The following is a 142,314-nucleotide window of genomic DNA, read 5'->3' on the forward strand; positions in this document are numbered from 1 at the left end:
CTTGACTATACGAATGCAGAGATAGACTTTTAAGAGACATTCAATTATTGTTGTGGGAGTAGTAATTGTGCTGTATCGGTGTAGCTGTAGCAAGCAGGTTTGTCAGCAAACTTCCCGCAGAATACCAACCATGTTAATGAGGATACTTAGCCTGAGCTTTTTAAGCTTTTAAACAAATACATGTAACGTATACCTTGCCACACATGTTAGGACACAGGAGGCATGATGTGCTGTAATCTGTACAGGCTTGTTGATCTTGCCTTGTATTGTATGTCATTATGTTTTAACCAACTTTAAATGAGGAAAAAGGATGTGGCCTTTTGTGACTATGTAGTTCAGAGTGTATTCATCTTGATCTAACCTTCTTTCTCTCAAATACAACAATGAAGAGTGGAAGGTAAATGGTTTACTACTAAGCCTTATGTTTACTGCAATGCTTAATGTTATAATCACAGTGTCACCTGAAGCCAAAAGGTTCCCATGAAAAATGAATGCATTTACAGAGAAAGTATTTACAGTTAGCCAAGATGTTTCTGTTTTTGTTCTGGAGGAAATGTTTATCCCATTGTAAGTAGCTCTGCACCATCTTGACTCTGGCCTTCCTCCAGATAAAGATCGTCTCTAAGCTATCTGGAAGAAAGCCTGGACCAATTACAGTGTGCACAGACAGGGTCTGTTGTTGGCCGAACACACACACACACACACACACACACACACACACACACACACACACACACACACACACACACACACACACACACACACACACTTTCTTTTGGGTATTATACAAGCTGTGCCGAGGTCAGCACTCTCTTTATCCCTCTCTCACTGATGATCCTATTCTCCCACAGACTTTGACAAATGAAGTGTTTTAAGCACACATTATGCACTTCTGGTCTCTTCGAAATATAGATCAGCAGAGGGAGAAATCACATTCAAAGACATTTGATCTGATACTGGTGGTACTGCGTTTCATCAGCAAAAGGATGGGACTTTTTCCCATTCAACACACCCTCATGTAATGTTCTGCTTAGGGACAGGGATGGGAAAATATGTTGCTTTATCCAGCTCATTAAAGGTAGGGTAGGTAAGTTTCAGAAACCGGCTCGAGATACACTTTTTGTTATATTCCATGGAATGCTCTTAACATCCCGATAGCAATGAATATCTGAAGTGCTTTGACAACAAATCCATACAAAAAATGTCATCTGTAGAAGTACAACCACTCCGATTGGATGGCCTACCTGCCTGTCAGCCTTCCATCGGGGGCACAAACTTATCTCGTGCCCTCATTGGTCATGTGCGCGTTCGTGTGTGTTGGAGGAGGGGCTCTATAAGGAAGTGGCAGATTTTCTCCGGTTGTGTATTTTCAAATTCTAGCGATCTCGAGCCGGTTTCTCAAATTTACCTACCCCACTTAGGAATTTGAAATGGGTTCTTAAATGGTTTTCGCCCATTAGATATCAGAGGGTCTGCGGTGGAAGTGTCCTTGGGCAAGATACTTAACCCCAAATGTCTCCCGTAGGTATATCCTCAAATTTGAAGTGTATGTAAGTGGCTTTGGATAAGTTCAAAAACATGGGGCACTTTGGCGGTTCCCCTTTCCAGTAGTGCAGTTTTTGTTCATGGAAATGGTCTGCAAAGTTCCCTCAAAATTCTTAAGAGAAACTGATAAATGATTCATGGAAAAAGTTTATCTTTTGTTATATTTCATAAATGAATAAAGAAAGTCAATGTACAAGTGAAATCTATCCCAAAAGTAGGAACAGAGCTACTTCCTCCTCAGAGGATAGAGAAGTTCTGCCCCCAGAACACAGCTTACAGTCACACTATAGAGGAGAGAATAGCCAACTGGTCCCACCCCTAAATTCCCTTCATCTAAACATCCCCACCATTACACCATAAAACCCCCCGTCCTTAACCATGACACGACACCAGATGGAGTTTCTCTCCCTCACACAAAAACATCAACACATCTGTCATCTCTAAGGATACACTACCTTACCTATTATTAAAAGTGACATTATATGAAGATTGCACTTTATTGAAGCTATTATATCACCATTTCCATTACACACAAACTGGCATTGTTAGTGCAAAAGAAGGGCTTCGTGTTTCTGTGTTGCATTGACCTCACATGACTGTCAGTGATTGAATCCATGGGTCTGCAGCGCGCTGTTGGTCAGGCGGGCTTCATTATCCTGGTCTAGAGGCTCCACTCAGATGGACAGCCACAGGTCCATTGTTATGTATTATCACACCGGGAACAACAACTCTTTGTTGGAGGCAGGGTTAAACTCTAAAGACCGAAACTCAACCTAAACTAAGGTGAATTGCATAGATCGCCTACAAATCACCTGCACTGTTATGTATTTTTATTAAACGGACAAGTCAAATCAAGCAATCTGATTGGTTCTTAGCCGTGATATAATGAGCGTATATCACGGGTAGAATTGTTGGTTGGTTACTTTTCACAAGTCAGTATCCCTCCGCGTCTGAGAAAAGCTACAACCGTTACAACTAACTGTTACATTACGCCCGTTACGAAACTAACTAACTAACAAACGGAAATTACAAACATGTAGCAAGGACTTATTGACCGGGACGCTCACATCTGGGTCAGAATCACTCAGTTATCATGAAAATGTAGCAGAATAATGAAACTCTGAGGTCTTAGTTATTATAAAAGGCCAAACATTTACACACATATCACTACAATGATAAGTCTCTTGAAATGTATTTCCTTCATTTTATACCTTATTTTTTCATTGGATGTACATGATTTTGTCGTGAGCTATTGCTTATATATATACCAGGTAAAATAAGTTGTAAATTAAATCTTATTCCTCTTACTATGCTTATGTATGCACCAAATGCTTCTCAGGTATAAACATGATTCTGCACTGTCATGTAATCTTGGTTTTATTTTAATGTGTGTTTTATTTGTCGTATTTTCACTGTCCTTAGTTTATTTTTTTTATATATATTCCGTGTAAATATTTGTGTTCAATGTTAAATACTTATACAAATATTGTCTTTTTATAATAGTTATATTCTTGCTCCTTTTCTTATTCCCTCACTGTGTTGTATGTGCCACTATTAACCACACCCAATTGCTTGCATGCTACACCTTCTGTTCATGCCGTATACACTAGCATTAAGTGCTGTGATGCATGTAGCATTCATGCAGCATTAATAGTATCCTCCTGGGACCCAGCCCATTGAAAATGTGGACATTTTGTTAACATGCATCTCCTTTTACTCTTTTGAGCTACTCTATCAATCCCTGATGTGCTGTACAGAGGACATCCTGGTCTTTCCAGTGATATGTCATTGGTTAAAATTGCATGCTGGGAAGTTCCTCTTTCTTTTCATCCAAAATGGCTGGCATACGAAAAACAAAATTGTATAGAAGCAGGAGGAGAAGTCAAATATTGTTGAATAATTGTCATTTTTACCATGGAAATCATATTCTTGTTTATTAACATGTGAGGAACTATATAATTAGTTCTGAAAGCAATTAAATAATTCAAGTTTTCAAATAACAGCCCTTTTATAAATGTCCATCCTAGTGGACGTCAGGACCGTCTTCATGGACTTTATGACTCAATATTGTTGCAGGAGACGGAACTGAAGCAGACATTTTCTGCACCAGATAGTTCAGGGAGATTCAGATGTTGAGCTCTCAGATGAGAGGTGAGGCTTTCACACCTGGGTAAGAAGAGGGTCAAGAAGAAGGGGGGGGGAGATGCAGGATGCTCCATGAGCGCACAGATACAGACAGAGAGACAGATAGGGACGAGCTGGAAAGACATGGCCCTCTGTGGGCCAAGAGTAGCATGTATGTCTTATTGTTGTTTTTATTTTAAGTGGAGCCACGAAAAATGAGAATTGCCTCAGGATGTCAAGTTTGTTTCTATGAGCAGGTCAAATGGAGACCACATCCATACAACTAGTCGAGATGACCCTACAGCCCGTGCTGACTGGAGTCAATGAGGTGCTTTCAGTACATTGACTACAAAGTCTTTGAAGATCTGGAAAGATTCACCAAAAAACAAGCTAGTTTTGTATTGACCAAATAAACAGCAATGTTCAGATCAATTACTTATTCATGTTTTAAATAAAGGTGAATGTATTATTGTATTAATATCACTCATAATACATTACATAGTCCATCTGTTAATTTTGGCTGTCTTTTCAAACTAATGGTCCCGACGTCCTCTACAGTGGACATACTGTAACATTTTAAAATAACATAAAATAAAAAAAGTCTAAATTGCAAGATGTTTTTTTAAGCCCAAATAGGTAGGAAATCACAAAAAAAGGAAATTGGAAGACACTTTTTTTCTCGGGTCCCAGGAGGATAGTAGAAACACAATTATTAAAGTCAGACCAAAAGACTGAATTATGTTTAAGACTCTTTATTAAGAGATGGTCCAATTTCACTATAATACATCATTATTTAAAATACATCTTATTGGCAGGCTTGTAGGGTCCAGAAATAGAATACATACATTACAAAAAACACACAAGTTGATATACTGAATGGAAAATACTTGTTTCCATACTCTATTGTTTATATGTAATAGCAGTGTGTTAAAAAGGAGGTGTGTCCATACTGTGTGGACAGAACACATGCTTTACTGATGCGCATTCTTAAAAAGTAATAAAGCCCACTTTCTCATAGTCACTTTCTCTCACACACACACTTCATCTACCGGCCACTAGGGGTCATCTTTTTTGCCCCTTGCCGTTCGCACCTCCTCCATCAGCTCCTTCAGGTACTCGATCTCCCGGGCCATGGATTCGGCTTTCTCCGTCAGCTCCATGTTCTTCCTCTCCAGCCGCGTGTGCTCCTCAGACTGCGTTTCCTGCTCGCTCCTCTTCTTCTGCCGGTACCGCGTGGCAGCCGTCTTATTCTGCTCCATCTTCTTCAGTTTCTTCGCCTTCGGTGCTTTGAAGGACGTCTTTTCGTCGCCTTCCCGACCTTGTGGCTTGACTTTGACGCCGAGAGACGGCGGCGGGCTGGTTCTACATGCAGGCTCTGGGTAGGGTCTGCTTCTGGGGGAGGGTTTTGGCGGAGGGGAGGAGGAGGAATGAACGATCTGCGACGTGGCGGTTACAGTGGTGATGGTGATTTCCTGTTTAGGGGCCAAAACCAGGAGGATTCGGGTGGGGGACAGGGAGAGCACTATCCTGGCGACTTGAGGGACGACTTGAGGGACGACTGGAGCCACCATCGGCTTCATCTCGCACTCCGAAACGTCCACTTCACTGCCCAAATCTAAGGTGTAGGCCGGGGAGGAGGGAGAATCGACCAATGGGGACACAGGATCTGGAGATGCGGGCTCGGATTTGATTTCCAGCTCCGGGACGCACAGGGGAACGTCCTGGTCATCAAAGTAGCATTCAGGCTCATCCAGTGTAATAACAACGGGAGGATCTGAGCACACAGTGGGGGGAGGAGGGATACTTGGAAGAGAAGCAGAGGGGAGATTTGGGAGAGTGGGCAGTGGGAGGGAGTCGAGCTCCATGGGGCAGTCGAGGGAGGCGAGGAGGTCTTCTGAGCAGCTGGGGGAGTCTTCGTCGGGGATCAGAGAGTCCAGGTCGAAATCGCTCAGATCCACCCTCTCTGCCATCCAGTCGAAGTCACCGAACACATCCTCTGTGGGGGCAGAGAGGGCAGGGGATTAACAACGGCTACAAACCCACATTTCTAGCTTTTAATTAGCAAAATGTTGTTAACTTTTGTATTGTTTCATTGCAGTTATTCTATTCTTTCAAATGTTATCATGTATTTGCTGGATGTCTCCTAATAGGTCTTAATATTTGACAATTGAGAGCCTTATTTTCTGTCTGTCTTACTTTGTGTGCTAAATCACCTGTGTATGAAAAGTCCTATACACATTAGGGCTGCTCAATTAATCGTATTTTAATCGCAATTACGATGTTGGCTTGCAACGATTATGAAAACATAATCAAAATGAAACGATTATTTATTTAATTTTTTTAATACTTTTTTGTATTGGTTCTTCAGTTGAATTATACTTAAACTTCAGTGTAATCGACTGTTAAAAACATACTGTTAACATTTTTCTTTTCAATAAATGGATGTTTTCAAAGTAAATGGATAATTGTTTTTAATAATCGTGATATCAATTATTTACCCAAATAATCGAGATTATGATTGTTGCCATAATCGAGCAGCCCTAATACACATAAGGCTTTTTAAAATGTCTATTATTACCTTTTATGTCATCTGAGATGGAGTTCTGTCTCAGGTGACCGGTGTGGCCCAACCAGGGGAGGGACAGCAGGTCAGACTCCATCCCATCTTTGTCCCCCTGCAGGAGGGGGGAGGACGGCGAGGGAGGAGGGGAATAAAATGGAGGAGGGGAGGAGGAAGTGGACAGCGATGAGGAGGTGAGGGGCGACACAGGTGACATGTCCCCAACCAATGAGGTTCCTCCTCGTCCTCCTACTTCCTGTTGATCTTTAACAGGGCGTGAAGAGGGGAAGGTGATGAGGTCAGCCATGGGAGAGGAAGGAGCCCAGAGAAGGGCCTCCATGTCTTCCAGGCCAAACAGTGAGTTGGTCATCATCGTGGTCATAGTGGCTGTTGTTGGTCACGAGAGGGGACCGTGATAGGAAGGGTTTGAAGTCTTTTATGCTGTTGTAAGCAGCAGTGGTGAGGGTTTCCAGGAAGGACCTGAGGATGGGGAAGAGAAGACATTTGTGGGTGAAAATCAGATCATTAGAGACATAATGAAGTTAATAAAGCCCATCTAGTTACTGTTACGGGATTTGTATTTTTGTATTTATTTTTTATTGTATTTATTATATATATATACTTAGTATGTTTTTTTAACATATGTAACATTAAGCTGTCTGTGGCTCTTTCCTGCTGTAACGATGCAAATGTCCCCTCTGTGGGACTGATAAAGGTATTCTGATTCTGATAGAGGTGTCCGCTGCCAAGAGGGATGGACTCCTGAGAGAGGCGAACATTTCAGGCAATGTCATCCCTTCTATCTCCCCCTTTCAACTCTTCATCTCCAATAAAGGCACTCTCTGGTCTCCATAATATAATATATTAAAGTTCTATTATTATTATTAAAAATAATAATAATAATAAGGGCAAAACATGACAGTAACTTAGAAAAAGTAAAACAAATAAATATGTAAATATATACATATAAATATATACATATACATATATACATATAAATATATAATATATATATAATATAGTAATTAATAATATAGTGTCATGTTTAAAAAAATAATGATTCTGATCTCATGTTGGCTTAACACCGCCCCCCCCTGCAGTGCTCCCACTCTGCTCCCAGTCTTGTGACTCTGACGTCAGCCTGTCTCCTCACATGACGCCACCCTCCCTCTTTATAAGCAGCCACACTTTTGTCCTTATACGCCTTCACAAGCCGCCATTTTAACACACAAAGAGGAAATGAACCACTTTGCCAGCTGCCACGTTGCCACCTATGACAATAACACTGAATATATTTAACAAATGTATCAAAGCTGTCGTTTGATTAGATAACATGGTCTAATTACTGTGTTTAAGGAACAAAATGTAACTTTAACTCATGTGAGGTGTTGCGTCACCCCGGTAGATAATCCTATTATCTAGCTAGCAATTCGACCATTTAGATAAAGTAAATATTAGTTTAAACTGTCAAACATAATCTTTAATTGAAATGTGATACAATGTCACGCTCTCGAGGCGCGCGGCCACGCTAGGCCGGACAGCTGTCATCGACCAAATATTACTTAATAATAATAAAATAATACTTACGACATGTTTGCTGAATTTGAAGTGACTTAGTGCACTTGTTGGATGCACTGTTTGTTGGCTGCTGCTAGGTCGCGGCACAGTTTCACACTGCCATTTCGCCAGAGGTAGCGATGATCGACGATGTTAATGTTTGTTGTTTCTCTGAAGGGAAAATGGCGGAGGTCGTGCGGCTGTGCATATATACTTCAAGCGAGGACTGGCCGTATCCTTCCGCATTGCAGACGATATCACTCCGCCAGTCTGTTTGTCTTCCACATTCCTTGAGTTCTTTGCTGCCGTCCGAAAAAGTAATCCCTGGTACAGGTATTACTGGTTGTGTTTTAGGATATTGTATGTAACTCGCATAAGCGTTATATATATTTATTATATTAATAATGATTCACATCCGTTTATATTTATCAGATCTACCTATTTCTAGATAGATACAAAAGTAATTAAAATACGAATAATCATTAGAATTTACAAATGTATATACACAGTAAAAAATACATATATTTGTATGTATATTCTATATATCTGAATATATGTCTGAGTCTATATATTATATTGTTATTTAAATGAGTACTGTTACTTATTTGTACTTATTTTGTATATTCTTATACCATACATGTACACTTAGCTGCCCTATCCTGTTATTGTCTCGTATTGCTGCTGCTGCTGCCGCTATGACACCTGATTTAAATGGGTTTTACTCGTCGTGCAAATGTAGTCTTCTGATCAAAATAATATGTTTTAAATATGATAATAATCTATTGTTATGGCACATTTTAAAACTAAGTGACAAAGTGCGTTACAAGATAATAATTGCAGACCACACGTTAAAAATAAATATATTAAATGTTTATTAAAATATAATTAGTAAATCCATTCCAATCCAATTTTGTTTAGCACATTTAAAAACCACAGAGTTGACAAAAGTACTGTACATCAATAAATATATTTTAAAAAGCAGCATATTTAGACAACCGATAGGACGAAAAAGAAACTAAATAAGGCATGTCTTCTCCTCTCCAGTTCAACTCTTTTTTGCGCACACACACACACACACACACACACACACACACACACACACACACACACACACACACACACACACACACACACACACACACACACACACACACACACACACACACACACACACAATTTTGATTCAACCAAACTTCTCCCAGAGGCGAATCATCTGGTTCAGTTCCTCCTGCAGATTTTCTGACAGCAGACGAACTCTACCGGAAAACTTGCTCTTAATGGACTTCTTCAGCTTCTGCCCTTTCTTCTCTGTGAAATACAGATCCATATCTTTTTCAAACGCCAGCAGCAGTCTCTCAGATGCCATCCCTCCCGTGTGTGGAACCGACGACCTCCTATCGTATTTCATGTTAAACACCGTCTGTGCCAGATGTGTCACTTTCAGAGCGTCAGTCTGGGCTCCGGCCCTCTGAATCCTGGCGATATCGTGCCTCCGTAGCTCGTTCATCCCAGAGAGGATAAAACCCAGACAAAGCTCCGGCTCGACCACATTTCCCTTGTAGTCGTACACTAGTTTCTCCACTGTCATCCTGTTCACCAACTTCTTCTTGTTGGTCTTCGCAGTGTGGGCCCCCATGCCTCCAGCGGACGCCAACATGCCGGCTCCAACAACTGTAGCGATCAGCGAGGCCCCCAAGGTAATCGGAGCGAAGGCAATGCCCAGGACTGCGGTCACTCCTCCCACAGCGCCCGTGGTTCCTCCGGCGATGTCCATGGATTTGGTTTTCTTCTGCATCTTGTCCAGGTTCTCTGAGATGGTGCTGAACTCTGTGATGATGTTCTTCATGCATTCGCTGCGTTTCATCATCAGGAGGTTGTAGAGACGCAGGGCCTTTTTCACATTCATCGCTCTCTCGTTGAATGACCTGCACAGCGACAGCGAAATCAATATGTTTGCACTGTATATACTGTACACACATAAGTACTTCTTATGTTTTATTTTTTCCATAACTATTGTTATTTAAATTATCTTTAATTGTAAAAAAAACTAATTGTATTTCACATCTGATGTTTTTATAAATATTTTCATTTAATTACATTTTAATGTATTTTTTTAATCTTTTCCTGCTATTTTTTACTTCATTTCCTATTTTCAAATACATGTTTTTGTTGAATTTTCTTTTATTTATTTGATATTCTGATTCCAATCTACCTCAACCTTTAAATGTGATGTTTTAGCCTTTTAACCTCGATTATTACGTTAGCCTACAATGTTATGCAAAAGGTCATGTTGTCAATTAGAAGTTAAGTTGTTTCAAATTATTCCTCTAACTTTCCTTATTTTAATCAGAAAAAGTTTCCATAAATATTGTATAATGGAGATCATTGCACCAAAATGATGTTGTTACTGCAAAGAAGGGATTGATCTGTGTGTTTACCTGATTTCCTCCTCTATACTGAGGCCATACAGTGACGGAGCCATGCAGTCAGATTCTGTTGGAGTGACAGAACAGAGACATTAGATAGAGATATAGAGAATATATATACCGTGTTTCCCACAGAATTTGATTCTATTTGTGGGGGCACCGCACCACACCCCTAAATTGTTCTGTGTTGTTGCTTAATGAGTGAGACACACCGGAGTTGAGGATCTGTGGGGTTTATTCTCCCAAAAATATAATTTACAATTTAGGCATTTAGCAGACGCCTTATTCCAAAGCGACTTACAATGACCAGTTACTGGGACATTCTCCCTGGAGTAACCGAGGGCTAAGTGCCTTACTCAAGGGCACACTAGTGGTGTTCCAGCGAGATTTGAACTCGCAACCTTCCGATCATCAGTCCACCTCACTATCCATTAGACCACCAAAATAAAAAGCAAAACATGAATAAATCAATCTACTATGGGAAACACTGTATACCATGAACCCCTCATGTGTCCTTGCAATACATTGCTACATTGCACTGAATCAGAACCAGAGAAAACATTAAAGAAAAAGGGCTAATTTAAACACAGAAATCTGAGTTAGGAGTGGGGTGCATTTGGAGTGTTTCATTATTAATGCATAAATGGGCCACATTTATTTACATACTGTAAAATGGTTACTGATACTGATATTTAGAGAAGATAACATTACTCAGATTAGAAACGGGATCTTGGCACTATTTTAGATTTCAACCAATGAACTATCAAGGTGTTGCGAGACAAAGAAAGATCATTATCATTTAAATGAATGATTTGTTGTGCCCCACTTTGATCGTGCTCTTCTCTCTCGAGCTCACTGACTGCATGGTTTTTATTTATTGGACATTTCTTTCCCAAAGAATACAGACATACTGTATACACTATACATTAATATTGCCTCTTAAGTCTTCAAGAAAATGCCAGAATATCTATCTAAACAATATGTTGCACTTACTTGAGACTCTTTTCAACCATCGACACATCCCGATAATGTCCTGTGAAAAACAGATGAGTTTAGTTTGAGGTAAAGGAGTGGAGCAAGTGATCCATTTAGAAAAGCGTACCTCTTCGTCGTCCGTGGACGGTTGAGGAGAAGTGGAGATGCCACTCTGGTAGCCAAACGCTGGCCTGTCTGAAGTCACAGTCTACAAGTGTTAAACAAGCAGAGATTAATGGATTAGATATACATTAAAGTGTGTGTGTGTGTGTGTGTGTGTGTGTGTGTGTGTGTGTGTGTGTGTGTGTGTGTGTGTGTGTGTGTGTGTGTGTGTGTGTGTGTGTGTGTGTGTGTGTGTGTGTGTGTGTGTGTGTGTGTGTGTGTGTGTGTGTGTGTGTGTTCAGGTTTAGCAGTGGCTCACTGTGTGTCGCCCCTCTCCTCCCTCCAGTGGGAGTGTGACTGTTACTGTGAGCACTGTATCGGCTCGGAGCCCCACAGGTAGCTCACACACAGCACACACACACAGCACATACACACAGCACATACACACAGCACATACACACAGCACATACACACATCAACACATAAAGATATAGAGCCAAATGTTACCCTTTTCTTTTCACAATTGTATTTACTTCTTTATTTTCCTATCTTTAACCTGGAGAATATCCTGTAAGATTATGTAAATCAATAATTATAGAAAAATGAAATCCTACGGACAACAGGAGACTAAATTCACAACATATTGAAGCACTCTTTATGGAGCTGAGGAGTTGTCAACACAGTATATGTGCGAATACAGCACGCATAGATGCATCCTGTATAGTAACATATTCACTCCAAGTTTATATTGAGCTTAGTAAAAAGGTCCATGCCCCTTTATCTGACTAGATTATAATTTTACAACTGGGTTAAGATGGAAGTGGAGAGTCTTAACTAAACAAGATAAGGACACAGTGAGTGTTGTTTCTCTTACTATCTTATCTTCATCCTCTGGCAGGATGTCCAGGTACTGCTCGATCTCACTGTACATCGACTCCGAATCTGTGTTTATTGAAGGTCTGGGGGAGGCGGGGTGAAACAAGGTGGGGGTGGTCTGGTCTGTATAGATAGAGAGAAAAATAACACTATCACACAACTGCAGAAACAACATCTTGCTACGGAAATACTAAATCTTCAGCCATGTTAGTGTCTTTGCTCTATACGTTTGATACTGTCTGTGTCAGTCTGTCATTGTTATATAAAGACATTTAGGCAAAAGAATGAATCCGACTGCCATCCCTAACGTCACCATACGGTTGTAGCCTTCAGTGAAATAATGGAGGGAGACCATGTGGCCTTATGCCAGAGGAGGGGACAGGGAGGACTAAGTAAGTAATAACCCTACAACGAGACTCAAAATGACCACAAAAGACTACAGAGAGCTCCAAATAACCATAAACTGACATCAAACAACTACACAAAGACTCAAAAGGACTACAAAGAAATGTGTAACAACGGCAAGGACAAACAATACAACTAGAACGAGACTCAAAATGACCACAAAGACACACAAAACAATTATAAAGCGCCTCAAATTGACCAAAACAATTACAAAATACATATTGACCAGAAAGAGGCACAAAGAAACAACACAAAGACGCTAAACAACTCATTCCAGTGTATTTATATATACAGTCCGATTGCCAGAGGTGGCGGGCCCTTTTGCCTAGCTGTTCCCAGGGGCCCATTGTTGGATAATCTGCCCATGCAAAATAAACTAGGTGCACCAAAGGGAGAGCTCACTTCCTGTTAAGAGCAGACACTGCACTTGGACTGTCTCCTTTGTTTCTGCATTCCATTCAGACTGAACAGCGCCACATGCATTCATAACCAGTCAACCCTTACGCATTTGATTTTCCATGACTGCATGACAAACGCGAGTGTTTCAGCCCCTTTTGTTATTGTTTTGGAACCGGTCCACCACCTGCAGTGTCTCTCGTACCTGTATAGGCGAGGTTTCCGGCATCGACTTAGAGCGAGTCAGGGAGGAATCCCAGATCCGAGGCGGAACTGCAGGTCTGTCTGGGCTGTATGTGACCTGAAAGACATCGATTATGGTTGCATAATGCAGGTGAAAGTAAGCAAATAATTGAATGTATTACAGCTTTTCTTATCATGCCGGTTACTGAGCTCCAGCGGGAACTCACCTCTCCATCACAAACAGTTGAAGGGGGTCGCGTGAAGCTGATGTAGGTGTTTGTGGATTGCGGACTCTCATCAGATGAGCTCTATCCAAGAAAATATTGAAAAGACAGAAAAACCAACATTTTGATTCATGAACTGGTGATGTGAAGGTGCCTTCAGATGTTCAAGTGTTGCAGTAAACGAAGGAGGAGGTGAAGTATGTGAAGGCAGTTTCATCCCACAGGCCATAAGACTGTTAAACACCTGAACTTTTGAAAGAACATCCATAACATTCATCTGTCTGCAACTTATACATATCAATATTCCAATTACTGCATATAGACTATTCTGTTTCTATTATATTCTATGTATTTGTATTTATCTGTTGTATTGTGTTGCCCTGTTGGAGGAGCCTGTGACCTAAGAACTGTGTGCATAACTACACTGTTGCTATGCACACATGACAATAAAAGCCTTGAAACTTGAAACTATGTTTACCTTCTTCACAGAGGGTAGCTTCAATATAGAAAGTGTTGTGTAATCGATGCAGGGAGGAGGCGGGCGTGCCGGCCCTGGAGAAGGTGGTTTTCTCTCAGGACTGACAGCTGCAGTCTACCACAGAAATGAAGGAGGAAGTAAGTTAGAATAATTCTACATAATATCTGCATAGCACCTTGCAAAACACAAATACAAAGTGCTTCACGGAAGCAAAGTTAAAAGAGAATCAAATAAACTGGCAAAACAATAAAACCATTGTCAATAAGTACGCTAACAATAAACGAAGATAAGGTAGACGATAAGATAGATAACATATCTGATATCCTCTCCAGGCATAATATTGACAGCAGAGATAATTGAACGTTTCGCACAGTAGCTATTTCGCAGAGAGTTGGATGAGAAAATCAATACCACCCCATTTCTAACAGTTAGAGTTATGTTCAAAAGTACCAAAGTCGGCCTACCAGCGTATCTAAAGCTCACTAATTAATGTGTTATATCTCATTTGTCTAATTAATACTATTACTGGCAACTTAGCAGTTACAAAGATACATCAACGGTGCAGAATGACTCTCAAAACTAATACTAAAAACCTAGTCCTTTAAGGCAAGTGATGTTTATAGCAACAACACACATGTAGCAAGCTTTACAAATTGAAAAAGTACCATTATTTGGTTTAAAATACAACATACCCTAACATTTGGCTCATATTGTGAAATCATATAGTGATTGCCTCCATCGACTGCTGTTGTGGAGGTGATATGTTTGCTCAGCGGCGGAGGTGGAGGAGGACGAACGGGACGAGGCGTCTTAAAGTCTGCAGGACGCTCATTGAGTTGGGAACTCTGAGGGTAGAAGAACATGACACAATCAATGCATGCTACATTTTATCATCAGACAATCATTGAGAGTATATTACCACTCACCACTGCATCGGTTGTATCGCTAGTTGTGTCTGAAGAGTCAACAGTGTTGTTATGCTCAGACTTTGGTTGTGTTCTAGACCTGGGACGAGGTACAGGCTTGACATTAACATCCGAGTGGCTTCCATCTGTGACGGTAGGCTAATAAAAAAACATAGGTTCAAGGATTTTTGAATGTCATCAGAAAAATACAAAATCAATAATTCAGGTATTCAGATGAACCACTATTTTTAAAGAAACTTGTGGGACGTCAAATGAACTGGGGATGGTGGACTTTGGACTTGAGGGTTTGGGTGCCTATGGGGTTTAGTAGTGACAGAAAGGAACCATCTAATATTAGAAATATAGGATAAAAGCAAAAACGTTCAAATCATCAATCATTGGTTTAAAGGAAGTCATGTTCTCTGTTGGCTTTGTTGGTTGTCAGCAGGATGACGGACAAACTACTGGTGGGATTTTCATGAAGCTGGGTGGAAGTGTGTAGCATGGCCCAAGAGAGAACTCATTACATCTTTGAGCCGATCTAAGTCACAGGTTGGTTAAATGAAAAAGTTAACAACCCCACCTTTACTGTACGGTAGTTTTGTTGAACACAAATGACTTTCAAAATCACCAGACACGGCATTCAGCAATTCATGCATTCAGAAAGGCAACATTTTAAACAGGAACTTGTGTTTACCATCGGAGCATCCATGTCTTCGTAGACCGACTGCGGGACGTCAAAGGAGCTGGTGATGGTGGACTTTGGACTTGAGGGTTCGGCTGCCTATGGGGTTTAATAGTGACAGAAATGAAGCATCTAATGATACAACTTGTAAGATAAAAGCAATACCTATCAAACAACCATGACACTTGGTGGAAGATTGTAGCATGGCCCAAGAAAGAACTGGGTGGGAATATTATTCACTCATTGAATTGTCCTTTGCAGATTACCCTAACCCTAACCCTTACCCTTTCCGAATGCCCTTTTAGTATTGTGTATGGTATCCATTGAGTGGAATTAAGTAATGTGCAACAATGTCAGCAGACACCACACACTCCATTCATGCATTCAGATGAACCACTGTTAAAAAGGTTCTCAAGTATACCATATGTGCATCCAGGTCCTCATAGGCCGACCGTGGGACGTCTTTAGAGCTGATGATGGTGGACGTCGGACTTGTAGGTTTGGTCGCCTGTGGGGTTTAATAGTTACAGAATGTAAGGGTCTAATATTGGAACTATTAAGATAATAGCAATGCCTGGCAAATAACCAAGTGCCAAGCAACCAACTGCAAGTGCCCTTCTTGTATTGTGTGTGGTATCCCAAGCTGTGTTTTTCAGTAATGTGCAGAAGTACCAGTAAACGCACCAATCAACTGTTTAAAAGAGAACTTGTGTTTACGTTTACGTCTTCGTAGGGCGACTGGGTGACGTCATTGGAGCTGGTGATGGTAGATGTTGGACTTGAAGGTTTGGGTGCCTATGGGTTTTAAAGGGACAGAAATTAACGGTCTAATATAATATCACCAGAAAGCCTGCCAAGCCAAAACAATCCCTAATTTAATTGATGGGTTTGGATTCTGCTCCAGCTTCTCCGCAGGTGTGACAAACATGGATGGTTTCATCTGTTAGGGTTCCTTGAAGTAACCACCATTTAGCAATGAATGCATTCACAGACAAGTGTTTAAAAAGAAACTTGTGTTTACCAATAGTGAATCTGGTTCTTCATAGACAGACTGTTGGACATCATTAGAGCTGGTGAGGGTGGGCGTTGGACTTGAAGGTTTGGGCTCCTATAGGGTACAGCAATAAACTGCTAATATTATAACTATGGAGACAAGAGCAAAGCCTGTCAACCAATCATTTGTTTTAAAATGGTCCAAGTGCACGGCTTCACGGTGCTGGCATTCCCTTTGTACATGATAACATTGAAACAAGGAAGAACCATGTTCCGTGTTTAGTTCAGTTCCTGTAACCCCTTTGTTTACCAGAAACACTGGGTGGAAGTGTCAAGAAAGAACTCGTACAATTTCTGATTCACCGACACATTACATATTATTCAAGTATGGAAATGGCCTTGGCAGACACACCACAATGAATGCATTCAGATGCATTGTTTCAACAGACTCTCGTGTTTACCATCGGTGCACCGGGGTCTTCGTAGGTCGGCTGCGAGACGTCGCAGGAGGCGGTGATGGAAGACTTCATCAAATACTTTGTCCTCGGGGGTTTGGGCGGCTATGGGTTTAAAAGTGACAGAAATTAACTGGCTAATATTAGAATAATTGAATAAGAGCATTGGCTGCCAAACAAGCCATCCATGGTTTTGCATTTCTACAAGTGAACTGTTTGTCTTGATGTTGTGCTTTCGAAATTAAAATGGATTAGATCAGTTGACACATAACATACACATATGAGTTTATTTATATTTTGCATTAATCGTAACCTGCAAACGAGGTTCTAAATTGCAGTGTGATAGAGGTATAGGATGGATAAAATGGAAATACTAAAACCAAATACAACCTCAATTGTAATTATTTCTAACGCTAACAATCGAGAGATATTAAAGGATTTTTCTGAAGTAATACATTCTGAATAATGAGTACTTTTAGTACTTTTAGTTACATTCCAGCACTTCATGGCTCACAGTGAGTCAACCCCAATACCTGAATGACAGTGAAGGGAGAAGCAAGGTGAAACCAGCTACACCCATGTACATGAGAATTTCTCTCTGGCATGTATCCTTCAGGTCTAACTCTTTTCTAAAATAAATATTTAAAAAAAGAGCTGATTCTCACCATCATGTTCCACTTAATCTGCTCTCAGTCCTCCGTCTTTCGTTAATCCTTTAGTTCCAGAGTGAGAAATGGCTGAAGGATTCTCCCGTGCGTTAACATGCCTTCATTGTCGTCAGGCAGCAGATTCCATAGATGCTTCTCTCAATGTTGTCAAGACTAAAGAAGCCCACAGCCCACAGCCCACAGCCCACAGGTGTGATTTCCCTGCAGCGTCACAGAGGAAGAAAAGAAAGGGGTGTGATGATCCTTATTTTGCTAAACTTCAACATTCACATAACAACCAGTGGGGAGAAGTTTCAAATATGTAAACACTGAAATCTACAAAAATCCTCACCATCAGTTATGAGGATATAGCATTGATTCATTCCCTGGGGCTTACTTAACCACCACTCCACGCCAACAACTGTATTGTACTTCACCTTAACCAAACACCAAGTCTTAACCCCAGAATTGATTGGTTTACCTTGTGAAGGACACCCTTTTCTTTTTGTCGACAGCTCGAGGTCCGATTTATGATGATAGAAGACGGCGCATGGATTTTTTGTGTGAATGTCACTCTTTATGTCCATGTGTTTCCTGTGTTAGGCATGTCATCTAAAAACGTGTTTAACAAGCCAAGTGAGTGTCTGCTTGTGATCCTGACTGCAAATACTTTCACGCTTTGTTGTCCATCTGCAGAAAGGGCAGCGTGTTGAAAGGCAGCTTTGGTGAGTGACTCATCTTACAAATGGATCTGCTGTGGTTTGGATTAAAATGTGTATGCCCAGGTTTGAACAGTGGTTCAATTTACCCCCTGACCTGGATCAACTTACCCCTACACTGGGGCAAGTTGAGCCACAAGACTTTTCTTTTTTTAAGAAGTAATATTTTCACTGCCCTTGATCAAATATGAATTATTATCATTGCCATTGATAGGAGGTGAATTATAGGTGTGTGTTTTCATTTTTACTGTGTCATGGCTCAGCTTACCCCACTCTCCCCTATCTGTTTCTCACAGTAGCCCAAGTGTAGTGTAACTGCAACCCTGAACCACTCTTTAATTTGATTAGGGAGGGATGCATGGCGTTGTCATTCATTAGGCTTCCCAAATGCAATTAATTATTTACCAAAACAACATGTCCGTCATCAAAAACACTGACATTTGTTTGGTTACTCAACTTATCTGTACGCAGTCTGTGTGATAAAGTTTAAGGGTAAAGTGTTTCCATAAACCGCTGAAGTTTCTAAAATGAACACAATGTGCTTTATTTGTCATTCATTTCAGACTCACAGTACAACTCGTGACCCAGTGCACCGGTAAATCATGCCACATGATTGCCATCCTCCTCGACCAATCAGAACGCCTGCCTAAATATTTTCAGCCAATCACTGAGCCGCCTAACGGGGAAAACCGAGTAAAGGCGGAAGTTGCCGAAGCGTTTCCACTCATCTTTCTGCGTCAGTTCAAATAGTGAAGTGCTTTTTTGTGGTGCTAAATTGCGGAAACAATACAGAAGTGTGTGATATTTCAATACCAGGACAGCAATGGCACGACTGGAGATGTTTTATATCATCGGGGCGCTGCTGATAACACAAAGCGTCGCCTTATTCAGGTAAATACGGTTTATCAGCTGGTGTTTTGGAATGAAAAGTGACCTAAAATAACATGTAACTCTTAAGTTACCAATTAATAGCGACAGGCAGCTTTGAATTAAGGTTAATGCATGCTTGGCGTTTGTGTTAACTTCCTTGTTTTGTTCGAGAAGCCAACGTGTTAGCAATCAGTGTTTAAAACCTGCTAAAATATACCAGTGCACTTTAAATAATAGTTGAACAGTTTGTATATTTGCATTTGCTCTGTAACAGGAAGTTTTCTCGCAAATGACGCACTTGCATGGTTTTGTCCGGTGCATTTAATTAAATATTTAAATTTCAGAGTTCCGCTTCATAAAACCCGGACCATGCGCCGCCTGATGAGCGACAATGGGAAGCTGTCTCTGCCGGAGCTGAGAGCTTTAGCGACGGGCAACGGAGCTCCAGAGAGTGCCCCCTCCCCCTCTCCCTCCCCCAAAGTGCCCGTAGAGAGGCTCACCAACTTCATGGATGTGCGTAAACTACAGTACATTATAATTCATGCTTCCTCTCTCAGTCTCTCTTCACTCAACTGCTAGAGGTTTGTAGTTAGTGAGTACATTTTTATTTCAGGAAGGTGTAAGAGTTAAGGTATACACTGTGGGTAAAAACAGTTCACATTTGACAAGTATCATTCTCCAGTGAGGAAAATATGAGGTTAACATTAGTTCTTGGCACCCATGGGTTGACGTCAAATGTTTCTGTCTTTTTCTGACAATAACTTTCAGAAATAAAAACTCATGACACAACAGTTTTATTCCTATATAGGCTTTAGTTCTAAGTTTTAAGGAGCTGAGTGGACAATTTGATCACATTTAAAGTTACAATAAGTGCACGTTTTTGTCAAAAGGTTTATTTGAAACATGTTTACAGTCAATATTATGAATCCTTTGATGCAGTGGTATTTTCATCTCATTGTTCTCTCCTGTCTCTCTTTAGGCGCAGTACTTTGGTCTGATCAGCATCGGGACCCCTCCTCAGGCCTTCACAGTTCTGTTTGACACCGGCTCGTCCAACCTCTGGGTTCCCTCCATCCACTGCTCCTTCTTCGACATAGCCTGCTGTGAGCATTGGGAACCGACTCATTCAGCTTGCTTTGTGTTCTGTATCTATTGAAATCTGTTTTTAAACGACTGTCTCGTGTCATCAGGGGTTCATCATCGCTACAACTCGAAGAAGTCGAGCACATTTGCTAAGAATGGCACAGCGTTCTCGATCCGGTACGGCAGAGGCCGCTTGTCTGGGTTCATCAGCGGGGACACGGTCTCTGTGAGTTCATAAAAACATTCACCGCTCACTCACACAGCGCTTCTGTTGAACTGAATTCTGATGAGTCACGCCATTCCTATTGCAGTGGCTATTTGTCAACAACACCAACGTTTCAAAAGGCCACGGAGGCACCAGTTAGCAGATCTTACGCAGATCAGGAGCCGGTAATTAATCCATTGTCCAGACAAGGCATCGATGTTTTTGTGGTATTTATTAGTTTCACCTTGCGGGAACAATACAGCAAAAGGTGTTTAAATGTTTGCTGAACTCAGCCCTGACTCTGGTAAAAAACCATAGACCTTCCCGGTGCCCACTGACTGCTGCTGTGCCCTGATAAACCCAGCTGTGTGCCCAAATTGACCCATCACCTTCAAAATAAAAGCATTTCAGCTGGAACACAACGTAACTTAAATAATATGGCTGTAAATCAATTAATTCTACAAAATAACAAATAAATACATTTTATTTTATTTTATCACATAAATGTGAAGAATACTGAATAGCTTCCACACCTATCATCTCATTACATGGGGAAACTTTGCAGATTTGTATTGCAAATTGCTTTGTATTGTTGCAATGAAGTTAGTTTGTGCAGATGAAAAATATGTTTGGCTTCTCTCATTGCCATGGCAGCCTGAAGGTCACTGGCACAAGCATATCTGTTTCCCTTTGTATTAAAGAGGCCCTACTGGGCTTTTCCCTTTCCTGTAGTATGTTATACAGGTTTTATTTGTATTGACGTCCCTCTTGTTTGCAGGTTGCAGGTCTGCCTGTCCAGAACCAGCAGTTTGGCGAGGCGGTGAAGCAGCCTGGCATCACGTTTGCAGTGGCTCGGTTCGATGGGGTCCTGGGCATGGCCTACCCCTCCATATCAGTCGCTAACGTCACCCCGGTGTTCGACTCGGCCATGGCTGCCAAGCTGCTGCCCGAGAACATTTTCTCTTTCTACATTAGCAGGTTTGTGTCTGACAGGAAGACCTTCTAAAACATGCACAATTCCCCGTGTAACCCACCCTACTCTGGTAAAGATTTCACTCCTTGTGTAAAATGCTTTTATTCATTTTTATTTACTTTACTATTATTAATTTATTTTTTATAATCTTTATTTCCTTATTTAAACTTGTTTTACTTTATTTTTTATTTTATTTCCTATTATGTTTTACCATATTATTATGCGTCATTTGAATGGAAAAGTCCTATGTCAGGATATGTCTTGATTTGTAAAAATGAAAATAAACAGTTAAAAAAAAAAAATGCAGAATTTAGCTTGAAGTATATAATTTTAAAGAAGTTGGCAAATGGTGTGTGTATTTTTATAACAATGATTTGTTCTTCTGTCCACCCTTTCTCTCAGAGACCCTAAAGCAGCAGTGGGGGGAGAGCTGATTCTGGGGGGGACGGACCCTCAGTACTACACCGGAGACCTGCACTATGTTAATGTCACACGAAAGGCCTACTGGCAGATCGAGATGAGCGGGTGAGAAGGGACCTTTTGTTGCTTCATTTCTAAGTAGGAACTGCAATAGAGTAGAGGAGGTTGACTCACATCCTGTTCTCACTTTTGGTCTGATGCCGCCCTTTACCTGGTAGTTGAAAATAGTATTCTGACTGATGAGGAAAACATTTACTTCTGATCATTTACTTCTTCCCCAATGTGAAGGACTCAAAATACCAAAAACATGATAATGCACAAGTCAACCGTTCCTTCATCTCTAATACATTATTTGTAATTGATTAGGAGATAGTGTTTTCTTGGTCAGAAACAAGTTTATTACCAAGTAGGTTGACACGTACGAGGAACTTGACTTGATGTCATGGTGCATACATAAAAGTAAAACAAAAATAAATAAAAACAGATGGAGAACTATTGTAATAAAAATATATAGTCTGTGTGGTCTGCACAACAGTAGCATGTCGACACATTTGTAAACGGATATTGTAAATACACTTTGTGTCCCTCCCCCTGTAGAGTTGGAATTGGGGAACAGCTGACTGTCTGCAAAGGTGGTTGCCAGGCGATTGTCGACACGGGAACGTCCCTCATCGTCGGTCCTAAAGCTGAAGTCAGAGCGCTGCAGAAGGCCATCGGAGCTCTGCCCCTGCTGATGGGAGAGGTGGAGCTGATATGAAACAAAGATATTAGACAGAACACCTGATGCTTTAGTCGCAATCTTGTATTCCAGATGTGCTTTTTAAAATCAGTCCTGATGAATTTTTTAAAGTGAGATAATCTTAGCATATTCTCCTCTCCTCTTTAGTACTGGATCGACTGTAAGCGCATCCCATCCCTCCCTGTGATCTCCTTCAACATCGGAGGGAAGAGGTATAACCTGACGGGAGAGGATTATGTCATGAAGGTAGGTCACTTATTATTTAACAAATCCCATGACAGTATCACAACCAGTAACGCCTTGACTTTTATTGTATTGTTAAAGGAAGTGTTTCTGTAGCTTGTTCCTCTGTGCCATAGAGCTCCAGGTTACTGTATTATCAAACGCTTCCCTTTTATTGATGATGCGCTTTAGGTAGGGTCAACTAAACGGATGCTAACCCTGGCAGTGAAACAAGTATTCAGATGCTTTATTCTAGTAAAAGTACTATTACTTAACTGAGAAAATACTGTTACGAGTGAAGAGACGTTAAGTGTGTTTTTATTATCTGGAAAGTGTACTTGAATGATTAAAAGTGTGACCTGAACAATCGATAGTAGTTGCCAATTCATTGTCTCTTTGGCTAATGGTATTGTTTCAGTGCTTCTAGTATATGTTGTTGGGTAAACTGTTATTTGTAACAAAGCATCATATTTCATAAACAGTTTTTGAATGGAAAATGTAACCGTTTTTTGCACTATTAAATACTGTTAATAGGCCTACATTAATTGTGACCATCTATGTTTCCTGCAGTTATTGAATTGCTCATTTTACTGCACTGTTAGTGTACAGTTTTATTATTGTGCTGTTGTGTTTTTTGTAACTCTGGCACAACAATTTCCTTCGGGATGAATAAAGTCTTCTGCTGAAAAAAACTTGGATAACAAATATTTGCTTTTTTTAAAATGCAGGAGTCTCAGATGGGTCAGGCCATCTGTCTGTCAGGCTTCATGGCGATGGACATCCCACCCCCTGCAGGGCCGCTGTGGATTCTGGGAGATGTTTTCATCGGGAAGTACTACACCGTGTTCGACAGGAACGCAGATCGAGTCGGGTTCGCCCCCGCCAAGTAGCTCCCTGAGCACCACATGTTGCACTTCTTCTCATTTTAGGGATGCTCCGACCCAGAGGCGCGGGAAGGTATTTTGAGTGGTGAGGTGTTGGACGTCCCCTCTTCCTAAACCACACGCACACAGTACACCCGCGACTGTTACAATGAAGGCTCGATAATCAGCTCATGGCATATAGGCAGGGGTAAAGTGCTATTTTTTACGAGTGGGGAGCGGACCTCACCTCCTCTAGGGGGGTCCAGGGGGATGCTCCCCCGGGAAGGTTTTTTAAAATATTGAAGTTAAAAGCATCAATCTGGTGCACTTTGAGAGCAACATTAAGAGATCTATGGATACATCTCTCAACACCCAGATGAAACAGAACTGTAAGCAGATGTTCTTTTTCTTTATGGATATTTTACAAATCACTCCCCTTTCAAACTGTATTCTTGTTTTACTGCCATATAGTATTTCATAGGCCTACCTGTTTTTCATTTATTCTCTTATTTTTTTTATAACGATAATGATCATATGAAGATGTGCCGCGGAAATAAACTTTGAGACCCACTGAGATAACTTAGACTAAAGTTAACTATCTAAACACTCAGAGTCCTTTAGCTCACCTGAGCCTCTCAGTCTAAGAGGATAGACCTAACACACTTGGCTATTTTATCTACCTCTGGAACAAGCTAAACTAGTTATTATAAATATATTTATTCTTCACTGTCGGGTCACTCATTACTGGATCAGTGAGCTGCATGAGATACTGTCAGGCTGTCAGGAGGGGGAGAGGGAGAGAGGAAAAGAGAGCGCTTCCGCTCATTTCTCCCGTGTTATTATCCAAAGTTAATGTAAACTTGAATAATGTACATCATTTGAATGTAATAATTAAGTTGATTGTTGTTTGTGGAAGCTCCAGTGAATGAGCCCCATTAACTGAGTTTAAACATCACTTGAAGATTTAAAGTGATGTTTAAATCTTCCATTTAGGCCCCGCCCACTCGATCGGTATCGGCCGATACTGATTCCGGCGATCGGAGCATCCCTCTAGCAGTTATTTAACTTTCAAGGTGGCAAGTTCAAGCAAGGTCAGCATCAATGTTGCTTTATTTCAATGGCAAGAATGTAGTGTTTGATTTTGCTGCGACACCTGGTTTGCCACTTTTTTTACATTTCACATCTGCTTAGAATAATGAGGTTTACTTGAGAAACTGGCTGCTTATGAGTGATGCAGATGCTACTTTACACATTTCAACATTTAGCAAAGGCTGTAGATGTTCGGCCGCTGAACAAAGGACTGCTTCCCAAAATGTGTGTGTGAATCAGAGTTTGAGCATCTTTGAAATGGCAGGGTTCAATCAAAACTGCAATTTTGAGTACATCAATTTGAATTTTTACAAGGGGGAACAAATGCAACTAAATAGTAATTTACTTTCATTTCCTGCTCCCGAAGTCTAATGAATATTTTAATGATGTTGCTTAAGGTATCTCAGGATGTTTGTCTTGCTATGTGAATTTTTATTACCAAATATCACTGAATTAAACTTTAAATATTTAACAATTGGACTACTGAGTGTTTATTGTGATCTGTGCTTCAACACTGGAAGAGAAAACAAAGAGAATATCATTTGTAATATTTTAATGGAAGTATACAAAGTGCTGCCGCGTTCAACTCCAGAGCTGAACTAAAAGAGGCGAGGTGGGGGATGGGGATACACAGCATGCAACAAAGCGTATGGGCTAGCATGAACTCCACAAGGTAGAGGTAGTGATCGACTTTGTTTCACAATAACAATAGAAATGTGGCAGTGACTCCCCTCCACTCTGACAGCAGCATGTCGCTTCATATGCAGATCGGTCTACCGTGAGTTCAGCACAAAGCACTTCATGACAGACACACATTAAGCGGTACTTTACATGGTGAGTGAAATGCAAATAAAAATCCAGCTCTTTTTGGTTACAAATGTACAATAAATACAAAAATATTCGCCTGTTCTCTGGATGATTACTAACTGAATGCATAACAGAATATAAATAACCCTGCATATTGTACACTACACACACTGGGGGTTGAGGGCTCTGTCACTGCAGTTATTTCTCATTCTAAGGCTAAAAGTGAGGACAAAGCAACCATGTGATGAATTTGACATGTCATTTCACAGTGACACACTTTACAGTCCGGCAGCTAGTGTTGTGTTGACTCCACCTGCAGTGTGGCATCATAACTAAGGAGATTAGCACCTGAAATCTAGAGATATAAACCGAGTTGACAGGAGAATCGCTACAGGTCATGTGCTGTCAAACACTTCCTAAACAGAACGGACCTGTAGGCTCTTCAGAGGGTAATACGGACTTAACGTGCACAGGTATGCACAAAGATAGAGAAATAACTCTACAGATGTAACGGCTCTTTGTTCTTCATGCTATCAGGAAAGACTAATTCACCATCGACAAACGTTAGTACCAGTTTAACTTGAGACAAGTAGAGATTTCTCAAAAAGGGGACTATTGAGAAATGTAGAAGATAATGATCAAGATGAAACCTGGATTGAAATTAAAGCAAAAACTAGAAGACAAGAACACTTCCACTTTCCACTTGAGACACTTTGGATAAAGCTACGAACATTTGGACAGTGCAAAAATAACCCGAGATTAAAGTACGTTTGGTTTTAACTTAGATAATAAAACAAATGTGACTGGAGAACCAAACCTCCTGACATGACAGAGCGGCTGTGCAGAAAATGGTGAAGCTGTATTGTTCAAATTTCATGACAGACAATTCAGAAGCTTCACATTTTCTATTCATGGCTGTATATTCAGCTTTACATCTGATACAAAGACAACATACATTTTCTTATTCCCCCGGTTGATTTCTCGATGACATGCAAGCTGCACACGATCCCATCACAGATTCATACATCTTCAACGCAGCCACAGTTTTAATGAAGTTCTGACACAGCGAGGTTTCAAACTGAACACAGTAGAGCAGTATTTAATGAGAGGACGAAAGGTGGATGAACAGAGTAGGCTTGTCTCTTTAGCTCATTGACATTTTATTAGCTTTTGGATTGGCATACAATCAACACCCCGGCATCCATCAGTGCATGGGAGCGCCTTCAAGACTCAGACCAGATAAAAAGAGGACAAATGTGAGGAAGACGCATGCATTATATTCACCTTATTATTTTCATATGGACACACCAGTAGGGTGGTGCAGGCATGATGTACTTTTCTAGGCTAATGTGGAAGTTAGCATTGGATTTTGGAGCATGCGTAAAACAAGCTCTGTGGTAAACACACGTTAAAGCTACAACTGCTAAGCTAAAGGCGGCTAATGTTCGGCGTGATGACGTCTAATTTAGCCACTTGTTAGCAACCGCCGATTTTATGACAGGAGCTTGAGCTATTCCCTCGCAGGGAACAAAACACGAATATCTCTTTAGCTTCCGTTAACCACAGACCTTATTTCAGGCGTATCAACAAAAACACGTCCAAAAACCAATGATGTCGAGACGAGAAAAGCCTCAGGTGCTAAAATGGTGACTCATTCCTGCACCACCCCATGCAGCGTGCACTCCCTCCCCCGAGATGTATATCAGTGCGTCTCCTCTCAACTTCATTAATGCAACGGCTTTGGTGAGATCCCTCAATGGGCCTTAACGGAGATAAAATACTTTTTGCATGAGAACAAGACAAACATCTTTCATGTCAAGACGTATCTTAACATTTAGTAGCTGCTCCAGTGCGCATCACATTTTCTCACTGGTGGCGTTTAAGACTGACCAGATCGAGTGTGTTGGACTCCATGCAGTTTTTCCCGCTCCCAGAACCATGTTATGTCGAGGTCACCATCGCCCACAAATCAGTGTTAATTGAAATCCCCCGTTGCTGTTAGTAGTGATCTTTTTTACACGAGGTTGTCACGGTTGTGGCGGCTCTTCCATGTCTGTTCTCAGCAGCCCCGCCGGATCGGACAGGGCGCAGTAGAGCGTGTACCCCAGCTCGTCCACTTCCTGTTCCGTCAGCTCGCAGAATAAGTTCACTTTGGGGCTGAGGGCGCAGGGCAGCCTCCCGGCCTCCAGGTGTCCCACCAGCGCTCGCAGCAGCTGGAGGAAGCGGTCGGCCAGCGCGTCCTGCGTCCAGTCGCCCTCCTTCTCGCACAGCAGCAGGATGCAGTTGGTGAGCTGGCTGGCGTTGAGACGGTTCAGAGCGGGGTTGAGTTTGCACATTGCCTTCGCCAGCTTCAGGCAGGCGCACCGACACCCGCCGTCCTCCTGGTCCAGCGCCCTGAGTCTCGCCGTCTCCGCCACTCGAAAGCTCTGCCTCCACAGGTTTTCGTGACGCTCGGCGACAAGACGATGAGGTTTGGCGATCAGCGAGGTTCCGTCCTCCATCACGAGTAACGGCAGGAAGTCCACGTACAGTCTGCGCTCCGTGTCGTACTGCACCTCCAGGGTCAGCGTCTCTGAGGGAACCACGGGGCGAATGATGTAGTCGAGGACGCTGCCGATGGCGGGCCAGTTGATGGAGCCCGCCACCAGTTTGTCGAAGACCTCCAGGACTGATTTGGGGGAGAGGTAGCCTCCCACCATGCAGCGGTCCCAGTAGCTGCTGTTCCGAGGGAAATACTCTAAATTCTCCCTGCGGATGAGCCAGAAACCCGGGACGTTCATGATGGTGTCCTCGCCGGGGATGGACGACCACAGGTTCTTCTCCAAGATGAGAGGCACCATGAGCTGGGCGTGGTCCGCTGTCACCACCTCGAAAATAAAGAAAGATTGAATATATTTATTTTTTCAAGAATATTGGGATATCTGATATAAACCAGATTGCCCACCTCTCACTGAAACCTGAACCAATCCAACTTTATTTATATAACACATTTAAAAACAACAAAGTGCTGTACATCAATACAAATATAAAAAAGCAGCATAAATACATTTAGACAAAGCCGATAGGACAAAAAGAAAACAAATGTTAAAGCGCGAGATAATAAAACCATACTTATAGCCGCAGACTGAAAACCCTCATACATGAAGTAAACACATTTTAAAACACAACAAAAGAGAAAACCTTTGCTCTTACCTGCAGCTCGTCATACAGACTGCCACTCAGGTACATCTCTCTGAGCGGCATGTCGGGCAGTTTGGCGTGAAGGAACACCCGCAGCTCGGCACAGATGTCCAGCGCCGCCCTCCTCGCCACAGCCTGCTCCTCGGTGGGGATGTTCACGTTATTCTGGTAGAAGTGCAGCAGATGTTCCTGCAGCGACATACGCATCCGGGCCTTCTGAAGGTCCGACTGAGTGGCGCCGCTGCCTCCCACAGCTGATCGACCCACGGCCCTCCGTAGACAGTCTGAGGAGATGGCGGAAGAGACGAAGAGAAAGGAGATGAGAAAAATCTTCTTTTTACACCATTACAAAATAAGGAGTTTTGAATAGAAAGGAGTTCAAGTGGAAAAAGACGGAAGAGGCACGGGTTTGTTTTCTACAAATACTAAATGGGGGCTTCTATAGTATCTACAAATATATACCTAACTGATATGTTTCCAACTGGCTAACTCACTACTGAACAACAGTAAAGGAAGACACCCACACCCACTGTAAAGGAAGAGCAAGAGTCCTCCAAGCAGGCGGTCTGTCAACAGATAAAATGACAGCTGGCTGAAAGTCTAAACCACAAAATAGGCCGCTCAAAAATAAAATAAAAGACACGTGAGACAAGGACATGGGAATGATTTAGCTTCACTTTTCCTCACCTGGTTCAAAAGCATGAGAGGAAGTGGGCAGATTCTGCAGAGACCGGCTCACTGTGGACTTCATGTCATGGTTCAGCACCCGGGGAGATGACCCCATCCAAGCAGGCTCCTCCCAGCTCCTCCTTCCCGTCTGCCCCATGGTGGTCGGGCTGTTGGGAGTACTGATGGCCCGGTCGTACATCTGCACGGTAAAGAATGGCATCGTACGGATCCTTAGTATTACGCACTATTTCTACTATATTCTATTTTATTGTATTTACTTGCACTATTTGATCCGTTTTATTGTGTTGCACTTCAGAGTAATTTGCTCACATTGGGTTCAACGCGTCATAGAGCGAGCAAGTCATTTCATTGGACGAGAGGCATACTATGAGAGTTGGTCACAGGGACGCGTTCAAATGTAGTCAGTAATTTGAGGAACTGTCGAAATTGCAAACGCAGATAAAGTTGAGCTCGAAAATCCTCCAGCATCATTGAAGTCTCCGGTTTGGGAACATTTTGGTTTCGCAGTTACGTACAAGGATGACGGACAAAGACAGGTGGACCGAACCAAAGCTGTTTGTCGGCATTGTTCAACTAACATTGGTTACGCGGCTGGCAATACATCAAACTTGTACACTCATTTGAAAAGGCATCACCTGAACGTGAATATCACCGGTACCAAAAGACTGAAGTGCAAACCCAACTCCCGCTAGCATTTAAGCCTCCACCACTCGCAGAGAGTTCAGACCGAGCCAAAGTTATTACAAACGGCAAATATCCTTATGTTGCCATGGTAGCAAAGCGCTACCTGGCTGTATCTGCTACCTCTGTCCCTAGAGAGAGGGTGTTCTCCACAGCAGGAGACATTGCTAGTGCCAGCTGATCTGCCCTTTCGGCAAGCAATGTGGAAAAGTTCATCTTTCTTTAAACAACATGAAAATACAATGACAAGCAAGTCATAATGTCAAACTGGCTGCTTGGGTACTAGTACAGTACAGTTCAAATACAGATTATTTCAGTTCATCGAAATGCTGCACCTTAATGTTTATTTTATTATATTTTGTATTTATTTGAGTGAATACATTATTCCCAGTTTAATAATAATTAATAAAACCCAAAAAATATTTTATGTGTTGTGATTTTTTCTGCTGTGCCGAAAACGTACCGAACCGAAATGTTTGTGAACCGTTACACCCCTAGTTGCACTGTTGAGAAAAATCGCTTCTCACTTACTCTTTTGACAGCAAGCGTTGCAATCCCCAACATGGCCGCTCCCCCGACTCCCAGCACGAGCTTAGCATTAGAGAGCACGAAGTCGATGGCAGTGCCGATCCCATTGTCATCTTTCTTGCCTTTGCGGTCTCCATTCACCCCCGCCATCCTGCCGCTGAAGATGGAGGAAATGAAGACAGAGTAAGACACTGGCGGTAAGGTTATAGGGAAATATAAAAAGGTATTTTCTTTTTTAAGTTGCTTAACTCAGAGGCAACTATTGAATATTTCCCCTACACAAAGAGAATCTATGAGTAGCCACACCCTACAAGTTCCTACGGATGACTTTTGCCCTATTGTGTTACAAACTGTCCTCTTACTCCTGCAAAGAAAGTCTCCGATCTAAAGAAATAGAACTGCTGACAAAGAGTATTATCATATCTTATTTGCAAACCTACCTGGGTGACACTCCTCCAGATGACCTTTAACCCTCCTCCAGATGACCCCTCCCCCCCTACATAAGCCCGCCCAATCGGCTGTTGAGGAAGAACTGGCCCCTCTTCAGCGCTTCCTCTTTATCTTGAGCTATTTTCAGGTCTTGGCAGCGGCGAAACTCGCGAGCCACGGCGCGGCGATAGTAGTTGCGGTCGGTGTACTGAAGTTGGCGGACCTGCGCGGAGCAGCGCCCGGTAGAGCTCCAGCACGGCACCACGAGACCAGCCGCCCATTAGAGACCACACATGGACTGGTACCTGGGGAAAGAGGAGCAGGAGTTGAGTGATGAAGGACAAGTCAGCCAAATTAACCAGGTCTAGGGCTATAGACACAATATATAGCTGACACAATCACCACATTCAAGACCCTCCTCAAAACCCACCTGTTCAGATCAGCCTCCCCACTGGAGTGCTACCTGTCCCCTGTTACGGTCCTTTTGTACTGTCTTAAACCTTTCCTTAGAATATGTAATGAAGTGTAAGGTGTCCCTGGGTGCTTTGAAAGGCGCCTCTGAATAGAATGAATTATTATTATTATAGTTTAGAGATTGTGTTAATAAGCCACAATACAAAAGGATAATAATATACTTGAGGAAGAATAAGCTGCTACAGCAAAGAGCCCAGTGCATTCTGGTTGTTTTTGTAAACCTTTGCAGCAAAAAAGGGAATTCCACAACCTATTTTCTCTATTCCCTATTATCACGCAGCATAGATTAAAAAAATATGTGCAGAAGTTGAGTGACGAGGGAAAGTCAGCGAGCGAAAGTCAGCCAAATTAAGTTTTTTACCAGGTCTAGTGTTGAAGTTTAAACTACAGATTGTGTTAATAAGCCTCGATACAAAAGGATGATCATATACTTGAGGAGCAGTAAGCTGCTACAGCAAAGCAACGGTTTTTTCTTTTTAAAAACCTTTGCAGCAATAGAGAGGCGAAGTCCCGCCCATCTACTTCCGACGCATGGGACCTTATTTCGGAAAAAATTATGTATTGAAGTCAATGGAGAGAGAAAGATTATCTTTTGTTCCCGTTTGAATTGTGCCACGAATTACACATATGATGTTTGTCAATCTTAAAAAATAATTTCCATGTCAAAAAAGTCAGTTTGTCGTAAAACTGATGAAATATAAGACTATGTATGTATAAGACTACAAATCCCAGAATCCCGGTCCCGCATGCTGGCTCTGAACCGACTAACTCCCCTTGTGTGTGCACAGCTCTCAACGTGCCCAGACTTGCAGTGATTTTCACCTCTTTTAATACTTTCCGCCTCATTCTGAAAGAAAGAGGTGAAATGTTTCAACGTGACGGCCGTCTTGGTGTGTGGTGCGAGATGGGAGATGTAGTTCATTGAGCGGTTTCACACAAAAAAGTGTTACTTCACATTTTTACGACACATTGTAATTTTTTTGACTTGCAAAATTATCTTTTAAATTGAGAAACATCATGTGTGTAATTCGTGGCACAATTCAAACGGGATCGAAAGATAATCTTTCTCTCTCCATTGACTTCAATGCATACTTTTTCCAAAATAAGGTCCCATGGAGGTCCACCGGAAGGGGAGGGACTTCGCCTCTCTATTGTCTATGACAGTGCTTCTCAAAGTGTGGTCTGCGGACCACTGGTGGCCCGTGAGCGCCCCCTAGTGGTCCGTGAGTATATTGGTAACATTTCACAGAAATTAATTAATTAGAGTTTTTCCGCACTCTCGTGGGAATATCTCCGCAATGGAGCGAGCTTAAGTTTCACTTTAAATTGCATGATATAGCCCAGCGCAACACCTTCATCACACATGTTGCCACTTGTTTGTCCCATTTTCAAGCGATTTGTAATCTGTTCTAGAAAAACGATGTGATTTTGGATATTTGTGGAGTTAGGTGGTCCGCGAGTGTTTTTTTATTGGTTAAGTGGTTCCTGGTATGAAAAAGTTTGAGAAACACTGGTCTATGATCATGCAGCATAGATTTCAAAACTATCTGCAATGTATACTGCATAGATAGTCATGTTTTATAAAAAAATAAAACGACCATCGTTCCAGTTGTGAAACACCACCGAACATCAAAGTTGCATATTGTTTTGTATGCAACCCTATCCAACATATTAGAAAGGTCAAATGTGTCAAAATATATTGTTGTCATTAAGCTAGGTCCATGATGATTGAGGTGAGTAACTGGTAGTAGTGAAGTCAGTCAGAGTGAGTATATATATATATATATATATATAAGTGGAAAGACATTAAAGAAGTTGCTACTGTGGAGATTTATCTTTTCATTTAATGCATTAAACTTAGAAATCAGACAGGAGGTTGGCAGTTAAAGCGTGCTGTCTTTCACTCTTTTTAGGTAACACCTTTGTTCTGAGATATGAAAAAGTAGTAGGAATATTTTCTTAAAAACATGAATATCCCACTGTTCATCCAGGAAGAATGTTGTTCAATGTGTCCATGCCATTGAGATATTATGCAATAGATTACATGTTCCTTTAAGAGCACACAACCTCAAATAACCTGCTCCTTCGCTGGTTTATATTTCCCCACACACACACCAGCCTCTCAGCTCCTAGCAGCATTCAAAATGTGACTACTAACTTAGCTTAACATTGTAGCTCACATTCGACCTGATGTCCAACTACTGTTACATGCCTAATGACTTTACCGACTGTGGAAAGGTGAACGTGTAATTTACAGAGGTTAATGTGTTTTCAGAAGATGGCTGTCTCATTGGAAAGTCACACATGATTAGCTCACTCCTGACTAGCATGATAGCTTAGCATGCTAGTTAGCTGTCAGGCTACGCAAGCGCTGACCTTAGCTTTTGCCAGCCTTATTGACAATAAATACTCGTAGAAAGATAAGGAGGATAAAGTGCAGTTAAAAACATGAGCACACACAGGGTAGAATTTAAAATGGGACAAACTTACGGTTCAGAAATCAGACGAAAAGTGTATCTTCAGAAAGAGGCAGGGCTGTGTTCAAGCCGGGGGTCAGATTCTACAGTGACAACCGGAAACAAATATTGCTCACATACTACATCCGGGTCATTGGCACGTTGGTGAATTCACTTTTTGGGGTTTTAAATCCTCACTAAAAACACACCTTTTCTCTCTGGCCTTCTAGTCAGAGCGGAGTATGACACCTGACTATTCGCTGTGTTTTAGTTTTTATATTTCTGTAAATTATTGTCATTTATTGTGATGCAGTGGCTCAAACCCCACTGCAGTCAGCATGTCGTTGTGTCCCTGAGACACTTCACCCGAAATTGCTCCTGTGGGGATTGTCCACAGTATTGAGTATGTAAGTCGCTTTGGATAAAAGCGTCTAACAAGTAACATGTAATGTGATTTTATTACATGTAGCTACAGCACTTTGGCTCGACCAAAAATCGCTTTTAAATGTGCTATATAAATACAACTTGATTTGATTTGAAGCAACCTCTATAAAGTTTGGATTTCAGCTGCAATTAAATCCTTTATGACTTTACCTTAAACAAGGGTAAGCTTCTTCTTTTCTTCATGGTGTTCAATGTGAAAGCTGCTGAGACACGTTCCGTAGTTTACTGACCATTTTTTGTTAACATTTAGCAACATTCATGGATATTACATTTATGAGAGTATTTGCTTTTTTTCAACCAAAAGTAAATAAGAAAGATTTGGATAAATTGATTGTGTGGCTTTTTAGCCAAACTCATAGGCTGACATTGATCGATATGAGTGTTGTCCTTTTAAATTGTAACATATCTCCAGGTCCAAATGCGCTTAGTTTACAACTCACTACAAGGGGAGAAATACAATCTCTGGAGTTCAACAAAAACAATAATTTCAGGGGCATTAGATTACTTTTTTAAAATAGTTGATACACTGTAAAGTTAGTTTGTTGTCTTTTAAATCTGGTGGTCGGACACATTTCTAAACATTTCTAAATCAGTTTCTCTTGTCTCACACTGTGCTATCATTCATTATATTAAAATAAAATGCTACATATAGATGTACAAATATTAGCTTTACTATATTTGTCCCTGTGCCTTACTGTCTGAGGCCACAATAATCGGAGGCTCGAGCCTCATGGGAACAGGTCTTGTTGAGTTAAAGGTGGGGAAGGTAATTTTGGAGAAACCAGCTCGAGTGCGCTGGAATTTGAAGATACACAGCCGGAACAAATCTGCCCCTCCTCCAACACACACGAACGCGCACGAGATAAGTTTGTGCACAGATGGAACGCTGACAGCCGGGCCGGCTAAAACGATTGGTCGTGTTTTTTACAGCGCCACGGCTTCCACAGATTAATTATTTTAATGGATGTGTCAAAGCACTTAAGATGTTCATTGCCATCGGGATGTTAAGAGCATTCCATGGAATATAACAAAAAGTGTATCTCGAGCCGGTTTCTCAAACTTACCTATACCCCACCTTTAAGTGGTCCAAAAGATGATGTGTGTTTCAAAAGTAATTATCACTTCATTAAATTGAGCATCAACACTTCCACGAGACCCTTTAAATACAAAGACTGTGGTAGACCAATATGTTGAGGAACAATATAAAGAATGTTCTTGCATAAATGATACAACAACATGAATGGCCAAATATGTAAACATTTGTGTTTTTTCACCTTGTCCCAAAAAGAAAAAAACACATACACATTTTATTTTCTGTTACTTTTTTTATCAACCATTTTATTAAAGGAATGGTCCACTCATTAGATAATTAATCAAAACTTCAGTATTTAGTGAAACGTTATGTTTAAACCATACCCTGAAGAAATCAGCGATATTCCCCGGTAAATAATGATTTTATAGCTCTTTTTTATCAAGACCTGTATATTCCGTCTGGCCGCCGCCATGTTTGCCATTTTCAGTAGTCACGTGATGGTCGTGACGTCATCCATGCGTTCACTTTGTCAACACACGGAAACATGGTGGAGTACTTCAGTTCGGACTCGTCAGCAGAGGAACAAGTTTTGACCAATGTGAAGAGATTGGATGGGGGAATTCAGCCATACATATCAGTATGACAATACGACACCCTCTGTCCTAAGACCCTCACATCGTACAAGGAAAAACTTCCGAAGAAAACCCACAGTTTAAAGGGAACATGGGAGAAACCTCAGGGAGAGCAACAGAGGAGGGATCCCTCTCCCAGGACGGACAGACGTGCAATAGATGCCGTGTATAAATTGAAAAGATAATACATTTGCAATATAGGTAGTCCAAATGTTTGAAAATGCATGTGTGTATAATGGGAAGATGATATAAGATACTATATGTATGCATGTAGTACCACCCTTGCTAGCGATTCCCTCTCTATAGTTTAGCATACTCAGCTTCGTTGTCCCTGGCCATAGAATCACGATTTTATGGGGCCGGAAAAACTGGGGGGAAATACACACTAGTCGGTACTACGCTATATGGAAAGGCCACCAAAAACTGTCCTGGCCTGGACGTTAAAACGGGGCTAGCCGCTGCAATGGAAATGCGCTATAACATACCTTATTCTTACTCCGAGCACTACTTCTGCTCCTCCGTCGCTTCACACTTGCAGAGGGCGATTTCTCTACTGGCCGAACTGGTGTCCTGGTCGGTGATGACACCAGAAAGACCGATGGTACTGCATCTCAATTGAGTAATGGTTGTTCTTTAAATCCCATGTTATGTTTGATCATACTCTCAGAGTAGTCGTCCGGAAATGTAAAATGTTCGCTGCATACATGAGCCTGTACATCTCTCGGTTCGGGCCGGCCACATTTCGCTAGCCACTGCCTCCGAATGTACTTCTTATGCTTACCTTTTGGCAACAGATGGAACCGAGCATTCCGTGGATTGTTCCTATCCGAATTATGGCAATATTTCGCGATACAGTGAGGCATATTTGAAGAGAGAAACTACAGTAAATAACATGGAGATCAACGTGTCTTCGAAAACCAAACGCATGGATTACGTCACGTCCGGGAAATGGCGGCGCCCACAGTGTTGATGTTATTTCGGTATATAATCAGTTTAAAATCACTGATAATGTCATCGGATTAAAAAAAAAAAGAGAGAGAGACTGGCAGAGACTGGTCTGTTTTATCGGATGATAATTTTTTTTAAATGAGTGTCATGAGCATACCATTCCTTTAAGTCTCACACAAAGAAAAAATTATAAAATACAATAAACAATTCCAATTATACAAGCACTTTTCTTGTGCTATATTTGCACTTACATTGCCACTTTAGCTTAACCACTAAGAAAATAATCCAAATCTAAGTGTTAACATTAAAGTTTACAGATGCTGATATACTTCCTGTAACCTCCAAATAAACCTTTTTTACATTAATTTAATTCTCTGAAAATGTACCTCTGGTTTTGCTGCAAGACTATAACATGTAACAGGACATTAGGATGTTACTTTAAAGTGAGCAAGGGTTGGGTTGGATTAACAGATATAATGTGGCGTTGTGTTCTCTTGGCCACATTATTACACCTAATTCATATGTTAGGGTCTGTAGACCTCAGGAGAACTTGTGATCAGGGCATGTACTTCATTCCTTTCATCCTAGGAATGACATGCATATCTCTGATGTCATCATGCTGAAGCAGCCAACACAAGTAGCGCTCCGTCCCCATGCCCCATCCACTGGTGAGGAGGGGATTCATCTGCCGCATGTTAAGGTACCATTTGTAGGACTGCTCTGGCACTCCATGGTGTCTGAGGGCCTCCTGTACCATCTCAGTGGTGGAATGACGTTCTCCGAGACCCACAGTCTCACCTAGACCCAGGAGAAGATCAGCAGCTTTGGCTTTGCACCGCTCAGTGCCCTCCACATAGGCCTGGTAGAAGGGGACTCCTAGATGGTCCATCTCAGTTAGCCAAACAGCGCCATCGTATTTCTCTATCAAGACTCGCTCTCCTTTGCGCGTTAGCTTTCTGCCAAACTGCGGCTGGCCATCTTGAACCCACTCTAGGCAGTCGGCGGAGGGCATCATGGGAATGGCCTGGTCTAGAGGGACTCTTGGTAGTGGGGTTTTTCCATCCAGCTTATTCAGCATGGCTTTGACATGTGTAAGAGTCCCGGCGGTGTTGAGTATCATATCGGAGTGTTTCTTCAGCATGGACTTGGTGAGATGAGCCAAGTATCCCTCTGCTGTGGAAATGGCCTTGTCCATGTTCCCCAGCAGTTCACACTCCACGTGGTAGAACTGGTTCAAGTGTGTGGCATCAGGATCTTCCCCTCTAAAGCTGGGAGATATGTAGTATGTCCCTTGAAGGTTCTCCTGGAAGCGAAGGAAGTATTCAAGTACAAATTGCATTGAGTCAGCGAGGTAGATGTCCTGGCCGAGCAAGTGAACAGAAACTGGTTCTGAGTCAGATCCCAGGCCCATTGGTGAAGAGATGGTGTCTGTGGTGAGAGGGGTTAGCGCGTAGGAGAACTGGCAGGAACTGTGGAAATATTCCACTGTGCTGTGGAAAAGGGTGTTTTGAATCTGGAACAGGTTACGATACCATTGGCTCTTGATGGCAAGTGTGGAGTGAGACTGAGGGTCTTGCCATGAATGAGGAGGCCTGCACTGGGTGATTTTTGAGTGGATCTTTTTAAGGGCTTCAGGGTCAGCAGCTGGGCCATCCCGTGATGACACGAATCCAGGGTAGCTTTGGTAGCATCCTGGTTGCAGTTCAGCTTGCTTGGTTCCATCTGGTGAAGGCAACAGAGGGCTTAGCTTGGCATGAGCATAATCAATCTCGAAGCCCTCGAAGATCAGTGCAACACCTCGAGCTCTCATCCCTTCCTCCAGTAGTTTGGCAACTTTACAAGTAGCTAGGATCAGCGCTTTGTAGTCAGCTTCATCCAGTTTGAAGATGTCACTGGACAGTGGTTTGCGGGGCACCACAACGGTTAGTCCAGGAGTGTTGGGGTAAGGTGTCAGGAAGGCAACATGCTCATTGTCTTCCCACACTCTCCACTGTTGCTGCTCTCCACGTACAATACGACTGAACAGGTTGTCATTGGAAGCATCCCCGAAAAAGTCAAAGCAGGAAGGTGCATTTGGTGTTGGCAGTCCGCTTCTAATCTTGGCTTGCACCTGGGCCAGTGCCTCATCATCCAAGCGTGGGCCACTTTTGGAAGTGCAGTAACCCGGATCATATGTGTGGAATTCCTCTTCACTTGCCAGATGGGGCTGCCACTTTGGCTCAAGACCATGAAGCGGAAGCAGTCGGATTTGTGCAGACTGGTTTGGGATTGGATTGAAAACCAGGGCACAGCGCTGCACTCCCAGTCGCTCACATAGCAAGCTTGACACAGCCTTTGCTCCTTGTAGGATAGTCAAAACATCAGGTGTAGCTAACTGGAAGATGCTGCTTGCTCCGCTAAGAGTTTTTCTCTTCAGAATGGTTGACCCAGGGGTCCAGGGTTTGGGATCCAGGTAAGCAACCAGCTCATCGGTTTCCCAGATCACATCAGAGAAGCTCTTGAGGGGCCTGAGGACTTCCACTCGTGAAATGTCATCCACCATTGAGGCCACAAACATGACATCAGCGTTCGTTTCAATGATGACATCACCTTTCGCGTCCAGAGCTATGATTCCTGCACAGATCCCATCTAGATTTTCAGCCATCACCTCCCTACATGCCTGCCTCAAGCTATAGCCTGTGTGGTGGTAGAGACTTGCTATTTTCTGGGCAACTGCTTGCCTCAGAAACACATCTCCATCCCCAGAGCAGGTAATGGCTAACTTGTCATCAGCATATATTCCTGCCCCTACTATTGCTGTATCCCCAACTCGCCCTTTCAGCTTACCTACTACCCCACCTGTGGATGATGCAGCAGCCAACCCTTTCCAACGATCCAAGGCCACAGCTCCAACTGTCTGCGGGTGATTGTTTTTTGAGGTATTTCCTGCAGCGAGCTTTGCAGTCAACTGTCTGTGACGTACATCTGTGTAGAAATACTCAGGCCCAACAGGATTCTGCTTCTTCTCCAACCCCTGCAGAAACTCCTCAGCCCCATCTCCCACAATGAGTGAATGGGAGCTTTTCTCCATGACACACCTAGCGGCTTTTATTGGGTTCTTTACATTTTGCACGCAAGCAACAGATCCTGACCTCATCGTATTGCCATCCACAATGGTTGCTTCCATTTCATGTTTGCCGTCTTGGTTGAATACTGAGCCTTTGCCTGCATTGAAGAGGAAGCAGTCCTCCAGAGCTTCTACTGACTTCTGAACTGCATCTAGGCTGCTGCCACCTTGTTGAAGCACTTGGGAGCCAAGGGTTAAGGCTGTCTGTAGAGCAAACTCAATTACACCAATCACTTCGGTGTTTAGCATCATCTCCTCACCAGCCCCACCATGGATTACCAGAGTGTAGTCTGTGCTCGTGCCAGAGTTGTTTTTAACAGTGGCTTTGCCTTTGTTTGGGCTCTCTTGGCAGTGGTTGGTCTCTCCATTCATTTTCTCAGTTTGACCCTTCTTCAATGGACGCTCAATGGCTCCCATTTGGCATGCAATGGCGTATCTAACAGCTAGGAGCATCACTAACTTCAGGTTTTTCTTCAGACTAGCTTGAAGTTTCTCCAGTGTAACAGCAAAGCTCCCTTTTCCATTAAGCACAATGCGAACCTTGTCTTTTTTTCCAAGGTAGGTTACAGCCAGCTGATCTTGGGCATACACATTCCCTACTCCACACTCCACGCCCTCCATCATATCTGTACCCGTGAGGTACACAGATGGACATCCAAAGGGGTCCAGGTACTTCTTCAGAGGATTGTCTGATGGCAACGATCGACGCAGTGCAGCAAGGTGGGGTCCAACTCCATGACCGCTTTTTGTGTTTCTGATGAGGCTCCTATGCTCCAAAAATGCAACATGGAACAAGCGTAGCAGGTCAGCAGTGTATTTGATTGTGTGATTTGAGCCGATGCAAGATGCCAAGGCGCTGACTAACTTGTGAGAATGCATGGTGAGTGAGTATGTTGGATCACAACGGCCATGTTTGTAGTGCCGCATATGGGTCGGTGTAACAATCATGTGCTTGGCAGCGGATTCCCCGAGAGTCTGCCTCAGGGAAAGCTGCAAAGAAAAGTTAACCCAAGCATCAAAGAGGCCTCTCTGCCCTCTGAGAGTAGAAAAGACATCAGGAAAGGAGGACACATCAAAAGTGAGAACAGGGTGTGTTTCTTTTAAGTTAAGACTCAGTGTGGGGGTATTTACTCCTTGCAAGGGGAATGTTAGGGGAGGTGGACACACAGAGCTAACATTGTTTACTACGACAGAGCCATTGCCTTGTACTGCTTCAGTCTGGACAAAGTTTAGGTCCACAGTCTCAGACAGGTTGTACACATGCTCAGTCACAAGACCAGCCACCATCCCATCGACAGCACTGTGCTCAAACACCATCCCAGCTGTGCTGTCCTTGAACACCACCAGGTTCACCACCTGTAGATGAGGAAAAACAGTTAAAGAACACTCTAAGCACTGACTAATAGCAATGACAGCATATGTTCAAAACTTGGTGTGGAGGCTAAAATTGACCTTGTACCAAGTTGTGAGACAGCCCTACTTTTTACATTTCAGAAAAGGCAGTATTATGAACAGTATGAGAAAGTGTTTGTGAAAGATCTGTCTGATTTCTGCTTGGTGGAAAGTCCTTAGCCAGATAATATCCAATACCTTGTCATAATATCTCAAATAAAGGCTGCCTTCTCCTCCTCCTCCTCCTCCTCCTCCGAGCCTCACTGCATTGAGAGTATCAGCCAGTTCAGAGGGAGGGTTGCAGTCCTCCAGACAGAGGGTCAGCACGGCACTCTCCATCAGCCTCAAGGATGCCGCTGTCTCCCCTCCTTTCCCCAAGATCTCTTCCCTGGTGGCAGCCCAGACTTTGCGATCCAGAGCCGAGAGGCTACAAATGGCAGATGGGTCATTCAGTGTTCCTGCTCTTGGTTGATCCATCACCTGAGCCAGCTGGTTGTAGATGTCAACACACGGTCGAGCAGAAACTAGCCCACCAGTGTTGGGACGCCCCAGTATGTCCACAGGGAACACTCCTCCAGCACAGGTGACAATGGCATGAAGGCTATCTGGGTAGAGCTGGAGAAGGAAAAGAAGATTAGAAAGAGAGCAGACTTGTTAAGACAGATAAGATAAGACATACTTTATTGATCCCAAATTGGGAAATGTTTGAACGTTGCCAATAATCTCACTTTAATCTCATCATGACTCTTGCCAGGAATCCTGCTGGCAGCGAATATCTCGGACTGCTGTGTGTTCTCCATCGGCACATTGCCCTCCAGCAGCATGGGCTCGCTGTACAGCTTTGCTGCTGCCCAGAGGAGAGCAGCGGCCCTCCCTAGCTGGGTACATCCCTTTGCTTTGGGAGGAAGCAGAACAACAGGAAGGGCAGTAGAGGTGGGCAGGGGGTCGTAACAAGACAGCAGACTTCTCTTGAACTGCTCCGTCACCCAGTTCTCTTTGCCCAAAGCTCTTGTTGCAACTTGTTCCTGGGCCTGTTGAAGGAGCGCCCTCTGCTGTTCCAGGGTATTTTTGAACTCTGGGTAAAGGTCAGGTCTTAAAGTGAGCTGCAAGACACGGCTCACTTCCTGCAGGGTAACATCCAACTCTGGAACAGGGTAGTTGAGAAGGGTCATCCTGCTGATGTGGAGTGGGCTGAGGAAGAAAGATAAAAACAATGAATACTAGGTGCTGGTTCATTTATGGGCAAGACGGCAGTGCATTTTAGTCACAGTCTAAGCAAACACACATATTTAGCCTAAGAAAAGATTGCACCAAATATAAGCAGAAATAAATCTCATAAAAATAGTAAACCATGGCCAGGAGTGGAGGACATATGCCAAGTATAACTCATACAATAAATCAGCCAAAGTCAGCATGACAAATCTTAAATCATTACAAGCGGCTGAACATCATCTTCATTTTGAAATGTTAAAAGGAAGATGATCTTATCATGAAATGTGGTAAAAACATTCCCTCAGTATGAGTTTTAACAACAGATTAGGGATCTGTTTCCTTTATCATCAGCACCATCATGAGGTCAAGATGTCCAATTGTCCAATTCTTAAATATGATCAAAGTGCAAAACTATTGACATTCAAATCAGTCTCCAGTGTGCTAATTGGCAGATTTTAGCAGCATGTACACATGTACTTATGGAAGGCCTAACTAAGATGGTGAACATCTTATCTGCTAATGGCAGCATGCTAACATTGTCTTTGTCTTGTCTTTATTAGGATCCCCATTAGCACTAGCATGAGCATTGGCTATTCTTCCTGGGGTCCTCACACACTCAAAACATACATAAACATACATACAACAAAATTAAAACAAAACAGCTCATAATTTCATGCAATTTACAGTGAAATGAAGTGAAAACTAAAATGGTCATCCAATTATCGCCATCCTAAGGCCAAACAAAAGTAAATACAAATAAGTGTAATATATGCATACATAGCCACAGGCACAGTTCAAATTTACTTTGTAATACTTAAATAATTTTTTAGCAACCTTTTGAAATGTACTTTCCTGAATGATGTGAACCGGTAAAGAGTTCCAGCTGACCATGGCTCTGTACAGGACTGTTCTCTGTCCCATATTTGATTTAGATTTGGGTAATACAAACCTTCCTTCTATTGTATGTCGTGTTTGATAGTTATGTTGTGCATATTGCGCTATATGCGTCACTGTAATATTTCTGACAACATTTAATAAAATATAAGTTGACCTCTGTCTGACAGGTCAACTTATATTTTATTAAATGTTGTCATTGTGCGTGTTGGCATGCAGAAATGAGCATATAGCCCAGAGCATTCCTGTGCCTGCATACAGCCTCGTCGGTCTACTGACAATAAATACACACACACAACCTGGCATGTGCCCCTTCTCATTCCCATTACATTTCCTCCACATGATGTCCAACCTCTCTTACATTAGAGGGACCACTAATTGAATGATGAGAATGTTAGGATGGTAAGGCACAGCTGAATCCAACACAGGTCTCTTTGTGTGTGAATGTCGTAAACATTCATGGAACGCATCCAGATTTGAGTTTTCCATTAAACAATACCCTCTGGAATCAGACCTGAGAAATAACTGACGACGAATCCTGTCTGCTCTCACGTGAAAGCATTTAGTCACTAATCGTCAGTATAAAACTAAAGCATGATTTGTTGCTGGTTGTCAAGGGAATGCGTCCCTTGCTGTATTGGAAGATTAGATTCCTCCTGATTCGTCTCATCAGTGTAATTCCTCCACACAATGCAGTCCGTCTGTTTTCTATCTGAGGCTGGATTCAGGCTCAGCAAGGATAGTGGTCTTGTGATTCCAATAGTTCATTTACCATACAAGCAGTGCTGCCAGTATGTCAAAGTATGACATCATATATATTTGACAAGGGTTGGAGTTAGGGCAGCGACGCTTGGCCCATAAAATCAGACCAGATTTCATGGACATTAAAATCGTTTTTTTCAAATCAGGTAACAAATGTGACAGCTAAAAGAATTCAAAAGATGTATTGTTCTACTTTAAAAGACCATTTAACTGATTTTCTCATGTAATCCCAGTCGTGTTAGACCTTGCAGATTATTTTCAATTTAATTTGCTGAGAGAGATTTTATGTCATTGTCCTAAAGCAATATCGGTACAGAAAATTGTATTACATTTATTGGGTTTAAAACATTGAAAATTAACAAAAGAAAAGCTTTAAACAAAACATTTATTTCCAGAAACACACAATGCCTCGGGAAACAAAATGAATCTGAGAATGAAGAAATGTGGATGAACGGGAGTTAACTGAGAACTGTGTTGATACATATCAATTTCTATCTTTTTCTTTTATATCTTAATGAAAAACATTTTCTTCAATAAAATAATTAATCCATTTGATGTTTAAGACCTGTTTATAATTATAAATATAGCATGTTTAAATTGTATTCTTGACTTTTTGTGTATAAGGATTTGTATTATTCATACATTTTAAAAATACTCTCAAGATATCTCCCCCAAAATGGTGGCAAAAAAGTGACAAAAAGTAAGGTTTTTTTTAATGTCAATTACTATGTTTTAGATTGTTTTACATCTGAAGCACCAAAACCACATGACTTCAGAAGTGTCAGACTTATCACACTGATTCACGTGTGAGTACATCATTATAAATCCATCATCTGTTTTTATTCACATTTATTTCTAAGAGAAAATCAGCTTACCTCAATTTGGTATTTCTCAGAGCTCTGGCCAGTCGGTGGAAGAGCAGTCTCTGCGAGGAAAGGTTGGTCTGACTAACGTGAAAAGGGTTTGCCCATAATATAGAAGCAGTGACTCCAATTAGGCAATTCGGTGTCTGAGTCTGTCTGTCTGTCTGTCTGTCTGTCTGTCTGTCTGTCTGTCTGTCTGTCTGACTGTCTGTCTGTCTGTCTGTCTGTCTGTCTCTCTGTCTGTCTGTCTGTCTGTCTGTCTGTCTGACTGTCTGTCTGTCTGCCTCTCTCTCTCTCTCTCTCTCTCTCTCTCTCTCTCCCCTGTTTTGTTTATGTGTTTTATACAACATATAGGTCTATTATGACACCGTCTAACTTCACCAAAGCACCAGCATCATCATTATTATAATATGACAATATAGCAGGCAGTGTAAAACCCCAATGTTCTTTATAGCCAAGATGTCTGAACTTGGTCTGCTCATGTCTGGCATTAATGATTCACTCTACGGACATTAATGGATCCAGTGAGCTCCCAATGTGATCTAACAGGTCAGCAGAGGAAAAACAAAATGTTTAAATAAGTCTTGTGCTCCTCGAAAAGCTGTTTCATTTTCAACTGGATGTACATTATCATTTTAAATTGTTTGTATTCAACTTGTATTTTGTCAACCTCAAAATTGTACAAAAGCATACAGTGTCTGTTTTTGTTGTAGACAGTTTGAACACACACTTTCTTGTGTACGTATACATATGTTCATATTTATGTTTGTATATTTGTATTCTCTGGGATAGTGAGAAACAGAATTTCGATACCTGTGTAACACAAATAAAGGAATTGACAATAAAGTTGATTTTGGCTGACTTTGACTTAGTGATTTTTTTAAATACAAAAAATAAAATAATATGAATAATAAAGATAAGTACAAAATAATAAACAAATATTTGTTGTTTTAAAGAGGAATGTTTTAAAAGACAAGATAAATCTTAACTTAACTTTTAACTGAAATGAACTGTTTGCTCTTGCTTTTGTTACAAGCCAACAATTAGAAACACTTATAATAAAATACACCATAATTAAAATATAGTTAGCATGTATTGAAATCAAATATAAATTGTAATTGAACGCGTTTCCTCTTGCTTTTGGCCGCTCTGACAACTTGTACTGTAAACGCACTAATAAACTCGCATTAACTTTATAGCTGCAGCTGGCTAACAGACTGTACATGATTATAAAGTGGTGTAGCCTACAGTATATTACGTTATGGACGGTTATGTCCTTAAAGTTTACGCCCTGGCGAGGTCATGACTGGGGCTGTCTAATATTTCGCTGTGCATGACACTGTCAATCTGATCTGGCAACAAGAGGCTCACTTTCAGACAGCTGTAAACCACAGACCGTTACAGCTGTAAACATGGAGCTGCAGGCTCAAACTCTTGTTTCTGCAAAGTGGCTTGCAAACATGGTCGACCGAAACCCCGTGGGACCTGGTCTGCGGATCCTGGACACGTCCTGGTACCTACCCATGATGAACCGAGACGCCAAGAAGGAGTTTGCAGAAACTCACATCCCAGGAGCTTCTTTTTTCGACATTGACGCGTGCTCGGACAGAACCTCAAAGTTCGACCATACGCTCCCAAATGAGCAGTTTTTCGCAGACTATGTAGGGAATTTGGGCATTAGAAATGACAGCCATGTGGTTGTTTACGACGCCAGTGACTTCGGAGCGTTTTCCTGCACCAGGGTTTGGTGGATGTTCCGCTTGTTTGGCCACACTCAAGTGTCGGTGCTCAACGGGGGGTTTAGGGACTGGGTCAAGCGAGGACATCCGACAACAGCCACGTATAGCCGGCCTGAAGCAGCGCGCTTCACCGCCACCATGGAGCGCTCCTGGGTGAAGTCATTCGAGGACATGACCAAGAACATTAACAGACAACAGTTCCAGGTGGTGGACGTGAGGCCCCGGGAGAGGTTCCTTGGATGGGAGCCAGAACCAAGAGAGGGTATGTCTAATGTTTGCACTTAAGTACTTTTTAGTTTTTGTGCTGCACATTATTTTAATACAAATACATGTGAATCAAAGTCACTAGCCTACAAAAGGGCATCATTTATATAGCAAACAGTTCCCCTCAAAAAATCAATAATGCAAAGACATGACAGCAGTTTGTCACATTGTGTCCACACTTTATTATTGAATTTATTGAGGTGTGATTGTTTTACTAAAATGTATTTTGAATGTTTTTAATTTAATGTCACCATTGATTTCTAGCACTCTATTGTGATGTTCCTTATAAACCAGACTTTGTTTAAAGCCCCTAAGGATTGGTTTAAAGAGTTTTTCTTCAAAATCATCAACAAACAAGCAACAGAACATATATTTTTGTTTCACAGATCCTTGAATATTGAATATTTGATCTTGACATTCGCTAAGAAACTAAAGCACATAGCCAAACAAATATCATCAGACAATGATTACAATGTTGTTTATTGCTGATTGGTCCACGGAAATAGGTGACTGTATATGATGAATAAAACACATATACAGAAATGTATCACATGAAGTAACCATAACTGTTGTAAATTTAGCAAATAATGTAGGACCCCCTTAAAGGTGGGGTAGGTAAGTTTCAGAAACCGGCTCGAGATACACTTTTTGTTATATTCCATGGAATGCTCTTAACATCCCGATAGCAATGAATATCTGAAGTGCTTTGACAAAAAATCCATAAAAAAATGTCATCTGTAGAAGCCGTAATACTGTAAAAAGTACAACCTACCTGCCTGTCAGCCTTGCATCGGGGCACAAACTTATCTCGTGCCCTCATTTGTCATGTGCGCGTTCGTGTGTGTTGGAGGAGGGGCTCTATAAGGAAGTGGCAGATTTTCTCCGGTTGTGTATTTTCAAATTCTAGCGATCTCGAGCCGGTTTCTCAAACTTACCTACCCCACCTTTAAGTAAGAGAACATTTGAAAAACAGTGGTATTTAATTGTGCTACACGTATGTCCACAGATGTAATCTACTATATTTTTTTCCCACAGATGTCAAATCAGGTCACATCCCCGGCTCTAAATGCATGCCTTTCTCTGAGTTCCTGGATAAAGACGGCATGATGCTCTCCCCGGAGAAGCTGAAGGAGTTCTTTGAGCAGTCTCAGATCGATCTGCACAAGCCTCTCTGTGGCTCCTGTGGCTCCGGGGTGACGGCCTGTCACATGGTGCTGGCTGCTCACCTGTGCGGGGCCCCGTGGGCCACTGTGTACGACGGGTCCTGGTATGAGTGGTTCACCAAAGCTCCACCTGAGCATGTAGTCACCGAGGTCAAACCAGAGATTTAATTTACCAATCTGCGTTAAAAAAAAATCACACTATGATACTGATACATTCTAATGGAAATCACAGTTAAATAAGCTTCCAGAAATAAACAGAGTTCTAAACTTAAGTATATGCTGTGTGTGCTTGTTACAAAATCAAAATGTGGATTTTAAAGAGGCCCTATGCTTTTGGGGGGTTTCCCCTTCCCTATGTAGTCCTGTTCTGGGGGTCTTTTAGACTAAAATCTCAAAGTTCCCTCCACTTTTTTTGTTTACTTCCTGAACATAATGACATCACTATGCAACGGCTAGCGCTCCAACACATTGTACAGGCTACAGGGCTGGACCTGGATCTCTAGGGGTTGACCAATCTCAACAGAGCCGGCCAGCTAACCAATAAGAGCAGACTGGGCTCTGGTTTCAGACAGAGGGTGAAAAGAGGTGCTGCAGCACAGGCAGTATGAGCAAAATAAAGAGCTTTTTGAACATTAAAGCATGGAGACATGTCACAGTAGGGGCACTACATACATTTGAACATCAGCAGGAGAGGACTCTTTAAAGACACCACATACACCAGAAAACTAGTAGAATAGGGCCCCTTTAAAACAAAGTCTGTATTTTATAAGAAACCAGACTCTAATCTAGATAATGCAATGTTTGCTTAACATGTTAAAATAAACTACTGCTGTCATATTACCGAGACAGGCCTTATTTTCTGAGAATAATTTTACATTACTTGTTAGACGCTTTTATCCAAAGCGACTTATAGACTCAATACTGTGGACAATCCCCACAGGAGCAATTTGGGGTGAAGTGTCTTCCCCAGGGACACAACGACAACGACACAACTCCCCTGATCCGAACACCAATGCACTAGGCCACTGCGCCACACGCCCAATTCTGATTTTAAATAATATTAGATGGTGCTGTTTTCAATGTTGCTGTTTTTACTCCCCTTCTTCCCATTCTTGGAGTATTGGTGCCATTTTATGACAATAATTGAGTATTTGAAGAACATTTGGAGCTTTTTCTTACTCTAGCACTTGCCCCATGTGGGCTCTTGTGGAGATGTATCCACATGGCACAGCCTGCTGGTGCTTTGAGGTAATGCACTTTAAAAACAATCTGCCTTTGAAGACTTTATGAAGTCCAGTTTGTAGGTCAAAGCCCTTTACCTAACAGTTGTGAACTGACTAAGATGAAGCACATTTGAAGTAAAAAAAAATGAATCAATTTAAGTATTTGTGATTTGACATGAATCTATTTTGTAATAATAATTTCAATAATTTTTTATTAATAAATGCAAGTTTAAGAATGTGTCTTGTATTTGGTTGTCTTTTTGTTGGCCGATTATCTTCAACTTTAAATGTTCCTATAAACCCATTGAGTGGAAGGGAGACTTGGTCAATCAATATTTCTTTGACCTACAGTATGTTGCCTGTCCTCCACTGACAACTAACACAGCTAAATATTTACTTTTCTGGTTACTGAATAAAGGAGCCTTTCCTCAATGCCATGCACTGGACATATTGAAAGGGGGGAAAGAGATGACACTATACTAAAAGTTAGCATAACAAAACCAGGACGTTGGATTAACTTTTGTAAGGTGAATCAGCAATTGCTCCAATCATGAAAGCACAATATCTTCCTGCACTTATAACAAGCATTAAAGGGCGATATGTTAAGACACAAACAAACGTTTCCTATTTTTCATGTTTAGGCTACTTTCCATGGTCCCCTTTAAAAACGCCCTGCCAAACGGTTCCCTCTATCGCCCGGAGCTTGTACTGACTCTCTCGGCTCGTCATGGCGGCACAGACCCGGGCTTTGGTGTCCTGTCAGTGGCTGGCAGATGCGATCAGAAATAACCTGGTCGGACCCAAACTTCGCATACTCGACGCGTCATGGTACCTCCCCAAAACCAAGCGCAACCCGAGGGCAGAATTTGCGCTAAAACACATCCCAGGTTCCTCGTTCATTGACCTGGACGACTGCAGCGACAAGACCTCTGCTTTTGATCACATGCTGCCAACTTCCAGCCACTTCTCCCAATATGTAGGAGATCTGGGTATCGGGAATGACACACATGTAGTTGTGTATGACACCAGTGACTTTGGGTCGTTCTGCGCGCCCCGAGTGTGGTGGATGTTCCGGTTGTTTGGACACGGTTCTGTGTCGGTGCTGGACGGGGGCTTCAAAAACTGGCTGGCTGAACACCATACGGTGACTTCTGACTACTCCAAGCCGGAGTTTAGTGAGTTTAAGGCGACCTTGAATGCTTCCTGGGTGAAGAGCTATGAAGACATGCTGGAGAACATCAGGACCAAGAAGGTACAGGTCGTGGATGCCAGGTCCGCGGGGAGATACAGGGGTCTGGAGCCGGAGCCCAGGGACGGTGAGATGCATATTTAAGGCGAGACACGGCAGGCAAAAACATCGTTTTTCAAGTAGGCTACTGGTCAATTTTGAGATGTTGTGCTATTTTGATTCTATAACATGTTTTCTTTCAGGCTTTTGGAAGGAAAACGTACAAAATACACATTTAAGTGTTTAATTTACTATAGTTTGTCTATTTGCGTCTGTAGATTTCTCCTAAATTCACCAAAAGTTAGCATTCTAACGTAACATAAAGTACCGCGACCGCTGTGTGCACCATGTCAACACAGAGATATGATATCGTTGGAAAGCTCGGTCACTCCTGCACAATCTCATCAAATCCAAATATGGTCATTTCCTTTGTATCAGCAACCAATCGTGAAAGCACAAAGGGGTCTTAAACCAAGAAACAGATTCGATTTCGATTCCTGAAATGTGTTAAAATTATGTGCATATTTAATGAGGTAATTGATAATTTGCATATTTAAACATGCTATTTCAGAAAACTTGTAATACAAACAACAATTGCCTTATTACATTACATTACATTACATTGCATTTAGCTGACGCTTTTATCCAAAGCGACTTACAATAAGTACATTCGACCAGGAAGACACAACCTTGAGGAAAACAGAATCATATAAGAACATCAGGTTTCAAAGAGCCAATCGTTTCAAGTGCTGCTCAACTGGCTAAGCCAGTCCTTTATTAGTATATAAGTGCTCTGTTAGCAGTTCTTTGTTAGTCATTCTATCGCTCGAAGTGGAGTCGAAAGAGATGAGTTTTCAGTCTGCGCCGGAAGGTGTGTAAGCTTTCTGCGGTCCTGATTTCAATGGGGAGCTCATTCCACCATTTTGGAGCCAGGATAGCAAACCCACGTGTTTTTGCTGATGGGAACTTGGGTCCCCCTCGCAGCGAGGGTGCAGCGAGTCGTTTGGTTGATGCAGAGCGTAGTGCACGTGCTGGGGTGTACGGTTTAACCATGTCCTGGATGTAGGAAGGGCCAGATCCATTCGCAGCATGGTACGCAAGTACCAGTGTCTTGAAGTGGATTCTAGCAGTTACCGGAAGCCAGTGGAGGGAGCGGAGGAGCGGCGTGGTGTGGGAACATTTTGGAAGGTTGAAGACCAGACGAGCCGCTGCATTCTGGATGAGCTGCAGAGGTCGGATGGCACATGCAGGTAGACCAGCCAGGAGGGAGTTGCAGTAGTCTAGGCGTGAGGTGACGAGAGCCTGGACCAGAACCTGCGTCGATTTCTGGGTCAGCTGTGGGCGTATCTTCCTGATGTTGAAAAGCAGCAGCGGGTTGTAGCAGCGATGTTTGCAGTAAACGACAGGTTGTTATCTAGGATAACACCCAGATTCCTTGCAGTCTGAGTCGGGGAAACAACAGAGGGGCCGATGTTGATAGTTAGGTCAAGAGAGGGACAATCTTTTCCCGGAAGGAAAAGCACTTCAGTTTTGTCAAGGTTGAGCTTGAGATGATGAGCGGACATCCACTGAGAGATGTCAGCTAAACAAGCAGAGATGCGTGCGACGACCTGGGTCTCTGAGCGGGGAAAGGACAGAATTAATTGGGTGTCGTCAGCGTAGCAGTGGTATGAAAAACCATGCGGGCTAATGACAGATCCGAGCGAGTTTGTGTACAGGGAGAAGAAGAGAGGACCAAGAACAGAGCCCTGAGGGACCCCTGTAGTTAATTGACAAGGGTCGGACTCAGACCCTCTCCAAGTAACCCTGTAGGTGCGGTCTTTGAGGTATGAGGTGAGGAGGGAAAGTGCAGAGCCTGAAACTCCAAGTTCTTGGAGAGTGCGAAGGAGGATCTGATGATTCACCGTGTCGAATGCAGCAGACAGGTCCAACAGGATGAGGACAGAGGAGAGGGAGGCTGCTTTAGCAGTGTGCAGTTCCTCAGTGACAGCAATGAGAGCAGTTTCTGTGGAGTGACCTGCCTTGAAACCAAACTGGTGCGGATCCAGAAGGTTGTTCTGATGGAGATAGCAGGAGAGTTGTTTAAAGACAGCGCGTTCAAGTGTTTTAGACAGGAACGGGAGGAGAGAGACAGGCCTGTAGTTTACAACATCAGACGGGTTGAGAGTGGGTTTCTTCAGGAGAGGGTTTACTCTCGCCTCCTTGAGAGTGTGTGGAAAGTGACCAGAAGTTAGAGAAGTGTTGATGAAATGGGTGAGAAACGGTAGAATATCAGGAGCGATAGTCTGAAGGAGGTTTGAAGGGATAGGGTCCAGAGGACAGGTGGTAGGGCGGGCAGAGGTAATGAGGGTAAGAACCTCACTTGGAGAGAGAGGGGAAAAGGAGGTTAGTGTGCCGGTTGAAGGTGGCTCAGGTGATCCGGCGGTGAGTAGGGGTGAGTCAGAAAAAGAAGAGCGAATGTCGTAAACCTTTTTTTCAAAGTGGTTAACAAAGTCGCTTGACAGAAGGGAGGAGGGGGAAGGGGCTTTGGGGGGGTCCAAGAGGGTGGAGAAGATGGAAAATAGTTTTTTAGGATTGGAATAGGAAGATTGGATCTTATCTTGAAAGAATGTGCTTTTTGTCTGAGAGATGGAAGCAGAGAAAGAGGAGAGGAGAGCCTGATAGGTTAGGAGGTCGTCACGGTGTTTGGATTTCCACCATTTCCGCTCTGCTGCCCTAAGGACGGTTCTATTAGCACGCAGTGCGTCATTTAGCCAGGGAGCAGGAGGGGACTGACGAGCCTGCCGAGATGTGAGAGGACAGAGAGAGTCCAGAGAGGATGAGAGAGTAGAGAGGAGAGTTTCTGCAGCAGAGTTTGGAGGCAGGAGTTGGAACGAGTCAGAGGAAGGGAGGGCTGAGAGCACCGAGGAGGCAAAGGTAGAGGGGGAGAGGGAACGGAGGTTACGGCGGACAAGTGCAGGATGAGAAGAGATTGTAAGTAATTAACTGGAGAAATTTCTAGCTGATACCTTTAAGTTAAAAAAATTACCCTATTCACCTGGGGTGTCTCGCCACTACATGTTTTTCCATTGTGCAGAAACCAGAGCAACTAAATTCCTTAGTCTTACATTTCCTAGGAAAAATGCAAAGCTCAGAAAGTTGCCTGACAATAGTTAATTGCAATTCTGCCAGTTTTATGCAATACAAAATAACTGACCATGCCAAAAAGTGTAATTTCAATGACACAGTTTGTTGATGTGCACATGTTATCAATCGCAATGACATCCTTGTAGTAGTAGAATAATTACTCAAGATATTTTATTACAGTATAAAAGCACCGCATTTACACTGTAATAAAATATCTTACTTAGTAAAAGTAGCCTACTGGCAAAAGTATTGGTATCAAAGTATATTTAAATTACCAACAGTAAAAGTACTCATCTTGCAGAATGGCCTTTTCATAATTGTATGTGTTATATATCTTGGTTGTAATTTTGTATGCATTATGTAGAGATCTTAACTACTTTATTTAGTGGCCTGTATCTTAATCCCTAAAAAATATAACGTTATTTTACTTCTTTATTTATATGCGTCAATAATCTGAATGTGTAAACCCTAACGAATCAGTAAAATATTGTCTAAAAAATGTAAATACTCAAGTAAAGACGCTACAAAAACCTCAAAATCATACTTAAAGGTGGGGTAGGTAATTTTGGAGAAACCAGCTCGAGTGCGCTAGAATTTGAAAATAAACAGCCGGAAAAAATCTGCCACTTCTTTACAGAGCCCCTCCTCCAACACACACGAACCCGCACATGACCAATGAGGGCACGAGATACGTTTGTGCACAGATGGAAGGCTGACAGGCCGGTAGGCCATCCAGTTATTTTAGCCGGGCCGGCTAAAGTGATTGGTCGTGCTTTTTACAGTACTACGGCTTCCACAGATGAAATATTTGTATATATTTATTGTCAAAGCATTTCATGTCGTGATGGGCATTTAGATTCCCTTCGGGGACACGAATCTTTTGATTCAGTTCACTTTAAAGATTTGTTCACTGATTCGTTCACCGGTTCGCGAACGACTTCTGGTGATTTGCACGTTCGCGAACGATTCGTCTTTGTACTTAATTCGTTCAGTGAGTCTTCACTACTGCCGAAGTCCGTACAAGAAGTTTGCTGGCGAAAAATGTATGATATTAAAACACATTTTACACCTTACCTTCTTGCCCCATATGCTCTGGGAATAGGCTACACACAGCGCCATATATTATTTAAGAAATATAATTGGCTATTGTTAAATCTCATAAATGTGTGCCTGACTATACGATGTATTACAGCAGGCTAGCACGTTATACTTTCAAACCCATGCACGTACTATGTGGCCTAACTTAAATCCCAAAGCATTAAACTCCATTTGGCCGAGTTCAAAGTGAATACAAAAATTAGTGCTGTCAAAATTATCGCGTTAACGGCGGTAATTAATTTTTTGAATTAATTGCGTTAAAATATTTAACGCATTTAACGCATGTGCAGAATGGCCCGCCCCATACGTGCCACCAGTGGCAGCGCTGGAGTAGGCTACACCCATACCAAGAAATGGCTGAGCCCCACCATGAAAAAGGATGTTAAAGTAAGCAAAATAAAGTCTGCCAACTCGCGCGGAGTAAATTGCACAGACAGCAGTTAGTAAGATTGATTTCAGTAGCCACGGTTTTGAAAACTTTTGTCACGTAGTGATCGTCTTCTCAATAGAACATCTTTGATAACGGCGTGGTGTTGTTGCAGGAAGTCCCGACGGAGAATACTCTTGCTGTAGTACAGGGCAAAGCCATATAATAGTAATAATATGGCTCTGGTACAGGGGTGCACATAACTGGTACGCAGGTTATGTGCGTAATCTGAAATGCATACCGTCACTTGTGTCACAAAGCGCATTTGCGTACCGACGTACTTGTAATGCTTTTCCAGAAGGCGGTTAGACCACCGGACGACAGAGTTGGTCTCCGTGTACACAGACAGGGCTGCTGTTAACGTCGGTCTGTACAACGGAACTGTGCCAAAACTACGCCAACCGGCTGTGGAGGGAGACCCCCCCCCTTCACTGGAGCACTGCGCTAAAACAGCTGATCACAACGTTCACACTCTGTGGTCACGAAGTACTCCACTAGCCCCCCTCCCTCTGTCGACTTTCCTGAAGTACTCCCCCGTTGATAGAAATCAACACGTAATGAATTAAGACCCCGCGGTTTGATGATTGATAGGTGTGTGGGTTGTCTTTCATTTTGACATGCAGAAAAATGTTATAATAAACATAGATACTGTATGTTAAATGGATATATCCGCCTTCTTTCATTTATCTTTCCATTCCCACAACAATATACATAAATAAATGGCATATTTTGGACATAGTTCGAATGGTGATTAATCATGATGATTTAAGCTGTGATTAATCTGATTTAAAAATTGTAATCGTTTGACAGCCCTAAAAAAAATATATCCTCTACATCGGTGACGATTTATTCATATTCTATGTACCCATCTATGTTTACCTTTAGCTAGCGGCTAAGATATTGGGACGCTACGGAGCCCAGCTATCCGCCCTCTGAAGCTTTTAGGGCCCACAGGGGGAGGAGAATGTCCCGCTAACGCTGTGTGTGTGTGTTTCACATTAGCGGGACGCTATGGAGCTCAGGTATCCGCCCTCTGAAGCTTTTTCGGGCCGACAGGGGGAGGAGTACTCCCAACTTCCAGAAATGGAGAAACGGGACACATGCATGTGTCCCCCGCGTGCGCGCGAAGATTTTTGGGTTTCTGGCGGATTTAGTTACTTTTTTTTGTTACTTTATTTCGGTGTTAGGGTTATGTTATTTAATTCTTTTGGGGGAGCCAGCCCCCTAGGGGTCGAGGGGCCAAACCCACCAAAACCCTCAAAATGCATAGAAAACTATGCATACCTATAACACAATACAAACACAATGATCTTACACCTGCATTAGGCTACTACTAATCACATTGTATATCAGCATGTTCAAATCGGATAGGTGGGCACTAGGGACATCTGGGCACCTCGATGTACAATTGGCTATTTTGTCCAAAATGTAAACAATTTGAAAAATGGTATTTGCAAAGTACTTCATTGTATTTGTGGTAGTTGTCTAACTGAGTCCAACTCTGTGTTGACGGAACATCCAGTATTTCGGAGGGGCCCTAACGGGACCCTCCTCTTGAAAGAAAGGGATATAAAATAAAAGAACTGTAGGAAACAGCTCTGAACTGTTTCCGCTAGTTTTTTAAGTTCGTCGTTCGCGAACAGCTTCTCTTTAGCTTTTGGCGGAAGGCGGCGACTCAAACAAACGAATCGTTTTGTGGGAGGAATCAGTTAATCTCGTTCACTTCAAAGATTCGTTCAAAAAGAACGAATCGTTCGCGAACGACCCATCACTATCATTGCTATCGGGATGTTAAGAGCATTCCATGGAATATAACAAAAAGTGTATCTCGAGCCGGTGTCTCAAACTTACCTACCCCACCTTTAAGTACTAGACATTAGTAGATCCACTTACTACATGTATTTATCCACATATCATGTTCTTAAAGATACATTATTGTCTCATGCACAATAGCGTAGATTTGGCAAAGAAAATCTTAAATCCCAGGCTCCTCTAACAATGCAACATACAATACTTAATAAAAAAAAATAGTACAAGATAAAGATTGTCTAACTGTAATTGATGCCAACTGAACTATCCATGCAAACTAAGCTGCTATCTGCTGATCAGTTCAATAAGATGTCTGAAAACTTCAAGAAATATCAGATTATACACTGAACAAAAATATAAACGCAACACTTTTGTTTATGCTCCCATTTTTTATGAGATGAAGTCAAAGATCTAAAACATTTTCTATATACAACAAAATAACCATTTCTCTCAAATATTGTTCACAAATCTGAAAACATCTGTGATAGTGAGCACTTCTCCTTTGCCGAGATAATCCATCCCACCTCACAGGTGTGGCATATCAAGATGCTGATTAGACAGCATGATTATTGCACAGGTGTGCCTTAGGCTGGCCACAATAAAAGGCCACTCTGAAACGTGCAGTTTTGCTTTATTGGGGGGTCCGAAAACCAGTCAGTATCTGGTGTGAGGGGTAGGGTTAGGGTTAGGGTAATGTTGTGAATCGAGTGGCCTGTGTTCGTCGTCCATAACATACGCCTGCCCATACCATAACCCCACCACCACCATGGGCCACTCAATTCACAACATTACCCTAACCCTACCCCTACCCCTACCCCTCACACCAGATACTGACTGGTTTTCGGACCCCCCCAGATCCCCCCAATAAAGCAAAACTGCACGTTTCAGAGTGGCCTTTTATTGTGGCCAGCCTAAGGCACACCTGTGCAATAATCATGCTGTCTAATCAGCATCTTGATATGCCACACCTGTGAGGTGGGATGGATTATCTCGGCAAAGGAGAAGTGCTCACTATCACAGATGTTTTCAGATTTGTGAACAATATTTGAGAGAAATGGTTATTTTGTGTATATAGAAAATGTTTTAGATCTTTGAGTTCATCTCATGAAAAGTGGGAGCAAAAACAAAAGTGTTGCGTTTATATTTGTGTTCAGTGTAGATCCTCAAGTTGTGTTTGTTTTCTTTATCTTATTTCATTATTGACCCAGATTTTCTCACAGATGTTTCTCACTCCTCTGTTTCACCCTCACAGACACACTGCCAGGTCATTTCCCTGGTACCATCAACATGCCGTTCCCTTCCTTCATGGACGCCTCTGGGAAGCAGCTGGACTCTGAAGGCCTGTCCAAACTGTTCAGCGCGGCGGGGGTGGATCTGCAGCAGCCGCTCTGGGTCACCTGTGGCTCCGGGGTCACGGCCTGCCACGTTGTTCTGGCCGCTGATATGCTCGGGTACCCAGGGGTCTGTGTTTATGACGGCTCCTGGTCTGAATGGTTTAAAAGGGCATCTCCGGAGTTTATCATATCAGAGGGAAAGGGAAAGAAGGTGTGATAAGAAGCAAGGCTCTTAGTACAAGAGTGATAGATAAAGAGTATCACAGTAGCCTCATAGTGTACTTTCTAGTGATTCTGGGGAGATAGTACATGCTAGGAGCTTGTTACGAAACGTAATAACTAATTTAACACTTTTCAGGTGCTAATTATCTACCTATGCAACGTATCTGACTTTCCTTACAGTTTCATATTTTAGAATGGTTTGCAATATCTGGAAATAACATGAATGTTTTGTTTGTGTCTCAATGTATCGTAGGGACTCTAAAATGTATTAAGATAGGGGACATTTGATTGTTGTAATAAGTGCAATTTCATGATGGAAGCAGGTAAAGTTGATGTATTGATGAATGTTACAAATGTGAAAATAAATGGTTGGTTTTGTTATGCTAAATTTGGCCACAGTGTCATCTCTTTTTTACCTTTGAAATATGTCCAGAGTGCATGACATGGAGGCACAACTCCTTCATTTAATAACCTGAAAAGTCAGAAGGGCTGCACACTGTAGGTTGGATAAATAATGATTGACCAAGTCTTCCTTTCAACTCATCTGAATTAAAGGAACCTATTTTCTTATATCTAGTGCTGATTCCGATGCCAAAAAAGTGCAATTTGTTTTTTACATTTTTGCAAAGTTACTTATATGTAACTTGTGTGAACTGTGAAACTTTAAAATAAATAAAAATTAAGGAGATAATAGGCCCTCAAAAAGAATGCAGCTTCTGCTCGGATTGTTTAAACAAAAAAAGGGAAAAAATCGGGATGCTGACGCAGAGGAAATCAAAACTGGTTCAGTCCGGTTCCTGTTCTTGATTTGAGGTGTCTGGCAATATGCCTGATTTTCAGAACAACGTTTTTGCATTCAGGCTTTTGTTACACAACGGTGGGACTTTGTGCACCAGTCAAATGTATAATATTTGACTCAATTAGGACCATACATGTGTATTAATGTAACAAAAATAATTAATAAACTAGTGGGTAAGACTATTTTTTTAAAGAGTGCCTTAGGAGATTGCATCAAAAGCTGTGCATCATCATCATCGTCTTTTGCAATTTGGCATCTTTTTTTTACCATTATAGGTAATAACTTTACTTTTCTGTGATGTCAGCTGTTGCTATGCTCCTTGCAAAGCAACAAAATTGAAAAACAAAAGGCCATTACCACTGGGCAAAAGAGAACGAACAACTCTTTTTGAACGATTCTTCTCGAGGAGTGGACTTGCTTACTGAACCTGAGGAACCATAGTTATAGGCAGGTAGCACCATTGTTTAAATGTATTTTAAAGTATTATCAATAATCTTAAAGCAGTTAAGACAACATCTTTCATGACTTAAAAGCGCAACTTACATTTTACTTGACTTGATACAACAATTATATTATAATCGCAATTATACTAATCTACTTAAATAATATTTATAAATAGTGCACATGCCTACTAAATACTTCTCAGATGTTATAGATGCAATAGATATTGATGTGAATAAGATATACATTTATAAATGAACTAAACAAAAAACGTGTAGTAAAAGATGATTCGTTAAGGAGGAACGAGTCAATATGAGTGGATCCTCCGTAGGCGAGAACTGCCCATAATTAACGCCACAACAAAGATGGCCGAACAACTCTGACGTGTGTCCCGTCAACTGCCTGAAGGTCCTCAGGAAATAAACAAATTGGGGTCCTTCCTTGCGACAAGCTAGCTGTCGAAACGGTGTAACGAGTCACATTGTTTTACACAACTGTGGTAAATTGTCAAGAATAACACCGATATATGACGATTAGATTACAAGGGGAATGTTTAAATAATTCAAGTTTTATTCCGTTTGGTCTTTTTCTTCCTAACTGGCCCGGCAGTTTGTTTTCAAACCGTCGAAAGGGTGTTTTTTTACGTCCGCCGTCAACAACAGCGACATTAGCGTTAGCATTTAAGCTAACGTTGTAAAACCCACGTAATTCTGATAGTTAGTCGAATAAAAAGGGAGGTAAGTTGAGCTACAATGTTCCCTTTAATTGTTTTCTACGTGTTGTAAGTGTTTCCATTTGTAATGGATTACATTAGCTTGATTTATCTTGTAATTTCTACTAACGGTAGCCTCATAACAACGTCAATCAGTGTCTTAATTGTTTTTGCACAATTTAATAATACACAAACATAAAAAATGATAAACAGTGATGGATGAGGCAAAAAAACAAACATTGGTCTTATTTAAAGCCTCTAACTAAATAATGTTAAATAATCAACATTTTATATAAAAACACAATATCTAATTACCAACAATTGTCTGCATTCAATATTAATGACAAACCTTAAATGCTGTAGCGAACATGTACTGATTTTACAGAACAGTGAATTGGGGTTAACTAACTTGTCTTTGGTGATTTTTTTAATTGGATAATTAATCTGTTTTGGGTTGTTTATTCCACAGGGAGGCGTTGATGAGCAGCTATGTCTGGTATCGCGCTTAGCAGACTGTCACAGGAGCGAAAAGCCTGGAGAAAAGACCATCCGTTTGTAAGTAGCAGCAGCATGTTGAACCTTATTTCAAATCAACTCTTTGCATCGTCACTAAGATCTCGTATTCAGAGGTGGAAGGAGTACTCAGGTCTTATACTTCTACCAGAGTACCAATACTCTGTTACAAGTAAAAGTCCTGCATTCAAAATGTTACTCAAGTAAAAGTACATAAGTAGAAATATACTTAATGTACCAAAGGTAAAAGTAGTCATTGTGCAGATTGGTCCATTTCAGAATAATATATATGATATGTTTTATAATGATTGATCATCAAAGTGTTCTCAAAGCTGGTAAAGGTGCAGCTAGTTCGAATTACTTTGTATACTGCAGGGTAGCTTGTGAATTTACTCCAGGTGGAACTAAATTCTGATTTAACACTTATATATTTCACATTATAATCTACAACGTAACTACAGTTATTGAATACATTTTAATGGAGTAAAAGTACACTTTTCACCTCTGAATTGTAGTGGAGTAGAAGTACAAATTGACATAAAATAGAAATACTCAAGTAAAGTACAAGTTCCTCAAATGTATACTTAAGTACAGTACTTGAGTCAATGCGTTGGTTACTTTACATTTCATATACCATAATGCCCATGATTGCTACTGGCACAAAGTAGACTACACTCCCTAGTGATGTGTTGTCTCTCTTTTAAACTACACAGGGTTTCGTTGCGGTGCCCACGAAGAACCCTGATGGAACCATGAACCTGATGAACTGGGAGTGTGCCATTCCAGGGAAGAAAGGAGTAAGTAGACCAGCATTAGAATCTTCCACATGCATTAACATTTGAGTATACTTTAGCAATCTGTGTAGTTTCTGTGCCTCTTGCAAAACTTCTGTTTAAATCATTGTAATGGCAGAATTGTACAAGATTGTCCTTTTTATTATGATACATTGCATTTAGCTGACGCTTTTATCCAAAGCGACTTACAATAAGTGCATTCGACCAACAAAATACAAACTTGAAGAAAACAGAATCATATAAGTACATCAGGTTTCATAGAGCCAAAACATTTCAAGTGCTACTCAACTGGCTTTAGGTAAGCCAGTCCTTTATTAGTATATAAGTGCTTTGTTAATAGTTCTATCGCTCGAAGTGGAGTCGAAAGAGATGAGTTTTCAGTCTGCGCCGTACATGCATCTTAATCAACGTGTGTTACAGCTGTTAATATCTGTGTCATGCATATCAGGGATGACCTGATAATGGTACATGTAAAATACATTTAAATCATAAATCCACTTAATTGCCCCCTTCAGGTTTAGATCTAGTCCAACATCAAAATATGACTGACCAACAAAAGCAATCACGCGGCACCGTAACCAGTGGCACACTAGGACGAAGTGGAATAAGTGCAAAATATAAAAATTGTATTTTCGGATCCTGAACGAGACCGCTGCCAGAGCGCGTCTCCCCGGTACAGAAGGAAGCCATGCACGCAACTCATCCCCGCTCTCTTTAAATAATATGCGACACAGGGGCGGACTGGCCATCTGTGTGTTCTGGAGAATCACAGAACAGACGGTCGTCATTATTATGCCGTTTAAACCAAGTATTTAAATTTGTTTAAACGGCATCTAACAGATGCAGTTCATGATCGTCGGCACACTGATCACAATATTTTTTTTAAATGGCACTTAAATCAAAAAGGTTGCCGACCCCTGCTCTAGAAGTTTCTTAGTTTTTTTCAGCTGAGTGTGCGACAGTGTGCGACAGTGTGCGACAGGGCCTTAGCTACAGTTACAAAGACACAAGGTGCATTTGACTGAAATAGGCCATTGTTCCTCGGGTCATTCGTGTGTCTTGAGTTGAGTTCTTTGGAGATGTTTCTATTTCGTTGTACGTTTACTAAAGCAGTTATTATTTTGTTTGTTTTCTTCATTAGACTTTGTGGGAGGGAGGACTCTATAAACTCAGAATGCTGTTCAAAGACGACTACCCTTCCTCTCCGCCCAAATGTGAGTATAAGTCCACACCTGCTACATAGTTTCAGAAAGTCGCTACCTTGCCGTCTTGTTTGAATACGAACCTTGAGCAAAAGATGGCAGTTTCTCAACACTTGCATTATCTCATTGTATTCAGAATGTCTATTTAGACTCTGCTTTTGTGCTTTCAATTTCAAAAGCACATTGTTGTATAGTGTATGCTAAGAAGTTAGTTACTAAAAGCTTTATTGAGCTATGTTTCTAGTAGGATATGCATGTCCCTATCAAAGTGTAGGGTATTCTGATCAGATGTGGAGCAAAGATATTATTCGATCAGTGATGTTGGCAGAGGAAAATTGCAATGCTTTGTCACGAATAATGTCTTGTGTTTTAGAGATGAATTAAATCACCAAGTGGCAGTTTTTCACAACGACTGTGTTGTACTGTGTATGACATCTTCCGTTCTCCCATGGCAGTCTAGCTTCAAGATTTAAAATTCTCACTTTCTTTTCACTGACTTCCTCTCAGGCAAGTTTGAGCCCCCAATATTCCACCCGAATGTCTACCCCTCCGGCACCGTGTGTCTGTCCATCCTGGAGGAGGACAAAGACTGGAGGCCCGCCATCACCATCAAACAGGTCCGAACACTCTGTCTCTTTAACTTGTATAAACAGTTGGTTTGTTCACGTTTGAACCTGTGAACCTTTAGGCTGTGCAGTGTGTGATTGTCCCCTTTTGCCTCCTGGGTAAGGTCTTCTAATTGTAGGGTTCAGTGTCTGAACAAAGCTTTTGTGTGTACTGTCAAGTTGGAGTAACTGCTGTGAAGAAATGAATGCACAGGTTGTGTAGTTTCCATTTCACCAGCTCACTATCACACGCTGACCGGAGGATTGGTGACTTTGTTTCCAGATCCTGTTGGGGATCCAGGAGCTGCTGAATGAGCCCAACATCCAAGACCCAGCACAAGCAGAGGCATACACAATTTACTGGTGAGTGGGTCTCTTTGAGAACGTCTGACACACAGGAGCCGATCATTTAAGCCGGAATCAAACATTTTAGATGTGTGCTCTTGCTGAGTACAACACATTGTATTCATGTTTCACTAAGCAAGGGGGAATAGGGATGCAGAAACTTTAGGTCAAGTCTATCTTCAAGTTATTTTACACTTAACTTGAGAATATTAAAGACTTAAAAAACAAGATATAGACACATCCAAAAAGAATCCCTCTTAATCGTCACTCATGACCCACTAGAGGTGTGTGGTGGTGTCTGTACTTCAACTTGTATGAAAATGTAGCGTCCAGGTGCCACATGCATCCATGCATCCATCCATCCAGCCAGCTTGCATCCAAGATGCAGCTGAAACAAATAAGAGAGAATATAAAATAACAAGAATCTGAATCTGAAACCGGTTTATCACCAGGTCGGTTGACACGTACGAGGAATTTGACTTGATGTCGTGGTGCGTACATAAAAGTTAAACAACAATTAAAAACACAGATAGAGAACGGTTTTAAGAAAAACTATAATAACATTAAAAAATATAGTCAAATATAGCAGTATTTACATAGAAATAAAAATATGTACAGAATTAAAAAAAAACAGCTGATATTGTGTGCATTAATGTCTATAGTGCGGCGAAACATCGAGTGATTAAAACTCCTTCCCAGTTTGCTTTCACGCGCAGACGAGCACTATGTTGATATATGATATGGATATAATGCCAAGCCCTTACTCTGATGTTATCGTGTAACCTCCTGAATAAATTAGCAGCGTACATTAGAAATGAACAATGTCTCCCTCTCTATGTGTTTCAGTCAGAACAGGATGGACTACGAGAAGAGGGTAAGGGCACAGGCCAAGAAGTTCGCCCCCACATAGAGAGGAGCGCCGGCCGCCCGCAGCCTGAACTGAAGGAGGTGACACACCTGACGGACCACTCCAATAAGAATTCAGTTTTGAGTATTCTCACATTATTAAACAGGTGACAAGAGCCTGTTAGTTCTCCTCTTTTTGTTCTCTTTTTAAAGCTCAACATGTAAGCATTTTTAAGGCATCGCTGATGGTCCTCTGCAAACATGACGTTTGTTATTTGTAACTCTTGTATAATCTCCAGTTTATCATGAGTGCTGTAAAGCCTGCTCATGCCTCCATTCATTCTGTAAAGTCATAATATCGTATCGACAGAGCTGTAGAAATGTCCAAGCCACTCTGTGTGTAGTTCTCTCGCTTGTGGCAGACGTGGAGATTATGTTTATTGTTAAACTTCCAGTTTTTTTTCTTTTCTTTTAATATCAAACCCCCAGGTATCGTAGATAGTGTTTCATGATGACGGGTGGGAACTGGGACAAAGTATTCAGACGAACGATGGAAGTGACTCCTCCCATTGTTCTCCTGATCCCTTGTCTCGTTCCTATCACATATCCATCACCTGAGTTTCCGGAAAAGCATACAAAAAATACGAAGTCGGGTAAAAGACAATGCTGGCGCTTGGTTGTAAGCTAAAACCGTGGTGATTATTTTGGCAGGAAGTGGCGCTCTGTCCACCTCACGGCCCCTACACACGGCACATTTGATTGGCTGGCGCCTCCGTCGAGGCGGCAAAAGTAGAACATTGCTCTACTTTTTCAGCGTGCACCGGGAGAGAAGCTACGCTTTGCTCCCACAATGCAGTTCGGCGAATCGTGACGTCACCCCGTTCAAAGTGAATGGGCAGAAGCGTTGAAGCGGCAACGCACGCCGCCGTGTGTAGGGGCCGTCAGAGAAGGGAAGCATAACAAGAGGATGTAAAATCCAACTGGAAGTCAGTGTTGCTCATTCAACACCAGTTTCTCATCTGCTTCAAAAACAAAAACGGTCACTGTGTTCATTTTGGCGCTCCATCAGTTACAAAAAGCGTCACTTTTAGTTATGTTCTCCCACAAAATCAACTACAACCCTGTATAAATGAGTGGATCAGGGGTCAGAAGCTGAAGGATCCTCATTGGAATGGCCTCTCAACCAGCAAAGGACGACAGGAAGTGAAAGTGCACTTGAGAGAGTAAGCGAAAAAGCCTGAGAATTGTTTTGCCTCTAAATATATGAGTGCATGTATATAATATAAATACTGAAAAAAATTGTGGAAGTTATGTTTTATATTGTTTTAGCCAGTTGACATTTGTGTGTGGTATTATGACAAAGAACACAATAAATGGCATACAATTGTGAAATAAAGTTGAATAAAAGAAATAATTGTGTTTTTTAATTTCTTCTCAACACACCTCCAGTTTTATGGTTAACTGCTTTGTTTGCATTACACGGTAACATGTCACAGTAGAGCAGTGGTTCTCAAACTTATTCTGTCGGGCCCCCCCTTTGGAGAAAAAAAAAAAGTCGGGGCCCCCAAAACACAAATAGTCGCGTAATGGGCCAAGGTAACATTTATTAAAATACATCAATATGAACGAGAGCATTCCTTTAAAATCACTAGAACAGTGATAATAAAACAATGCTCCACTGAGCCTCTCAGTCGGACAGGAGAGGACTCTCCTCCACCTTGTTGAAAAAGCTCCTTATATCTGTTAGTGTAGCTCGCTAGCACCAGAAGCTCACAACAACGATCTCCGGTACCGGTGCGCTCTCTCTCTCTCACACAACATTACATTGCATTTAGCAAAATGGCTCGTTCCACACACACACACACACACACACACACACAGCCGAGCTTGAATGAAATACAGAGACCCAGGCGTACTTGTACTGTACTGTATCATATTATTTTCCAATCAATTTTTTTTTTTTTTCCTTCATATTCACTTTGTCTCCTGGTCTCTACGCCCCCCACTTTGAGAAACACTGCAGTAGAGACACACAAATGAACCAGAAAATAAGTAGATGGGGGCCCCTTTAAAATATCAGCATGCACTTCAAATACAGGGTGTCCGTGGGGTCTTAAAAAGTATTACAAGTTGATAAATGAATTGTCCTTAATTAATAATTAAGGCTATTAAAAAGTATTAAACGGCATTTTCCAAGGTGTTACATTGTGTAGCTTGTTTTCACTAAGTATATAAATGGTCCAGAGAGGTTGTATTCTACAGTCTGCCTGAATGTAATCATGGCGTAGGTGTGTAGTGTGATTCTGTGTAGTTTATTGATGGCATCCCGTTGGGTTTGACGTCATCTGAACAGGACATCGCACGCTCAATGCTTGATAGCGTGAAGGTCCGTTTACGCCGGTTGTTAAGCAACATCGTTATGGGGAAATGCAAGTTTGCGTCCAAATGGTTGGAAGATAAGGAGGAAGGACAATCAATACTGAATATAGTTAATTTGAGGTAAAGTGTGTCGCCAAGGTTAGAACTCCAAGTGGCGATGAGGTCTTCAAATGTATGGAAAGGGTCTTAAAAAAGGTCTTAAAGGTATTACATTTGACTTCAGGATTCCTGCAGACACCCTGAAATATCTCTAATGAACAATGTGTTTGCAAATCCTTTGGTAGGCTTTATAAAAGGGCCTTTTTTTATTTGGTGAAAGTCTGTTGAAAAAGAGACTTTCACCAAATAAAGATTATTCTTTATTTAAGCCTGCATTGCTTTAGAAACATTAATTTCCAAAAATGTTTCCTTGATTTCTTCTAATTGTTATCAAAGCAACAGGTGAATAGCAAATAGCTTTTTGCAAAAATAAATGTGTTTTTAAATGTCAGTTTTTTTCTATTAGTATTTGTAGTCTTGTCCAGAGGTAAAACCTGATGTAATGTTCTCAGGTGTCTTGCATGACATTCTTAAGAAATGTAACACCTTTTGTTTTTGCCTCGTCTCCCGTGCGGTTTATCGTCTCAGCATGACCTCAAATGTCCAAACACACGCAAACCAGCAGAGACACAGTAGTGGGTTTTTTTCTTTCATTGGGGCTTTTTGTGCTTCTGTGTGTGTTGTTGTGAGTTATGATTTCCTCTGAACATGCTGTGTTTGAGGGGGGGGTTGCAGAAAGCCCTCAGGTGCTGTCCCTGTCGCTGCCTCACTACGCTGATCCTGGATCAGTTATTTCGTGCAGCTATCACAGTTGGAGCCACTGTCTTCGCACAAACATATTCCCAGGTGTGTAAATCCCTGACAGTCTTTCGTAGTATGTTTTAATCCTATAAAAAGCCTCCTTCAATACACAAAAAACTATTGGTGAGGGTGGGAGCACAATATGTCTGTTATTCAAAACTGCTGTCAATAATTTGTAAGGCTATCAGGACATGTTACAGTCAGAAAATAGCACAATCTTTGTTATTAAACTGGATTATTCAGCCGTGAATGATGCCATATAAACTGTATGACATGTTTACTTACTCTCACTCACTTTAGTGAACCTTTAGGCTGCGCAGTATGTGATTGTGTTACAAAGGCACAAAAAACAGACTTTTACCAATAATAATTACTAATCTTTCTGGCTTCGTGTTCCAAGAGTTAGGTCTCAATTGTTCTTGGTAAAACTTGACTACTGGAATATAATACACCCCCTTCTTAAAATCTATGACAATATACTGAATATCCATAGATTTTAGAAATCTGATACTTAAAGGTGGGGTAGGTAAGTTTCAGAAACCGGCTCGAGATACACTTTTTGTTATATTCCATGGAATGCTCTTAACATCCCGATAGCAATGAATATCTTAAGTGCTTTGACAAAAAATCCATAAAAAAATTTCATCTGTAGAAGCCGTAATACTGTAAAAAGTACAACCAATCCGTTTAAACGGATTGGATGGCCTACCTGCCTGTCAGCCTTCCATCGGGGCACAAACTTATCTCGTGCCCTCATTGGTCATGTGCGCGTTCGTGTGTGTTGGAGGAGGGGCTCTATAAGGAAGTGGCAGATTTTCTCCGGTTGTGTATTTTCAAATTCTAGCGATCTCGAGCCGGTTTCTCAAATGTACCTACCCCACCTTTAAACCAGTGTTTTCCATAACCTTTCTTTACTTATTTAAATTAATTGATCAGTTTTTCTTGGTTCGATTTTTTACAATTATTTGATTATTTTATGCCTCTTTTTCTTTTAGTATATCCTTTTGCTGTTTTAGTTTTTTGCCTTTTAAATAACTTCAGCAATCACATATTTCACCATTTGAGATTAGTACTATCATCAGAACCTTCAATGTCAACATACTTTGATTTGCAACCTTTAAAACATTAACCTTCCTGTCAGCATCAGCAAATGTTGTGTTTGGTTCTAATTAGCATGCAAACATGTCAAACGCATGATAAACATTAACCTACCAAACATCAGCATATTAGCTTATTGAACACGTTAGCTTTCTGACGTTAGCATTTAGCTACAATTATTTATGCCTAAGAGCAGAATCACAGATACACCTGCATGGCTGTTAGTTCTAAGGTCATTCTATTTCATTTTTCACACCTTTTCTTCACAATTTAAAACACTGAACTCTCTAATTCAGGTGCTAATTTAACATGGAAATCCCTCTCATAGCACTCTTACATTAGCCCCCCTCCGACAGCTCGGCCTACGGACCCTCATCTCTGGTAGGCTACGGCCACAAAACCGACGACCTGGGTAGGTAGCCTCTTTCCTCTTCCCTTTCTTTCTTTATCTTTAATTGGTTGTGTATGTTTGTTCTGTATGTTTGTTCTGAAGAATATATTTTTCTTTGCTCGTAACATGCGTGTCTGTGGCTCGTCTGCAGTCCAGTGGACAGAAAGAAACATCATGAACCAGAAACTCGACAAGATGCTGACGGAAATGAGAAAAAAGGCCCCGGGAAAACGAGGTCCTGCTTCCTACCCTGAGACCACAACACACACTGCGCCCTTGTGATTCACACTTTGGGTTTTCTTTCGAAACGCTAAAATAAAGTGTGAATTGAAACCATGCATGTTGCTTAACAATAAACAAAAAGAGACAGGTTATATCAGAGATAAAAAACCACAAAAAAGATAATTGGTTCAACAAAAGACATAGCAGCAGTCCTTTTGTTTAGGCTACACTGAACTGTAATTATTTGGGTGTTAACGTGCTAGCAACAATTTTGTTTGTGCATTTATTGAGGAGAATATAGCTTTTTTTGTCTTTCTACTTCAAAATACGATATTGCTGAGTACTTTCTTAAAACAAAAAGGTATAAAACACACAAAAGTCCTTACTCCAACTTAAACGACCTAAACCGCTTATGCTAGCAGCAGCTGAATGGGTTTCTTGTCTCCGTGTGTAAGGCAGCAGAATAGAGGTGGTTTCAACAAAAACCACTGAAACTTGCTTTTTTGTCACAACCTGCTGCCTCGCCTACTGAGTCTGACCTACAACATACAGTGTATATCATACATTATCTGCAGAAGTAATCACTACACATGGAGAGGAGGTTTAGGAGACTGTTTGAAGTTTATCAGTAGTGATCTACATATTTCTGGTTGGTTAAACCAGTGCTACTCGCAAAGCTGATTTTAGGTGTAGTCAAGTGACATTAATAATTGAAATATACAACCTGATCTCACCAGAATGCGTGACTCCACCACGACTCCTTAACACCACAATGCGTGGTGGAGTCACGAACTTTGTTACATTTGCGTGTCGGCACCACGCAAACAACCCCAATGTAAAGTGAATGAGGCTCCTTTGTCGTGGTGCACACACGCATTTCTACAACGTGCATTGTGTGTAATGCAACTGTTATTTTTATTAAATTAGTTAGTTTTTAAGGAAGGCCAGAGCTTCAGCTGTGTCAAATAGATTGTTCCCTTCAGTTAACGTTATTTAAAAGATAATGATCATGTCCCCTGTATTGTATTACGAGCGTCCATTCCCATTGGATAACGGAGAATTTTACACCCGGAAGTAAGTAGCCTATTCCCCTTACTGTCGATTGATTTTACAGTGATATCTGCACTACTCATCGACTAAAAAACACCAAATTGTCCTTGTTAATTACACAACATTGATTGGTTTGAATTGTGTGCAATGCTTTTGTATTTTCCCCCTTCGATTCGGAGAAACAAATATATTTTCGGAGTTTTTGGACGGCAGAAGACACTACACTACCCAGAATCCTCAGCTATCGTTTGGGACTACACCATGTGCTTAGCTTGACAAACCCCGTGATCAGTCCTCAACCTCTGTGATTGGATGCGCGACGTTTACACAGAGCGTCCAAAAGGACTTTGAAATGGAATGAAACCCATCGACGGCACACTATTCAAAACAGGAATCGAACGTGTCCTACCCCCCCTCCTCCCCCCTTAGGTCACAGGCTCCTCCAACAGTGCTACGCAATAAAACAGATGCACAGAAAAAATAGTGAAATAATGCAATAAGAGTCTACAAGTGATTGGAATATGATATATTAGATAAATAATTTCTAAGTAGCAGCCAGATGAATGTTATTTCTAAATTCAGGTGTTTAATAGTCTTCTGGCCTGTGGGATGAAGCTGTCTCTGTGTCTGGTGGTTTTAGTCCGGATGCTGTGGTACCGCCTGCCAGACTGCAGCAGACAGAACCGTTTGTGGCTGGGGTGATGGTGGTCTTTTATAATCCTGAGGGCTTTTTTTAAGGTTAACCTGGTATTTTTAATCCACTACATTTATTTTAGTTACTTTACAGATTTGGATTAATGATGTGAAATATAAACAACCCTTAAATCAGACTTTAGTTACACCTGAATGAAATTCAGTGAAGGTGATTGTCAAGTGCCAACAATCAGGCGAGATATTTGATAGTTGGTTGCTTGAGAAGACTAAATATTTATCTGCAGATCCGTTTAAAGCATATTCATTACTCGTTATTCTCTAATAGTTCATTAAAGACTGTATATAATTGCTATTTTGCACATCCCTTTCAAGATTTCAAGATTTTCTAAGGTTTATTGACATATCATATACACAACAGTGTAGTTATGCAATGAATGAACAACTTGGGTCACAGGTTCATCAACAGTGCATTACAAGACATCTATCAATGTGTGTATACTTCCACCATTACACTGTCATATTCTGCACATTTCTTTAATTAAAGCCTTATTAGTTAGCACATCCTCCTATCAGGCACTAAACTGTTTTACTCTAGATATCATTTGAGTATCTTCTTGATATTTTCTATTCTATATTTATATAATTGACCTTCTACTTTCCCACTATTTTGTATGTACTCTTAATATTTGAATGTTTTCATAAAATATAACACATTCAAAAGTGCGTTACAAAAATGAAAGACATTAAGAAAAAGGCATTTTAAACAGTCATTAAAAAGCAACACAATCTTCCTGCATTGCAATTACTCTAAACGTGTAATAACGTGCTTTAACCAGTAGGTGGTTTGGGTTAAAAGCATAGGTTAAAAGGCTGTCAAGTTTACAGTGTTAACAAAATAAAATATACTGCTGTTTCCGGTTTAGTTTACGACGAATATTATTTTGTTATTGTTTTGATATTTGTAACACAAAAGCGATGGAAAAACCCCAACAGCAACACAGAAAAGATGGTCTTAACATGACCCAGTCGTCTAGTAGTTAATAAAAAACAATAATATCAAAACAAAATATTACTACTAACTTTATTGTGAAATTAAAACAGAACGGTAAAAGAATAGTTTCCGGTGTATTCTGATGCCCGATCTCTGTAGATAAATAAAGAACTAAGACAGATGTGTAATATTTAATGCAGCCAAACCATTTATTACAATGCATTCATGTGATGACTATCAAAGAGTAAAGCAAGCACTGCTGAATAAAGTATGATTTTCTCTTTTACGAAACGTTTTTTTTCATATGGAATGCAGTTGGAGGTCAACCAATCAAAGAACTTGAGGACTGATCACGGGGTTCATGGTGTAGTCCCAAACGATAGCTGAGGATTCTGGGTAGTGTAGTGTCTTCTGCCGTCCAAAAACTCCGAAAAAATATTTGTTTCTCCGAATCGAAGGGGGAAAATAGAAAAGCATTGCACACAATTCAAACCAATCAATGTTGTGTAATTAAAAAGGACAATTTGGTGTTTTTTAGTCGATGAGTAGTGCAGATATCACTGTAAAATCAATCGACAGTAAGGAGAATAGGCTACTTACTTCCGGGTGTAAAATTCTCCGTTATCCAATGGGAATGGACGCTCGTAATACAAGACATGATCATTATCTTTTAAATAACGTTAACTAAAGGGAACAATCTATTTGACACAGCTGAAGCTCTGGCCTTCCTTAAAAACAAACTAATTTAATAAAATTAACAGTTGCATTACACACAATGCACGTTGTAGAAATGCGTGTGTGCACCACGACAAAGGAGCCTCATTCACTTTACATTGGGGTTGTTTGCGTGGTGCCGACACGCAAATGTAACAAAGTTCGTGACTCCACCACGCATTGTGGTGTTAAGGAGTCGTGGTGGAGTCACGCATTCTGGTGAGATCAGGTTGGAAATATAGCCACATTTCCCTCAATATTTAGACATTTAATAGGCCTACATGTCATATTCTTAATGTCCCTGTTAAACTATGATATTCATGCACTGCTTAACAGTAGGACACTAAAACCAGTTTAACTCTTACTCAGCATCCAATAAAAGTGTTAGCTTAACAAGATTTAGTTCTACAGGTTAGCTGGTTTAAGCTAACCTGTTTAGCTAACCGGTGGAATTAAAACACAAGCTATAAACATTTTTCAAAACTATAATGACATCAGCATCAACTATACTTGTGTTTTTGGCTGATAACCAAATGTTAGCATGCTTACACTCAACTTTAAAGTGAACATGGTAATCACTACACCTGCTAAAAAAGTGGCATGTTAGCTTTGTCATTGTGAGCATGTTAGCATGCTGACATTAGCCACAAGCTAAACGCAATGTGGATCCAGTAAAGCCTTACAGGATATTGAGCTTGGTAAACTCTGGCCTTTACTTACAGGAATTGAACATACTTTGAGAAATTCACATTGGTTTCTCATACAGCATCTCTGTATAGAACGTGTATTCCAACACAGTCTCACGCCATTTCGTGTTATAGTCACGAAATTAATAGTAGGCCTAGTACTACTGCAGTTCATTAACACCTAATCTATATTAACACGTCTAATAGATCTAATTCAGAAACTTGTGCACATAATTATTATCTTGAGTCAAACCATTACTAGGACCTGTGTAGCTTTTCATCGGTCATTATACCCATTTATCTTCAATTCTGGTATACTTAAAAAACAAATTGTGCAGAAAACCTTGAAAAAGTATCACTGCACCCGCCTGAGGTATGCCTTGACCTATGACACAAATGGAGGAGTCTCCACCGCCCTTCACCCCCCCCTATCACCTTTGAGGATACTCTTCCTTTACCGCCCAGCTCTCTCTACTCTCCGTTCACCCTTTCACCCTCGCCCACCCTCCTGGAGTTCGACCACATGAAGGAGATACAGAGGGTTGGCACCAAGTCCTTCCTGGAGATCAATGACCGCATGAAGGCGATATGCAGGGTTGGCAGCATGTCCTTTACCCCCGCCCCTCAACGAGGCCCACCACAATCGCCGAAGCAGAGACGCGCACCAATCATCACTTCATCACTGTGCCTACGTAAACCACCTCCCCCCCTTCAAGACAGCATCTGCGGTCTCCGAAGCCTGATAAGAATGTGTGTGTACTAAACGCAGCAAACTCTAACTGATATGTGCTGGGTCCAGGCTCAAGGGCGTATGGCACTCTCAACTCTTTCCAGGACAAGCCGGGGCCCTGCCTGCCAGTAGCTTTGCCGATATCTGTGTTGATAGGTAATAGATTGAGAGCGGTGAATCAGCTTAGAAACAGGAAGTGCTCAAACGTTTGTGTGAGTTTACCACATTTAGCAGTGATTCCATGTCAGCCACAGCTTGTTACAAAAAATCTGACTGATAGTGTATTTAACAAACTTAAACTAGCTTTATTAAATGTCAGGTCTTTGGCAGGAAAAACATTTTTAATCAATGATTTTATCACTGAGCACAATCTCTATTTTATGTTTTTAACGGAAACTTGGATTGAACAAAATAACAGTGCAGCTGTTCTTATCGAATCAACACCTCCCAACTTCAGTTTTATGAGTCAGGAAAGAATGCATAAGAAAGGAGGTGGAGTTGCTATTTTGTTCAATGATTTGAACATTTCCATCAGATTAATGATAAAAACCTAGAGGACATTATTCAACTTCTGAAATCCTCCTCCTGCTGCCTTGATATTATTCCAACAGGATTTTTCAAAGATGTTTTTCGTTGCATGGCCTCAGATCTATTTCCTATAGTAAACAAATCTCTTCACTCAGGTATTTTTCCACAGGCCCTGAAAACGGCAGTCATTAAACCGCTCTTAAAAAAGAATAATCTAGATCAGGGGTGTCAAACTCAAGGCCCGGGGGCCAAATCTGGCCCGCGACTTCATTGCATGTGGCCCGCAAGAGCTTGCAAAGAATATAATATGTATATTATACGGTTACATGACACTTTACAGAAGCAGGTTGCCCATAAACTACATGTCCCACAATGCATCTCGTTTTGTGACATGCGCACTGAAGAGACTTGCAATTATTTGCCCTGGACTTCTGCTTTCAGACGTAGTTAATTACTAAGTTATTATCCTATCCGATAATAATCAAATTCAGAGGCAATAATGTAAAATAATACATTATATATTTATATATGTATATTTATATAGTTACAACCGGCCCTTTGAGTGCAACCGTAATGTTAATGTGGCCCGCGATGAAATTGAGTTTGACACCCCTGATCTAGATGCTGCAGTAATGAACATCTACAGGCCCATATCAAACCTTCCATTTCTATGTAAAATCATTGAAAAAGTAGTTTTTCAACAGTTGAGTAATTTCTCGCATTTAAATAACTGTTTTGATGTGTTCCAGTCAGGCTTTCGTCCAAACCACAGCACTGAGACTGCTCTTGTAAAGGTCTTCAATGACATCCACTTAAACATAGACAGTGGCAGAACTTCAGTGTTAGTATTATTAGATCTCAGTGCTGCGTTTGACACTGTTGACCACAGCATATTACTAGACCGACTGGAAAACTGGGTGGGACTTTCAGCAACATTTCTAAATTGGTTTGAATCCTACTTAAAGGACAGAAACAACTTTGTTTCAATAGGTAAATACACATCTGAGTTAACAAATATGACATGTGGGGTTCCTCAAGGCTCCATCTTGGGGCCTCTTCTCTTTAACATCTACATGCTACCACTGGCTCAGATAATGAAAAACTACAAATTAAGTTACCATAGCTATGCGGATGACACAAACATTTACATAACCATTTCCCCAGGAGACTATGCTCCAATTCAAACAGAGTAAGTGCATTGAACAAATCATTGACTGGATGTGTCAGAACTTTCTCCAATTAAACAAAGATAAAACTGAGGTAATGGTTTTTAGAGCCAAGGACGAACGTATAAAAGTGCAATGTTCAAAACAACAGATAAAGCCAGAAATCTAGGTGTAGTCATGGACTCTGACCTGAGTTTCAACAGTCACATTAAAACAGTTACTAAATCAGCCCACTATCACCTAAAGAATATATCTAGGATTAAAAGACTAATGTCACAGCAGGATTTGGAAAAACGTGTCCATGCTTTTATCTTCAGTAGACTGGACTACTGCAATGGTGTCTTCACAGGTCTCACAAAAAAATCCATTAGAAAGCTGCAGCTGATTCAGAACGCCGCTGCTCGAGTCCTCACTAACACTAAGAAAGTGGATCACATCACTCCTGTTCTGAAGTCTTTACACTGGCTTCCTGTGTGTCAAAGAATAGATTTCAAAATACTGCTGCTGGTTTATAAAGCATTGAATGGTTTAGGCCCAAAATACATTTCTGACCTCCTGCTAAATGATGAACCATCCAGATCTCTCAGGTCTTCAGGGACTGGTCAGCTTTCTGTCCCCAGAGTCAGAACTAAACATGGAGTAGCAGCGTTCAGTTATTATGCTCCAAATATCTGGAACAAACTCCCAGAAACCTGCAGGTCCGCTGCAACTCTTACTACTTTTAAATCCAGGCTGAAGACTTTTATTTTTGCGGCTGCTTTTAATTGATATATTCATATCTTAAACTGCACTGTAACTTTGATTATCTTTGCTTTTAAATTAGTGTTTCTAGATTGCCTTGCCTTGCCTTGCCTTGCCTAGCCTTGCCTTGCCTTGCAGTATGTTAGCTTTGCCATTGTGAGCATGTTAGCATGCTGACATGCTAAGCTAAAAGCAATGTGAAACCACCAGTAAAACCTCACAGGATATTGAACTTAGTCAGCTCTGGCCTTTACTTACAGGAATTGAACATACTTTGATGTGCCTTCTCCACTATATGAGTCTTAAATAGAAAAATCAGATTTAATCTTTTTAATTTAGCAATATTTATCTAAAACGCCTCCCTAAAATGATTAGACTGATGTTTTTAAAACATTTTTATTATGAGTGTGCCCTCCCTTGTTTCTGTTCTCACCTTCTAACCCAACCCTCCCCCTGTCATTGTGGTCTGTGGATTGAGACTGTTTTCTTGCTGCTATCCGAGCACAAACATCTCTTTGGCCTTCTCAGCAGCTTCTCGCCTCAAACACAGCGGACTTTGACCTTCAGGCAAGAGATGCAAGCCCTTCTTCTTCTTGCACCTTGTCTGCATACTACCCTTCCCTCGTCTCTCCTGTTACCGCTGCATGCTGATGCTGACACTTAAGTATGTGCAGGAACTAGTGGGGGAGGCATCTGATCACCCTCTGGCCCACTGTAGGCCTGAAACCCACTCACAACCAGGTGTGTGTTGACTGCTGGGTTCAAACATAATGTGTTGCAACAGTTTGTGTTAAAGGTGTGTATGTATGCATTGTGGTTTGTTGGCACTATAAGTACAGCTCGGATGAGTGTTGCACAATGGCCCTTCATTGAACTTTAAGACTGAGATTATCACTTGTAGATACTAAGACATTGATCTTATATTCCGTGTTACACACTGCACTCCCATATTGGCATTTGACTCAAAAACACTGGGTGAAAATATATTCTTAAAACTGTTTATCTTTTTCGCCATCCTGTTTCCTTCTCTCTCTGTTGGCAAAATTACTTTTTTCTATATTATCATTTGATTGACATTCATTTGCATGAATATTTGTTGAAAATGCCTAAGCAGCACGCATTAGTATGTAGGCCATGGAAGGATAAAAAACTAGAGGACATATTCCGCCTATTTTCAGGTTCATATCAGTATGTAGTGTCTCTACTGGGACATGTCTCCATGCTTTAATGCTCAAAGAGCTCTTTATTGTTCTCATACTGCAGCACCTCTTTTCACCCTCTGTCTGAAACCAGAGCCCAGTCTGCTCTGATTGGTTAGCTGGGCGGCTCTGTTGTGATTGGTCAACTGATTAGAGACGTCCCGCCCCTTAGCCTATCAAGTACAATGTGTTCGAGCTCTAGCCAATAGAAGCTCCAGTATTACTTAGTGATGTCACTATGTTGTTGAAGTAAACAAAGGATTCCAATAAAGGCATTTCAGGCAGGAGGCATTAAAACAAGCATAACACTCTGTATTTACCGACTTATTCCCAACATTTTGATGGAATATTAAGTCAAACATTCCCCAAATTCCATACTAGTAGCTACATTATCATTTGGAAACATTTAAAAAATAAACAAGTGCAAACTAAAATTGTGTTTTAGCAAAATAGTGTGGAGCAAAATACTAGGACCTACACAATATTAATCAGAGGAAGAAACCATGTTGCGCATATCAGTATCATGAAGAAACAGAAATTAAATGTTTGGTGAACTTTGAGTAAACATCTGCTGCTTTAACTCTAACCTCCTTTCTTTCTCTCTATAGACCCACATCTGTTGTTACATGTGTCTGCAGTGGTTGCGGCTATAAGAGCAGCGGTTTTCCTGCTGTGCAACGTGTGTGTGTGTGTTTGGTATCTTAATTAACCCCATATGGAAATGAAAATGAAATGAAAACTTTATTACAGACTCAGGGTCCAGATAAAAGACAAGACATTACATATAATAAATTACATACACAGCGTAAAAAGAATTCATAGTTTAAGAATAATTTAAATCAGTGTCCTACAAAGAGACAACTATACCAATGTCTCCACAGCTGCGATTGGTAGCGTGTAGCACTAAACCTTATGTTCGATAAGGCCAAGAGGATTTCATTATCAGAGTCATTAAGCCGGCAAATACATTTATACATAAGGTTTCTTAAAACAGCTGGTAGAGTATTGACTTCTGCAGCCACAAACATTTCACTTGACTAGACCTCGAGGTCTCGTCAGCAATATTCTCATGGCATCATTATAAGCTACTTGAAGTTTCCGTAAACTTGCTTTTCTGTAGTTTGACCACAGATGTGCTGAAATAGAGCGGTGTGCAATATGCTCTGAACAGAGACGTCTCCACTCCATCTGCACACGCACCAAACCTACGCAGGAGAATCTTTGCTTGTGCACACATCATGCGGCATTGCCTATAAATATCTTCATCATCTTTCATTTGTTCTGTAATAAAGTGTCCAAGATATTTTAACTTATTACAGACACTAAGATTAATATCAGACAATTTAAAATCAGGACATTTAAGACATTTATCTTCTTTGGTTCTAAAGATCATGACAGCACTCTTGCTGGCGTTGTATTTGATGTCATGCTCCACACCATACACAGAACAAACAGAAGACCAGCGCTAGATGGGCTCAGCACAACAAGATAATCTGCATACATAATATGGTTCACTAGAGTACTACCAATCATGCATCCAGTATTACAGGCTCTCAGTCGCTTGGACAGATCATCAATATAAAGGTTAAAAAGAACTGGGGACATCATTCCACCTTGTCTGACACCATTGCTAACCCCAAATGGGGCTGAGACCCTATTGCCCCATTTGACTTGCATAGTCTGGTGGCCATACCAGTAGACCAGAACTCTCACAATGTATTTGGGCACCCCTCTTTGACTCAGTTTAACAAATAACTTCCTATGATTAACACGATCAAAGGCTTTAGAAGCATCAATGAAACACATAAGAACTGAGGAGTTATTACCTCTATATTTGTTGACAATTTCCTTCAAGGCGTATATACACAAGTCAGTGCCATGTTTAGCCTTAAAGCCAAACTGGTTATCTGTTGAGTTAATAAAGTCATCTAATCTGTCCAGCAGAATTCTTTCTAGGACTTTTGACAGTATGCTGGCTAACGCTATGGGCCTATGGTTATCTAGGCTTCCCACTTTACCGGCTTTGTCCTTAATAACTGGCACCAACAGAACAGACAACATTGAGTCTGGTAACAAGCCATGACTCATAAAGGCAGTAAAGCAGATAGAAAGAAGAGGAGCTATCTTTACACTGGCATATTTAAGATGTTCAGCAGAAATATGATCTACACCACTGGCTTTGTTGTCCGACAGCTTGTTTATAGCTTGGCACACCTCATGTGGCATTATCACCATTGACTCATTGTTATCAATATCATCTACCCTATACAGTTCACTTTGGACACAGTTGAATAAGGTACTATAATGCTGTCGCCATAACTCCACAATGTTGTCTGTTCCGGATGTCCCGTCAACAGTGCATGGTAGAGATATTTTGCATTAATAGCCCTCACTTCTTTCCAAAAATCCATAACATTGTTACTTAGCAGCTTCTTAGCCATGGAATCGGCCCTCAGGGCTTGCTCATTTTTACAGATGAAGCGGATAGCATACTTGTATCTTGCATTAGTAAGCTTCTTGTACTCAAATACAGACCCTTGTCTGGGTCTGCCTGCCATAGCCCATGATTTGGTGGCTTCACAGGCTTCAGCATGATACTCAGCTACATACCTATTCCAGCCAGGCCTGATGTTATGAGTCTTATTGTTACTTTTGTAGTAAGGCTTCATACAGAGCACTTACTATATCACTGTACATGGAGCAGATATCACTCCTATGCTTTGCATCCTTACAGTTAACATCACTACACATCATTGCATCTCTAGGTAGATGAATATTAGTTAAGGATGTATCCGTCTGAGCATAATAGGATGTAATGTCTTCCTTTGTGAGGGTTGACCAGTCTGTTTGAGCACTATTTACATTTCTGGTTAGCCCAGGTAGATGTTCGACATTTATTGACATAGCAACAGGTATATGATCAGTCGTTGCTGTCCCATACAGAATGCTCATACACTCAAGTGAAGCATGAGCATCAGCTGTACGAATACAATGATCAAGCCATGACGTAGTATGCCAGGCCTCGCTAAGGTATAACTATCTGCAGGCAAAAGCACCTTGCTTGACAATATAAAATTATCGTGACAGAACTGAGCCATGTGCTTGGCAAATAATGAGTTCCTGTCTGAGATATCTGCATTCATATCCCCAATGACATACACACAGAAGAAGTATTGCTTTGAATAAAGGAATTAATGAAAGCAAGCCTATTTAGATATTCATCCTCATTCTGATGACATTCATAGGGTGTATACACATTTAGAATAAATTCCTTGTCATTGTGAGTAAACTGTATTGCAATGCACCAGTCGGCACAAAGCCTAACCACATTTATTGATGAATCAAGGTTCTTATTCCACAGGATAGCCACACCCCCTGATATCCTTCCTCTGACTATTCCCATGCCAAAGTCAGTAGTAGACTCCCCAGCCCCATGGAAATTATCATTGAAAGAGTTCAGTTTTTCCAAGTCTTGCTTCGCTAAAAATGTCTCTTGCATACATAGTATGTCACAGTTCTCCAGAAGGTGGTCAACTACAATGCGGCGAGCTTTATCCCCTGTGCTCTGGCCCATACGAAGGCCACGACAGTTGTACGACAAGACCCGAATAGTCATTTAGCGAGACAAGTGAGTGCCCATAGCACCAGCAGGCACACTCATTCCCCCCGCAGTAGGTGCAGTGTTTGAGCCGATAACTCCCGCTCTGCGCGGCTCATAATATCGCCGGACAAATGCCCCTTCTGGCCAGATCTCCGGATTGTACATTTCGCTGACCTCATTGCATTCAGCAGATACTTTAAATGAACCGTATCTACCGTGTATAGTGCCAATTTTTTGGCAACAGGCAACCTCACGGCCAAGTTTTTCTTTAAGATACACAGAGAAAGTTTCAGCATCTAGGTCTGGTGAGAACTTGGTCTTGATCACTTTGATGTTGCCCGCAGCTCCCGTGCCAACAATAGGCAGGTTACCGGATTTATTTTTCCGCTCGGGAGCAACAGTGCGCAATCTTGGTTTATCAGCAGCCTTCTCTGAGGCATGACGTCGGCCTTTTTTCACAACATGACTCCACTTTGGAGAGCCTGGCAACAACGTTGATCCACTGGGACTATCCAGTGTTGTAGCCCTCTCCACATTCAGAGCAGAGGCCCCCGCCGCAGCCCTCACTCCGAAGCCCAAGTTTGAGGCTCCTGCCTGTGCTGCCCCCAGGGCTGTGCCGTCCAGGCGGGCCCCGTCCACCGCCGCCGCATCTGAGCCATCAAGGCCCCGTGTCAGGTCAGTGGAGCGCTCTTGTGCACACACGCGGCGATCGATCTCCACTGTGATAGCACGAAGATCTTCGCTTACATCAGCCTGTAGCTGCATTGCGTGCTTCATAGAGCAGACCGCAGAGCACAGCTGCTCCATTCTCCCAAGTAGGCTTGAGACATCTATGTTAGTAAATGTCACTGGCGGCAGTTCATCCAAGTAATAAGAAACACTTGTTCATTACTTTAAGTTTAAGGCAACTTTGTATATTGTTGATGTCTTTCTTTTCCCCTTTATGGGAAACGTTCCGCTGTGTAGTTGGGCAAAGATCAAACAATACTTTCTTCGAGGATTCTATCCACTCAGAATCAAACGTGTTTGCAGCCAACAGGACGATCTCATCCTGGCTTAATGTCTTAATTTTTACAGCAAGGAAGTTAAGAAGCTCATCCTCCACAATAACTTTACCGTCAACCGTAGTGTAGATCTCAGGTTTTACCCGAGACCGGCTGAGAGTCCGGCTAAAGACAGGAGACCGGCTGAGAGTCCGGCTAAAGACAGGAGACCGGCTGAGAGTCCGGCTAAAGACAGGAGACCGGCTGAGAGTCCGGCTAAAGACAGGAGACCGGCTGAGAGTCCGGCTAAAGACAGGAGACCGGCTGAGAGTCCGGCTAAAGACAGGAGACCGGCTGAGAGTCCGGCTAAAGACAGGAGACCGGCTGAGAGTCCGGCTAAAGACAGGAGACCGGCTGAGAGTCCGGCTAAAGACAGGAGACCGGCTGAGAGTCCGGCTAAAGACAGGAGACCGGCTGAGAGTCCGGCTAAAGACAGGAGACCGGCTGAGAGTCCGGCTAAAGACAGGAGACCGGCTGAGAGTCCGGCTAAAGACAGGAGACCGGCTGAGAGTCCGGCTAAAGACAGGAGACTGGCTGAGAGTCCAGCTAAAGACAGGAGACCGGCTGAGAGTCCGGCTAAAGACAGGAGCAACCGATCTTCGTGGTGCAGTGTCCGCCATGTTGCGTATCATCAAGAAACAGAAATTAAATGTTTGGTGAACTTTGAGTAAACATCTGCTGCTTTAACTCTAACCTCCTTTCTTTCTCTCTATAGATACATCTGTAGTATAAATACATGTGTCTGCAGTGGTTGCGGCTATAAGAGCAGCGGTTTTCCTGCTGTGCAACTTTTGTGTGTGTGTTTGGTATCTTAATTAACCCCATATGGCTCTCGATCTGCTTTTAGTTCTCTGAATCTTCTTTAAGTGTCATAGAGTACAAAGTGCCAGTTTCCCCCTTCATACAACTCACGTATCGTTGTGATTGAAACAGGATGTGGTGCGTTTTATTATGTTCAGTGCAATTATTATTTTAACGGCGTCCAGGTAGCTGCAGGAGGAGGAGCTTTGTTTAAAAAAAGTCCCCCTGTCCTCCTCCCTCCCCTGTCCTCCCCCTTCCTCCCCCACCCGTCCTCTCACACCATCACAGCTTCATGAGGCTTCCTGTAAAGCACCGGCTGCGGTAACAAGTGGAAAGTGTCACTGGGCACTTTAAAGAAGAGAGAGGGGCCTGAATGAGGAGGCAGAGGGATGAGCGACAGAAAGAGATAGAGAAAGAGGGAGGGAGAGATTTCACAAGAGAGTGAGATAGTGATGTGCGAGTAGAAAGACAGAAGAGAAAGGAAATCTTCTAAACTCTTCGGTCCAGCAGAGAGACAACGATGTGATTCCTCTCGGGGACCCCCTGCTACCGAACTGACCAAGACTCATGAGGTACTGTATCACTTTCAGACAATAATTCAAGATTCTTTATAGAATTTTCTATTATTTAGATGTTTTGCACTGGTCTCTTTTAGATTATATTTAGTTTATATACATTTATGATACGATACAATATACTTTATTGTAGGAAATGTGTTCTGGTATTTGTCCTGCAGTTACACAAAAGATTTAAAAAAAATCGTACATACTACATAAAACACGATAGAAGATATTAACATATTAACACGTGACTTTTGTACATACTCAGTTTCTACATACTGACAATGACGACCTATTGCACAACCCCCATGACCAACATTTAAACTCTAAAGTACATATACGTTACTTTTAAATGACATCAACAATGTTCCTGAGCTTCTGTTATTACTCAGAACAGAAGTGTTTCCCTTGCACATGATGTTACATCTGCACTTTCCATTAACTCATGTACTGTTACTTTAGGTCAAGGCTTTGACGCTAAAACGAACAATGACTCAGACTTGTGAGAAATGTTTAGGTGTTAAAAACACACATTTTCCATTTGTTTGACGTTTGTATCTTCCTCGTTTATTGCACTTACTGTAAGTCGCTTTAAATAAAAGCTTTAGCTGACTGTAATGTAATAAATTAAGCATGATAATTAATAGGGGTGTAACGGTTCACAAACATTTCGGTTCGGTACGTACCTCGGTTTTTAGGTCACGGTTCGGTACGTTTTCGGTACAGCAGAAAAAATGATCACAACACATAAAATATTTTTTAAATTAATATTAAACTGGAAATAATGTATTCACTCAAATAAATACAAAATATAATAAAATAAACATTAAGGTGCAGAATTTCGATGAACTGAAATCATCTGTATTTGAACTGACTGTACTAGCACCTAAGCAGCCAGTTTGACATCATGACTTGCTTGTCATTGTATTTTCATGTTTTTTTAAAGAAAGATGAACTTGTCCACATTGCTTGCCGAAAGGGCAGATCAGCTGGCACTAACAATGTCTCCTGCTGTGGAGAACACCCTCTCGCTAGGGACAGAGGTAGCAGATACAGCCAGGTAGCGCTTTGCTAACATGGCACTGAACTTTTTGCGAGTGGTGGAGGCTTAAATGCTAGCGGGAGTTGGGTTTGCACTTCAGTCTTTTTTCTTTTGGTACCGGTGATATTCACGTTCGGGTGATGCCTTTTCAAATGAGTGTGCAAGTTTGATGTATTGCCAGCCGCGTAACCAATGTTAGTTGAACAATGGCGACAAACAGCTTTGGTTCGGTCCACCTGTCTTTGTCCGTCATCCTTGTACGTAACTGCGAAACCAAAATGTTCCCAAACCGGAGACTTCAATGATGCTGGAGGATTTTCGAGCTCAACTTTATCTGCGTTTGCACTTTCGACAGTTCCTCAAACTACTGACTATATTTGAACGCATCCCTGGTCGACTTGGTCGCTCTATGACGCGTTGAACCCAATGTGAGTAAATTACACTGAACGCTGCGACGCGGCGCCTGAGATTACTTCCAAAAGGTTTTTCACGTTCTCAATTTTGTACGTGTAACGTTATATTCGTTCGTTACATTTCGGTACACACGTGTACCGACCTGAAGGGCCCATACCGAATATTCTCGGAAACTTCTGAAGCAATAGGAGTCAGGACTCAAAGAGAGACACGGTGGAGAGCTGGAGCTTTGATGTCAAACACTGGTGGTTTATTTGGACCTTCGACTGGAGCATTCACAAGACAAGTCATAGGTCTGACCACACGGATGAGATGCCACAATACATTCTGAATAAACCGTCCTCTCGTAGAGGTTTTTAACTAGTTTGGATTAGGGAAGTCAACATTCATCACGAGATAGACTAAACAGCTGGGGACACTGAATTACTTTCAGTTGACGCTTATGGCCTCGAAGATTTCACACCTTGGGGTCATCAAGCCCCGAGAAGGAGTTGTTCCATATGTCCTCATAACAATAAACCATCTTTGACCGAGAGATGCCCGGTTATAAACTGGCAACAACAACAAATGGCTAAAGCAGCCCCCTCCTTAAGGGAGATAACAGATGCCAAGGTTGGTCATCTGCCTCAGAGGATAAAAGGTAAACATCTATGGAAATGATTCCCTGACGATCATCAGTATGGCCAATAAGACGCTGTTAAAGCAGTTATTATACTCTCTGTAATAATGCAACGAGTAAGTTTCAGTTATAACTGTGAGTTGCCGCCTTCTCAGGATGAGTTTTATTCTCAGTGTGGATCTAGTATTGTTTTCTCACCCTCAAAACTGCTCATCACTCTGCCAATAGCGACTGGCTGATGCGGTTCCAGAGATGAGTTTCCCTCCATTAAGAAACGATGCTAAACTGCTGAGTTACTACATGATCATACCCACCCCTTTATAATAATCTAGTTTAAACACACACACACACACACACACACACACACACACACACACACACACACACACACACACACACACACGCGCACACGCACACACACACACACACACACACACACACACACACACACACACACACACACACACACACACACACACACACACACACACACACACACACAAATGTATCTAGATATACTAGATAAAGGTGTTGCTTTGGCATACATCCCTAATTCATATGTCAAAATGTTTCTGTGTATTCATTTAGGTTCTCAGTGTATTGCATTGTTCCTCTCTGTTTACAGTCATATTGTGGTCATCACCATGACGATCCTGCTGTCCCTATTCTTACTGGTGGTTCTGTTTTCAGTGCATGCAGCCAACTTTCACAAAGGCTTGAGAGGTATAAGACAAACGTAACTGAAACATTTTCTATGTTGGTGAGTTTCTCCTGTCGTGTGTTATATAGGTTTGTTGTGCACGAAATGTTCTGCAAACGCTATTATCCCAAGGTTTCTTCCAGAGGGAGTTTCTCCCCCACCCCCCCCCCCCCCTCAAAGTCCAATAACTCTGAAGTTATCTTTTTGTTGTTTCTCTGTGTTTCAAGGACTCTCTTGTGTAAATGACTACGTCAACAATATCAGCTGCACATGGGAGAGCTCTGCAGCGACTCCCCGTGCGGACTGCTGGGTCCTCGGTGAGCAGTCAACATTTAACGGCAGAAAACTGGGATTTAAGGAAAAAATTATGTAAGATGTTGAATATACTCTACTCATTACTGCTTGCCCACATTTCATGGATGAAAAATGTGTTTTTGTAAGTTTTTATTTTTAACAAGAGTGTTGATTTTTGTATTTTTTCTGATTTAGTGAAAGCTGCAAGCTGAAACGACACATTAACTTTACTCGAGGCTGCAATCTTGTCTTTGAAAAGAAAGTAAGTCTCTAAAATATAATTCATTTGAACATGTTAACATCTCATTTAGGGTTAGCATTGATAACAATAATCTGATCAAATGATGGGTCCTTCCAGAAATTTAGCTATAATAATGTCATGCCCTACATCCGTGTGGAGTGTAACGGCACAATGATGGAGAACATCACAGACTACAAACCAGTGGAGCACAGTGAGTGGCTTTTACTTCCTCAGTGACCTTTTCAGGTTCTTCTTAAATGTTCTTTTGCAAATCTGGTTAAGAATCGGACATAAAAATCATGATATGATGTTAAAAAGTAAATAACTAAATCCATATCTGTTTTCATACGTGTGGCTTTCAAACTGTAGTAATAATTGTTCATCAATTTTGTGTTCCTACAGTAAAAATGCATCCTCCGGGTGTTCCTAATGTCAACAGCACAGCCAATGAGACGATTATATCGTGGCGTCCAGGCAGTCTTCCCTCTAAGTACTTAAAAACCTTAAGCTTTCAAACTCAGATCAAACAGAAACACCAGACATGGAACGTGAGTGCCGACACTATACATACATAAATGGGCCTTTTACACAAAAATAAAACGAGATTAATAATAATATAGTATAATAATTAGGACATAAGTGTTAGATTAAAGGTTAAATCTAAAATAGCAACATTGCCATCCATGCTAGCAGTATGGCTAAAACGTGTGGGAGTTTGTTTTCTCCATTGATTTTTCATTGTATATGTTATGGTGACATATTGTGGCTTCTTCCTACTCGCAAACTGGGGTGTTACTAACTTTTCAAAGCGATGCAAAGGTTGATGCACTGCTAACATTAGCTTTGTGTAAGTTTAACATTATGTCACTTCCCCTTCCACTAGAGTTTGGTTTTAATGTTGCAGGCCTATATTTATTTTTAGTTCAATGATCTGTGCATCAAATAAGGCAGTGCTTGGTTTCACACTAAAGTAAATGCAGATACTGCTTTGGCAAATCATTTCTGGTTGATATACTTCCCTTCTTTTGATATTGGGCTGACGTTTTGATATGCTTTCAGGAGGCCATTATTCTGTCCACACTTCAACGAGAGCTATGGATTCCTGCTGGGAAACTAAAGGGTCACTGTGAGGTCAGGGTGAGAGTCAAACCCATTTTATCATACAAGAATTCTAATAGCCACTGGAGCAACTGGAGCAACTGGAGTCCAACAACATCCTGGACAAACGAGGTGGAAACATCACAGAATCGAGGTAAAAAGACATCCAGTTTTCTTTCTTTTTTTTAATCTAAAAGCTTACAGGCCTGTTGAGAAATTAAGTCTATTTAGATTAAAGTCCTCACAAAGCACAGATAAAATAAGCTCTAAACTGTAGTTTGGCAAACTGGTGTACCTGTGAGTCAATTGACGGAAGTAGATCAGACACGAAGTTTCTTGCATATGAAACTAATGATGACATATTTTAAAGAACCCTTCATACACACAACATCTTCCACTTAAGATGAACACAGGTCAGAAAATACAGGATTAAACAAGTTGTTATGGTGAGAAATTATGAATAAAATAAAGTATTATCACGTCTGATGGATGTTTGTGTAGGCGAGGAGGACCAACATGCAGACGAGCAGATTAGGTGATGATACTTTAATCAGGCAAAAAAGCAGATGAAAGGTCCAGAAGGCGGACAGGGACAGCAAATGTATTAGAGCATTTGTTTTATTTTTTATTTAGGGTCATATAAAGGCCTCCCCGGGTCTAGTTTAGAAAGTGTTAGACGTGTGGATTCAATTGTAAAGACTGTATTTTTACAGGGACTGTTGCAAAAACCAAGCAGCTCATACAAAGATTTAAAAGAGGTTTACAAGTAAAGGAAACAGCAGTAAAGTTTTTTTTTTAATAACCATTTTTCCTCCTGGTCTCTCGCCTCTGGTCATGCCTCTGCGCCCCCCACTTTGAGAACCACTGGTATAAGCTATGATTTCTGCCCTCCCCCCACCACTAGGATTTATAAATTGTCTGTACTAATATTGAAATTGTAGAATAAATAATAATAATAAAAGAATCCTGAGATGTCTAAGATATGCTGATTCAAAACTATACCTAATAGTAAGGACGGTTCCTCTCTCGGCTCGAGAGAGGGGAGTTTGTCCTAAAGCTGTATTTATGTCCTCCGCCTTCAAAAAGAGGCTCATTCAGCTGTGAGTGAGTCCACTCCATTAGAGTAGGAGTATGTAGCGTTTAGTTTGGACATGAGCCGGTGAACGGTAACGGGTGAGCAGGAGGTCAGGCGACAGCAGGGCTAACGAGGGACAGGTCAACAATAAAAAATGGCGGGAAAAACACACAAAGGTGAAGTGGAACTACTGGAATACAAATAAATCAGGAAAAACCAAACCCTAATAAACCACATAAAAACAAACAAAACTTATGAGCTGAGGAGAATACAAAATAATTTACTTGCATCTTTACACCTTGTAATGCCAGCTCTCTGTTTCAGAACGGCTTCTAAGTACGACACAACTGATAATATTGGGAGTGATTTTGGGCGTCATCCTGGGGCTCATCACTGTAACGGTGTTCCTTTACAGGAGTTGTGCGAGCAGGGGGTGAGTATAATGTTGACGTGTGTGTGTGTGTGTGTGTGTGTGTGTGTGTGTGTGTGTGTGTGTGTGTGTGTGTGTGTGTGTGTGTGTGTGTGTGTGTTTGAATCCAGTAAGTCTAATATGATTGCTCCCTTTTGCCGTTTTAGGCTCCTCAAAGGGAAGCCGTTACCAAACCCTTCAAAATACTTCCACACTCTCCACTCTGTCCACGGAGGAAATCTAAAGGTAAAAACTAGAAGGACATTAGAAAAGCACATTTCTCCGCAAAAAGGCAATGTTTTCAAAAAGTACATGTGTATCCAGACCTGTTATTTTGACTAAGACATCATTTGTTTTGCATTGGATCTTGCTAAACCCTTCTCCCAATTGCACACAAATCTGGCCAGTCTTTTCCCACAACTCTGCTGACAAACAGACAAAATAAAACCAACTCATCTGGTTTAGACACCAGAATGATTTGTTGTTTTCTTTTGTCATCTCTCCCAATTGGTGTACCTCAGGGTTCAATCCTGGGACCACTTTTATGTTCACTATATGTTCGCTATTGGCTTCCTTATACATATGGAAGGCCGAACAAATTATCCAGTGGTGTAAGAAGTATTGAGATTATTCAGTTATGTTAAAGGTCCCATGTCATGGCCATTTCCACTGATCATAATTCCATTGTTGAGGTCTACTAGAATATATTTATATTGTGCAATTTTCCAAACTCACATTGGTTTCTCATACAGCATCTCTGTAAACTACGTGTATTCACTGAATTTCCCTCTCTGCCTTTAACGGCTCGTTGTAGCTCCAGTAGTCGCGCTGTGCTCCGTGGAGGTGTGGTTTCCTTGTTTAGCGATACACATCGAAACACAGCCATACTCATCCTGAGCACACACAAAGTCACAGCCGAAGTAAAACCAATAAGTGTGGCTTGATATTGAGTAAGAAAAAGGTTGATAAACGCTGTGAGAATGGGTCTGCAGAGAGAATTTCGCCGCGATCCCAACTGTCTGTTATCAGCCTGGGAGGAGAGATCAGCAGAGCTGCCTGCACTGAGTGTGTGTGTGAGGAAGTCCGTGGATTGGTAAATTTGGTAAATCAGCGGGGGCTTAACGTAACGCAGGGGTGGGGAACCTTTTTCCTCTCAAGGGCCATTTCAATGTTTTCAACATCCTCCGAGGGCCGTACAAATTATTGACCTCGGCTTAAAAATACTAAAATCACAGCCCACTCATTTCACTTTTCTTTCATGCTGTGCAAAGAAAAAGCAACCTCTTAGTCCAGATATCTTACCATGACTCGCGCATGCACGTGCACGGTTGTGGCATGCCCACCAAAACAGAAAGATATGGACACAAGATGTGTGCAAATGTATTTAGACTCCTATCCATGTGAACATGATTTAAATGGGGGGGACCTAACCTCCTCTAGGGGGGTCCGGGGGGTATGCTCCCCTGGGAAGATTTGTTTTTTTAAATGTTGAAGTTAAAAGCATCAATCTGGTGCACTTTGAGAGCAACATTAGGAGATCTATGGATACATCTCTGTCTCAACACCCAGATGAAACAGAACTGGAAGCAGATTTTCTTTATGGGTATTTTACAAATCACTCTCCATTCAAACTGTATTCTTGTTTATTAATAACACATTTTGTAATGTCATATAGTATGTTATACCTGTTTACTTTATTCTCTTGTTTTTTTATAACTATAATGATCATATAAAGATGTGCCATTATCTCACTGGTTGGAGAAAAAGCTTCTTATATTCGTTAGCATAGCTAGCTAACCAGAAAGTTATTGTCTGTATGATCAGTATGACGGATGAACAGATCGCCACTGGGCTTTCAGCTAAAGACACAGACATGCAGAAACTGCAGCATGTGTACGGCTCCTTATGGTTACTGACATTTGTGAAGTCCCGGAGCGGCGTTCTGGTGGTCTCCGTCAGAACTACACCCCTTTCAGGCGAGACATATACCACGTGATGACACGTTAGGCTTGTGTTGTGTTCAAGGACCCTGACCTTGGCCAGGAAAAACAGGCACTCACTTGTTTAATTATTTTGCGGTCTAGATTTCTTTAATTTTTTTTCTTTTTTTGCATGTGTTTATAAATGACCTCGAGGGCCACACCAAATGGTCTCGCGGGCCGTATACGGCCCGGGGGCCGGAGGTTCCCCACCCCTGACGTAACGGCTCCGCGGACGTAACGGCTCCATGGATTGGTCCATTTGGTTCCGGGTAACGCATGACCGTATCGCGTCATGGCTCTGGGCGCGGCTACTGGCCATTCCTACGTCACAATACCCAGGAAGTAAACAATGGACAGTGACGTATCTCCAACGAGGCGTTTTGGGGAGGTATTTTCTGTGTTAGAGTTTTACTCGCTACATGGTGTACTTTGAGGGTTTTGACTCTGCACACCGTTTACATGCATAAAAACCTTCATAACACACAAGGGGACGGGCAATACCCGGAAAAGCATGACATGGGACCTTTAAAGAAGCGACATAACCCGATACAAATACTAAAATGTAACCACAATACAGCTATTGTACTCTACTTGTCGTTTATAATTCCAAACAAGAAGGACCCCAATAACTCCATCTTGACCAAGGTTGAATTATAAAAGAGTACAGCCTTTTCTATTAGGGCTCTTTTGCCATTGCATTACCCCTCACTTAAATTCAGTTAGCAGCTTTGGTTCAGGTTAAAAGGAAGTAAAGGCTATAACTGAATACTGACTGTCAGAGTTACAGAAACAGTCCGTCAAAGATTGGAACTTTTTTTTTAACTTTTAATCCCAAAACCCACCTGGTGTGGTTTCTCTTTAGCTTGTATTCAAACCAACACCATCAGACAAACTCACAGAGAACTTCTCGTAAGGGAGACATTAGATCCGATTATAGGTTGGATTCCTCAACATTTGATTAAATTAGATTAGATTGACTTTGTTGTCCACCTCAATGGATATTGGTCTTTGCCTTCTTCATATGGGCTCAGAACAGTCTTATAATACACACATGCTCACAGAAGGATTCACACTTGTATTTCCGAATACACGAACACACGAATGCACAGCGATCCGTGCAAGCGGTTTGTGTTTGCAGGTTCAGGGGATTTAAACGGAAAACAAATATGTGTGGATCAAAAATACATATGTAAGACTTTTTTCTGTATTTGGATTTTATTTACATGTATATGAAACGGAACACATTTGTGTGTGCATTGAAAAACACAAGTGTGGATGCGGAAATACAAGTGTGAATCCTTCTGTGTGCACGTGTGTATTATGAGACTGTTCTGAGCCCTGATGAGCCATCATGAGCCCTTCAAGAACAGCTGCGATTCTTCCAAAACAAATGGCACAACCCATCATTAAAACATAGCATTATGCAATATACAACAGTGCAAATATGAGCAATATATATAAATATATGCCGTTAATAACTGTGCAACCTGGCTGCTAAATCCTCAGAACTGTTACAGGATGTGTTTTTTGTAAATTGTGTAATTTTGCTTTTAATCTTTAATACTTTTGTATGCATGCTTCTTAGGTAACATTAAGCTTTCTTTGGCTCTTTTCTGTTGTAACAATGTAAATGTCCCCTCTGTGGGACTAACACAGGTATTCTGATTCTGAAATGCAATAAGGTATACTAGAAATTGTAAAAATAGACTTTCTTCAAGTGTATTTCCTACACTAAATCTCTCTTTATTCCAAGAAAGACGAGGTAAACTTGAAGGTGGGGTAGGTAAGTTAGAGGTTAGTCAGATAGTCAGACAAATCATAATATGGATGATGACACTTATGGAGAAACTATTCCCACAACACCAGCAGGGCCAACAATGGTGAACCAGAATCAGAGAGAGCCTAATGTGGGTGTGCAGTCCTATAGTGAGGAGAATATTGAGGCGAGTCAGATCCAGACAGATGGTACTCAAAGAGAACGGGGAGAGAGTGCACGACGCTATCCCACTAGACAAAGAAACGCTCCATAATATTTAATGGAGTATCAGTGTAAGGCTGATTGTAATGATGAAGGTGAACATGTAGATTATTTCTACAGGGTTGCTTGTGACGTACACAACACATACATGCAGGCTGTAGGCTCTAGGAAATCAAAAATGTGGGCTGATGCAATGAAAGAGGAGATAAACTCTTTAACAGAGAATGAGACCTTCAGTCTGACACACTGCCAAAGGGAAAGCAAGCAGTGGGAGGTCGTTGGGTATATGCAGTAAAGGAAAGCCCAGATGGATCTGAAATATGTAGCTAAAGGCTATAGTCAAGTAGAGGGAATTGATTACAAGAAAAGTGAGGAAAGCCTAAAGCTTGAGGGATACAGTGATGCTGATTGGGCAGCCAATCAAAATGATAGGAGAAGCACAACTGGATATTGTTTCAGCTTAACTGAAAATGGTCCAGTTATATCCTGGAAAAGCAGGAAGCAGCCAACAGTGGCGCTATCGACCTGTGAAGCCGAGTACATGGCATTAGCGGCTACTACTCAAGAGAGCATGTACCTTGTACAGTTATTAAAAGGGGTAGACCGTAATGGCCCACATGTACCAGTGAAGATATATGAGGACAACCAGGGAGCAATAGTTCTATCCAAAAACCCTGTATCCAGTGTTATGGACATCTGAGACCCAACACTGTGGAGAGGACAAGTCAAAGTGATCAAAACAAATAAATGGTGAATCAGACAGAGTTGTCTTTCTGGTTATTTATTTGAAGCTTCAAATACATAAGATACAATAAAAATAGACACAGGTCTCACAGAGCATAGAATAGTCTGCGTGAGTGTGCGCCATACGATGTGGTAGCAAAGCTTATATACAGGAAAGAGTGAGAAGGTTAGAAATCTGTCTTCACACGGTCACATTGTTATTAGACATCTGTCCTTGAGCGGTAGATAGCTAACGGTTCCCAGAGTAGGGAAGTTCTTGTGTGACTTTGTGTGAGTCTCAACCCAGTAGCCAAAGCAGCTCTGTGGCCTTGAAGCGCTTGGGAATAACCCCAAAGTAGAGTAGATAGAAGAAAACAGCACATCTCAGGAAATGAGAAGCATTTGGTTTAAGCATATAAGGATATCATAAAAATGTCCACTACACCAGACAGAGAAGCAAGCATGTAGACGATCTGCACACATGCTGAGGGGAAGATATCTATTACATATTGTCCTACTGCAGACATGGTAGCTGATGTCCTAACAAGCTGTTGACAAAGGCACAATTTGACAAGTTCAAAGGGTATTTGTTTGGAGAGTAATGTAAATTGCAGGTATAAAAATTGAACACTGCTAGAGAAGCTTTTGTTTTGTTTATTTAGATTCTGTGTAGAGAGTTATCATGTCTTTGAGTGGGAGTGTTGAGCATATTTGTATAATAAGTTACAAAGTCATGTTTCAGTTCACGTGTATGACATCATCAGAATGTGCCTGAAACGTGGTGATGCTAATGAGCATGCGCAGATACAATAAACCAGGGGTGTCAAACTCAAGGCCCGGGGGCCAAATCCGGCCCGCGACTTCATTTTATGTGGCCCCTCAAGAGCTTGCAAAGAATACAATAAGTTTATTATACGGTTAGATGCTCCTTTACAGAAGCACGTTGCCCAAAAACTACATGTCCCACAATGCATCTCAAATTTGACTTTTCTCAGAATTTGCCTTTTCTTTTAAATATGCATTTTTTTCTTAGAATTTGCCTTTTTCTCCGAATTACATTTTTTTTTCAAAATGTCACTTTCTTTTCTTTTTTTTTGTTTTTCCAGAATTTGGCTTATCTTTTTAAATCATGTTGTAACGTTCTCACTGAAGAGACTTGCAATTATTTGCCCTAGACTTCTGCTTTCAGATGTAGTTAATTATGAAGTTATTACCCTATCCCATAACAATCCAATGCAGAGGCAATAATGTAATATAATGCATTATTTTATATATATTAAACATTTTATATATGTATTTTTATATAGTCTTAAAGTTACAACCGGCCCTTTGAGTGCAACCTTCATGCTGATGTGGCCCGTGATGAAATTGAGTTTGACACCCCTGCAATAAACGGTCCGTACTCCAGGCCAAACTCTGAGCGATGTGGTTGTGTGTTTTTCCTGTCCGTTAGCATACTTACAAGCTACTTTGGCTGACTGCAAACGTGGAGACTTCTGCTGCATATAATGTCTCACGCAACAGATTGAGAGTCAGACCTAAACATTTCAGATGTGTGTATCTCACACTGCATTGTAACTTTAATATGTGTTATTGTCTTTGCTTTTAAATGAGTGTTTTTAAATGCCATTTTATAATATGTTTCTGAATGTCTTTGATTTTTGTAAAGCACTTTGAATTGCCTCGTGTCGAAAGGAGCTATATAAATAGACTTGCCTTGCCTTTATTCGTCCCTAGAATTGGCTGAACCCTCTGACAGTGTCTGAGGCCTTCTTCACGGCGCAGCCTCGTGAGCCCATCTCCCCGTTAGAGATGTGTGAGGGCTGGGATGTCGCCCCCCCGCCCTCCTCCACCAGCGCCCTGCTTCACTGCAGCACTCACCCCTCCACCACCTCAGGCTCCAGCGGGGTCGTTGATACCTCCTATTCCTCCTCTTCATCCTGCTTCTCCAACATGGGCTACTTTATCTCCAGCACCTCCGGCAACAGCTCCGTTCGAACTGACCGCAACCCGGCATACTTCACCTATCGGGAGGATGTCCACAACCATCTGCTCCTCAACCTCTGTTCTGCACCGGATACCTTTCCCAACTACGAGAGCTTAAAGAAAGAGCCGCAGAGCCCAGACTCCGGATTCGGTTTTGGAAAGGAAGATGAAGAGTTCGTGGAAGACGAAGAGGTTTTTGATGATCATCCTCCTCTTCTTACTCTCCCTCTCCACCTTCCTTTGTGGATGTGCTCTCCCTTCGCTGCTACGACCCTTCCAAGTCCTACTCTGATTTCCCCCGAAAGCCAGCCGGAGGATGCTCCTGCAGCAGGAGATGGTGGCAGCTGGCCTTCAGCGGGATCCATGAGCAGGTCCTCCTCCATGCCTGTCGAGCCATGCATAACCGGGTACATGACCCTCAAAGAGCTGCAGACAACATTCAGCAATAAGTCCATCTGAACACTTTTCAGAATCAGAATCAGAATTCCTTTATTCGACCCGCAGCGGAGAAATGTACATTATTAAAACAGCAGAGTGTGGATAAAGCAAAGAGAATAGACTTACATGTTTTAAAAAAAACAAGTAGGCTCACGTCACAAGTAGTAAAAATCACAATAAGTAAAAAACAATTAGCAGATAAGTAGACCATCGTAAAAAAACGAAGTAGCAGTATATTTATTAAAAAAATGAAAGGTAGAGATTTAGAAGTATCTGGAAGAATCTCTGTGTAGTTGTTTAAAACTTTGACTGATGTTTGTTCTAATCTGATGTGAAAGCGAGCATATATCGTGCATTCTTACAATGTACATGATGGTTATGCGTTACCCCGACGTACATTCCAAAATCTCAAGGTAATGAGCAACGTTTCGACCTGTGCTCGTAAAGTCTGAATAAGCAACCCTATAAAATAAACGTCACACTTTTGCTTTAATTGTAAAAGACAACATTTAATTTGCTTTGCTTATTGAACAATAGTTGTACAGGAGATTGGTATAAGATAAATACATATATAGTGTATATTTGTTACAAGTGAAGACAGAGTTTTAAGAGACAGTCTGAAAATACCTGGTTAGATGAACAACTTAATGTGTAGCCAGATATATAAGATCAAGTACAAATCATGTTTATACAAATACTGTACTGACTGAAACGACTGTGTAGTTATATAGCTGATATATACTGTAATGCATGTATTATGGTGTAATGTTAAATGTGTAAAATACTGTGGGACTGTTACAGTATTTTCTTTTTATGCATTTCAATTAGCTTTATTTGCCGAAGTGTTAAAATATGTATCACATAACAAAGCAAAGTAGACTTCAAACTAAATGCTACTATCAGTTCTAAATGTCTTAAAACACACACAAATACCCTTTTTTAGTTTGCTTTTTATTACTTTAACTTAAGGCTAAGAAAGACATGTGTTTTTAAGACCTCTTCAAAACGACTTATATCATCGCAAAATATAAATTCTTCATTCCTGCAGGCAGATCTGGGACTTTGAAAGCAGTGAGACGTGGTTTAGATGTGTTTTTATTATGTTAATACTTACATTTTACTTTACTGAGCATCGCTTCAGAGTCAAACTGGCTGTAGAGATTGATGTCTGTTATAGCTGATCGTTAAGGGTATACGACTGACCAACTACAGCAACTTTTATGCAATAAAATCATTTATTTGAAACTATTTACGGTCAAAATGGCAGCTGGTTTGCCGCTGATGTGTTTGTTGTATCCAATTTGTTTGTATATCTTTATAAATGATTTCATGCTTTTTAATAAATTGAAGAAATCCCTAATCAATCACTATTTGTCATTATTTTACACATTTACCTCCTGGTAAAGTTAACAATAAAGAATTGTCTTTGTGCCAGTGGAGGCAGAATTACTAATATTTGTTACTTGAGTAACGATAGTGATCTCAATTGTAAAAAATACTCTGATACAAGAAAAAGAAAATGAAAATCTTACTTAAAGGTAGGGTAGGTAAGAATGGAGAAACCAGCTCAAGTGCGCTAGAATTTGAAAATACACAACCGAAAAAAATCTGCCTCTTCCTTCAGACTTCCTCACAGAGCCCCTCCTCCAACACACACGAAGTTTGTGCCCCGATGGAAGGCTGACAGGCAGGTAGGCCATCCAGTTGCTTTAGCCAGGCCGGCTCAGATGATTGGTCGTGCTTTTTACAGCACGGCTTCCACAGATGAAATGTTGTTATGTATTTTTTGTCAAAGCATTTAATATATTCATTGCTATCGGGACGTTAAGAGCATTCCATGGAATATAACAAAACGTGTTTCTGAAGTGAATTACCTACGTAAGTTTGAGAAACCGGCTCGAGATCGCTAGAATTTGAAAATACACAACCGGAGAAAATCTGCCACTTCCTTATAGAGCCCCTCCTCCAACACACACGAACGCGCACATGACCAATGAGGGCACGAGAGAAGTTTGTGCCCCGATGGGAGGCTGACAGGCAGGTAGGCCAGGTTGTACTTTTTACAGTATTACGGCTTCTACAGATGACATTTTTTTTATGGATTTTTTGTCAAAGCACTTCAGATATTCATTGCTATCGGGATGTTAAGAGCATTCCATGGAATATAACAAAAAGTGTATCTCGAGCCGGTTTCTGAAACTTACCTACCCCACCTTTAAGCATAATGGCTCATTTTAGAATCATATTTGCAGTTTTACAGATATATATTAAATACATTATTGATGCATTAATGGACTACTGCTACCCTGCAGTATACAACGTCATTAAAACTAGCTGCACATTTACCAGCTTTGAGAACACTTTAATGCATCAATATTTATAATAAAACACATCATATATATTATTCTGAAATGGACCAATCTGCACAATGGCTACTTTTACTTTTGGTACTTTAAGTATGTGTTGCCGCTCATACTTTTCTACTTTTATTTGAGTAACATTTTGAGTGCAGGACTTTTACTGTAACAGAGTATTCCTGCACTCTGGAACTTTTACTTTTACTGAAGTACAAGATCTGAGTACTTCTCCAACCTCTGGGTATAGTACAAGTACCTCTAAATTACTACAGTACTTGAGTAAATGTACTTTTTTACATTACACCACTGTTGCTCAGTAGTCCATTTGATGGTGTATTACTGACCTGAATGGGTTTTAATTAAGATACAGAAATAGACGATATGTGTAACTGTGTGAGTGCAACAAATAATTGTGTATAATATTTATTGGATGGCTTTTTAAATCATTGAGGTCAGTCGTATTTGCTGCTGTCTCTACACATGCAGTACATTTCCGTTGCACTCGGGGACATGTGTGCAGAGACCAAACAAAATAAACTTCTGGTAGAAATGGGTCACCCTTTCACTTCCTGTGTCGCTGTGGGATGAGGCCTGTAGGGGTGTGTGTGTGTGTGTTTGTGTGTGTGTGTGTGTGTGTGTGTGTGTGTGTGTGTGTGTGTGTGTGTGTGTGTGTGAGAAACAGTGTTAGAGACAGCATGTGTGTAACGTGTGTGTGAAGTGTTTACATGTCCTGTCAGGTGGTCCTGGCGGTCTGTGTGAGAGTGAGCGTGTTTGTATTAGAGTGAGGTTTGACATTTAACTTTGACACAAGCAGCGACTTCCGCTCACCTAGAGTTGGAGATATTTAGCCACGTCAGGAACAAACAAGATGTTGCTTTTCATCTGAGTGTGTACAACTCTTCTTACCTTGTCACAGCGTAACCTATTTATTATACCCAGAACATGTCGAGCCACTTCAGGGATTACACACGTAGTGATATTTGGAATAAAAAAGGCACTTCTTGTAAAAGTAGCGCAACTAATTTGCACTGAAAAAACTGAAATGTTGACCTTAATTAAAAGTATTGTGTCAACAGAATTCACATAACTGTATTAGGTATGTTAAAAGCAATAGTATTAAAGGTGGGGTAGGTAAGTTTCAGAAACCAGCTCGAGATACACTTTTTGTTATATTCCATGGAATGCTCTTAACATCCCGATAGCAATGAATATCTGAAGTGCTTTGACAAAAAATCCATAAAAAATGTTCGTCTGTAGAAGCCGTAATACTGTAAAAAGTGGAAGCTGTGGCGCTGTAAAAAGCACGACCAATCATCTGAGCCGGCCCGGCTAAAGTAACTGGATGGCCTACATGCCTGTCAGCCTTCCATCGGGGCACAAACTTATCTCGTGCCCTCATTGGTCATGTGCGCGTTCCTGTGTGTTGGAGGAGGGGCTCTGTGAGGAAGTGGCAGATTTTCTCCGGTTGTGTATTTTCAAATTCTAGCGATCTCGAGCCGGTTTCTCAAATGTACCTACCCCACCTTTAAGTTGAACCTAATATATTTTTATTTAAACTTAATATTAATACTTTCAACTAACCTAATACAGTTGTGTAAAATAAATCTGTTGACATAACACATTTAGCTAAAGTCAACATTTCAGTTTTTTCAGTGTGTAAAAATACTCTTACTTAAGTAAAAAAGTACTGGCATCAAATATACTTAAAGTACCAAAAGCAAGACAATTAAAAAAGTAATGGCCCATTTTAGAATAATATACATTAAAATACTGGGTTATGATTATTATTCATGTGTTCATAGCTGGTCAAGACACTTATGAGTTACCTGTAATTTACTTATTACATTTCCAATTTATTTTCACACTTAGAGGAACATATTGAAGTGTTTGCTCCACTACATGTATTCAATACCTTTAGTTTCTACTTTACAGATTCCGATTATTGTTACAAAGTATATGTTTTAAACCAAATATCAATTTTTTTTTTAGATTAAGATACACAGCAGTATTTATAGGTATTCAAAGTAGCCCCTCCTCGACCAGTTGCAACATTTAAACTGATATGTACAAACATTATTCTATCAATGCATATAACAACATATAATCATTTCAAAATGTAAAATGTTACTATATATTTCTAAATGTCTAGACTGTTGTATTTCTACTTCTATGTAATTATTATATCTCATACTCTTATTCATATGGTTAACAATCAACAAATAACAAAACAGTAAAATAGATACATGGCAACAACCCTATGAACCCATTGTCTTTGGCAGTGGAGCTGGAAGTATTCAGCACTTTGACTAAAGTAACAGTAATACCACAATGCAAAATACTTTAGTAAAAGTCCTGCAGGAATGGCCCATTTCAGAAACATCCCTTTAATGCTGCAACAGTTAGGGTGGAGATTGTTTGACATAGCTGTGAATGAACATACGATAAGACACTCTCATGCTGTGTTGATTATGTGTTGTCTTGTCTTGAAAGTGAAGCTGTCAGAGACATAGTTGAAGAAAAAGTTAAATATGCCTCTGATTTGTAGTGGAATGGAAAAAGTTATTTTTAGATGTGCGAATACTCGGACAAATATTTCAAAAATGGTGCAACGGTGCAGAACTTTCACCAATGGAGTGCAGGGTAATACAATACTGTCTCCTTCCTCTCTGTTGTTGTTACTGGGAAAGACAATTCTCATATTTATCTCACAGCAGACTCAAATATCTTAGATGTACTGTGTTCATTCTGCCACTAGGGGACATTAGAAAGCTGAACAAAAGAGAATAAGAACTTCTTCCTCTTCTTCCTTATGGATCTGCTTTTGTCTTCAGTATAACAAAGAAAACTAGCATCTCAATTATTCGCCCTGATTTAATGAACATTATCTTAATCTCTGTTTCATTTCATTAAGCTTGTTTGTTCTGACAGTCAATCTCAGAGGAAGCTTTGGCAAAGAATAGATGGAGAGAAAGAGAGACGGAGTGAATGAAAGAGGGATTGAATGAAAAGCAGAACCTGTAAAGTCTGATAATAAACCTCAGGGCTTGTTTTGGATGTAACCCGCAGTGAGGGGGGGGGGGGGGGGGATTTGGGGTCGGGATGCCCGTGTTTCACCCTCTTTAGGAAACAGAGACACAGCTGCACATCCTCCGGTGGATTCACATGCACTTTGACTTACTGTGAGCGTTCTCTTTTAGGTGAAGTGCAGTTTCATTTAATATAATGTAGTATTGATGTTCCCCATTACATTAGACATTAAAAAAGAAGTTCCCTTTGCATTGCTAGAGACAACTTAAAAAAAAAGATATACAATAGTTTAAAAAAGTAATAAAATAATAATAATGAAAATAAATACATTATTAATAATAAATAAAACATGTTTGTAAAAAAAAGCAATACAAAATTAAAATATCATTAAAATAACGTATTAAATATTCAAATAATAATATAATAAATAAATACAAATAATGAACATGTTCTTTTGTTTTGATAAAAAGCAAATAAATATGTATATAATTAAAATAACGTGTTAAAAATAATAATACCATAAATAGTAATGATAATAATAAAGGTAGTAACTGTCCATTTCTGTATGATCTTGCATAGAGGCTATTTGAGAGGATTAAAATAGGGACTAAGAATGTGATAACAAATATTTGGCATCTTGTGGCTTCAATACAAATAAATATTGTCTCTAAAGAATGTATCTCTTTGTGAAAGTATTTTCTCCCTCATTAAAGATAATAATGCATTTGAATGAACCGTAAGTCAGGGGTTTTAATATATACGGTGGAATGTTTTTCCTTTTATTATATCGGTACCACTTTACAATGAGAATACCCTTATAAAGGATTCATAAAGGGTTTATAATTAGGTTATGAATTAGGTTGTAAACACTTTATTAATCATTAAGAACCATTTATAAACCAGTTCTAACATAGTTGTCATACATCAACACAGGCTCACTATTTGGCAAGATGACTAAGCCTTATATTGGTTACTTACTTCGTCTTCTTCCTCAGCCAGCATCCTCAACCCAGTCTCACAAAAAACGTGTAATAACTACGTTGGTCCACAACATAGGACGTAGTATTTATACAAAAACGCCTCAGAAATGGTAAGATCCCTACGTTTTTTTTCACCATTCATTCCAATGGCTGGTCTATGTCACGTGATCTTCACATTTCTCCCTGCAGAAAAAAAAACATGGCCGAACTTCGTTTTATTCTCGGTGGAAAATGCCTATTTTAAAGTTAGTTTGGCCATTAAAATGCGTTCGAACGTAGGGATCTTACAATTTCAGAGGCGTTTTTGTAGAAATACTACGTCCTACGTTGTGGACCAACGTAGTTATTACACGTTTTTTTGTGAGACTGGGTTGGCATCCTTGGTATCTGTTGTTCACTGAGTTGATTCCCCCCCATCCATCTTGATGTTTCTTGGCATCTCTTTATGACCATTTATTTACGAGTTGCTAACATTTATAAAAAGGGAGCCTTATTGTAAAGTGTAAAACACATTCCCATTTATGAATGAGTTACTGAAGCTAAATGCAATGTAATGGACTAGCATTTCTAATAAGACTTAGCACTAGGTAAATGTGGGCTCACTATTTGTCAAGCAACCGGTCACAGTTGCCCTGTTTATCTCATGTCTTGTAAAAGCGTATTAATGATTTATAAAGTGTTCACAACCTAATTAATTAATTAATTACAAACTATTCCTAAACTCTTTATAAGGGTAGCCTTATTGTAAAGTGGTACTGTTCTAACCTAGAGTTTGATAGTATTGTGACTGAAAGGATTATCTTTAATTTCAGGGACGGTTTTTATTTCATTTACGTCACACAGAGATCGAAGTTGGGAACCATTCATCTATGTCTGTTTCTAGTTTCAAATCAGCTGTTCCTAATAAAAGAGGGTGATGCAGGCCTAATTTTAAAATCTCATAAAATCCTTTTTTCAGCTTGTAGTTTTGTCACATGCTTAAATGCTAACCAACTGTCCGTCCTCTAGCGGTGTTTCCTCCGCCGAGCCACAGGAATGTTTTGAAGGCTCACATTTCAACTCATTTCTGGTTTTCCACTTTGAACGCATTGGCCCATCATCATGGCAGCCACAACAATAACATGTTTGTGTTCTGGAAAAGTGGATGTAAGGTTGTTGTGTCCAAATAAAAGTATTCGTCAGGCCTTCAAAATCTCCATCTTTTATGACACAAGCGAGCGCCATCATCAGTCGCCAATCCCAGGAGAGCAAATGGTTCACCTGTAAGGTCAAAACTAGTCCTTTTATAGCTCTGAGGTCATGGGGGTGGGATACGGCTTGAGCTTATAAAACAGACACCAAACAGAGAGACAAATGAGACCTCTGATTTACGACAGAACAGTAGAGGAGGACTACTGGGGTCAGACAGGAGGAAGAGTTGTGAGCTCCAATAGTAGAGTCTGATTTGTAATGACAACAGCTAGTAAATATTTACAGAGATATCGCAGGTCAGGTGGTCACAGGCTAGACTCGTATAAGTTTACATTGGCCGGAAAACCAGAGGAATGTTCTCCTGATGTAACCGCAGAACATGAAACCTCAACCCTCGGGGCTCACAGCTGTAATGGTCCACAGCTGTGCTCGAGGTACACGTGTCCACAATTCCTGCCTCGTATCCTCTCGTTCTCTGACAGACTGCCAACAACTCCAACATGGGGTCGTAAAGAAGATGGAGTTCAACCAGCTATGACTCCACTGCAACATGTCTTCAATAGGGAGAGAGTGGATGTGTATTTATATATCTTTACTGAGTCATCTTGTGTCTCTTGTCGTTTTTTCAACACTTGTATAATTGTAGTTCTCTTTTTGGCGTCTCTTGGAAGTTTTTGCATTTCTTAGTAGTTGTTTTAACTCTCTTTATGTTCGCTTGATCTTTAGTCATTGTGTATCTGTGTGGGCATTATGCGTCTCCAATTAGTCATTTCATTCTCCGTGCAGTCTTTCGTTTCTCTTTACAGTCGTTTTTCTGTCTATTAGTTGTCGTTTTTAGTCTGTGGTTGTACTGACACACACTCTTTGGCGTCAGCTGTTCATTTTTTTGGAGTAAGAACATTTTGTTTTTGGCCTGTTTTTCACTAGCATACTAATTTAAATCACAGTTGACATGAACCACCGAAGTACCTCATTTTTTCCTTTGGAAGTTCCATCTCAGCTCCAAATATATATAATGAGACTATTAAAATGTGTAGCCAGAATACAGACACTCAAGGACGAACACTCTCCATTAAAACCAAATTGTTTTTAAGTCCTTAAGGACTTAAAAACGTGGATGACCTTAAACTTTTTTATTGTACTTGGCCCGAAGAATCTACGAAACAAATATAAAGATATACTAACTATGGATGGCATTTATTTGGCCTCCAGTGAGACTGTAAGGAATCTTGGTGTTATATTTGATCAGGATTTATCCTTTAACGCCCACATAAAATCTATTTCAAGGACCGCCTACTTCCATCTACGTAACATTGCAAAAATCAGGCATATCTTGCCACAAAACGATGCAGAGAAACTAGTCCATGCATTTGTTACTTCTAGGCTGGATTATTGTAACTCTTTATTATCAGGGAGTACCAAGAAGTCAGTCAAGTCGCTTCAGCTGATTCAAAATGCTGCGGCTCGTGTCCTAACCAGAGTTAGGAAAAGGGACCACATTACTCCTGTTCTGGCTGCCTTACACTGGCTCCCTATAGAACACAGGATAGCATTTAAAATTCTTCTTCTCGCCTACAAAGCCCTTAATGGGCAGGCACCATCTTACCTTAAAGAACTCATTATACCCTACTGTCCTACTAGGGCATTGCGTTCCAAGAATGCAGGGTTGTTGGTTGTTCCTAGAGTCTCTAAAAGTACAATGGGAGCCAGAGCCTTTTCTTATCAAGCTCCACATTTGTGGAATCAGCTTCCAGTTTGTGTTCGGGCGGCAGACACCCTATCCGTTTTAAGAGTGCGCTTAAGACCTTCCTTTTTGATAAAGCTTATAGTTAGGGCTGATTAGATTCAGCCCCTAGTTTTGCTGATATAGGCTTAGTTTGTCGGGGGACATCTTACTTCTTCCTTCTCTCTGTCTATACCCGTGTACTCTCATGTTCCCATTAACCCAGCTTCCCCAAATGTCGTTCTTTTTGGTGTCTATATACGCCGGGATCCGGAGTCATGGATGATCCTGCGGTCCTGTGCCCTGGATCTTGAGTCGTGGCTGTGGTCCTGGATCATCGGTCCTGGATGGATATCCTCGTGGATTCATCTTCCTATTATACACACATGCATTTCCAAACATTTGGACTACATGTTGCAAATGTATTATCTTTTCAATTTACACACGGCATCTATTGCACGTCTGTCCGTCCTGGGAGAGGGATCCCTCCTCTGTTGCTCTCCCTGAGGTTTCTCCCATTTCCCCCTTTAAACTGGGTTTTCTCTGGAAGTGTTTCCTTGTACGATGTGAGGGTCTAAGGACAGAGGGCTAAGGACAGAGGTTGTCGTATTGTCATACTGATATTCTGTACAAACTGTGAAGTCCACTGAGACAAATGTAACATTTGTGATATTGGGCTATATAAATAAACATTGATTGATTGATTGTTTTAAGCTCATTGTAAATTCAGCATGAAATCATCTATTATTTTAGGTTTTCACTCTGCCATAGCTTTAGTGTAATAACTACATTTTTTGTTTGTAAGTTTGTCATTTAAATTGGACATTTCCGTCTTATCAGGGCACATTTTTTTAAGGTGAGGCACAAGGTTACACCAGGTCTGGAAATATGATTGCCTCTCTCTCTCTCTCTCTCTCTGCAGCTGCAGCAGATAGCAGGGAAAGAGGAATGGAGGAATTCAGCAGAGAGGAAGTGCGGACCTGGGGGGACCTGTAGTTTAGAGACGTTGTCATTAGACCCTGCAGGGTGGTCCTCAGAGCTATGATCGCACAAACTGCCCTGTACACGACTTACCTGCAGCGAAACAACACAGATTGAACTACTGTCTCATAGTAGTTTTAACAGAAGCATCAACTTGGTATGAATCTGCTAAGACTGAGTCATCCCAGATCAATGGAGAGACACTATGTTGCCTGCATGAAACTAGGAGGGATCTGTGGGAGACACACGGCGGAGAGCTGCTGACTCAGGACTCTCTCTCTCCTCCGGAGGACTGAAGCAGCTGCAGGACCGTGAACGAGGTGAGATCCATCCAGATTAATGTGTCAGTTATGTGTCTGCATGGTCGCTGAATGGGAGAGTTGTGAGTAAATGAAACGATGAACTTCTGATCGCAACTTTTTTAACGCTTGAACCTCACCGGGCTTCACGAAACCACCAAGAGAAACACATCCGCGTGTATAGGTAATCTGCTCAATGTAGACCATATTTAATTAGTTGTTTCACTGTCTATAGCCCCTTTGGGTGTTTAGTTAACTTGGACTTTTCAAACGTTAAGGTAAAGATGAAGATTTATCCTAATTGGATTTACAATGCATATCTACATTTGCGATAAGAAAACAAAAGCGCCAAAACCCATAAAGAAGCCCCTCCTCCTCGTCGGGACAGTAATAATAATAATAATAATTCCTTATATTTATTATATCGCTTTTCCAGATGCTCAAAGCGCTTTACAAATACACATTACACATATTTTGTATACATGCAATGGTCACTGTGGACAATACCCACAGGAGCAAGTTCAGGTGAAGTGTCTTGCCCAAGGACACAGTGTCTTCCATTTACCCGTTTCCAGTTCAGATGCGGTTTTCCAATATCCCTGGTCAGTGTAGGAGCCATATGAAACACACTGGACACCCCAACAGCAGCAGATTTACACTGGGTGACTCCAGAGTACACAACATCAGGACCAACAATAATATGTTAATTTAATATGCATACGAAGCTGTATGAAGCTGCGAGAGTGTGGTAAACACACACAGCATCAGAGTTTATAAAAGTGCAATAGGAGGCTATCAAAACTGCGCTTCCTAACAACCCTGAACATAATGACAGTACATTTGGACAGGTTTTGAGATAATGGGCCCATTGGATATTTCAAAGGGCCGCTGTGAGAGACTGCAAAATACACAAACAAACAACGAAGCTATGTCATGTTGCTTTCCATCTGTGTGTGTCTTTTTGCACTTGTACAATACAATAGTCATCTTGTGTCTCTTTGTAAAGATATTGCATATTCTTATGGTCATTTTGCATCTCTTTGTGGTCGTGTCTCTTTTTAGCCTCTATTAGAAGTTATGTTGTGTTTCTTTGTAGTCATTCTGCCTAAGCCATTTAGCAGGGTCTAGTTTGTTTTGTGTCACTTAGATGTAGCTGTTTTGTGGCTCTTTTTTGTGTCTCTGTGGAACTTTTTTTGCATTGGCCTGATCTCTTGTCGAGACCAAAATCTTTCTGGGCATTTCGCACCTCCAAGTAGTCATTGTATTGTCCTTGTAGTCTTTTGTATATCCATATCATCGTTTGTTGTCTTTTTGTAGTTGTTTCTGTGTCTGTCGGTGGTCTTTACTGGTCTGTTTGTAGACATTTGATTTCCTCCATCCTCCAGTTTCAAAAAACCTTCAGAAGAATAAAGTACTTGGACTGTATCTGACTGTACATATGTAACTAATAAACTGGGTAAAGACCACAAAATGGTCCAGTTTCAGAATACCACTGGGAATATAATTGGTCCAAGTTGTGTTGTCTGTTGATCAAAGCGATGCTGCACCAGTCACAGCGTTCTGTGTACAGAGTATCTGTTTTGTGGTATTTTCCTGAGTTGTGCACCCCTGTATGGAGGATGCAACAATCAGGCGGTATGGATACAGCTGTCCTGTATAAACACAGCAGGACACACTGTTCCAGTTACAGGCTGATCACTGGCAGACAGCCATTGCTTTTCCATTAAAAAACTACTCAGCTTGGCTCTCTGTTTAAAAAACCCACTCCACTGACTTTCTCAGGATAAAATAAGCCTTCGACCTTTTCTGAGCTAATTGGGGATAAATGATGGGCTGCCTGCGGGGTAATTTTTCAGGGGATTTATGGTCCTTGTATGCACGCTCCATTATTTTGACATTTTCTTTACTTTGGGGATTTGCATGAGGAGCGCATTAGTGAGGGAACCTTCTCTGTGGGTGAGTGAGTGCAGAAACCCTCCATGGATTTTAATTTTTAGCAGCCATTGAAATGCCACTGTGAACGCATGGCCAACTCATAATTACAAAAATGCTTCACTTTATTAGTTTTTCCACAATGTTTCTTTTCTTTGGGGTGATACATGCTTTCTTTGGCTCAGGGTTGAAGACTCCTCTTTCTCTTTCCGCTGCTCTGGGAGTGACACAGACACATAACGGTCTTATTTCCTGAGAAGCTGCTGAACAACGTCTTGTACATATGTTTCTTAAATTCAATTGAATCGTCTTTGCTTCTGGTGGTTTTCCCCATTTCCTTGTGTGAACTCATGATGTATGTTTTCCTCTTACTTCAGAAACATTTAACATGATTAAAAGGCAAATGAATGAATCCCAATTGGTGAATTAAATATTCAAGTTGTGTTTAATCCACAATTAAACAAAATGAGATGAGTGGTTCATAAAAAGATAGAAGCAAATCCCCAACAGGCCTTTATCTCATCGTGCTCTAATTCCTTCCTCTCTAATTAACACCGTTTTGTTGCTTTTGGGAATCCCCATGGTTTTGCCTCATCTTACAAATATGCAGACCTTTTAACTTGTTAACACTTTCTTCACCAAGACCCCTAAAAGCCTTTAAGAATTATGCAAAGAGATTTGTCTGCCTCTTTATCTGCCTTATAATTGTGCTTTTCATTGGTGGGTCAGTCTACCACTTAGATACTGAAATAGCTCATCAACTATTTGACCAATCAATCGATCAAAAATACTTTATTAACCACAGGGGGCATCTAGGTTTTTGACAGTTGCACAATATTGGAATACAACAACAGAAAAACGTTGATGGAAACCTTGAAACGTTAGGAAAGTTGATGGAAGCGTTGTTGATGGAAGCGTTGTTGATGGAAGCGTTGTTGATGGAAAAGTATTTGATGCAAGCTTTGCCCGAACAGTCCTGAAGCCATCGATGGAAAGGTTGTTGTCAGATATATCGTAGTGCAGCCATGTTTCCATAAAGCACATCAAACTACATTCCAGATATCTCGTCTGACTCCTGGCAAACAGCGTTGGATTGGTTGCTGGGATGTTTTTTTCAGGCATTCATGGTTTCCAGAAGATGGTGCCTACCTTATGACCTTCCCTCAGCCACTGGGAGAAAGGGAGAGAGGGTTCTAGCTGGTATAAATTAATTTCAGCGCACTGCCTATTGTTTACAGTCAGATCAGCAAGGAGCTATTTTACAAGGTAGTCAAAAGCTTAATGTTCAACAAACAATACCAACAAGTTCCAACAAAGCACTTCGGTCAATGATTTCAACCACTTTTGCACTCCACTCCAAATGTGTATCCGTATTCAGCCAGAGCTGTCTTGGAATTGATTGGTCGATACATCTTGCCAAACAAAATGAATCCAGAACGCTCCGATGCCAAAACCCTGCTGCCTACAGACTACTGGCTGTTTAGAGAGAGGATATTCAAATGTTAATCCGTCCAATACTTTGTTGATGTCCAAATACCTCAGCTCTAGTTTGTGCCTGGTTTAGACTAAGACCGTAGACATGGTTAACAATATACCTGCTGAACATCACAATGCTATTGTTCGTTGACATTGTCAAGTTCACTTTCGCGCTGACTCAGATCGCAAGTGAAATAAATCCCCAACATTCACCAGGAGAAGATTCAAGATTCAAAGTGTTATTGTCATATGCTCAAAGCTACAGGGTAGAAATGGCAATGCAATTCTTCTGACCTGAGCTCCTCCAACAATGCAACATATATAATAAAATACAAAAATACAATAAAAATAGTAGATGATATGTACATTAAGACAAAATTAAATAGGGTTTATTGTGGCGATAACTATTTACAGAAATAAGTAGATTCATTTAAAGCTGATTAGTCGAAAATGCTGTGGCTTTTCCAGTCACGTTCTGAACAGTGAATATGAACTACCATCTAATCCAGGGGTGTCAAACTAAATGTCATCGTGGGCCACATTCGCATAAAGGTTGCACTCAAAGGCCCGTTGTAACTATATAAATAATAATATATATATAAAATAATGTATTATATTACATTATTGCCTCTGAATTGGATTATTATCGGATAGGATAATAACTCAGTAAGTAACTACGTCTGAAAGCAGAAGTCCAGGGCAAATAATTGCAAGTCTCTTCAGTGCGCATGTCACAAAACGAGATGCATTGTGGGACATGTGGTTTATGGGCAACGTGCTTCTATAAATCGGCCTGTAACCGTATAATAAACGTATTATATTCTTTGCAAGCTCTTGCGGGGCCAAATAAAAGGAAGTCGCGGGCCGGATTTGGCCCCCGGTCCTTGAGTTTGAGACCCCTGATCTTATCGGAGATACAGGGCCCCTCGATTCAATAAAGTGAGACTGAAGCATCCTTTGTGCTCCAGTCCACCCTCACAGTAAAGACTCTTTGAGCTTGTTTTCTCTCACTGATCGTGCTGTTATGTTAAATGTTTGTTGTTTGTTTTTCATGTATTGCGTCTTGATATTTGTCTTTGTTGATGTTACACCTGGAGCTGCTGTGATGCAAGTCCAATTTCAGACTTGATCTGACCATTCTCTGTTCTTACTCTAGGCGCAGATATGCTGGGTGTCCTCGTCCTTCTGTCCCTCGCCTCCCTCGGGGCCCTGGTGCCCCCCCCAGGTTCTTCTCCTGTCCCCTGCAGACGCTGCTGTGATCACCTGGAGCCACCAGAGGGCAGCGGAGACCCTCCTCCCCCAGACACACAGCTCAGCCACAAGCCTGAGATCCGCACCTACATCAACATGACCATCCTCAAAGGTACTCCATGTCAGACCACCTTTTGTCTTGGTTGATGCACTTTTAACCACCATATATGGCCACATCTTAGGTGTCTTAGGAGGCCTTAAAAGTCTGCATTTGCTGATAAGCAGAAAACTCGAGAAGATTTTAGAGAATGCTGCAGGTTTTCCAAGTTATGCAATGACTTTCGAAACCCAAAAGTTATCTTTATGACATGAACAATTCCTTGAATTTATCAAGCTTCTTTTTCAAGCTAACTCCCACATATTTTCTTCAAGTGGAATTTAGGGTGTCGAAATGATTGGCATCCAGCAATGAGGGTGCAGCCTTAACACCGCCCGGCTCACCCTTCTCTTTCCAAGTGTGTTTGACAATATAATTAAAATTACTTTAACGCTTAATCGCTGATCAAAAACCTTTTTTTCTGTCGATCGACTCATTCTCGATGATCTCAACCGTTCATACAGTGTGAAGAACTCTTCAACTCAGCTTCAGTACCCAACTTACGTTTGAACTATTCACATCTTCCACTGCACTGTAACTTTTATTCATGTACCTGTGTTATTCATGTTTTATTTTCTTTGCTTTTTAATGTTTATAATGCTTATGCTCTTAATGTCTTTCATTTTTGTAAAGCACTTTGAATGTCCTTGTGTTGAAAAGTGAAAAAGCTAAAAAAGCTGTAGAAATAAACTTGCCTTGCCTTAAAACACATCAATCGTTTTCTTAAATTAAACGTATCTTTGTGTTGACATATTCTTTATTTCTGACGGTAGTTTGACTATAATCTCTCTGTTTAGGTGACAAAGGAGAACGTGGCGACCGAGGAACTTCAGGTAAAAGTGGACCAGAAGGCCCTCCAGGCTCCAGGGGTACAATGGGCTTGAAAGGCACTAAGGGCCCGGCGGGGGTCCCAGGAGACGCCTGCAAAGTCCAGCACTCTGCCTTCTCCGTGGGCCGCCGCAAATCCCTGCACAGCCTGGAGTCCTACCAGGCGCTCGTCTTCGACACGGTCTTCGTCAACCAGGACGACCACTTCAACATGTTTGACGGGAAATTCCTTTGCCGCGTCCCGGGGATCTACTTCTTCAACCTAAACATCCACACGTGGAACTTCAAAGAGACGTACCTGCACATCATGCACAACGACACGGAGAAGGTGATCGTTTACACCCAGCCCAGCGACCGCTCCATCATGCAGAGTCAGAGCCTGATGTTGGAGCTGAAGCTGAAGGACGAGGTGTGGGTGCGCCTCTACAAGAGGGAGAGGGAGAACGCCATTTACAGCGATGATGTAGACGTCTATATCACTTTTAATGGATACCTCATCAAAGGAACCACAGAGGGGAACTAAAAAAGAGAGGTAATGCAGAAAGGCCGAGCATGAGACTGTTGAGCTCAGGTGGATGGAAAGCAAACTAATTGAAGTTTCACATAGACTCACTGAAAAATTGTTTCTTCTAAGGTTTATATTGAAATTAAAATAGAGGTTCACATCACTAAAAAACTGTAAACGTTGTCTTTAATTAAATGTATTATGTCACCAGATTACACATAACTGTATTAGGTTAGTTGAAAGCAATAATATTAAGTTTAACCTATTTACATTTTATTGCTTTCAACTAACCTAATACAATTATGTGTAATCTGACATAAGACATAATACATTTAATTGAAGTCAATGTTTCCATTTTTCAGTGCAGGCTTCATCGTGGTGCTAAAATAAAAATGTCAATAATTTAACTGAATATGCTGTTTAAAGTATAAATATGTCAGGGTTTGTGACTTCAGGGTAATTTTTGTTATCCCTCTTCGCTGGTGCTAAAAAAACGGTCTGTGTTAATGAAGCTACCACATTTATAATACTCTTGTGTATTGTTATCACACTCATGTACAGGGTTTTATACATAAAACTGTATAGTGTTTAAAATGTTATTAGCCAAACATGAATGCAGTTCCCCACTATGACCACTAGAGGGACGTTTACACCCCACTTACGTTGAAAATAAAACAAGCAAAACAGACGTCAGTGTTTCTGTTTATTTGAAAGCTTACATTGCTGTTTACGACATATTTAATACCGTTAAAGCCAAAGATAGCCCTCTTAGTAAGCTAACTCAAGTTTTTGTTGGTGTGTCTGAATTTACCATAAGGGTCAAACGTTATTTCTGATAGTTGAGTGGAACCCTAATCCTAACCCTAATCAGTTCAGCCTAAATTAAAGGTATATTAAAATGATCCCAGAAACAATATGGAATGGATAAAAAATACCTTTGCCCACCAATGCAAATACCTGTGGAAAATATTCATGGGGTGGCAAGAGGGTGGCAGGAGAATTTCAGGGGTGGCATCCCCTGCAGAAGTATATGCTGATTTAATAGCAGTCATATCAATTAATGTTAACTTGGAAAGCCACAATATTTATTTTAACTCAATAACATTATGTGACATTATTGTGGCACATCGGTAAAGCCTTAAATATAAATATACAAGGTGGCACACATAATGTAATGAATGCTTCTCGTTTTGTGCTGTCCCCCGTTCAAATGAAATCGCCGCCAATCATATTTCCAGGCTCGCGCCAGGGCCGGGGGAGGGGTTACAAGGCTCGCATCTTGTGCTGCATTCACTTGCACTCGGACATTAGAGATTTTCTCTCATAAATGTCCGATGAGCCACAACTTTTCTTTCAAAACAAAGCTGCCAACTGGGGTGGCAAGGCATTTTTCTGAGGTGGCAGCTGCCACCCCGTGCCACCCCGTAGAACCGCCACTGGTCCCACCTGTGAGGCATAAAGTGTACCTCTTAGGGCTTGGTCTGTCTGGACTGTCTCCAAAAGGGTCTCATAAAAATGAAGACAATGATAGTAATGAGCACAGTGACCCCTTGAGGATGTCACAGAGAGTGGCTCAGTAATAAAATGTTTCTTCCCCTTTTTTTATGTGCTTTCTGTCGTAGCTTATATACGTTATCTTTCCACTTTCTGATGACTGTTTGATGTCTCACTTATCATCCACATTATACTGTTAGAAATGAAGACGGTATGGTTCTAGTTAGTTGGCAGGTTATTTTTTCGGAATAAATAACCAGAAGATTGCTCCACATTTCCTGTTCACATTTTTCTGGCGTGAACTGGAGCAGTTTTGCTTTCCTGTTGTCCTGATAAGAGATATTCTCCTCCCCCATTTCCACAAGGCTTTCATGAAGGGATTATTCTGCTTCGTAGTGTTGAGACAATATTATTAAATATTAAAAGGAGGTTTTGTGGCAATATTTTCTCACGTGAATTGTTTAGTTTACTGAGGTAGAATGGATAGTGAAACAAAAAGACAAATACATTTTCCATCATGCCCCACATCCTTTATTTATCTTACAATGAACAGATGACACGGAGGAAACTGAATGCTTTGCTTTTTCCCAGTAGATGAGAAGAGGAACACTGACTACAAAGACTCTTGTAAAGTATTGATATGAGTTACAAAAACATCATTCACAAAAATAGATTTGAATTTTTGGACGTGTGATTGCATTTTATGCTGAGAACTGACATCAGGTGGTAATGTAGGACGAGGTTTGGCCTTTAAGCAGTTCAAAGCAAGAAAGCTGTTGAAGCGTCTGGTCGCTGCGGGCAAAAAACATACCACCTTTTCAAACTGTAATATTAATAAAGACTGAATTTCCCTTTTACAGAAGCAGCTTCCATAGGTTTTATTCAGCCAATAAATACATCCTTTCTATCCCTTACACAGTTATTCAATTTCACGGTGTTTGCACTTTTTAAAGAAAATACAGCCAAGAGCAATGTTGGACAGTAATAAACAAAACACACAAGAAAGGAACAAAATACAACAAAATCTGACAATCCAAACACTGGTGAGTTGGGAGTGTGTGTTGAAATAGATAATCTGTGTGTTCACTTAGACGTACATGGAAAACAACGCAAGTGATGATGACAGATTTTTGGGAAAACCAGCCACCTTATAATTCCAATTTCAAATCAAATCAAGTTTTATTTATATAGCATATTTATAAACCATTTTTGGTGGAGCCAAAGTGCTGTACATATAATAAAAATAGCCTACAGTAGAGACACTTTACAGCAAATACAACAGCACAGATTGTTCAGAATATCAGTATGAGAAAAATGACACCCTCTGTCCTTAGACCCTCTGTCCTCAGACCCTCACATCGTACAAGGAAACACTTCCAGAGAAAACCCACAGTTTAAAGGGAACATGGGAGAAACCTCAGGGAGAGCAACAGAGGAGGGATCCCTCTCCCAGGACGGACAGACGTGCAATAGATGCCGTGTGTAAATCGAAGAGATAATACACTTTACAGCATATAGACCGAATGTTAGGAAATGCATGTGTCGGTAATAAGAAGATGAATCCACGAGGATGTCAGCTACAATTTACCCAGAAAACACTAACTGAGACATTCAGGAGTAAAAAATACCCACACCGTACAAAACAAGTGAAGCAAAAGGCAGTAAGACAACACTGAGTCAAGTGTGTGAACATGTACATGTGCAGAATGATAAAATACAGCACACAGTAATCCTGCGTGTTACACGACACACAAAGCAACACAAGAGACACAAGCACACTGTAAAGAGTTCTCACATCATACAAAGCCCCATATAGACGGTAAAGCATTTCAGCTGAAAGGCTCTGCTGCCGTTTTCCTATTCTTTTATTTGAAGCCACAAGATAAACAAGGCCTGACATATCAAATACACCGTGTGGCTTCGTACAGATCTCACTGTATCGTGTTCAAAGTAAAAAGTCCTTCTACAAAAATACTTTTTTTTTTTTTTTGCTGTGTAAACTTTTGCAACCAAAGGCACTATCTTATCTTCCACCTGTTCTGATATAAAACATGCAGCCCGATCCATGCTCGGATCACTATGTAATTGATCTTGATTCTAATACTGGCATTCATCTACCAACAACAACCCGACTCCTGGATTGATGTTATGGCAAAAATACTGAAAAACACTGCTTCTTGTCACGGCATGTAATGTGCTCTTCTCCTTGCTACACAATACTGCGCCCCATGAAAATGCTGCCCTCAAAACATACAGTTTAAAAAAGTTCATATTTGGAGGAGATGGGGGGGCAACAATAGCTGCAGTCTCCAGGGTTACCCGATGTAAGTCAGTAACTGCAGTGTGTGCGTTAAAACACAAAGGTCCATAAATGCAACACAACAAGCATTAAAACAAAAATATTCCCTTTGGAAATCTTTTCCTTTAAATACAGAGGCCCACCTGTGTTCATGCAGCGAGGAGGATTTTTAAAAGAATGTAGAGACTCCAGTTGTGTGCCTCAAAGTAAGACAAGCTGCTGTGCTTATAAAACAACGCCATGCTGAAACTTGTAAATAAAACAAGCTGCTAAGGAGTTGTCTGAAATGTTTCTATTGATATAATCTAATGCACTTCTCCGCTTCAAACTATTGCACCAGGTCTGAAGAAGCAGTAGGGATTGTTGTTAAGGTAACATATGAGCATCCTCTCTAAGGGTCTGGTCAGACAGAGTGCTTTTTGCAGGTTTCAAAACACACGGTGCACCTTGTTGCCTTTTTTTATAAAAGCATACAATTAAAAATGATTGTTGTTGCTGCTACGCCTCCACTGGATCCCCCGCCGTAGCCTTAATTTGTCTCTGAGCCTAGCAAACTCTAAAAATGTTAACCTTTAAAAAACAATGTAATTAGTTAGCGAGTTGTTAGCTAGCTACCTTACCTATGCTAATAGACAGGCATAGTAGTATATAGATTGCTTCCAGTAAAACAAGTTAAAATTAGTTATCAAACAAGCATCTTGTGGATTGATTGAATTTAACAATGCTAACGGTTCACTTTTGATAGCTAATGCTAACTGGCTAAAATGTATCGGCTTAACAAATGGGTTGAGTTAGCAAATAGATAGCTAAGTTAGCAGCATTGAGCTAGATAGCTAAATAAAACAAGCTGCAAAATAGCTGTCTGAAATATTTCTATTAATATTCTCCAATCTGAAACTTATATGAATTATCAAGCAAGCAACACTAACTGGCTAAACAGGTTAACAAATGGGTTGAGTAAGCTAACAGTCAGCAAAGTTAGCTTAATTGAGCTAGGTTGCTAACAATGTCACAACCACAGAAGCCCCGCCTCTTAATTCATACGAATAAACAACTAGGGTGAACATTTGCAGTGCTTTACTGTTCTGAGTTCAAGTTCTTTATCAACAACAGTACTGCAAAAAGCGCTGTGTCTGATCCCGTCCTAATCTGTGTTTGAGTTATAACATATTTCCTCCAGGTTCTCATGTTGATAGTCATTGGTATGCATTTTTAAAAACATACATTAAATCCCTTTCAAGCCTCACATAAGCATTGCACAAAGTGTAATAAATAAGATGACAACTAGTGCAACTAACACTTACAACTAATCTAATAACACCTTGTTTTAACTAACTGCAAACATTTCCCTGTCGCCTGCATCTGGGTTGGTGTTGCACCAAATACAGTTTGGCTCTGTGACATCACTTCCTGCTACGTATGACATCACAAATTACAGGTGCTGCATGACATCAACGTTTTGAGTTAAGGTCTACACTGAATGTACAACATGTAAAAACACACATCACAATCCATATCTGTGTTTCTTAATTGTGTGCTTCTTGTTATCTTTATGATTTAAAAAAGAAAAACAACAATGGATATTAACCTGTCTCCACCTCATTCATGTGCTTCCTTAGAGCACTGAGTGTCCTTGATCATGTGTACTAGGGCTGCACAATTCATCAAAATTGCAATTTGGACTAGTCTAATATTCAAATTGCAGGAAGAACAACTTTTGTTAAAAGGCCAAATATGTGTAAAATAAAAATGTTGCTGAAGTATTGCGAAGCTGCAGAGATATCCGGGCCTACAAAATGGTTTACTACAGAATGACAAATTACTTGTAGATAGCTGTCATTGGTATGTATTTCTAAACACATTTCATGCTTTACATAAGCATCACACTTCGCCATGGACAATATTAAATAATTGATATGACAACTAGCGCATCTAACAAACTAATTTTGAATGGCCTACGTACTTCTTAACTCATCCGCTCACCAATATCGTGAATCAGATCGCAACAATGTAATATTGGTCAAAATAATAGCAATTCTCTTTTTCTTCTAAGTTGTGCAGCCCTAATGTGTACATTCAGTGTAGGTCATACAAGATTGGAGGACACAAAGCCCAGAACAAGGGGAGGTGTGTCTGTTGTTGGAGTAAAAGTATAAACACACATTAAAAAAAGCACGTTCTGTGTGTGTGTCACTCATTGAGGATGGAGTCCGGCTTGTCGTATCCAAAGAGTCTGAAGTCGGGTTCGTACAGCTTGTACAGTTCTTTGCGGGTCTCCAGGGGCACGGTGTTGAACCAGTCCGACTCCAAGGTGGTGGCCGTGAAGTTCCTACCGGATGTGGGGAACTCCACCACGTTGTCCACCTTCAGCTGGCGCAGCAGATGCTCGGCGTCCTCTTCCACCGTCTCCAGATGGCCCACGAAGTCATACTGGATCTGGCACGGGTGGCAGAGGCGGTACACCTGCCTCCAGTGCTCGTTGAAGGGCATCTCCTTCTCCGTCTGCGGGTCCAGGAGGTACTGCAGGAAGTTGGGGAAGGACGGGTGGATGCCCATGCCGAACGCCTCGTCCGCGGAGGCGGGAGGCGTCGGCTGGTTGGCGTAGCGACGCAGCATGACCTGGGCGAAGCGCAGGTAGAAATTTGCGTTGGGCATCTCAAATTTGTTCCGGTAGGCGGAGATGAGACGCACAAAGGGGTCACGAACGAAGATGAACTTGGTGTACTTCTTCAGCTTCACCTTCAAAAAGAATAAGAATTGTATTAATGCATAACATATATCCATTTTTATATATTATGTATTTAATTCCCAAGGACCATGCATACAAATACATTAACCTCAGAAAAGAGAAGAGATGAATTTCCATCTGCAGTCCTCAAACAGGGGATTTAATCGTAAAGGGGCCCTATTATGCTTTTTGGAGCTTCGCTTTACTATAGTGCGTTTGAGTGCATGTAAATGGTCTTCAAAGTCTAAAATCCCAAAGTTTCTCTCCAAAAATAATAAATATATAAATACACTTTCTCTAAAAATACAACTGACCACCAAGAATGAATAAAAGCAAGCTGTTGTGATAATATTATGATGTTTGTTTATTTATTAATTATTTTATTCTGATTTAATGAGTGTTCAATTATGTTTTACTGTTTTTAACCTGATTGAATTTTGTCGTGTAATTGTGTTAAAGTGATAATTTCTTATTATGCAAAAAGAAATACATGGTGGAGGCCATTGAAATAAAAACAATTCATTTACAGAAACAATTGTTTACCGTTTGGTGAGAGACCTTTAGTAAATAATGACTTTTCTTTGCTGTCGCCGCAGAAACACAGTGGTTCAGATTGGGTTTCATTTGTTTACTTGACCTCTGTAGTTCCAACAAAGCACTTCTCTTAGGCTGCGGCCCCACGAGGACGAAAACGGCTAAACACATAGGATTAACGCAAACGCAATCGCAAACGGCTTCCGTCCACATGCAATAATTATCCGGATAGTGTCTGCCCACACGAGACCGCTCCGTTTAGCTCCAACCGCTGGAGAAGCTGCAGTACATATGCAGGAGCCTCTACGTGGCGCTGTAACTTCCTCCACAAAAGCAGCGAAGAAGCATGGTTGTCATGGTTGCCCTTCTGTTTATTCTCCGCGGTGGGGGCCGAGGGAACCGGGCAGAGTTTTTCGCCAGTCAGCGTGTATTAAAGTTGAAATCTTCCGGACAAAATGATAAAAGTGCCGGTCAAAGGTCTTCTTTGTTATTTATTGAGCTTTAAAACAAATGAATAACGACTCTATATAATATAATGATAAAATACACGGAGCCTCTCTTTTTCCTCCCTCTCTTCGACCAGCGCCAGTGTCTGTCTCATGCAGCAGCTCATCCAGTAATCAGTGACCCGGCCGACTGTAAAAATAAACATATTTATAACTAGTTTAGGGAGTTTGAGAGGTAATTAAAATAGCTAAGGGTGATGATCTGACTTGAAGTGTGTGTTTTGCTGCAGCGGGAGGAGCTGCAGGTGAGCAGAGCTGCGTGTCTCCGTCCTGTCAGATTAGATTTCACTCGCGAGAGAAAGATAAATAATCTGAATTCAGGGTGCAGTTTACTTTGACGCGGGGGTGAGCAGCAGAGGTGGGGAGAGGCGGGGCTATTGCCTCATCATTATTGCTGTAGATGTTGCACAAACAACTGTAGCATGGTCAATAGCGTCCGGAGCACGATAGCAACTCTGCGATCCGCCATTGTTGTTGTTGTTGGTGGCGAAACACTTCAGCACTGGCGCGGGGTAAGCGGAGGTGAGCAGAAGAGGTGGGGAGAGGCGGGGCTATTGCGCAATCACTATCAGTGATCTGAAAATGTCCGTATAGGGCGCACACACGGAGCTGTTTGACCCCCCAGAGAGTGGCGTATGCATTTCTATCCACCTTGGGACCCGTTGTCGTTTCCTCAGTCGTTTAGTGCCGTATTCGGTCGTCCTCGTGTGGCCGAACGGTCTATATGACACTAAACAGTAACGCAAACGACCGAATTCGTCCTCGTGGGGCCGCAGCCTTAGAGACACATCGATTATTCTGCTGGCACATTAATACTACTTAAGAGGGAGCCGACAGCAGCCCCTGCTTATGCAAATTGGACCAGAGAAGCACCGGCACATTTAAGCTGCAGCCACACGAGGACGATAACGGTCGTATCCGCTACAGTTCTCTATCAGATAGACGGTTCGGCCACACGAGGCCGACAGGGAAACGCAGATAACGATAACGGGTCCCAAGGTGGGTTCTGATCTGCGGACGAAACGCTCTGGGGGGGCAAACGGCTCCGTGTCTACGCCCTATAACGATCATTTCCTGATAACGATGACGCAATAGCTCCAGTGTTTCGAGCCTGGTCCCGGTATCTCGTAGGACAGTGCACCCAGCAGGAGCTTCCAGCTAGATTTGATCGATATGGACATGAACGCGAGTGAAGTCTAATCGGACAGGAGAGGCGACACGCAGCTCTCCATGATAACCTGCAGCTCGATGAGCGGAACAAAACACACACTTCAAGTTAGATCATCACCCGTAGCTATTTTAATGACCTCTCAAACTACCTGAACTAGTTATAAATATGTTTATTTTTACTGTCGGGTCACTCATTACTGGATCAGCCAGCTGCATGAGACCACGGATACTGACGGGCTGTCAGGAGAGGGGGAGGAAAAGAGAGGCTCTGTCCTCCGTGTATTATTCTTATATTATTACAAAGAAGATTTTGTCCGGAAGATTTAAACTTTAACGGAATTGTTGACCGCTACTCTAAAAATAAAACTGATGACCCAGAATGAATGAAAGCTGGCAGGTGCGACAACATGACATCAGGTGTATTATTTGTACAGACCTTCATGAGGTGCTTGGCGAACTTGCCGTAGCGTTTCCAGAACTTGTTGAAGGTGAAGTGCATGCTGCTGTTGTGCACCAGGTCTTTCGGGATGGAGAGCGGGTCTCTCTGAGGAACGCCGTCCCGCAGCAGACTCTCACTCAGGACGATCATGAGGCGCTTCCAGTTACTGCACGCCACCTGAGAGAGGAACGGGGGAAATCTGACGTAAATACTCAGTAGAGGGGAGTGGGCAGAGAGTGGGAAGAAATAGGTGGTATTATGTCAGATTTTCGGCAACCCTAACCCTAACTGGCAACCGTGTCCGGAAAGTGTTTTAGGTCGTGTACAAATTTAAGAAATTCCAGTTAAAAATTCTTTACATTTATTATAAAAAAAGGTAAAATAATATATTTAAATCAAAAAGAAAGTCCCATCAATAGACTTGTGCATAACGCAACAAAAAAAATGAATAGACATTCCCTCAGCTTTAGGCTTACATATATTCTCATATAAAATAGAAATTAATAAAAACTGAATAAACAAGGAAACACTGATTATTGCAAATAAAAAAAAAAAGAGTAAATATACAAATATTAACAATAGAAAGATAAATGAGAACACACCATAATAGACGGAACTACTAAAGTAGTTGTAGTTTTAAATATACTTTTTGTGTGTTGTATAAATTAAATGTTTGCAAAGCACACAGGCCTTTGCGCACCTTGGGAACGTAGCAGTAGATGATGCCGTGCCGGTCGTCCACGATGAGGTGATCCAGCTCCTTGTTGGGAATGTCGTCAAAGGAGCGGTTTTTGCCAGGAAACACAACGCTGTCATTAGCGCACATCTCCTGAAGTAATCTCCGCCGCTGCTCCTGGTGTTGGCGAGGCACAGAAGGGTTTTATTATTAGCGGTGAGTATTCATTCCTCCTGCAGCTTTTTTTCATGGCCATCATTTGGACTGGAGCTGGAATTAATGATGGCTCTGTTGCTATTTAAGTATGCCAGTGAGCGAGCTGCAGACTGACTTACCTGCATACTTAAATACTATTTATGAATACTGAAATATTATCTATTAATTATTGTACATCACTGGCATATGAATTTGATTTTAAACCTTCCCTGCAGTGTGAACAATTCAAATGCTTGGATGCATTTGAATAACCCAGCCAACTTTAATAATTAAACATTTACTACTACGGTACTGTTCATTGTTTTGTATTTATTTAATCAATTTAATATTACATTTTTAATTGACAAAATGTGTTTTGCATATAGTAATTTTATAATTATTATTAGTTTCCTTATTTTAGTCCACCACCACACCCCCCCATACCTCACCGAATTGATCCACCACCACACCCCCCCCACCTCACCGACCTGATCCACCACCACACCCCCCCCATACCTCACCGACCTGATCCACCACCACACCCCCCCATACCTCACCGACCTGATCCACCACCACACCCCCCCCATACCTCACCGACCTGATCCACCACCACACCCCCCCATACTTCACCGACCTGATCCACCACCACACACCCCCCCATACCTCACCGACCTGATCCACCACCACACACCCCCCCATACCTCACCGACCTGATCCACCACCACACCCCCCCATACCTCACCGACCTGATCCACCACCACCTCACCGTCCTGATCCACCACCACACCCCCCCCTACCTCACCGACCTGATCCAACACCACACCCCTTCCCGCAGCCTTCGTTCATCAGAAGCGAACCTCCTCTCTATCCCCACACGAACCAAGCTCCGAACCTGGGGGGACAGAGCCTTCTCCATCGCTGCCCCCACCCTCTGGGGGGACAGAGCCTTCTCCATCGCTGCCCCCACCCTCTGGAACTCCCTTCCAGAACACATCAGAGACTGCACCGACCCCCCCACTTTCAAAACACTGACCAAAACACACCTCTTCAGACTGGCTTTTAATTTGTGAATTCATATTTTTGATTCTATTTTATCTCGTTTTATCCCCACTATAAAGCGTCTTTGAGCACCTGAAAAAGCGCTTTGACATTAAATGTATTATTATTTTTTTTATTTTGAACGCAGCTTAGGCACCAGGGATTTGGGTATGCAGTATATTGGTAGCACTTGTTCTCTTTAAGTTTGATGGTTGAAATCTAAGTAAAATAAACTGGATAGACACAATTCTTGACCAGGACATCGGACTTTAATAATAATATTACATTTTATTTACAGAACACTTTTTAAATGGAACACAAAGACACTTTACAGGGTTAAATATCCTGCGTATCCTTCATCCTGTGTAACAATTGCCTCTGGGAACAGTTTGATCTTTAGTTTGTTACGTTATTTACTGACACTTTTATCCAAGCAATTTGGGTTTTACGGTTTTTGCCAGAGGACACTTTGACATGTTGACTGCAGCTGGTGGGGGGAGGAGGGATCGAACTGCTGACCCCCTTATTTGCAGACAGTGAGTGCACCAAACCCCCCCTGTTTAATCCATGAATCCAGTCACACCTGAAAGGCCAACACTCTTGAATCATTAAAAAAAAAATCTCTCAAAACTCACTTTTTGCTAACAATCTCTAATCAACAACAACAACAACAACAACAACAACAACAACAACCACACTTTACTTGCACTTGGATTAGGACTACTGTTTGTTTTTTTTGTTTTCTTTGTACGGTTTCGGTTTCTGATTGTATGTAAAGCGTATTTGAGCTCCAGGAAAAGCGCTATTAAAAATTATATGTATTATTATTATTATTATAATTTAAAGTCAACTTTATAGTCAAAAACACCGTTTCCCACAATCCCGAATACAAAAATATATATAAAATATGTATAAAATATGTATATCCTATATATACACAACCAACAGACACATTTACACATATGCACACATTAAGAAAAAAGCAGAACAATCAATATATACAAAATAACAGTCACTTCAATATCTCTGGGATATATAATGATAAATTCAGATATCCACCTGTCTCTCTCGGAGCTCGGCTGCCACAGGACTCAGGTGGATCTTCCACTCCCTCCGTGGAATGTACCGCTCCTCGGCCTTCTCTGATTGGTTACCAGAGTCGGCGGGGGCGGGATCAGTGGGTTCTCCGGTGCCCGGCTCCAGGAACTGGTTGACGAAGGCGTCAATGTCGGACAGGAAAGATGGCGTCCGCGAGGTGTGAGGCTGCTGGCGGGGGGGAGGGGGCGGGGGGATCTTGGGGCCCGGGGACACGGGGGTGTGCAGGTACAGGTGAGAGGCCCCCACATCGTCCCAGTAAATGATGATGAGGAGGATCATGAAAACCGAGCCCAGGACCACGAAGATGCGGAACATCCTGGAAGTTCCCATGGCGACTGTTGAATATATATTGAAGTTTTCAATTATATACATGTAACAGTTGTAATGAATATGCAGTGGTGTGTTTAGTGTTAAATATTTCTTTATAAATAATGTAGTATAATCACACAAATTCTGTGTTTTCTATTTAATAATTCTGTGTTCTTTATTAATTAATTGTTCAATACCTAGGTCTAGAATCAGTGGGTGGAACCTCCAGAATGTATTTACTGTATTTAGGACACTATTTTTGTGGGACTTCCCCTTTCATATTGTGTCCCTCACGTTTCCTCTTCCCTTTTTGTAAATGTTCCACGTGAGAGGAGTCAGTGTGAGGGATAACTCATTTAATACTGATTTGTTGTAAATTGTCAGTGAATAAACGGAGATCGCCTCGACTGTATGCTGGCTCTGGTCTCATCCATGAACAACACAAACACAACGCAGACGCCGCTTACACACACACACACACATAAAACGGTCAGTCTAGGTGGCATATACAGTGTACAATCAAACGAATAGGCATGTAAATAAACACAGGGTCAGTATGCAGATGATACATGGATAACAAAGTACATACATCTACAAGATATGACGTGGACTACTACACTATATAATCTCCCATGGCGACTGTTACTGGCTACAGGATAACCATAGCAACTGGTAAGACTTCACAGGGGGAGCCTCTCTACAGCATGGCGGCGGCGGATTGGAGTAAGTTACCTGGGTCTTTTATTCATGCGGTCACCGGGGCAACAGATTGTTACAGGGTCACCATAGCAACAGAGTCCAGTAGCTCTCTCTCACCATGGCGATAGATATAAAGATGGAGTCTGTGGCTGGTTTGTTATCATCATGCTGCTGCTGCTGCACTGCAGGAAACTGGACATCCATGGATCGACTCTCACCTCTGTTCCATGCCTGCAGGAAGAAGTTATTTATTCCATCTTTATTTAAAGATAACATACAATGCTCATGTTCAGGTTCATATCAGTATGTAGTGTCTCTACTGACATGTCTCCATGCTTTAATGTTCAAAAAGCTCTTTATTTGTCTCATACTGCCTGTGCTGCAGCACCTCTTTTCACCCTCTGTCTGAAACCAGAGCCCAGTCTGCTCTGATTGGTTAGCTGGCCGGCTCTGTTGTGATTGGTCAACTGCTTAGAGATGTTCCGCCCCTTAGCCTATCACATACAATATGTTGGAGCACTAGCCAATAGAAGTGCAAGTGTTCTTTTCTTATCAAGCTCCACATTTGTGGAATCAGCTTCCAGTTTGTGTTCGGGCGGCAGACACCCTATCCGTTTTTAAGAGTGCGCTTAAGACCTTCCTTTTTGATAAAGCGTATAGTTAGGGCTGATTAGATTCAGCCCCTAGTTTTGCTGATATAGGCTTAGTTTGTCGGGGGACATCTTACTTCTTCCTTCTCTCTGTCTATACCTGTGTACTCTCATGTTCCGATTAACCCAGCTTCCCCAAATGTCTTTCTTTTTGGTGTCTCTATACGCCGGGATCCGGAGTCATGGATGATCCTGCGGTCATGTGTCCTGGATCGCGAGCGCTGGATCGCGAGTCGTGGCTGTGGTCCTGGATCATAGGTCCTCGATGGATATCCTCGTGGATTCATCTTCCTATTATACACACATGCATTTCCAAACATTTGGACTACCTATGTTGCAAATGTATTATCTTTTCAATTTACACACGGCATCTATTGCACGTCTGTCCGTCCTGGGAGAGGGATCCCTCCTCTGTTGCTCTCCCTGAGGTTTCTCCCATTTTCCCTTTAAACTGGGTTTTCTTTGGAAGTTTTTCCTTGTACGATGTGAGGGTCTAAGGACAGAGGGTGTCGTATTGTCATACTGATATTCTGTACACACTGTGAAGACCACTGAGACAAATGTAACATTTGTGATATTGGGCTATATAAATAAACATTGATTGATTGATTGATTGATTACAGAAGTAAACAACGGAGTAAAATGGAGGCGTTTCAGGAGGGATTTTAGCCCACTGACATGCACACAAACCTATACAACACACTACTATTTGGGATATCCATCGTAGCCGGGGTTTACGATCAGTTTTTGGGTGATTTGTACTGAGGAACAAGTATCACATCACCGACGCGTGAAAAATAGTGTTTTGGTAACACGGGGTGTTCAGGTAACACTTAAAGACTTTGTTATGGAACGCAAAGCAGAGTAGGGGGCTAGTACACCCCCCTGAGGGTCCGATTGTGGATGTCATGCGAGCATAACATGGTGAAAACAATCTGTCGAAATTAACAATGGGACGGAAATATTCGGATTTCCACGGGAGGTTCTGTGAATAAATTAAAAATCAAGAACCGAAATAATTGAACTATTCATATCTTAGACTGCACTGTAACTTTTATCTTTTAATGTTAATTTTATTAGCTTTTCTTTTTAATGACTGATTTTAAATGCCATTTTCTTAATGTCTTTCATTTTTTGTTTTTCTTTTAATGTTTCTTTTATTATCTTTTACTGTTTTTAAATGCCTTTGTCTGAATGTCTTTCCTTTTTGTAAAGCACCTTGAATTGCCTGGTGCTGAAAGGTGCTATATAAATAAACTTGCCTTGCCTTAATTGCCTTACTAACTCACAGACAATTGTTTCTGCAATCCTAGCAAAGATTTTAACATTTGGCATCAATTAATCGGTAAAACTTAGTGAGTAAAATCAATGTAAACAGACAGCTTCAGTTTCAGTAATTACCGAGTACAAATCAATAGTGTTTTGGAGAGCAGACAAAACAAAACAATAGAAAGCAGGATTTCAAAAGCATGCCAATTATCATGCAAAAACAACAACAAAGGAAAGGCTGATATCAGAGTGAGGTTGCTCTTGCTCTGTTAATAAAAACATCTTGAAAACTGGAGCAATACGTGGGCAGGTCTGACATTTTATTGGCTTCAAATATTTTTACTGAACCTCCTTCACCTCTCTGAGTCGACTCTACTCCCACTCTCAGCAGTAAAATCACAAGTGCTTGTCAAAGGTTTGCATGCCAGGGGGCTCTGCATACCACAAAGTAATAACTGCTGCACTGCACAAGTATCCCGCTGTATCTATACCAGGCTTCCTATGGATTACTGTAAAGCATCGGCACACTAAAACACTCGAGCTGAGGTAATAAAGGCCCCACTTTATACACCTAAAGATACGCTCTGCATGTACGAAAACACACTGAAGCTTACTGTGCTGTGTGTGTTTATGGAGCTGCAGATAAATGGCCAGTTCTACCTGTGGCTTATCTCAAACCCCAATCCATGTTTCCTACTTCCCACTTCATCTCCAGTTTTCTCCTTTCTGTGCAGTGTGAAAGTCACAGGGCGTCGCTTTTCCATTCCGACTTTTTCTAAATCCGGAGCCTCCGTGCAACAGTCCTCATATTATTCCCTCTTTCCTGGAGCTGAGAGGAGACCATTGACATGGAAAATCATCATACCCCTCTCCAGAGGCGGCAGACTACGCTCCTCTTCCTCTCTGCACACCAATGAGCTCGATGCCGTGACATAACGAACATTAAATCAGGCGTTTTAAGGGGTAGAAATGTTCTGTACGTTGAAAGTGAAGTACTCATTAAAAGCAGGGAAATAAACGACTTTTGTACAATTGAGATGAACTAGTATTTTAATTGAGTCGTTTCACTGCATACTAGTATGTGCATGAACTTACAATTCAGAGGAAACACTGCAGATCTTTAAATCAATGTTATTTTGAGATTTACTTTCAAAAATCATTATTTTTAAAATAGCAATAAAAATGCCTGTTGCAAGTTGATGCTTTCAGATGCCTTTTTTCCAGCCAACAGACCAAAATCCATATTTAATTTAGTTTATAGTAGGGGTGTAAGGGTTCACAGAATTCACGGTTCGGTACGTACCTCGGTTTGGGGGTCACGGTTCGATACGGGTTCGGTACAACAAGAAAAAGCTAAAAAAAAGTCCCAAATGCATAATTCCAGGTTTGCTTTTTATTTCTTTTGAACAGTAGAGCAAGTTTCAGTTCAAAAATAAGGAACTCTAACATTTTGAATAATTAACTTTATTACACAGTTAAAAACAAACCACAAACAGTAGCACACAGACTCAGAAGGCCGTATTATCTATAATGGCTGAAGTCAAACAAAAAGGTTCAATAAGCTGTAAAACTCAAAAGAATGTCTTGAAAATATTACAAAATAAATAATAAGAAAGTGTTTCAATCACTTGCAATCACAATCAATACAAGCTGGGGTCCTCTACTGCAGTGGTTCTCAAACCTTTTTCAATAATGTACCCCCTTTGAAAAACATGTCAGCCAAGTACCCCCTGATCAGCGCAAAAACTATTTGTTAGGGACAAAAAGCCTTTAAAGAGGTCCAGCACAGCGCTGCACCATCGTGTCTGATTTATTAAAACAACAACAGTAACTGAGAAACACTTAAATGCTACATTTCAAATGTTTACAATCCATCACTAAATTCATGGCAAACCCATTTTAACATCATGCAATAACACTAAGACGACATTAGCTGCTTTGAACTGATCTTTTTAATAAGTTGTTCTACAATTTTGTGAGAAACATGGGCTGAGCTTCACTGAGAGCTTTGTCATTCTGACAGCGAGGCAAACTGCAGCTATTACACTTCGCGTTTTGAAATATGTGCAACTTGACATTTAGCTTGAGCTGGCTTTAATACTTTCTTTATGGTATTCAAATCGGGCTCAAGTAGAACCTTTACCCATGTATTTAGCTAGTTCTGGAAGAATAATCAACATTGTGCATTAAATCATATACTGGTTTGTTTAACACCTTAATGTTTACAACATCATTCCATATTATGTTTTTTCATAGTTTCGATGTCTTCGGTATTCATCTACAATGTAGAAAATAATCTAAATCTAAACTGGGGTGCATCATTTGACACAACACCGGCACACCGTCCTCGTACGATCCACCACTCGCACTTTATCGTTATTGTAGTCCACAGGGAACACGAAATGTTCCCACACAGCTGATTTAAAAGAAGCAGGTGGTCTTCTAGCTCCTTTGTGTTATCCATAGGTGTTATCTGATCTCGCAATACTAACTTTTCTTCTTCTTGTATTTTATTCGTTTTGTTGTGTTTTCTTCTTCTCCATCATTTCTTGTTTAAGGGCGGCTGGCAAAAACAGCTTTTAGGTGCAATACCGCACACTGGATTATAGTGTAGTGCAAGGGTGTCAAACTCAAGGCCCGGGGGCCAAATCCGGCCCGCGACTTCATTTTATGTGGCCCCTCAAGAGCTTGAAAAGAATACAATAAGTTTATTATACGGTTAGATGCTTGCCCAAAAACTACATGTCTCACAATGCATCTCAAATTTGACTTTTCTCAGAATTTGCCTTTTCTTTTAAATATGCATTTTTTTTCTTAGAATTTGCCTTTTTCTCCGAATTAGAATTTTTCAAAATGTCACTTTCTTTTCAAAATGTCACTTTCTTTTCAAAATGTCACTTTCTTTTCAAAATGTCATTTCTTTTTTTTAGTTTTTCCAGAATTTGGCTTTTCTTTTTAAATCATGTTGTAACGTTCTCACTGAAGAGACTTGCAATTATTTGCCCTAGACTTCTGCTTTCAGACGTAGTTAATTATGAAGTTATTACCCTATCCCATAACAATCCAATGCAGAGGCAATAATGTAATATAATGCATTATTTTATATATATTAAATATTTATATATGTATTTTTATTAGTGCTGTCAAAATTATCGCGTTAACGGCGGTAATTAATTTTATGAATTAATTGCGTTAAAATATTTAACGCATTTAACGCATGTGCAGAATGGCCCGCCCCATACGTGCCACCAGTGGCAGCGCCAGGGTATGGCTGGGGTAGGCTACACCCATACCAAGAAATGGCTTAGCCCCACCATGAGAAATGATGTTAAAGTAAGAAAAATAAAGTCTGCCAACTCGCGCGGAGTAAATTGCACAGACAGCAGTTAGTCAGATTGATTGCAGCCACGGTTTTGAAAACTTTTGTTTGTAGTGATCGTCTTCTCAATAGAAAATCTTTGATAACGGCGTGGTGTTGTTGCAGGAAGTCCCGACGGAGAATACTTGTGCTGTAGTACAGCACAGGGGTTATGGGCTCAGAACAGTCTCATAATACACACCTGCACACAGAAGGATTCAAACTTGTATTTCCGGATCCATACTTATGTTTTTCAATGCACACACAAATGTATTCCGTTTCATATACATGTAAATAAAATCCAAATACAGAAAAAAGTGTTACATATGTATTTTTGATCCTCACTTATTAGTTTCCCGTTTAAATCCCCTGAACCTGCAAACACAAACCGCTTTCTGTGCACGGATCACTGTGCATTCGTGTGTGGGTTTTTTGAGACTCCCCTGATGGTCAGCCGATTCGTACTTGTAATTTTTTCTATCTATAGCCAATCAGATGTCTCCTTCATTCTAAGCCAATCACATGAGCGCGACCCCACGAGGGTAAGATTACTTCATATACGCATTTTGCGCAGTCCGGTCAGCTCGCTAAACAGAGGGCGGAGCATCAGGTGATCATGCAGAGCAGCGTGTCCCCATCAGACTCAGCAGCTGTCTGATCTGATCTCTCTCTCGCGTCCGGTTATACTTCACTCGCGTTTATGTCCATATCGATCAGATCTAGCTCTCCTGATCGGCCTTTATAGAGAGCACCGATCAAACTATTAAGAGTGAATATCGGCCGATAATGACCGGCAGGGCTCCCCCTCCCGTTAACAGGTCAATGTCGAGCACTGGCTTCGTAGTGCACTGATCGATTAGGCTAAGCTAACCTGTAGCTGCTCCCTCCACACTCACAACAACTTCATACAGACATAAATAAAGCAGCTGTATTCGCCATACAGGAAACACACATTTAAAACGGTTTTGCCTGCCGTTTTTGTGTACACAAGCATTCATCAATGGTTCGGAAAGTGGCGCTGTACCTTAATAATATAAAGGCTTGTATTTGCGTGCATTTCCTGTTCGGAAAGTGGCGCTGTACTGAGAGTGGAGGTGTCCTGAGATTAGCGCCTGCAGGCAGGCTCCATGGAGCTGTCAGCTCCGGACTGCGCAACATGCGTACATGAAGTGCTACGTCATGAACGCAAGAAATCTACCCTCGTGGGGGCGCGCTCATGTGATTGGCTTAGAATTGAGGAGACATCTGATTGGCTATAGATAGAAATAATTACAAGTACGAATCGGCTGACCGTCAGGGGAGTCTCAAAAACCCCACACACGAATGCACAGCGATCCGTGCACAGAAAGCTGTTTGTGTTTGCAGGTTCAGAGGTTTTAAACGGAAAACAAATATGTGAGGATCAAAAATACATATGTAAAACTTTTTTCTGTATTTGGATTTTATTTACATGTATATGAAACGGAATACATTTGTGTGTGCATTGAAAAACACAAGTGTGGATCCGGAAATACAAGTTTGAATCCTTTTGCGGATCATGAAATACAAGTGTGAATCCTTCTGTGCGCATGTGTGTATTATGAGACTGTTCTGAGCCCATAAGGGGTGCACATAACTGCTACGCAGGTTATGTGCGTAATCTGAAATGCGTACCGTCACTTGTATCACAAAGCGCATTTGCGTACCGACGTACTTGTGAAGCTTTTCCAGAAGGCGGTTAGATCACCGGACGACAGAGTCGGTCTCCGTGTGCACAGGCAGGGCTGCTGTTAACGTCGGTCTGTACAACGGACTTGTGCCAAAACTACGCCAACCGGCTGCGGAGGGAGACTCTCCCCCCCCCCCCCCCCTTCACTGGAGAACTGCGCTAAAACATCTGATCACAACGTTCACACTCTGTGGTCACGAAGTACTCCACTAGCGCCCCCGTCGACTTTCCTGAAGTACTCCCCCGTTGATAGAAATCAACACGTAATGAATTAAGACCCCACGGTTTTAGGATTGATAGGTGTGTGGGCTGTCTTTCATTTTGACACACAGAAAAATGTTATAATAAACATAGATAGTATGTTAAATGGATATATCCGCCTTCTTTCATTTATCTTTCCATTCCCACAACAATATACATAAAGAAATGGCATATTTTGGACATAGTTCGAATGGTGATTAATCATGATTAATTAATTTTTAAGTTGTGATTAATCTGATTAAAAATTGTAATCGTTTGACAGCCCTAATTTTTATATAGTCTTAAAGTTACAACCGGCCCTTTGAGTGCAACCTTCATGCTGATGTGGCCCGTGATGAAATTGAGTTTGACACCCCTGGTGTAGTGGATACTGCCCTGAATGACAGACTTTTTTTCCCACTCGTTAAAAAAAAGGCGTATTCGTCGTGTGACTGCATGCACCGAACCGTGACGGTACGGGACGAATACAGTTACCGTTACACCCCTAGTTTATAGTGATAAGAAAATTTGAAGAAGCTGTAATACTCATATTGTAGAAGTAAAAAATTATACACCTCGACCAACCATTGGAGTAAAAATGTACTGACATATGAATGAGTTGATTATAAAGTAACCATGATCAATATCAAGGGATATTGGACTAGATTAGATTTACTAATCCCAAATTGAAAAAACTGTGTTTTGACTGCACGCATGTTAGCATGCCATTGAACATGATGAGTTAAAAATAGAATAAAAAAACAACCAAACAAATCAACAGTAGAAAGATATCTCTATAGTAGCTATAGAATACAATATGTTGAATCTGACACTATATTAGACCAACCTACTGCTAAAAATATGAACATAGGAGGACACTATATACAATGTGGAAAGCAGTTGCAGTTTTTAAATTCAATTGTAAATGGAAAATAAACCTGAAAACCATTTTTTCCGTGTTTCCATTATTTTGTCGGTATGTTTCCTACACTCGCAGTGCCAACACCATGTCAACAAGTCTCACATATAATTAAAAGTCTTGTTGCAGGCTATTAATAATCTGTTTTTCCCTTGGTTATTTCCCTCATAACTCGTCCATGCTTGTTCTGTTAATCTCCATCTCAACATACAGCAGGAAAAGCGGTAAAAAGCAGCCGAGCAGCAGGCTGTGCTCACCGGACAGAACAGATAAATCTCCCCGGCAGGTCCGCAGCAGACCCGGACACAATGTCGGCTTTGACGGGCAGCAGCACCGCGGGAACGGGCTGTTAGACGCTCTCTGCATGTGGAGCTTTTTAGTCACATTTACGTGGAGAACATACAGAGCATCCAAAGAAAACAACGAGATTCCTGACGTGCAGCCGCGGGTTTAATGTAGCCGTGTATCAAAGCAGTGCACAGTCAAAGAGCAACGTGCAAAACAACAAAAATAGGCAGCATGTTAAATTACTTTTCATATTTCTTGTTAGTATTTAAGTTAAAAACCTCCTCACCTCTTTTTGTGTGAGCTCCCAGCGCCGCGTCAGCTGCCTGTGATGCGAAACGAGTGCCCGTTTTTTTCCAAGGAGATGGAGCGGGATCAAGTAGAGTATCGCGAGAGTTAGTACTTATTGTTTTTGCAGAGTGAGCTCATGAGGGGGAAAAAAAATCCCTTTTCTGGGTCAGCTCCAACATAGCATGTCGTCAGAGTTAGATGATTTATGTAGACAGTCTCCCTCCCCCTCCCTCCTCCTCCCTTTCTCCCCCTGTCTTCCAATATGAGCAACGTGCTGAAAATAACCTGCTGTACCTGCAAAAACAAATGTCATCTTCACTGAGAAAAAATCAGACTAAAGGAATTATAATTAGGAAATGTTGCTGTGGGGGATCTGCGTCTATTTCTGTGGCCTCCGGCTGAGCAGGCGGTGACAATCCTGTTATTTGTGAACTCTTTTCATCCTGTGACATCAAACACAGCAAGGAGCCCACACACACACACACACACAGAGAGATCATCATAATCTGCATCCAATCAGCGTCACAATTTCACCCCTCTCCTTATTTGCCTAATATAACTCTGTACCCTGGCATCAATTATACTCTGAACACACACACACACACGCACGCGCGCACACACACACACACACACACACGCGCACACACACACACACACACACACACACACACACACACACACACACACACACACACACACACACACACACACACACACAGAGAGAGATCATATAACTCTGTACCCTGGCATCAATTATACTCTGAACACACACGCACGCACACGCACACGCACACACACACACGCGCACACACACACACACACACACACACACACACAGAGATCATATAACTCTGTACCCTGGCATAAATTATACTCTGAACACACACACACACGCACACGCACACACACACGCACACGCGCACACACACACACACACACACACACACACACACACACACACACAGAGAGATCATATAACTCTGTACCCTGGCATCAATTATACTTTGACACACACACACACACACACACACGAACACGCACACACACACACACACACACACACACACACACACACACACACACACACACACACACACACACACACACACACACAGAGAGAGATCATATAACTCTGTACCCTGGCATCAATTATACTTTGAACACACACACGCACACGCACATGCACACGCACGCACACACACACACACACACACACACACACACACACACACACACACACACACACACACACACACACACACACACACACACACACACACACACAGCATGAACACAGCATGAGCACATCAGATAAGAAAGCAATCTTAACAGAAGGAAGAGAAGGTGCCATCAAGATCATTTTTTCACAACATCATTTCAAAAAGATAACGGACATATTTATCATGTTTATAATCATATTACATTTCTACTTTGATATATTTTATTATTTGACGATAATGACTATGACATTACCATACAAAAGTGTGAAAGTATTCAAAGAGTATACGTATTAGCCCTTGTGTCTCAACACACAGAGCACACACAGTATTGACTAAAGTAGGCTTATGGTGCTTCTGAACGCAGTGCGTTGCAGTGTGAGTGTTCACATCGCTGTCTGCATGCGTTTCCTCACAGATGCAGAGATTATACCACAAACAGGTTATTCTTAATCCCCCGCTGGCCAGCCCGTTTCACTCAATTTGAACCATCTGGTGGTTATGGCTTTGAAAAAACATCTTTCTAAAAATAGATGTATAAGCTGCAGAAATCAACGAAGTGACTATAGCCATACGGTTCAGTGAGTTATGGATGATACTGCTGGATAAACCCAGAAGGACTTTTGAGCAAACGGATTACATTTCACAGCTGAGTTTAAAACCTCAATACACTTTCAGTATTTGAGTTGACTTAAAGCTTATTTAAAACTTAAAATAACACGTTTTTTGGATGAAATACAGTATTTACAATCAATAGGATCAATGCAAAAAGTAAAGAGTAGTCTTTAGATCACATGTGTCAAACTCAAGGCCCGGGGGCCAAATCAGGCCCGTGGTGGATTTACTTTCGGCCCGCAGGATCATTTGTAATTCCTATTAGATCTGTCCCGCCGGTATATTGCACGCACACCTTCACTCCATCCTGAGGGTCTCCTCCGCTCAGAGCCTGAGCCCAAACATTGATGACCTTGCTCCCAAGATGAGATGCCAAGTATCTGAGCTAGCATCTCAGAGCAGCACACTGAGTTGCAATGTTTCCTTCTGCACTTTGTTTCTCATGACAACAGGGCGGTTTGTTCTTTGAGGGAAATAGTTTTGTTGAAGCTGTTGTTGGCCTGTGGGAAACTGTAATCATAAGAAATGACTCTGGAAAAGCTGCAGATAGAGCCATAAGAAATGAATGCAACTGATTATTGAATGTTTAATGTTTTTATAGGCAATAATTTAAGCTTTGTTAGTTCCAGGTTTAATATGTGCAACAAGTTCATTTCAATAAGTTTTGCTATAAACATTGAACCAGTCCGGCCCTCCACTAGCACCCATTTTTTTTATTTTGGCCCGCTGTGTATTTGAGTTTGACCCCCCGCCTTAGATAAAGGGGTAATTCATGATGTTATAAAACTAATGTATAAAGATCATGATCCTTAATATGCAAAACATGAAAAAACTTGTATCCAATGTTTTATTCTTTATTTTGAATCTTGTGTTGGTCAATTTGGTGCCCCTAAATAAAATGTGTTTATTTTAAATAAGTTGCAAGGTGTCAACATGATTCTATTCATGCCAACCCCTAATCCCTCCTTAACATTAGTATATAGTAGCATCTTTATGTGTGTTGTTGTTTGTTGTTGTTAAGATAAAGGGGTGGATCTTCTCTCTAAACGGCATTTAAAGAATATCTGCTTGCCTTGCCTCTCTTGGCTTTTTTAAACAAAATTAAAGCTCAGACATTATTGATAAACTGTTGTGAGTCAGAGTTTCCTGTTGCCTAATGTGGGGTGAAGTCATTCTATCCTTTTCTTTGTAAATGTGAGGTTTAAATGTATTCAAATGTGAACGACTTATGAGGTTATGTAACACTCCTATTTCTGTACATGTTTCGGGACAAGCAATGCAAAGCAAATAGGCTAAAACAAAAAGGTGTCCTATATAAATAGATAAGGTTGATGTGATTTAATTTGAAGTGACTTAAACCTTTAAAGTGTGAAAGCATAAAATCTGCCACCAGAGGGCAGTATAATCAAATTTCAGTCGGATGTAATGAAAACACACACGTGCACTTTGAACACTTCCCCTTTTAAATTCTCCACATTAAATTAAAACAATAACCCTTTTTAATGTTTTCCATTTATTTATTTATTCTAAATCAAGGTAAAGACAGACATTTACAAAATATATAATGCATTTATTTGAAGTCTACTGCAGTGCGAGTGTCCACACGTGCGTTTCGGAGCATAAATATGTATGTATAAAAGCACGATGTACAAGGGAGTTTTTATGGTTCTATATAGAAGCTCGTAGGGGACTTTATTCAAACTGAAAAAGGAAAATGAAATTCTATAAATAAATATATAAATTCTAAAAAAGCATTATATGGAGGTTATTTTAGTGATTAGGAAAATGAAAATCCAATTTGCATTTGCATTTTCACCAAGTCATATAGGTGTTTCAAGGCTGTATTTAAACTAAAATGGAAATTATTTAAAATATCTTCTTTTCTTTTAAACCTAATTTACTGTACAGTGATTTATTTTCAAATTACATAAAAAAAGAAAATACAATAAAAAAAAAGTGATTTAATTTTTCAGGTTTAATAAAGATGATAATAATAATAATAATTGAACGCCTTTCAGGGGACCCAAGTTCACTCAACAGACAAACAAGAGTAAAACAAACAACAGTCAGACAAACAGTCTAAAACAGTCTAAAAGTATCATTTTAATAAAGTCCCCTACGGGCTTCCATAGAGCTCAGCTACACATGTCTATTGTCGTGTGCAGACAGTTGTTGTGTATCTGTGTGTTATTTTGTGTATTTCTGAGTGTGTCTACAGCAGGTCCTGCTCCACCCACACGGTCTTCTTCTGCTCCTCCAGGATGCGCTCCTTGATGACCCTGATGAGGTCGTCGGGTCCTGCCCAGGCCTCCGGCTCCACGCTGCCGTACAGACACGGGACGCCCTCCAGCTCCTTCACTTTGGCCCGACACGACTTCACGAACCCGTCCTCCGACTCCACGCGCAGAGGAAACTTCCTGTATGGACAGGAAACAGGAAGGAAGCAGCTCTGCGGTGTGAGCGGTTGGTTTGGTAATGTTTGGAGCACATGATCTCTGTACAACACTGGTTTTTACTTTACTTAAGACAACGTGACAACAGCGCAGTGTAAAAACATTCGGTTGCAAGTCCTACATTTGAAATTCTACTTAAGTAAAAGGACATAAATATCGAAAGCTAATTATGCACAAAGTAACTAAAAGTACTAAATGTACTCTTTCAGATGCTCAGTAAAGTCTTCAAGGGGCTGAAGTGGGATTTGCATATGCACTAAAGATAATAATGTGAACACACGGATGAGTGTTGTGTGCAACAGAATTAAAAAAGTGGTTTCCATGACTCCACTGGTGCGCTTGCTTTGTTGCGAGGCAGTTCACTATATTTGACCTTATCATTCTTACTAATAAATGATGCCTTCAAGCAAATCCATGCAAAACTTAATAAATTAAAAGTAAGTTATAAGCAACTGGACTGACCAGTGAGGGTCTTTCAATTATTACAATTCATCTAATGATTGTGATCATATGATGAGTTGTGATGACTGATCATGTTTTGTGTTTGAAATCAAAGTATCTACAACAGATACATAAATATATATATTTCCCTCTGACTTTACTTAAAAATACAATAATTCCCTACTGGTTTTGCAGTTTAACATAATTTCTTAGTTTAAGAGCTGAACAAAGAGGACCTTCTCCTCCTAAAGTGTCATGAAAGAAGTGACGTGCTGGCCTTTGGAAAAAGGATGTTGTTGGACTTGTGGGTAAATATGTGACAAAGACTGAGGTTTGTCAGGCTTACCGTAACTTCTTGACATTTTTATCACAGATCTTGACGTAGATGATGATCGGGTAGATTTCTCTTCGCAGGAGATCTTTGACGCAGCTCAGCTCCGCCTCCAGCAGGCAGTGTTTCCCCTGGTGGGAGAAAATGGGTTTTAAAGATAAATACAGATACTGTGACATGTGTGTGGCATGATTGAAAACATAGATGAATACGCAACACCGATTTAGAAAGTGAATAGTGGTATCATAACAACGAGAAAGTCCCCTTTGACAGCCTACTTAAATATTTTTCTTGTATGGCTTTTGTAAAAAATGTAGGAATACGTGGTCATTCAAAGTCAGCGTGATGAAGTGTGTTTGTTTCCCTGGCAGAAAAAAAAGAGGATAACTAACATCGAAAAAGTAATAAAGAAAATCATCAGCATCGGCAAAAGTGCTAATCTAAATAGTGACAGAAACATCTGTTCTTGCTGCATGGGATTGGCTGGTGTGACGTCAACATCTCAACATGGCAGCTCCTGTACCTGTTATCTTTTTTCAGTGGGAGGAAGACGAGACATGATGTACAGTCTATGGTGTTCACACACACACACACACACACACACACACACACACACACACACACACACACACACACACACACACACACACACACACACACACACACACACACACACACACACACACACACACACACACACACACACACACACACACACACACACACACACACACACACACACACACACACACACACACACATTTGTCTCAAACAGCCTACCTTAGATGCGACAGCCTCTATGTTTTCTCGGGTGATGCATTCAAACGTGGCTTGTTTCTCTTTGTAGTGAATGAAGGGCTCCATGTTCTGCTTCAGATGAAACTCTTCTTTTGACAGGGTGTCTAAACAAAAGAAATGTCATGGTTTTGAGTTCTTTTACTTAAAGAGTCCTCTCCTGCTGATGCTCAGGTGTATATCAGTATGTAGTGTCTCTACTTTAAAGAGTCCTCTCCTGCTGATGTTCAGGTGTATATCAGTATGTAGTGTCTCTACTTTAAAGAGTCCTCTCCTGCTGATGTTCAGGTATATATCAGTATGTAGTGTCTCTACTTTAAAGAGTCCTCTCCTGCTGATGTTCAGGTGTATATCAGTATGTAGTGTCTCTACTTTAA

General features: G+C 41.1%; 14 protein-coding genes across 15 annotated transcripts in view; 7 read left to right on the forward strand and 7 right to left on the reverse strand.

The window, feature by feature from the left end:
* Positions 1–4,405: 4,405 nt before the first annotated feature.
* Positions 4,406–7,978, reverse strand: atf4b (activating transcription factor 4b). Its single transcript, XM_034089652.2, has 3 exons — positions 7,817–7,978; positions 6,248–6,709; positions 4,406–5,665 (listed from the first exon to the last, which is right to left on the reverse strand). The coding sequence occupies exons 2-3, from the start codon at positions 6,609–6,611 to the stop codon at positions 4,725–4,727; spliced, it is 1,305 nt and encodes a 434-aa protein (XP_033945543.2). The 5' UTR covers positions 6,612–6,709; positions 7,817–7,978; the 3' UTR covers positions 4,406–4,724.
* Positions 7,979–8,852: 874 nt separating this feature from the next.
* LOC117450526 (apolipoprotein L6-like) lies at positions 8,853–13,449 on the reverse strand. The gene is made up of 6 exons (XM_071204211.1): positions 13,377–13,449; positions 13,172–13,267; positions 11,315–11,395; positions 11,206–11,245; positions 10,225–10,279; positions 8,853–9,711 (listed from the first exon to the last, which is right to left on the reverse strand). The coding sequence occupies exons 2-6, from the start codon at positions 13,193–13,195 to the stop codon at positions 8,970–8,972; spliced, it is 942 nt and encodes a 313-aa protein (XP_071060312.1). The 5' UTR covers positions 13,196–13,267; positions 13,377–13,449; the 3' UTR covers positions 8,853–8,969.
* A 5,511-nt stretch (positions 13,450–18,960) lies between these two features.
* Positions 18,961–25,194, forward strand: napsa (napsin A aspartic peptidase). Its single transcript, XM_034088610.2, has 9 exons — positions 18,961–19,146; positions 19,470–19,638; positions 20,105–20,228; positions 20,316–20,434; positions 21,192–21,391; positions 21,789–21,911; positions 22,404–22,548; positions 22,693–22,791; positions 23,496–25,194. Exons 1-9 carry the CDS (start codon positions 19,079–19,081, stop codon positions 23,655–23,657), a joined length of 1,209 nt encoding a protein of 402 aa, XP_033944501.1. The 5' UTR covers positions 18,961–19,078; the 3' UTR covers positions 23,658–25,194.
* A 63-nt stretch (positions 25,195–25,257) lies between these two features.
* On the reverse strand, positions 25,258–30,755 carry mief1 (mitochondrial elongation factor 1). Its single transcript, XM_034088609.2, has 4 exons — positions 30,609–30,755; positions 29,394–29,574; positions 28,719–28,990; positions 25,258–28,393 (listed from the first exon to the last, which is right to left on the reverse strand). Exons 1-4 carry the CDS (start codon positions 30,753–30,755, stop codon positions 27,554–27,556), a joined length of 1,440 nt encoding a protein of 479 aa, XP_033944500.1. The 3' UTR covers positions 25,258–27,553.
* A 346-nt stretch (positions 30,756–31,101) lies between these two features.
* Positions 31,102–34,525, reverse strand: LOC139434263 (mitochondrial ribosome and complex I assembly factor AltMIEF1-like). Its single transcript, XM_071204094.1, is given in 3 exon segments — positions 31,102–31,254; positions 31,256–31,339; positions 33,999–34,525. Coding segments are annotated over 2 exon segments (213 nt in total). The 5' UTR covers positions 31,316–31,339; positions 33,999–34,525.
* Positions 34,526–37,045: 2,520 nt separating this feature from the next.
* On the reverse strand, positions 37,046–48,043 carry LOC117450503 (uncharacterized). Its single transcript, XM_034088300.2, has 4 exons — positions 48,026–48,043; positions 42,248–42,710; positions 41,718–42,134; positions 37,046–41,483 (listed from the first exon to the last, which is right to left on the reverse strand). The coding sequence occupies exons 2-4, from the start codon at positions 42,689–42,691 to the stop codon at positions 37,578–37,580; spliced, it is 4,767 nt and encodes a 1,588-aa protein (XP_033944191.1). The 5' UTR covers positions 42,692–42,710; positions 48,026–48,043; the 3' UTR covers positions 37,046–37,577.
* On the forward strand, positions 46,554–48,688 carry LOC117450504 (thiosulfate sulfurtransferase-like). Its single transcript, XM_034088301.2, has 2 exons — positions 46,554–47,251; positions 48,289–48,688. Exons 1-2 carry the CDS (start codon positions 46,663–46,665, stop codon positions 48,582–48,584), a joined length of 885 nt encoding a protein of 294 aa, XP_033944192.1. The 5' UTR covers positions 46,554–46,662; the 3' UTR covers positions 48,585–48,688.
* A 1,605-nt stretch (positions 48,689–50,293) lies between these two features.
* On the forward strand, positions 50,294–59,271 carry LOC117451044 (3-mercaptopyruvate sulfurtransferase-like). Its single transcript, XM_034089127.2, has 2 exons — positions 50,294–50,955; positions 58,580–59,271. Exons 1-2 carry the CDS (start codon positions 50,367–50,369, stop codon positions 58,876–58,878), a joined length of 888 nt encoding a protein of 295 aa, XP_033945018.1. The 5' UTR covers positions 50,294–50,366; the 3' UTR covers positions 58,879–59,271.
* A 1,269-nt stretch (positions 59,272–60,540) lies between these two features.
* On the forward strand, positions 60,541–65,929 carry LOC117451578 (SUMO-conjugating enzyme UBC9-like). Its single transcript, XM_034089959.2, has 7 exons — positions 60,541–60,860; positions 61,305–61,390; positions 62,062–62,145; positions 63,284–63,356; positions 63,852–63,961; positions 64,233–64,312; positions 65,141–65,929. The coding sequence occupies exons 2-7, from the start codon at positions 61,325–61,327 to the stop codon at positions 65,202–65,204; spliced, it is 477 nt and encodes a 158-aa protein (XP_033945850.1). The 5' UTR covers positions 60,541–60,860; positions 61,305–61,324; the 3' UTR covers positions 65,205–65,929.
* Positions 65,930–82,962: 17,033 nt separating this feature from the next.
* LOC139434226 (serum response factor-binding protein 1-like) lies at positions 82,963–83,844 on the forward strand. The gene is made up of 2 exons (XM_071203904.1): positions 82,963–82,997; positions 83,208–83,844. The coding sequence occupies exons 1-2, from the start codon at positions 82,963–82,965 to the stop codon at positions 83,842–83,844; spliced, it is 672 nt and encodes a 223-aa protein (XP_071060005.1).
* Positions 83,845–84,282: 438 nt separating this feature from the next.
* Positions 84,283–98,781, forward strand: il2rb (interleukin 2 receptor, beta). Its single transcript, XM_034089252.1, has 10 exons — positions 84,283–84,546; positions 87,235–87,332; positions 87,537–87,678; positions 87,799–87,865; positions 87,962–88,055; positions 88,247–88,392; positions 88,904–89,096; positions 90,342–90,450; positions 90,594–90,672; positions 96,847–98,781. Exons 1-10 carry the CDS (start codon positions 84,542–84,544, stop codon positions 97,552–97,554), a joined length of 1,641 nt encoding a protein of 546 aa, XP_033945143.1. The 5' UTR covers positions 84,283–84,541; the 3' UTR covers positions 97,555–98,781.
* Positions 98,782–107,752: 8,971 nt separating this feature from the next.
* c1qtnf6a (C1q and TNF related 6a) lies at positions 107,753–114,868 on the forward strand. Its single transcript, XM_034088473.2, has 3 exons — positions 107,753–108,112; positions 112,656–112,862; positions 113,645–114,868. Exons 2-3 carry the CDS (start codon positions 112,664–112,666, stop codon positions 114,196–114,198), a joined length of 753 nt encoding a protein of 250 aa, XP_033944364.1. The 5' UTR covers positions 107,753–108,112; positions 112,656–112,663; the 3' UTR covers positions 114,199–114,868.
* Positions 114,869–116,199: 1,331 nt separating this feature from the next.
* chst12a (carbohydrate (chondroitin 4) sulfotransferase 12a) lies at positions 116,200–136,156 on the reverse strand. Of its 2 annotated transcripts, none has more exons than XM_034088350.2 (6): positions 136,084–136,156; positions 127,399–127,596; positions 126,319–126,692; positions 124,051–124,203; positions 123,348–123,527; positions 116,200–120,712 (listed from the first exon to the last, which is right to left on the reverse strand). In XM_034088350.2, exons 3-6 carry the CDS (start codon positions 126,685–126,687, stop codon positions 120,164–120,166), a joined length of 1,251 nt encoding a protein of 416 aa, XP_033944241.1. In that variant the 5' UTR covers positions 126,688–126,692; positions 127,399–127,596; positions 136,084–136,156; the 3' UTR covers positions 116,200–120,163. The 2 variants fall into 2 exon arrangements, with proteins under 2 accessions (XP_033944241.1, XP_033944243.1); XM_034088352.2 differs by lacking the exon at positions 136,084–136,156 and adding an exon at positions 135,767–135,856.
* Positions 136,157–139,413: 3,257 nt separating this feature from the next.
* The window catches only part of card11 (caspase recruitment domain family, member 11), a 41,933-nt gene continuing 39,032 nt past the window's right edge, over positions 139,414–142,314 (reverse strand). The window contains exons 23-25 of the mRNA XM_034089562.2: positions 141,923–142,044; positions 141,158–141,273; positions 139,414–140,334 (exon numbers count right to left, since the gene is read on the reverse strand). Coding sequence (XP_033945453.1) covers positions 140,130–140,334; positions 141,158–141,273; positions 141,923–142,044 — 443 coding nt within the window. The 3' untranslated portion in view covers positions 139,414–140,129. The remainder of the gene's footprint in view (positions 140,335–141,157; positions 141,274–141,922; positions 142,045–142,314) is intronic.

This window comes from Pseudochaenichthys georgianus, chromosome 8, assembly GCF_902827115.2.
Source record: "Pseudochaenichthys georgianus chromosome 8, fPseGeo1.2, whole genome shotgun sequence".
In the NCBI taxonomy this organism is placed as follows: domain Eukaryota; kingdom Metazoa; phylum Chordata; class Actinopteri; order Perciformes; family Channichthyidae; genus Pseudochaenichthys; species Pseudochaenichthys georgianus.

Coding starts and splice junctions, on each gene's coding strand:
- atf4b (XM_034089652.2), bottom strand. CDS start 6,611: ATGACCACGATGATGACCAACTCACTGTTTGGCCTGGAAGACATGGAG. Junction 5,666..6,247: donor CATCTCAGATGACATAAAAG/GTAATAATAGAC, acceptor CTGCCCCCACAG/AGGATGTGTTCGGTGACTTC.
- LOC117450526 (XM_071204211.1), bottom strand. CDS start 13,195: ATGCCGGAAACCTCGCCTATACAG. Junction 11,396..13,171: donor CGGAAACCTCGCCTATACAG/GTACGAGAGACA, acceptor TAACACTTGTAG/ACTGTGACTTCAGACAGGCC. Junction 10,280..11,205: donor ATGGTTGAAAAGAGTCTCAA/GTAAGTGCAACA, acceptor TCACTCCAACAG/AATCTGACTGCATGGCTCCG.
- napsa (XM_034088610.2), top strand. CDS start 19,079: ATGGCACGACTGGAGATGTTTTATATCATCGGGGCGCTGCTGATAACA. Junction 20,435..21,191: donor TCAGCGGGGACACGGTCTCT/GTGAGTTCATAA, acceptor TCTTGTTTGCAG/GTTGCAGGTCTGCCTGTCCA. Junction 22,549..22,692: donor TGCCCCTGCTGATGGGAGAG/GTGGAGCTGATA, acceptor TCTCCTCTTTAG/TACTGGATCGACTGTAAGCG.
- mief1 (XM_034088609.2), bottom strand. CDS start 30,755: ATGGCGGGGGTGAATGGAGACCGCAAAGGCAAGAAAGATGACAATGGG. Junction 28,991..29,393: donor CTCTCATGCTTTTGAACCAG/GTGAGGAAAAGT, acceptor CCATCTCCTCAG/ACTGTCTACGGAGGGCCGTG. Junction 28,394..28,718: donor GTCTGTATGACGAGCTGCAG/GTAAGAGCAAAG, acceptor TTTATTTTCGAG/GTGGTGACAGCGGACCACGC.
- LOC117450503 (XM_034088300.2), bottom strand. CDS start 42,691: ATGACCCTTCTCAACTACCCTGTTCCAGAGTTGGATGTTACCCTGCAG. Junction 42,135..42,247: donor AGAGTCATGATGAGATTAAA/GTGAGATTATTG, acceptor TTCCTTCTCCAG/CTCTACCCAGATAGCCTTCA. Junction 41,484..41,717: donor ATTTGAGATATTATGACAAG/GTATTGGATATT, acceptor CCTCATCTACAG/GTGGTGAACCTGGTGGTGTT.
- LOC117450504 (XM_034088301.2), top strand. CDS start 46,663: ATGGAGCTGCAGGCTCAAACTCTTGTTTCTGCAAAGTGGCTTGCAAAC. Junction 47,252..48,288: donor GGAGCCAGAACCAAGAGAGG/GTATGTCTAATG, acceptor TTTTTCCCACAG/ATGTCAAATCAGGTCACATC.
- LOC117451044 (XM_034089127.2), top strand. CDS start 50,367: ATGGCGGCACAGACCCGGGCTTTGGTGTCCTGTCAGTGGCTGGCAGAT. Junction 50,956..58,579: donor GGAGCCGGAGCCCAGGGACG/GTGAGATGCATA, acceptor TCACCCTCACAG/ACACACTGCCAGGTCATTTC.
- LOC117451578 (XM_034089959.2), top strand. CDS start 61,325: ATGTCTGGTATCGCGCTTAGCAGACTGTCACAGGAGCGAAAAGCCTGG. Junction 61,391..62,061: donor GGAGAAAAGACCATCCGTTT/GTAAGTAGCAGC, acceptor TAAACTACACAG/GGTTTCGTTGCGGTGCCCAC. Junction 64,313..65,140: donor GAGGCATACACAATTTACTG/GTGAGTGGGTCT, acceptor TATGTGTTTCAG/TCAGAACAGGATGGACTACG.
- LOC139434226 (XM_071203904.1), top strand. CDS start 82,963: ATGTTAGTAAATGTCACTGGCGGCAGTTCATCCAA. Junction 82,998..83,207: donor ACTGGCGGCAGTTCATCCAA/GTAATAAGAAAC, acceptor TAATTTTTACAG/CAAGGAAGTTAAGAAGCTCA.
- il2rb (XM_034089252.1), top strand. Junction 87,866..87,961: donor ATCTTGTCTTTGAAAAGAAA/GTAAGTCTCTAA, acceptor GGGTCCTTCCAG/AAATTTAGCTATAATAATGT. Junction 88,393..88,903: donor AGAAACACCAGACATGGAAC/GTGAGTGCCGAC, acceptor ATATGCTTTCAG/GAGGCCATTATTCTGTCCAC.
- c1qtnf6a (XM_034088473.2), top strand. CDS start 112,664: ATGCTGGGTGTCCTCGTCCTTCTGTCCCTCGCCTCCCTCGGGGCCCTG. Junction 112,863..113,644: donor CAACATGACCATCCTCAAAG/GTACTCCATGTC, acceptor CTCTCTGTTTAG/GTGACAAAGGAGAACGTGGC.
- chst12a (XM_034088350.2), bottom strand. CDS start 126,687: ATGGGAACTTCCAGGATGTTCCGCATCTTCGTGGTCCTGGGCTCGGTT. Junction 123,528..124,050: donor TCTACTGCTACGTTCCCAAG/GTGCGCAAAGGC, acceptor TTCCTCTCTCAG/GTGGCGTGCAGTAACTGGAA. Junction 120,713..123,347: donor TCGCCAAGCACCTCATGAAG/GTCTGTACAAAT, acceptor TTCTTTTTGAAG/GTGAAGCTGAAGAAGTACAC.